General features: G+C 43.1%; 13 protein-coding genes across 13 annotated transcripts in view; 5 read left to right on the forward strand and 8 right to left on the reverse strand.

Moving 5' to 3' along the window:
• The window catches only part of LOC6597230 (glutaredoxin domain-containing cysteine-rich protein CG12206), a 10,041-nt gene extending 998 nt beyond the window's left edge, over positions 1–9,043 (reverse strand). The window contains exon 1 of the mRNA XM_026990658.1: positions 7,564–9,043. Within this exon, the coding sequence (XP_026846459.1) occupies positions 7,564–8,991 (1,428 nt within the window). The 5' untranslated portion in view covers positions 8,992–9,043. The remainder of the gene's footprint in view (positions 1–7,563) is intronic.
• Positions 9,044–15,524: 6,481 nt separating this feature from the next.
• LOC6597200 (calumenin-B) lies at positions 15,525–16,627 on the forward strand. Its single transcript, XM_026990712.1, has 3 exons — positions 15,525–15,606; positions 15,691–16,003; positions 16,065–16,627. Exons 1-3 carry the CDS (start codon positions 15,553–15,555, stop codon positions 16,577–16,579), a joined length of 882 nt encoding a protein of 293 aa, XP_026846513.1. The 5' UTR covers positions 15,525–15,552; the 3' UTR covers positions 16,580–16,627.
• A 1,485-nt stretch (positions 16,628–18,112) lies between these two features.
• LOC6597202 (sodium-dependent neutral amino acid transporter B(0)AT3) lies at positions 18,113–23,651 on the reverse strand. The gene is made up of 7 exons (XM_026990633.1): positions 23,304–23,651; positions 22,384–22,861; positions 22,001–22,302; positions 20,200–21,157; positions 19,932–20,135; positions 19,432–19,853; positions 18,113–19,345 (listed from the first exon to the last, which is right to left on the reverse strand). The coding sequence occupies exons 2-7, from the start codon at positions 22,471–22,473 to the stop codon at positions 19,147–19,149; spliced, it is 2,175 nt and encodes a 724-aa protein (XP_026846434.1). The 5' UTR covers positions 22,474–22,861; positions 23,304–23,651; the 3' UTR covers positions 18,113–19,146.
• Positions 23,652–24,033: 382 nt separating this feature from the next.
• On the forward strand, positions 24,034–25,651 carry LOC6597203 (alanyl-tRNA editing protein Aarsd1-B). Its single transcript, XM_002022575.2, has 3 exons — positions 24,034–24,130; positions 24,194–24,972; positions 25,045–25,651. Exons 1-3 carry the CDS (start codon positions 24,092–24,094, stop codon positions 25,529–25,531), a joined length of 1,305 nt encoding a protein of 434 aa, XP_002022611.1. The 5' UTR covers positions 24,034–24,091; the 3' UTR covers positions 25,532–25,651.
• LOC6597204 (mitochondrial import inner membrane translocase subunit Tim29) lies at positions 25,639–26,473 on the reverse strand. The gene is made up of 2 exons (XM_002022576.2): positions 26,448–26,473; positions 25,639–26,373 (listed from the first exon to the last, which is right to left on the reverse strand). Exon 2 carries the CDS (start codon positions 26,356–26,358, stop codon positions 25,783–25,785), a length of 576 nt encoding a protein of 191 aa, XP_002022612.1. The 5' UTR covers positions 26,359–26,373; positions 26,448–26,473; the 3' UTR covers positions 25,639–25,782.
• A 253-nt stretch (positions 26,474–26,726) lies between these two features.
• LOC6597205 lies at positions 26,727–27,527 on the forward strand. The gene is made up of 3 exons (XM_002022577.2): positions 26,727–26,930; positions 26,993–27,070; positions 27,127–27,527. Exons 1-3 carry the CDS (start codon positions 26,755–26,757, stop codon positions 27,458–27,460), a joined length of 588 nt encoding a protein of 195 aa, XP_002022613.1. The 5' UTR covers positions 26,727–26,754; the 3' UTR covers positions 27,461–27,527.
• Positions 27,528–27,745: 218 nt separating this feature from the next.
• LOC113566184 (40S ribosomal protein S28) lies at positions 27,746–28,199 on the reverse strand. The gene is made up of 2 exons (XM_026990620.1): positions 27,954–28,199; positions 27,746–27,889 (listed from the first exon to the last, which is right to left on the reverse strand). Exon 1 carries the CDS (start codon positions 28,197–28,199, stop codon positions 28,002–28,004), a length of 198 nt encoding a protein of 65 aa, XP_026846421.1. The 3' UTR covers positions 27,746–27,889; positions 27,954–28,001.
• A 717-nt stretch (positions 28,200–28,916) lies between these two features.
• Positions 28,917–30,723, forward strand: LOC6597206 (translocon-associated protein subunit alpha). Its single transcript, XM_002022578.2, has 3 exons — positions 28,917–28,980; positions 29,284–30,000; positions 30,059–30,723. Exons 1-3 carry the CDS (start codon positions 28,917–28,919, stop codon positions 30,184–30,186), a joined length of 909 nt encoding a protein of 302 aa, XP_002022614.1. The 3' UTR covers positions 30,187–30,723.
• An 11,867-nt stretch (positions 30,724–42,590) lies between these two features.
• LOC6597210 lies at positions 42,591–104,743 on the forward strand. The gene is made up of 4 exons (XM_002022582.2): positions 42,591–42,970; positions 99,905–100,385; positions 103,016–103,948; positions 104,718–104,743. The coding sequence occupies exons 2-3, from the start codon at positions 99,916–99,918 to the stop codon at positions 103,197–103,199; spliced, it is 654 nt and encodes a 217-aa protein (XP_002022618.1). The 5' UTR covers positions 42,591–42,970; positions 99,905–99,915; the 3' UTR covers positions 103,200–103,948; positions 104,718–104,743.
• Positions 85,256–87,304, reverse strand: LOC113566201 (protein regulator of cytokinesis 1-like). The gene has a single exon (XM_026990769.1). The coding sequence runs from the start codon at positions 87,293–87,295 to the stop codon at positions 85,310–85,312; it is 1,986 nt and encodes a 661-aa protein (XP_026846570.1). The 5' UTR covers positions 87,296–87,304; the 3' UTR covers positions 85,256–85,309.
• On the reverse strand, positions 88,901–90,949 carry LOC6597208 (protein regulator of cytokinesis 1). The gene has a single exon (XM_002022580.2). It carries the CDS (start codon positions 90,938–90,940, stop codon positions 88,955–88,957), a length of 1,986 nt encoding a protein of 661 aa, XP_002022616.1. The 5' UTR covers positions 90,941–90,949; the 3' UTR covers positions 88,901–88,954.
• Positions 98,779–99,428, reverse strand: LOC6597209. Its single transcript, XM_002022581.2, has 2 exons — positions 99,375–99,428; positions 98,779–99,325 (listed from the first exon to the last, which is right to left on the reverse strand). Exons 1-2 carry the CDS (start codon positions 99,399–99,401, stop codon positions 98,840–98,842), a joined length of 513 nt encoding a protein of 170 aa, XP_002022617.2. The 5' UTR covers positions 99,402–99,428; the 3' UTR covers positions 98,779–98,839.
• A 4,048-nt stretch (positions 104,744–108,791) lies between the features above and the next one.
• On the reverse strand, positions 108,792–109,567 carry LOC6597211 (S-phase kinase-associated protein 1). Its single transcript, XM_002022583.2, has 2 exons — positions 109,026–109,567; positions 108,792–108,961 (listed from the first exon to the last, which is right to left on the reverse strand). The coding sequence occupies exon 1, from the start codon at positions 109,565–109,567 to the stop codon at positions 109,040–109,042; it is 528 nt and encodes a 175-aa protein (XP_002022619.1). The 3' UTR covers positions 108,792–108,961; positions 109,026–109,039.
• Positions 109,568–125,507: the final 15,940 nt, after the last annotated feature.

The following is a 125,507-nucleotide window of genomic DNA, read 5'->3' on the forward strand; positions in this document are numbered from 1 at the left end:
TGAAGAGCTAGCAGGCTGATGAGCTGGGAAGCGATCGACAGATTTAAGAGTAAATAACGTGATATTGCAGTGTGTGCTCAATTAGACAAGAGGAACGAGAGAGAAACGTGATGGGAGCGAGAAAAGAGCAAGAAGGAAACTAGAGGGAAACTAGAGGAGAACTAGAGAGGAACGAGAAGGGAACATGAGAGGGGAACGACAGAGGAACGAGAGATGAAGGAGAGAGAAACGATAGAGGAAAGAGAAACGAACGAGAGAGCGCCGAGAAAGGAACGAGAGAGGACGCGAGAAAGGGGAATCAATGAATGGGGAATCCCCAGAACACACATATGTATTCTTGTCTGATTAGTTTTAATGCGCCTTAAATCTTTATCATCTTTCATGTTTTCCCATTGACTGGCAGGTGCTATCCACATCAGTCGAGATACATACATACATACAGATACTTGTACAAGCAGATAGAATCGTTTTTACAAACAGCTTGCTAAATGCCAGCCAGCAATTTGGACAAAGCGAAATACTTGTTAATTGAAGCCAAGCCAGTTTCTTTGCCGAACTTTGCCAAACTGATTAACGGGCCAATAACGAGTGTGGAATCGGGTCCCACTTGAGGCGAGGAACAGAGAGCTCTTTCTTTTGGGGGACTCCGCCACCGCCCCTACCTCGTCTCATCGCGGCTCTGATTCCACTGGTTCTGGCTTGAGTGGGAATCCATTGATCACGCCAACAGACCCCAACTCAAATGCTCAAATAAAAAACCTATCCAATCGAAAATTACGCATAACAAATTTGTGTAAATTGCGAGTAAATGTCGAAGCGACATTACTCAAAGTGAAAACTTTGCACAATTCAAAAATACAACATTTTTGCTCGCGCTATGAACTTGTTTTCGGACCCCCTATACATGGAGCGGGGGGCTTCCGTTAGCTGGCCAAGTTGGTAGGCTGATTAACTAGACCGCCTGGCTTCAACACCCGAAACACGATATTCAATACTTAATACTCGATATATGTACGATCTGCTATCTGCGATCTGCAATACACGTTACTCGATACTGGCACGATACCCCCGATGGCTGGCGACTGCATTGAACCTTGGCCAGGTGGAGCAAGTTTTTTTAAAATTTGTTGTCAAATTTGCACTGATTTAATGCCATACGAAACTGATTGTCCACATGCACATGTTTCGCTTGTCCAGAGATTTTCTGACTTATGATTTATGGGTGAAAAATGTGCTTTGAGCAACGGAAACTATGAAACATGAACAGATTAAAACTGAGTGAGCAATTACTTCAATTAATTCATATTTTACGTAGACGCCAGCAGTAGCAGTACTCGACAGTACTTTCGACTGACATAAGGACACACGAAGATCAAGAACAGAATAGTTCCAGAAAGAGGGAGAATAAATTGAGCAGGATATGTGAGGGTTCTCGGAGAGCTCCCCCGCTCTCTGGGTTTGGACACAGTTCAAGGACATTCCCACGCAGCCGTTCAGCAGCCTTCAGCAGGGTATCAACAGCCTCGAGTACTAGCCATTTCCATCTCTCAGACGTGAAGCAACGGCTTAATGCACTTGCATAAAACCAGGCAACCAGAGAGCAGGCAGAGTGCGAATCCGAATCCGAGACCAAGTGTGAGCCAGAGACAGACCCAGCAGCAAGGCAGGTGGCCAGATAAAGCGGGCTCCACCAGCGCCATCGCAATAGCCATCGCCTCAGGTGGCAGTTATTTAATATATGGAATATAATAACCAAACATAACACCAGATGAGGCAGACATGGAGTGGACAGCAGAGAGTGGGTGAAGATGGAGAGAGACATAAGCAAATGTAAAACTGGTAAACTGGTACATTAATAATTGCCATTAAGCGGCAACTAAATTCACCTCATTTGTCGCTCGTCCAACATCAACAGCAGCAACAGCAACAGCAACATTAGCAGTGTCCACGAAAGTTCAAAGCCATCAAATGTAATGAATATGAATATGAATGTGAATATGAACACCAGCCCGAGTCGTTACTGCTTTGAACTGTGAACCGCAGGCCACCGGCCCATGGCCAACGTGATAATAAGCAACCTTTACAGAATCCTCAGCAAGTGCTCCAAGAAACAAAAAAAGTCGAGAAGGGATCGTCCAATAAGATGAAAACATTTAACAAAACATTTCTTAAAAGATCCGCGAGAAGACGAAAGAGAAAGCAGGTCACTTCAGCTTTAGATACCCAAAAAGGGAAGGTAAGTAAGGGAAGGGAGAGCGCAATGAGGAGGGGCTTTGCCAATCGCTGGCTTTGATCTGAACCCAGGGAAGGAGCTTCAAGGAGATGGACTCAACGAAAGCTGTTGAACACGCAAACAATACACAAAAAATTACCCAAAAATCTTCAATTAATACGTCACCTGAGCGACTCAATGCATTATGTAAGCTTTTGTTTCGAACGGACACATGGACGGAGACGGAGACTGAAAGTGCGTTTCTCGATTCCGATCGACGATCTTTTCTGCATGGGAATGAATTTGTTGGCTTTTTTTCCCCGAAGCCAACACCGAAGTTTGGTTTCTCTCATATGTAAGGTTAATGAAGGGGGGCACATTCATCTGGAGAGTATTTTCCATAGAATATAAATCGGCTTACCCCTGGCTCACTCGTCTCGCTCGTTTGGTTCACTCGCTCCGCTTTGGTCACACCAAAGCCTATCGGTACGACCACAGCGACGGCCCAAAAGAGATAAATCCTTCCTTTTTTTGTTAAACATTTCATTTAGCATGAACCCATGAGGAATAAGTAAATCGTGGCGAACGTCCGTTCTTTGGAATCTAATAATATTCTTTAACAAATCTCAAGAACTTGTACTGATTGATCCTTCGCTCAAACTGTAACTATCGTTGGATCTTACCTTCAAAATCTCTGGGAGTGCATGCGTCCATTGCTGTGGTTAGAGTACAGCCAAGGGCTGTCTTCAAGTGGGTTCTCACACACAGCCATAGCCTCCCTGCCCCCACCCAGCCCCCTTTCTTTTTGCATAAATTCACACGAGTACGTGGGCAAAGTGGAAACATTTCACTTTCGTTTCGTTCGGTTTGGTTTTTGGGTTTTCTGTTTTTCGGCTTTTTGGTTTTTCGGCGCCTTTGCTTTGCCCTGAACGAGCTTCAATTTGGCAATAATTGGATATTTTAATAAGCCCATTTCGGTTCGGCTCTCTCGGCTTTCTTTTGGCCCTGAATGCAAATTGAAATTAAAATGCAGCTAACGCCCCTCAATGTCTCTATCACAATCGCTCTTGTTTTTTTTTCTTAATTGTTTGCTCAGATATTTATTTTTACTTATTGTACTCTTGTACTCTTGGTATTACCATGGTATGCCTGCTGCGAGTACTCTACTATGCACATGAAGCAATGTGAGAAAGATTTCTCAAAAAAATGCCATAAATCTGCAGCGCGGTCACGTAAAATTTCATTTTCACTTTCATTTGAAATTTGTTGCAGTTGCTGTTGCTTGCCAGCAAATAGAAATATACATTGTCTTCAAATATGATGTTTCTTTATGAGCCCCATTTCGGTATTTATTTTGGTCATTTGTGGTATTTTTTTAAGTGTCTTTAGCCTCAGCTCTTCAGCTCTAATTACTTCTTTAGCTCTAGAGTTGCATACAATTGGGTCGTTTGTTTAATTGGGGGGTAATCATCGCAAATGTTTGCTCCAGGCAAATAAAGAAATTAACCATTAAAAACAACAGTAGAAGGCGTGGCAGATATTCCGGGGAAAGACCCCCAGAGATTGTCACTAAACGAGTGGCAAGGACGGGTCATCATGTCTTATGCGCAATAATCAATTTGCAATTAAAAAACTAAGCTAAGAATACTAATTATTGTGTAGATAATCTTATCTAGTCATGCCAGCCTTTTCTTCTAGACTCTTCTAGATATGATCCGTTATATGATCCACGTTCTCGTATTCTATGTTCTGTGAATCAGTTTCTCATTCGACTTCATTCAGTGAATGATCATTCCCATATATTAAAGACAAAACTCGAATGAAATAATGCGAACGACGGGCAAGTAGAGTATAATTCACAGTATTCATAAAATCGCAGCTAGCACATTACGAATTCGCCTCCAATCAGAACACTAAAAACCTAATGCAAGCAAGTTTTTTTTTCGCAATTTCTACCAACAAATCAAAAGCAGAATGAGCGAGAAAATAAAACCGAGCTTTTAGGACTCGACACAAAAAAAAATGGCGAGACCTGCTTCATTCGGTGCGTCTTGGGCGAGTGATTCGATTAGCTGAATCGCTGATTCTAACAGACCGAATCACAACGAATCGATTCGGTTGCTCGTTCATACAGGCCTCTAGTACATACAAAAGTAACTAATTGAATTAAGGAGTCATTCCATTTGTGGATGGAAACTTGTACGGCCTTGACATTCTGATCGATCCATTCACAAGCAAGTACTTTGCTCGAATTTAGTAATTTACTCAAACTTTCATACATTTCAGTTGTGTGCTAATGTGTCCTCGTAAGCCTCCAAAACTTGCCCCAAATTTGACAAATATATCATATGGGATTCATTGATTGATTTGCTATGTTTTATCGTAGACGAACGACTCAGTTCATTAATTATTCATCGGAAATTCAATCAAAACTGTGGCCAGCAGCATTGCGATTCTTTTTGGCTGCTCATCAAATTGAATGTCAGCATTTTGTGCGACCCATCAAAATATATTCGAGCCAATCTGTTTTGTGTGCGGTCTCTGATGCTATTTTTCTTAGTCAAATTAGCAATTTTAACCTTGAAACTAAAATCAATATATAATTATTGAAGAAAAAAACCCCAAGAAAAAATCAAAGAAAGGAAATTATTTTGCAGATTAAGTCGGACTGGCAAAAACTTGCATAACATTTCAAGAAACACAAATTATAATAATAAAGAGCGACTAATGCGTTAATTATGCAACACCAACAACAGCAAATGGCGGATATATTGAACACACAGATCGAATCATATTTTATGGGCCACTGCCAAAAGTCGATTCCTTCGCTATGTTTTGTTTCAGAGACGAGTCTTTAGCCGAAAGTTAGCTTTTCGCATCGACTCAACTCGAGTGGAGTGGAGTGTGGATCATTAAAATATCATTTAGCTAATTTGACTTTAAATACATGCATACATATATATGTATGTACCTGTATGTGTTCATGTGCTCACTCCTAACAGGCTTTGCCAGAAGAGACGAAGGCAAAAATAAAAAAAGGAAAGTTTATCTAAATGTAATGACGTGATGACAACCCCACTTACACGCGAAATCCTCTTCGCAATGGCATGAGAAAATTGATTTTTGCAGAAATTTAAAACCCTTATAGTGGCACAGGCTATAGAGGAAAGGCTATCGAAGAACAACAGTTCTGTTCCCAAGTGATTCCATGATATCAAAATGATCTAGTACTAGGTTGGCAATCTTCCACCAGAGTCCCGTTCCTCTGGGAGAGAACATCCAACGGTCAGGAGTGGCTTTCCAGTTCCGCTCAGGAGAGAGGCCTGAGGGCTATTTTCTTCATTATATTTTATAATAATGATCCAAACGAAACTAGTACATCTAGTGGATAAGTTCTTTATTTCTGTGTTTACCGTCTCTTCATGCTAAGAATCCCGAATCTCTCATTTTTACAGTGATTAAAACGTAACTCTGGAATCATTCGACAAATGTGCCCCAGTGGCCAATATCCGTTTTCTGCTGATGCTGATTAAGGAACTGATTGAATTGAGGAAAAAAAAATCAACAATCCATCCAGTCCAATCAAAACCCATGAAAAATATATAATCATAGGCTGTAAATGTAGGTCAAAGATAGCCTCTCGAGCCCCTCAAACCATTTAATATCTGATTCAAATCAGAGTCATACACAGTTATCAGGTGCTGGTAGGGCCCTAGTCGAATCAAGGGTTAATTTGATACCCCCATGTCTTGTAAATTGATTTCGCAAAAGAAAACGAAAAACACACACAAAGTATTTGGAGGCAATATTCGAAGACAGGCAAATCATGAAACCAAACACTCAAAAATAATAATAATAATAATAATAATAGCTCACAGATCATATATATGTACATATATGTATCTATTTAATACGATGGATACATTGAAGCGATGACTGGACACAAAATGTGTATTTATCTCTTTATTCGGTTACTATGGATTTGAGACTTGTGAGCCATTGGAGCCAAAACCAAGCGTGGCCAATGCCGGCCCAATAACACTGCCATTCGAGATGCTTTTGTTACGGTCGCCCCGAAATGGGTCAGTTCAAGAGCAACTGGAACTGCCACTCCAGGGTTGAGGGGCTCGTGCAACCCATTAAGAACTTTCCACAAGCGAGAAGAAAGCCGAAACGAAATAGAAATCAAAAGTGAACCTCAACAGCAGCAGAGACAGCTACAATTAGTCGTTTGGTGGCAGAGCCAGTCCGCAGTAGCGGACCATTTAAGCTCACATTTATCTAAACTTATCTGCCCATTCATCTACTTATCTATCCATCCATCTAACTATCTGGCGGGCTGACTGTCTCCGCTTCTGTACTTCCGCCAACTTTCTACATTCAATTGTTGTTGTTGTTGTTGTTGTTGTTGTTTCCATTCGTAGCTGATGCCCATATAGAGATGAGAGCCCTAAGCGGGCTTACCGGCGGGCTTTCGTTTGCTTAATTCGGGGCGTACATATGTGACATATTAAGCCACTTAACGGTGAATTAAGACACCAACACCAACAACAGCAATATATTACACCAACAACAGAGAAATGTACACCAACGTCTTCTGTAAATAGACAGACAGACAGCCAGAGAGTCAGGTGTTAATTGTCTTTTGGCCAGCAATCAAGAAAGAAATTTCTCGAAAATTATTAATGAAAACAAAATATGATAAAAGCGACTTATTGGTTGTGGAGGAGAAGGAGGAGGAGGACGGGTAGAAAGAGTCGCGTGAATTCAATATGTGAGTCACAGAAAGTCTGGACTTACTTTCACGTGAACAAAAGTATTTTTGAGTCTCAAGAAAATAGACAAACAACAAACAAACAAACAAACCCTCTCATACTGGCACTCACATTGCATAATGCTGGCTGAATGGCAATGTGAGTGCATCCACGAGTGCATCCACAACACATGTGTGTATGTGTGTGTGGGTGTTCAAGTCAGCGATCCCAAGGCACGCCAACTCATGCCATTCCCCATGGAAGACCCAAAGCCACAGCCAAAGCCAAATGTTAACAAAAAACACAAACGAAACTAAAAGAAATCCATAGCAAAATCCGAAAACTTTCTCAATGAATAACACCCACATGCCATTCGGTGAGTGTCTGAATGAATCACCAGAAAATTGGAATTTACTCGTAGTTATATTAGTCCCATTCAAATTTGATCGGGTCCTAGCATCACACACTTAATCATAGACCATTCTGAGGAATGCCCGAACTTAAAGCCGGAATGGTATCCTCTATATGTGTCCTCTACGAGTAATATGAATGATCTTCTCAAGGTTGCGAGTTCTTTCACTGATTGGTTGCACTCACCTTGACACTGGGCTGCTGCAGTTGCAAGAATGTGGCTACTCCATTGCGCACACGATTCTTGACGCCGCGCACCGTTCCCTTCGCGGAGCGTATGGTGGACGATGACGATGACTGCGACGGACCACCACCCCTCCGCACATCCCTATAGCCGGCGAAGGCATCCTCCCCGTCTTCCGGGTAACCATTCGACTCGTACTCCTGCGATGAGGAGGAGGAGGAGAAGGTGGATGTGGTGTCTGCCGATGTTTCGCGCCCGAAGCTGCGGAAGTTGTCCAACTCGTTGACATGGAACGTGTAGAATTGATCGGACTCATACTGCAGCGGACGGCCGTCGATTTTGGTGGCTGTCGGTATCGCCAGTGAGCCCGTGGACGGCTCCAGTTCGCGTTCCCGTTCCCGTTCGCGACCGCGTATGTCTCTCAGCAGGGAGGTGGGCAGCACAAGGCCGGACGACAAGGCCTCCCCAGAGTGCAGCGAGTCGCAGCTGAGGGAGGAACTGCTGCTCTCGTCGCACTCCTCGCTATCCGTCAGGCTGTACGCCCGCTGATGGATGGACCCGCTCTGGGGCGATTCATTCACTCGCACGCGCGTTGTCTTGAGATGCAGCTCCAGCTTTGGTACAAGACTGTGGCTCTCACTGCCCGGCGACTTGACGCTCTCCAGATCGCTGCCCGTTCCACTGTCGAGGGTCTCGCAGGGCGAGTACTGTCCGCTGGACACCAAATAGCACAGCTGATAGCTGGGCGACGATTGCGTAGATTTTTGTGTCTGTTGTTGCTTCTGCACCTCCTCTACCTCCTGCTGATGCTGCTGAAGAACCATCTCGCTGTCGTTCAGCTTGACCACACTGATCTGCTTGCCAAGCCTACGTTGGCTCTGGCCGTTGTTGGCTATCTGTATCTTGACCGTGTGCTGGGGCGAGCTGTGGCCAACTGTTTCGGTCACTGCACTCGAGGCAGCATCGAGAGATGTGAGTGCTGTTGCTGTTGCTGCTGGTGCTGGTGCTGCTGCTGGTGGCTGACTAGCAACGACTACCACGTCGTTGGGAAGAGCGCTCTCTTTAATTTCACCAACCGCTGCCACTGGAGATGGCGATGGAGATGTAGCTGCAGCTGGATCTATGATCTCAGCTGGTAGCACGCTGCCATTACAGCTGATAATGGTGGTTGTTGTGGTTGAGGCTGGGGCTGTGGCTGGGGAAATTTCTCCGTTGTCCTCCGATTGGCCAATGCGCACAAGCAACTGTGGATACACTTTGCTTACTGTTTCTGTTGATGTTGCTGTTGCTGTTGCTTCTGTGTTGCAACTAGTTTTCAAATTATCTTTGGTTGCATGGTCAGCATTGGTGTTGTTGGTGTTGTTTGTGTTGTTGCTCCTATTGCTGTCGCCAAATGCCAACAACATGCCAGCCTGAGACTTGAGCGACATTTCAGCTATTTTGCTGCTGCTGCTGCTGCTGCTGCTGCTGCTGTTGTTGCTGTCGATGTTCATTGTGGTTGCAGCTGTTGTTGTTGTTTTTTCTACTGGTGCTGTTGGTGTTGTTGGTGTTGCTGCTGGCTGAGCAGATTCAATGACTATTGAAATACCGCGCAACGGCCTTTGGCGCTGATGATCTAGCTCGAGCATAGTACTACCTGTTGCCGTCACCGTTGTCGTTGTGATTATGGCCGATGCCATCGTTCTATAACATTAAATTGAGTTGAGTTCGAGGTATGTATGTATGTATGTTTGGAAGCAATATCCAATATCCAATGTCCAATATCCGATCTCTCGTACAATATGTTGGTATATATGTATGTATGGAGTGTTCTCTATGCGGTCTTCAGGTTACGGGGCAGGTTGCTGCAGATGTTTCGGATGTGGTGCCACTTGCTCTTGCTGCTGGACCGTTGCACAGTGCTTTACAGTTAGACGGACGCATGTAGATTGCAAATGCTGCAAGTAAAAAGTAAGCAAACGAGAATTGTGTGAGAGTGGGGGAGTGGAATGATAGATAGAGACGGAGATGGAGATGGAGATGGAGATAGTCTCAGCCTCCAACACACAGCCTCAGCCAACACGAGCCTGACATTTAAGCCGAAGATGTGCTGGGGAATACATAATAAATGTTAAAAGCTTTGCCCCAGCACCAGCAGCAACAACAAATGGGGGTTGGGGGAAACCAGAAAAAAACCAAAAACAAAACAATAAGCATAATAATGATATACACCACAGAAACAACCGCACAACAAAAAGCAGTCAGAACCGGCAGAAGAATGCTGGAAACGAGTCCCAAAACACTTTATCCGTGGCCAGATATACCCTAAAATCAAGCCAGCCTGTTGTCCGATGTTCATCGTCAGAGTAATGCAGGCGGGAACGTGTGTTAAACTTAGAAGAATCCACAAAATATCCGGAGACAAATTTACAAAATGCCAAACCCAGACGGTCCCTAAGGCCCCAAAATGCATTTACTGATGCCTTCCGTTTTGGCAAGTTCTTGAAGTAAGGGAGGCGATATTTGATCGGCTATTGGTAAATCTCAATTTGTGTACAGTGCAATTTGAGGGGTGATAAGAAATACCAACATTTATTAAATATACATAAATGTTGTGTATTCGTAAATTATAACAAACTAACAACAGGGAGCGAATGGAATGGCATATGCAGTCGAGACGTCAGATGCTTAAATTCATATAGATTCTGTTGCATGTGTGAGACACTTGGAGGTGCTGTTGATGCTTTGCCAGGATGTCCTAGGATCCTAGGATGTAAATTGAATGAGAACTTGGAAGGCTGCTTGCTTTCCCCACACACTGACAGTGGGTCAAGCTGGCCAGCTGGGTGGCAGGGCAGGTCAATTAGTATAGCAACTTCTGGGGTTACAGGGCATCCGAGCCAGTGCTGTTAAGAACAAGATTTACATTTTAATAGCCCCAGCAGCAGCCGGAGCAGCAGCGGCCGGAGCAGACTGAGGAACTTGAAATATTGGGCGCCCAGTGCCTGCGGCGCTATTTTTGTGGAATCTGGAAACTGGTTACACTTGAACCTGGCGTTGGCCCAGCTATGTTTTTTGTTTTCGTTTTTATGGTTACTGTTGTTGTTGTTGCTGTGGCTGTGGTTCGAATGCCAGTTTGGAAATATTGGAATCTTACCTATAGATTTGGACGTTGATTTGGTCGCTTCTGTTGCTGCTGCTGCTGTTGCTGCTGGCCTGCATTCGCCGCTTGTTGCACACAATTATCATTTGTGGCGGGTACACACACACTTTAAAAAACAAAAATAATTAAACCAAAAACTGTGCAAGTTCTCCCAAAAGGAGTGGACGGATGTCGTGGGCGTGGATGGGGGATGGGGCTGGGCCTGGGGCTGGGGCTGGGCCTGGGGCTTTTTACAACGCACACACGCACGAGCTCGAATCTCGGATTGGATTTGGGGATCTTTCGTGATTGCGGGAGACTCTCTCGATGGACACCACACTCGAAAATCGAAAATCGAAACTCGAAACTCGAAACTCGCGCCGCGTACAACTCATTCAAAATCGCGCTGGCAACTGAAAACTGAAAACCGCAGCAACAAAGTCGCGCTGGGTTGGCGTGTTTTGCCAGCGATTGTTGTTTCTTTTCTGCTTTTGCTTCTCCCTTCTTCTTCTCCCCCTCCCCCTCGCCCTCCACCGCCTTCTCCTTCTCCTACGTGCCGCTGCTTGTTGCTGTTGCTGCTTTTTAATTTTTGCTTTCAAGAAAACAAAAAAAGCCGCAGCCGCAGCAGCAGCAGCAGCGCAGCAGCAACGTCGAGGCAGCCCCGCAACAGCAGCTTTGAAAATGCATGAAAATAAACTCTTGGGCCACGAAATTCGGATGCCCTTGCAGGAGGGAGAATTTCTCTAGAATTCTCTAGGATGCGAAAATTTCAATAAGCGCTACAGTGCTAGACATAAGTATTGGCACAGTAATAACTTTACCACCGCGGTTTTTTAAAGAAGTAATAGTAGTATCCAATAAAGAAATCAATTTTCTTTACAATCGGTTAATTTTTATAAGCTTTACTCTATCACAGTGTAAACGAAAAAAGCTATGCAATTGGTTCGTGGGTCAAGAGCCTTAAATGATTCAAGTCTTTAATGTTGAAGATATTTGTCTCAAGAGACAACTCCCATTGCATATTATGCACTTGTATGTACTTATATATATGTACTATACTCTTTGGAAGGGCATTAAAATTACTTAAACGAAAAATATGCGGTGCTGAGAATTTGTTTACGTGCGCAAGCGCAGCGTCGCAGTCGCCATCGGCGTCGGCATCGGCGTCGGCGTTGCCATCTCTTTCGCCGTCTTCACTTGCTGCTGCTGCGGCTGCTGCTGTGGCTGCGGCTGCGGCTGCCTTCACTGACGTAGTACTCGTTTGTTGCCAAAAGTTAATTGTTTGCGGCAGTGCGGCAGCACAGTGGGGCAGAACGGTGCAGGTGGCCAGGAATGTGGAATTTGGCATGGCCCAAACTGGTTTCGGCTTTGCTCAGTTACAACGCGGCCGGTGCACCGGTGACGGGAATGGTGCTGAGATCGTGTCTTTGCCGAACTAGTTTCACTCATAAGAGCGAGTAATCTGAACCAGTGATTCATTTAGAATATGTGGGATGTTTTCTTGATAACCGTTTGAATAATTTCAGCAGCCAGTATCAGTAGATTCCTCCAAAGTTTCAAAGAGATTTTTTTTGGGAAAATATGTTTCTCCTAACAACAAAACTAATGTCTGTCTGATGATAGATTAATAGCTTCAAAAAGATGGTAACTTAAATTTAAAAAATGATTCCTCCACGGATATAGATGCAATCATCTTATTGGAACTAGTGGTAGAACCAGTCTCTCGAAAATTGTCTATGAACAGAATTCAGGTCATCTGCAGTCATTTAGCATTTATCTGCGGTTGTCTAACCACTTTGCAATCCGCACCTGCAATCCGACTCGACGCGACTCCACTCCCAGCCTTCTTCCACATGCGTGTCCCACTGTGCATGCCACTGTCGGCCACATAAACGTCGATGGATGTGTTGCTGCTGCTGCTGCTGCTGCTGCTGGTGCTTTTCTTGTTGTTTGCGGCATTCGTCTCAGGTATTTCATTTATTTCGCCTTCGTCAAACATACATACATACATACATACGTATACACACCTTACCATATCTCAATCTGTACTTGTGCTTTGCTTACCCTAGAAGAAGCTATTACGAATGTGGGCAGATTTTGGAAATTTAGATATAGAAATATGATCAGCCGCAGCACACATTTATCATACTGTAGATACAGGTACTCCGGGGGTATCTGCCGCCTACATATATCGGAAAACTCTTGAACTAAGCCTGCTAAAAATCGGATAACTAATGTATATGCAATTCGAATTTCGAAAGAGTATCAAAAGCTTCGGTCTCCAAAGGCAGGCTTTGTGCTTTCTTCTGATTTGTTTGTTTGCTTTTGAATGCTGTCCCATGTTGCAGCCGCTGTCCGCTGTCCGCAATCTGATGTCCGCTGTCCGCCTAAGGTTGCCTATGTAGTTGTCGACGGGGCTGCATTTAGCATGTTTGTCATGGCTCCACTTCTTGCTGCGTCTCGCTTCCTCTGCCTCTCACTTGGGGCAGCGGAAAAAACTATGCCAAAGATTTTCGTCGAACTGGTGTCGCCACCCAATAAGCCAGATATGTATAGTATGTACACACATACATATGTATGTATGTATGTATAGTATGTATGTATGTACGAAGCTGAAATTTCCGCTTATCCAAAACACAAGCCAAAGAAGAAAAAAAAACTTTCCTTAATGCGGCTTCGCTCAATGAGCAATTGTTGATGGATTTCTGGTTTTAATTATACCTATGTACATATGTTTATGCAAAAGTCGAAAAAATGAAAGGAAGCCAAGCTTTTGATGCCCTTCCTTTACTGTAAATTACTGGAAAATAAGAACAATAAGACCAGTCTTTGTGCTAACAATTCTAGGGGAGATGTGCAAGCCGATTTGTACTTTTCAAAATTCTTTTGAATTCTGCCTCCGGCTCTCTACCATAAAATCAAATGGAGAGTGAGGGAGAAAAAAAACCGAAATTTTAGGATCTGATGGATTAAAGGTGACGATTCCAACGGACCGAACGAAGCGGATACCGAATCCCACCGAATCCATTTGGTTGCCTCTTTATGCAGGGCTCTCGTACGAGTATGTACATCCATCAGCCTTGGATCAGGAAGTACGAAACGCCCCCTCATACTCCAAATACTCGCATGTGGTCGAACGTCCTTGTCACAGTGGCCAGAACGACAAGTACACCAGACATCTATTTGTCGTACCTTTGAGACATCATCGATGCGGATTTGAATTCGGGCTTGCGGCCAGGGCGTAAACCACCTCTCTTTGACAAGAAGACAACAGATGACACATAGGTGCGACCCTGGGAAAAGATCCATATCGATGCCGCCAAAAATGGTACAGCCGAGGAAGAGCTGCAGGTAGGCCACGCAAAATAATCAAGTCCAGCAAGACATCAGAGGCTCGAAAATAATTTGAAAGCCCATAAAGAAGCCGTAGAAAAACGTGTACCCAAAAACTGGACTCTGGCGTTTCCATCGAGTGCTACAAAGATCTGGCCAAGATCTTAATACCCTTCCTATGCCAGAGTGTTAAAACGAAAAACAAAGAAAAACCTCTTCAGATTTGTGTGTGCAATCAACGGAATGTAAAGCTGGGAGTATGCAGAGAGTAATAGCAACATCATGCTACAGGCTACAGGCTACAGGTATTGCAGCTTGTAATTTACCGCTAATTTTATGCAGCGAGACGACCAACGATGACGACGGCTAGGCTTTATCACTGCCGCCTGCTGCTGCTGCTGCTGCTGCTGCACTTCGATTCAGACACCACTCTCGGGCCACTTGACCAATGGTCGGCACTTGGCCGGTTTGTTTCCGACGGTTGCGCTCTGCTGCGGCCGCAAGGGCTGTGGAGAGGTCTGGCGGAGGCTTGCACAAATGCAGATTACTGTTAGACATGCCCATGCATGCACTCACACTCACAACAAAAATTAGTTGGAAAAAAGATGGTCAAGCCTCACTGAGCCTTCAGGAAGTACTCAAACGTTCTCAAGAAACAGATTGAAGCAATTAAAACCTTATAACACAAAACAATTACCAATAAATTTTAATTTAACGACAACGAAACGACAAGACTAAAAATGTTATTTTTCTTAGCTAATGAACTAACACATTTATATTATATAGTATAAAGAAGAACCCTACTCATTTGCCTAGAGTTTTCGAGCACTGGTAAGATATCATACGTATTGCTTATATAGCTGAGATCTTCAAAGTATCATTACAATTCTTCAAATAAGTGATTTCCACGATTTCAAGAAATCGTATTTAAATGAGCCCAAAGTTATTTGATTCATTTCATTGGAGTTTGGAAATTTGGAGGAACCAGACGCAAACAGTGCCTTGATAAGAGGCGATGAAGTCTGGTAACGATTTGCTGAATTAACATAATTCATTTAAAAAACGTTTTCATTGGGTAGATGCTGATTTTTCCGCATCCTCCAACTAGGTGTCCCCTTAACGAATGCGACAGTGGCCCGGAATGATTTGCACTGCACTCTAGTGAAGACTCCTCTCTTTAGTCCAAGGGCTCATAGGTCAGTCGGAATGGACAAAGTCTCTCAGCTGTATAGCATGGGTCGGACTGTTCCCCAGCGCAGATATTTACAAAGATCGTCTCTTTACAATGAAAATTTACACGTATTCATACGTAAAATGTGGGAACAGTTTCACAGAACGGATAATTTTTAATTAAACGCTTGAACTGGTTACTTTAAACATGGTTTGCCAAATCACTCAATAGTTTTCCGGCAAAGTAGACAGCTTTGAAAAACTCGTAGCTCGTAGGTTGTCGACTCATTCTACCCCACAATCGTACACACGAACAAATTAGACTCAATAAAATTTGCGCTTGTTCAAATCTCGGAGTACACCAAAAATGTGGACCTCGCTAAGGACGTTGCTGCTGCTGATAATTGCTGCAAAAATCACGGTATGTGTATCCAATATACCTATTGTTACCACAGTACCCCACAGTTCCCGGGACCACAACTCATCTAATGCCGAGAATTTTTAGATCGGCGAGCACAATTCACAGTACGGCCTCGACGCTCTTCTGGGCCCAGAGGAGGCCAGGAAGTTTGATAATTACTCGCCGGAGGAGAGCAAGAAGCGCTTGGGTCGGATTGTCGATCGCATTGACGAGGACAATAATGGATATTTGACGCTGGTAGAGCTGAAGAACTGGATCACTTACACATCGAGACAGTACATAGAGAACGAAGTGGATCGTCTCTGGAGACGGCTGAATCCCAATAACCATACAGGCATCACCTGGAAGCGGTACGAAGATACCATTTACCGATATGCGACGGATTTCGGTAGCAATGGTAAGTGGGGGGGTGTCGCTCAGTTTAGTCATAATTTAAGGGTTGGATCCACTCCTGCCAGTCATCAGCTACAAGAGCTTGATAAACCGTGATCGCCGCCGCTGGGCAGTGGCCGATAATGATCTGGACGATAGCCTAACTCTTGAGGAGTTCTCTGCCTTCCTCCACTCCGAGGACCATCCCAGAATGCGTGATGTTGTCCTGAAAGAGATGTACGATGACTTGGACCTAGACAATAATGGCAAGATCTCTTTGGACGAGTACATCGTCGACCTCTACCAGCCCTCAGAACCAGATGAAAAGGAGCCCGACTGGGTATCCCGTGAGCGCAAGGTCTTCGCCAAGTTTCTCGATCATAACGGAGATGGTTATCTTAGTGAGGCGGAGGTGCGTCATTGGATCGCCCCAGAAGGCTTCGACAGTACCGAGAAAGAGGCCAAGCACCTGTTCTTCGAGGCTGATGTGAATCAGGATGAACAGCTGACCAAGACCGAAATTCTGGACAAATACGATATCTTTGCAGGCTCCCAGGTCACCGGGTACGGCGAGGCCTTGACCAGGCGTGACGAGCTCTAGACCTGAAAAGAAATTCTACAAATTAAAAACTAATATTCGTGTACTAAATCATCCTTTAGTATGATAGGGATGGGTCTTTCTATGCCTATGCATTGCGCATCTGATCCAGAGCTCTGGTCATATATTACAGATTGAGAAGCTGTGGATTTTCTTTACAGCAACGAGTAGTTACTCGTTAGGTTAGCCACAGATTACGAGACTTGCGGTGTTTTTTTAACCATCTTAAAAGCATTCCGATACATTCCGATTCAACAAATTAATATATGTGAATCAGTCAAATATTAAAGCAATATGTATACTCGTAGTATATACAAATTTTTAGTTTTGTCTGAATTGAAATATAATTGTACCTTTATTAGACCTTTTTTTGTTGGTTTCGCTTTTATAATATTTATTGTCATTTATGTGATATTTATGTTTTTAATAATTAGTTGATAAATAAATAAACATAAATAAACATGTTTAAGTACCAGTATTTTATGCGATCAGTACAAATGAATAATTAAATATCAGACACACAAGACATTGCGGTGAGATCATATGAGATATAAACTTTATATTTTAGACGAGTAAAATAATAAACGAATCGAAAGATCATCGAGCTCCACACACAATCAGATTTTTATATTGCTTCACAATAATTACTATACATATGTATGTTTATGAATTTTTGTTTGGTATTAGTACATATTCATTGTATATTTTAACATTATCGCGAGCTGTGGGTTGGATTTTTCTGTACTCGTGTTTCTTCGGGTTGCTGTGTTCTTTCGGAGAAGTAGAACGTTGTATATACTCGTACATATGTCTGTATCTAATTTGTTTCGATTTAGTTGTATATTGTTTGTGTTTAAAACTCGTTTCGTATCGTTTCGTATTGGTTTCATTATTGTCAACATCAATAACACTTAGTAGATGTACAAACGTACGTACATATATGCATATATATTGTATATATATATATATATATATATATATATATATATATATATTTATATACGTATATATATTTCTTTGATATATATGTATACATATCGATGTATATTTAGTGTATAATTTATAATACAGTGAAATCAATAGCCAACTGCATTTTAACTCACATTAATTAATATCTATAGATGTATGTATATTCGGTGTAGGTATATGAATAATTCCAATGCTTCCAATGATATAGACTTCCTTCTCGAGTTATGTGTATATATAAAGTTTCCTTTCCACCTACGTTACTCGGCTAGTTGAACGGTTGCGATTGCGATTTGTTATATGCGTATATGGTATAAATATACATATTTCCATATGTCTGTTTAGATGTACATATTGGTAGATAGTAGTTCTTCTAGCTCCTCTCCTCTCCCCTGTTGGCTTCGCCTATGTACATACTATATGTAATTCGCGGGTGTAGATCAATGAGGCGGAGTGACATGATTCCGATGATCGGTTATCAACAAGTAATTATTTTGGTATATCATTCGATTTTTGTTAGCAAAACAGAACAAATAGGTACGTACATACATATATCCAATATCCATCTTTCTTCTTCTTCTTTTTTATAACATTGAGACTTTAAAGTGTAGTTTAATCATAGCTTTGGATCTGATATGAAATTGTCTTATAACATTAACATTAATAACAACAAACACAGAAAGCAGAGCCGATCACAACAGAGAATGAACTGTGGTAGGTAGGTATATACGAGTATAGTGTGTATTTAGTGTTTGTATACATATATATATCTCTTATAGGTGGTGCTCTATGCTCGCATGATATGGTTAACTCATAGTCTGTCTGGCTTAGCATTAATCGAGTCAAATCAAATATTTCCCGCACAAATAAACCTATTCTATAAACTATAGCCTGCTATTTTCATAGTTATACGCATCGTATTGTCTTCAGTTATTTATGTATATATGTATCTGATATAGTCAGCAAGTTATTGTAGTACGGGTTGGATATCAGCAAACAATCAATTTCACTTTGCACACAGTTTCATTTCTTTTCTTTTCTTTTCTTTCGTCGCAATCAAATATGGCATGTACCAAATCGGATATATGTATGTACACATATGTCCTATAAGGGTTGCCATACTCGTGCCTAGAAGCGGAATACATAAAAATATGCATACTCGTATAGTCTCTCGGCCCGTCTTATTCCAGATCGAGTAGAAACCAATCGAAAGAAAAGGAAAACGCAAATAATAATCATTTAATTATGATTTTTTGCCTTCTACACGTTTCCATGCTAATGAAGTTATGCGCAAATAAGTTATTTCTATAGATTTCCTTTTTGTTTTTTTTTTTTCACTGTTTCTACTTCAATGAAACCGCGCATCCGCGCCGCATTTTCACCGTCTTGCCACTGGTTGTTCCGAGTACATGTTTATAAATACACATTTTGTATTGGGCTTCTGTGGTTTTTTTGAACGGTTGAACAGTCTTTGGGACCATATAGGAGTGTAGATATCGTCGCATTTGAGCATCGGTGTGTCGGCTTAGTTATTGTCCATATTTACATTACATTTCATGGTTAATTGTCGAATTGTTCCTCATTTTCTTTTTTTTGCTTCTTGCTTACTCCTCCTCCTCGAGGGACTTCTCGGGCAGTCCGTACTTGGGGCAGCACATGCCCTCCGTGCCGTCCATGTTGAAGCAGAATATGCTGCGCTCCAGCTCTGTCGGTTCGTGGGGTACGATGCCATGGACTTCCCTGAGCTCGGCTTCGGGGAACCATGCGGGATCGGAGTCCTCCACTACCTTAATGCCACAGAGTCTGTTGCACAGTATCGTAAAGGTGTAAGGGCGGTAATACAAACTTATGATTAGTTAACCAAACTCCTATGAAAGACAAACACTCACCGCAGCACCGCCACAATGGGTATCCATAAGATCGACGAGAGTATGAGGAAAAATGCTACAACTATGCACCAATGCGGCCACTCCATGGAATCCGTGGAGCCTTTGGCCGCAATCCAGGCCGGGTAGCTGCTGCCCTCGGTAAGGAGCTGATAGAAAGAGGCCAGCAAAATAGTGACCATGGCGCAGGGTGACAAATACTTCCAGCAGAACATCCAATAGAAGCTCGGCCTCGAACCGGTCATCATCTCGATGTCATCCGAAAAGCGGCGCACTCCATAGATATAGCTGATCGACAGGCACTCGAATAGGGCGATGACCAGCAGAGGGAAATTGCCGGCGAAGCTGTCCATCAGCTGGAATATGTAACTGCCAGCTCCGTTGGCAAAGCACATAGAGATCAGACAGCAAGTGAAGCACAGACCCTGATAGAAAAGACCGGATGAGTACATATCACAAAGGTGTAGGCACAGGCATTTCCTTCTGCGAAGAAGAGTACTTACACCCACGATGTACTCCTTGGGTAGGTTGGGAAAGAGCTTCATGTCTACCAGCGAGGTGACTACACCCTCGAGCGTACCAAACTGCGAGTCGATGCCCAGCGTGAAGAGCATCAGGAAGAAGAGCACGGCCCAGAGCTGTGCGCCTGGAAACTGATTGATCGCCTCCGTGAATATAATGAAAGCCAGACCAGTGCCAGAGGCACTCTGCAAAGAAAAAAACAAAACAAATTAAAATGAGGAAATGAAATGGTTGGTGGCATCGACTCACATTAGCCAACTCTCGCTGCAGATCGCAAACTGGCAGATTCTGGGTACGATTCAGGGCCATCAGGCCGTTCCTCTCCTCCGTACAGCGGTCGAAGGTGGCCGTGGCCTTGAAGCCAATCACCGAAAAGACGACCACGCCAGCGAACATCGAGGTGCCGCAGTTTGTGAGCGAGACGAGTAGCGCATCCCGATAGCAGTTGTTGTTGGCCGGATTGTATGAACTGAAGGCAATGAGGCCGCCGAATGCCAGTCCCAGGGAGAAGAAGATCTGGGTGCCGGCCTCCAGCCAGACGACGGGATCGAGCAGCGTCTCCCAGCGCGGCGTAAACAGGTGAGCCACCCCATCCGAGGCGCCTTTGAGTGTTATTCCGCGAAAGAAGAAGATGATGAGCACCACGTAGGGAAAGATGGCTGTCATGTAGACGATCTTGCCGGAGGAGGTGATCCCTTGCACCATGCAGATGTAAACCAGGAACCATGACACCATCAGCGCAATCGCCATGTGGTAATTGAAGTTCTCCGGCATGTCCACGCTCTCCGAGCACTGCAACGTGGTGCGATACCAGTAGAACTGCGTAGGCGAGGAGGCCACGCACTCCGGCTCATGGTCGTACGTGTAGTTCGCATACAGTCTGGTTGGGCAGTCGGCCCACGGAAGTGGCGACTCAAAGCTATGCAGCAGATAGATCAGGCACCAGGCAATTATCGTGTTGTAGTACAGGGCCACTATGTAGCTGACCACCGCCGAGGAGATACCGATTCCGCCCAGGTATGGCGAAACCTGGCTCCAAACGCCGATCGCCCCCTTTCGCAGCCGCTGTCCTATGGCCAGCTCCAGGTAGAAGATCGGTATTCCCTGGATGCACAACATGATGAAGTAGGGCACCAAGAAGGCTCCGCCTCCGTTCTTCTGCGCCAGGTACGGGAAGCGCCACACGTTTCCGAGACCCACCGCATATCTGTTCAGGAAGAAAGCGATGCCACGTCGACAATTAATATGTTATGAATCGTTTGAGTATTGGTATCATCTTGGTCGTGGGGATATACATAAATCGTGTCACATCAGAACTTATTCTCTTAACTATCCAATTGTACCTATCTTTAAGTGTAGACTGTATTAAAGCTAAGTCCGTAGGGCGAAGATAATTGCACTGAATAAAAACAAGAAACCACTTGTTAACTGACTTTTGATTAAACTATCTTTAGAACCAAAGAAGAGGGGGTTTACTCTCTTCATCGTTGCTCGAATTAGGGAAAATCAGAACATTATTTCGTTGGCAAAAAAATTCCGAATGCTTAAAAAAAAAACGGTGTGCCAAATGCTAAATGAATTTGGGACAAAAGAACAAAAAGATCTTATCAACGAGACTCGAGTCGAGCAGCGATCAGTCTGGGTCACGCACACTGCATGTATTTTGTTTTTGCATTCTCGGGCATTATATTTTTCACATTCGCTTGTACGTCTGCCTGGCGACGGTTGCCGAAAAATAACTGTCGGAGCAATGGGAGTGCCCACGTCTGAATAGATCATTTAGTACGAGTATTTTACATAACTTTGAATATTTTATGTACTCGTAGAATATGTACAAACAACGGGCAAAACGAACAACAAATGCATTTACATGAATTTAATATATGTAAACCTGTACTTGATGGGTATCGGTTATAAATATCACCTTTTCTATCAATTCTGTGCCTTCTAATAATATGCTAAATGTATTACTAACGATTTAACACAACAAATTTAGCAAACTCTATATCTGTCAGGTAAACACGGTTTCAACGAGTAGTTGTTTACTCACCCGATGGTGGCCAGCAGGAACATGATTTTGCTGTCCCAACTCTCGCGCTCTTCGCCCTCCTTCTCGCCCTCAACAATGTCCTGCTGCTGCTCCAAAGCGCTGGCCACCAGCTCGGCCTTGGCCTTGCTGGTGCTGGCCTCCGAGCCGAACGTCGGCTCCTGCTCCAGCTCCGAGGACTCGTCGAAGGCGTCCGACATGAAGCCCTGGTTGGTGGCCCCATACATGGGCTGGTGGTGGTGCAGCGATGTGTGGTGGTGGTGGCCGACGCCATGCTCCTTGGACACCAGACGGCCACGCAGCTCCTAAATGGTTACGAATGGAAGAAGATGGCGGTATTAATGTCGGATGTAGGTGCCAAAATAACAAACGTCAGTGTCACTTGCCCGCAACTCTAGCTGATCGATGCTCTTCTGGCTTTTTAGCACAATGTCCCTGGAGCTCTGACGGCGCAATAACTGGGCTGTGTTGGCCATGATTCGACCGGTGATTTTGAAACGGTTATTGCTGGTATATGTTTGTGTATATGTTTACTTTGTGTGTGCTGTGTGCGTGTGGGATGTGCTAGTGCGAGAGTGTGGTGTGGTGTGGGTGCTGCCTAAAAGTGCGCTGTCCCTTTTAATTTGCTTCGTTCTGTGCTGATGCTGCTTCTAGCGCCCCCTGTGGACTGTTCACGTAACTAACGTAATCGTCATTCTCGTTGCATACTTTTAAGAACGGTTCATGCTTCCCCCCACACTGGTGGGATGTTGTTGCTGTGGTGGTGGTTAGCCAGTGCCTGTGCCTGTGTGTGTGTGTTCTTTTATTGTTAGTGCTTAAGTACGGGTGATAACGGTGCTTGAATAGGCGCCATCCTACTGCTTCCTATTCAATCAAAGTAAACAATTAGTTTTCTTGCAATCAATCAATGAAATCAAGCAAGCCAAGCCATGCAATGGAAATAAAAGGACATCCCCACACGCACTCACACACACGCGCACGTCATTACAGAGCGCTGACATCTATGTGCGCTGCGTGACTGGGCAACGTACAATAAATCAATCAACCGACCCCATCACCCACACAGCACTCCCCACACTCCGTAGCCAACAGACAACTAATGCACTTTAGTGGATTTTTGTAAAACAATTAGTTTAGTTAGACTTTTCTGGGCCGTGTGGGTTGTGTGGTGGAGATGGGTGGCGCTTGGTGCGTGGGAGTGCTGTCATGGAGATATCCTTGTGACTACTGGTAATGTGGCGGATAGGTAGATATCCTTTGGGTACACATAAATACACAGAGCTTCAAAGGATTTTTTGCTACTGACTTGACTGTTTCTGCTGCGCTGCAAGAAGTTTTTTATGGGGCTGCCACCGATTTCGCCTGGCTTATATAACCAACACTGGTGCTCCAGACACCAAGCCAGGACTTGGCTCCGGAAATCGACGACGGACGCGACGGGAGAAGGACACACGGCACTCTGGGGCTATTGCCTTTTCGACAGGTGGCGGGAGCCAGCGGAAAACTTATTATTTAAGCGCCGTCCGTCGCTTGTATTTGTTCGCCAGACTCTCCAACGTAAGACCAGTGGCTCGCAACGTAACGCTGCTCGTGTCGTAACGTGATGTGCCGTTGGAAGGAAACTGTTGAGCAGCCAACGCGAGACAACAAGACATCCTCTCCCTCAAATGTAATCCTTCGCTGCAGCTGCAGCGCAGACGCAGCATCATTGGCATGGGTGCGAGGGAGATAGTCTTGCAGGGCCGCCGCATCAATTAGAGCGAGATGGCAGATAAACAGACCGAAAAACACCAGACGACAGCGGCGGGAACAGACGGTTGGTTTCTGGTATTTTTTGTATTTCGCGGTTAAAATCGCTTTTAAAACCGCGCCAGCACGTGAGGTCACAAGGTCAGCTACGTAGAGAGGAAGATCATTAAAAAAACAAGCCATTTAAAATGCTACAAAAAAACACGTAAAACGGAAAAATAAATCTCTGAGAGAAAACATCGATGAAATCGATGTTGCCATCGATAAATTCTCCAGCTCAAATCTATTGTGACGCACGAAATACATTTCAAATAAAAAGGGGAATTTCGTCAGACAAGTGACAACATGGTTTTCAAGTGCCAGGAGGACAGCTTTCTGAAGCAGGCAAGCCTGACCTTTGCCCGAAGCCGAAGACCAATTATATAATTTGTAACCATATTTCAACAGTACACAACAAAAATTGTATCCTGCGAGTATGCCACCATAGAACGGACCGATGTGGACGTAGCAACCGGTGGTGAGGCCCGTCCAGTTCGTGGCTTCAATGTTGTGTGCGAGGACACAATACTCTTCCCCGAAGGCGGCGGCCAGCCCTGCGATTATGGCACCATTAATGGCCAACCGGTGCGGAGAGTGCTGAGGAAGGGAAACATTGCCGTTCACTTCGTGGAGTCCAGCTCGAGCTTCGAGGAGGGAGCCGAGGTGCACCAGAGCCTCGACTGGGATCGCCGCCTCGACCACATGCAGCAACATTCCGGCCAACATCTGATCACGGCTCTGTTCGACCGGGAATTCAAGTACGACACTACATCGTGGTCGCTGGGCTCGAACGTCTCCCATATTCAGCTAAATACGCCGCACCTGATCAGCCGCGAGTCCCTGGACCTCATCGAGCGGCAGGCCAACGAGCTGATCCGCGAGGGACGGCCGGTCAGCGTGGTGCTTGTGGATCCAGAGGTAGATGAAGAGTTTAAAGATGCCCGCGCTCCTCGCGGCCTACCCAAGGACCATGAGGGCCTCGCAAGGGTGGTGCGCATCGAGGGCATTGAGAGCAACATGTGCTGCGGCACTCACGTCACCGATCTATCCCAGCTGCAGTGCATCAAACTGCTCTATGCGGAAAAGGTCAAGACCAATATCTTGGTCCACTTCGTGGTGGGCGAGCGAGTGCTGCGAAAGCTTGGCGAAGTCTTTCAGCGGGAGCAGCAGCTAACAACGGCCCTGAAGTGAGTGGCATTGCCGTACTTCTGATTTCTATCCTCCTTTGCATTGACTCCACCGCCATTCCACATTTGCAGGGGTGGCGCGCAGCAGCATTTGGAGCTCGTCCAGAAGCTGCAGCAGAATGTGAAGGGCACTCGGAAGTCGTTCTTGCAGCTGCTCAAGGACTTTGCCAGTGCCGAGGCGGAGCGACTGGAGGATCTGAGTAAGGCCGAGCGTCCCAAGTACTTCTCCCTGCATCGTCGCGACGGCATTGAGGTTGACTTCATCCACACGTTCCTGCGCCATGCGCCCGAAGGGATATTCTACTTCCTGACAGTGTCGGAGGGCGGTGCAGCCGGCAGCAGCGGCAAGGGTCACCTGGTCCTGCGCGGTGATCCCGCGGTGGTAGAGGAGATTGGCCCCAAATTTCTTGAGCTGCTCGAGGGCAAGGGCAACGGAAAGGCGGGCAGCTTCCAGGGCAAGATCAACAATCTGGCCAAACTGCCAGAATGCATCGAGCTGCTCGAGAGCCACTTCAAGCCAAAGAAATCGATAGAACCGAAGCCAGTCAGCGGCTCGTAAGCAGAGATTCGTTCTTAACATGAATATATGTACATATTTATATATTCTTACATACACATATGTCATATATATATCTATATATTATATAGCCTATATACCGGCAGTAACATGGTTATAACATACATATATATATTGCTCATTTAGTCAGTTCTACAAAGCAATGAACAATTTGACATTAAAGCTAACTAAGGCAGAGGTCGGCCAGGAAACGGCAATCCAATTCCAATTGCAGTCCTCCCTCTCTCCCTCCATCACAGGTAGTTGACATCGTAGTTGTGCATCTTCGACTTGAGGCGCCAGAACTCGTTCCAGAAACCCACGTCGATCACGCGCTCGTGGAAGTTCAGGAATCCGACGTTGGTGAACTCGCAGATGGCTGGATATGTGCAGTCATCCTCGCCAAAGAGATCCACCCAGACCAGCGTGCAGATGCCCAGCGAGAGGAAGCGCAGTTTCTTTTGGTTGATGGCGCGCTCCAGCATTAGAAGATGCTTCGCCGAAACGTGATTTTGTAGTTCAGGCGGGACCATGATCATGCGGCTGTTATCATGGCGTAACTGGGTCATGAAAACGCCTTCGTCGGGGTTGTGCTGGGCCATTTGGTACAGACACAGAATGCCGGTGCCGTACGCAAGGGCCTTCTTGGGCTTGGTATATGATTCCTTGACCACACCGAGGGCCACCTCCGAGTAGTCGCGCACCAGGCCCTTCCAGTATTTTACCCATTTCTCGACAAAAGTGTCTTTGAGACGCTCGGGCAGCACGATTTTCTCGCCAATTTTCTGTCCCAGTGCCGTCACACGGCTGCCCACACGCATCAAACTCATCTTAGTTGCTAGTTTCTGTGATCAATTTTGGAAAACGGGCATTAATTAATATTTTTGATATTATTATTAAATAACCTCCTGGGTCTTACAGCTGTTTAGAGTGACTGTATTTAGAAACAAAGAAAATACTGTACGACGCGAAAATGTACCGATGTGAGCGATTTCGAAAACACAATAAATATTATTTAGACAATTTTGAATGGAATTAGAAGCAAGAAAATAAGCTGTTATGTTTTGCCAATACAAATTTGAGCATATCTTATTTGCTGGCGTATTTTATTGTCCCGATGACTATAATTTTTTTTTTATCTGCGTACGTTATCAAACACTGAGGTTATCCGCCGAAAACATATGCATTTTTTCCTGTAAAAAAAAAAACAACACATTTTGGACGAGATGCCATTAGCCAATGAACGCCATATCCATTATAACTCTCGCCTTGGCCACCTCCTCCAAAAAACAGCATCCAACTTGCGCAGCTACCAGGAATTCCTGTCCAGCCAGGCACAACATTTGCTGGCCCCCGTGAATCGTCTGTGGGACAGGAGCCAACGCTACCGTCTGGTGGCCGGGTGCGTTTAACATCAAGTGTAACTAGCCTAGCCCCAACTAATCGTAATCGGACCCTTCTTAGCCACAGCAGTGATGAGCGCTGTGCGACGGCCCTACTCTCCGAATGCCAAGATGCCTATCAGTCCATTTGCAACAGCATGTGAGTTGCCAGAAGGTTCTAGAATCCTCTTCATTTGACTTTTTTTCTGTATGCAGCATGCAAATGAACGAAATGCTAGATGAAATGGCCAACGATGTGGCTGACTTTGACACGGAATGCATTTACTTGAGCGGCGAGCTACAGCCAGAGCCCTGTCCAACCTCCGTGGCCGAGTGGCGGGAATGGCTGAACGAATCTCTGCACAGTCTGCAAACACAAGTCAAGTGCCTGGAGATTGTTTCCCGCCTGTTCTTGCCACTAATTCTGGAGCAGCGGACGGTGGACGAGTTCAAAACTTATCTGCAGCTGGACGAGCACCAGGAGGCTGTGCTCTGCATGGGCCTGGCCAAAGCCGAGCGACAGGCGACACTCCCGCTGCTGACTGCTTGACACACGAGAAAGATAATGCTGTATAGTATTAACGCCAGTCAATCAAATATATTTGCATAGAAATAACCATTAGTTGAACAATTCATCACCCCTGCAGTGGGCGGGCACTCGACAGACATGCCAGCTTCGATTTGCCACAAACAAGTATGGCCTTTGGGTGGTCTTTTCTGATTACGATGTGGCTCCAGCCCTCTCAGGCGGTAGCCCGATTATTTTCACAGAGCACAAAACAAAAACAAAAAAAAGGTGGATATTTATCCAAATCCAAAAGCAAAACAGTTTGGGTGTTTTTTTTTTTCTCAGCACTGGAATACTTGAAATTTATTTATTTAGAACACATTTCCACATTTGCTGCGAGTTTCCGTTGCAGTCGACGGGTTGTGTTGTTGTCAGAGGCACGCCTCGTGCAAGCAATCTGCCAATGTGTATCTGTAAGAGGCGGGAAAATGCAATTAGTCCTGGTTTAGTTGGTGTCCGTGCAGCTCGTACTAACCTTATAATAAGTATCAAGCAGTCCACAACATCGGGCGGCGGTGCTTCCTTAGCGAAGCCTTCTGGCCTCACGTTCAGACTCCAACAGGGTGAGGATGTCGCCCTCGCGGACGGGTCCCTTCACGTTGCGGATAATCTGACGGTTCTGCTCCCCAAGGAACTCCACTTTGACCTGTGTACACTGGCCCTGAGAGCCGGTGCGGCCGAGAACTTTCATCACGCGAGCCCAAACAACTGGTTTGTCCATGGTTATTCCTGAATTTCTTCGATTCGCCGCAGAGACTTCACGTGTAGTTGCTCTTCAATAGGCAGCCGCAAGCAAAAAGGAAGTAGGGTGGTTATCGGGCCGAGTACGTTAAGTTGGCTGCGCTGCGCGGCGATAGACGATTGGCTGTGCAGTGCTGCAAGTGGTTCGAGTAAAATCAACTAAAAGTGTCACAGCCTTGACAAAAATATGGAGATATGTTAAACTTAATTTTACAGTTAGTTTTTGAGGCTGATTTAATTGTTATTTGGTAAATTATGGAAAATTATTGAAAATTTTGACAGCTTGGGAGTTTTACAGCACTGCTTTTAGACAAGAGCTGTCGCCTGCGAGAAAAAAGAACAATGTTTGCTGACATTTGCCATGAATGGTTGATTAAAGTATGAAAAATTACCAGATAAATTAATTAAGGGCTAGTTTCAGTCAATCGGATTCAGGTGCGGAGCCTTTAGAGAATATTGACACCGCAAATCAAACCATTGGCGGCATTCGGCAGGAATGGCTGGCAACCCTAGACGTGGCACCACGTAGCCATTTGACAGTGAAAGTCGGCTGGCTTCGTGCTGCCTTCGGCTTGTTGCTTACCATCTCTTCATCACTCTGCCAATTTTTCCCGAGCACGACGGTCGTCTGAGAGCGTGCTTTTATATTTTATATTTCCGTTCCTCTCGAGCACAAGTGAAAAGCATCAGACAAACCATGAAGAATCTGATGTTCTTAATGCTGATGGTCCTTCCCATCGTCATTTGCACCTTCTCAGCACGTAAGTACACAAATTTCGGCCATGCAGCCGCAGCCACAGCCACCTTTTGGCCAAAGGGCCGGGGGCGCATACGTGGCACTGCCGCTGTCGCTGCTAGGTGCTAGGTGGCCGCCAGGTTTCCAGCCAGGAGCAGCTTCATCTGACGATGTGACCGAGTGGGCGCTAATTTTGACCTTCCTTGGCTCATGGCCACCAAAAGTGTTGAGTTGGCATTGCCTTCCGCCTCATAGTCTCGGCCTACCTCCCTCTCACTCTCACTCGTACTCATGTCGCTGCATGTATGTGGCTCTCTTCCTTGGATAGCAAACAAATTCGGAGCCTATGCCGCGGAAGCTGTTGAGGACGATCTGGTGGATGTGGACAGCGAAGAGGGAGCCGTGACTGGTGAAGATGCCGATGCCGACGAAGACACAGACAAGGAGAGCAGCGCGTCGCCGAACGCGGACACTTATCTGTTGTTCACCAAACCTCTGTACACGCCCGGTCAGCAGCTGGATCTGCCCGGTGGCAAGCCCGTGGAATTCCTGATCGGCTTCACGAACAAGGGCGCCGAGGAGTTTGTGATCGAGACGGTCGAGGCCTCATTCCGTTATCCCATGGACTTCAACTACTTCATCCAGAACTTCTCGGCGGTGGCATACAATCGTGAGGTGAAGCCCGGCTTCGAGTCGACCGTTTCGTACACGTTTCTGCCATCGGATCAGTTTGCTGGACGTCCATTCGGACTGAACATTGCCCTGGCCTATCGGGATGCCAACGGCATTCAGTACAACGAGGCTGTCTTCAACGAGACCGTTCTTATCTCCGAGGTCGATGAAGGACTCGACGGTGAGACCTTCTTCTTGTATGTCCTCCTGGCCGGCATTGTGGTCCTGCTCCTGGTCATTGGCCAGCAGTATTTGTTGGGCAGCTCAGGCAAGCGCAAGCGTGCCGCTGCCAAGAAGGTCATCGAAACTGGAACAGCCAACGACAGCACCATCGACTACGACTGGGTCCCGCAGGAGACGCTGCGTGCTTTGCGTAAGTTCGGATTTATAGATAGACCTCTTTCCGCAGATTTTAATTTTTTGTTCCACAGAGAAATCGCCTCCCAAGTCGAAGACGCCAAAGACCTCGCCCAAGCCGGGAAAGCAGGCCAGTCCCAAGGCGGCCAGCCACCAAAGTCCCAAGCAGCGCAAGGTGAAGCGTTCCGCGGGCGATGACTAAATGCAAAGACTGGGCTCCAGGACAGAACAACCGAGTTCGACCAACAACTCCAACTGAAACAACACCAGCAACAATCCCCCCATTTCATCCTGTAGGGAGCAAAGCATTAAGTTTCCCAACTATTTACGAGTAGAGATATATATCATTTTCGGTCATATATAGAAATATTATCATTATTTTTTTTTTCGTTTTTCGAGAGATTGTTAGTGTTAATTCAAGAAAAAAGTAACTACAACAAAATGAAAACAGTCCATGAGTTCCATAGAGTTTCCACAAAGTGAATTTGATTATTTCCAAACTATTTCTGCACATACTCCAGCAACCACAGCAACAAAAGAAAGGAAAACTTAAAAAAAGTGTTTAGATAACTTTCTTGTGAATTGTCTTCGTTTGTAGAAGACACGTTAGAGAGGTACAGATAGACATTTAGAGAATGATTGTAGAGGAGAGCAATTTTTAAGTAAAACTATAAGAAAACAAAGATAGAAAGAAAAATTGAAGAATAAATAGAAACCTTCCAATTGTACGATAAATTTAGCCCATATTATTATATCATTATTAATTGTTTGTTCTTATTCTGCTTCAATTTCTGATCTTGACCGTCGATTCTTTTTCTGTTAGAACGAAATATGTTGAAGTGTTTTTTTTTATACAGAGAAGTCGTTTTTATTCGGCGGATGAATAAAAAGAAACTTTCTTAAAAAAATCAATAAAATATGCCATTTTTATTCAGCTTTTCAATTTTTTTAGGTCGACAGATTCCGATAACGGCTAATCTGCGAGTACAGACCTGCGAGGCAGGTATGGTCATTATACCCGATGCTCGAAAAGAGTATAGGGGTAAATTAGGTTTGTGGGAAGAGGTGAGGGTGTTCCCCATAAAAAACATACATATTCTTGATCACATCAATAGCAGCGACGATATAGCTATTTCTGTCTGTTCGGCCGTCTGCTCACCCGTCCGTTAGTCTTGTTTGACTCCTAGTGTTGTCCAGTTTGTTTCAAAATTTCGCACTCCCCTTTCCGCCCCTACAAAGGATCTACAAAATCTAGCAGCTTGACGAATCTGTATCAGATCTGATCAATAGTATAGCCATAAGAAACAATTGAAAATGCAGTGGAAACGCAAAGCCTTCTATTCGCTTACTCATTCTCTCACTCTCTCTCTCTCTCTCACACACTCTTCCTCGTGCAGTGTGTGTGCTTTGGTGTTGGTGTGAAAATAGAGAGAAAGATAGATTTAAACAAAAAATTGCAAAGAAAAATGGAAACAGATGAAATCTAGCATATATGTACAAATCTCCCAAACGGTTCGACCGAATATTATTAAATTTTTTTTCGCGAACAGCGATACCAAAAGAGATACAATATATTGTGTAGGTAACATAAATCATAAGCTCACATATGTACATACATACATACTGATTGAATATCGGGTATAAATGTGGGGCCGAGGCAAGGACCGCGTTTATTTTCGTTCCGTGTTGGGTCGTGTCGAAAAATATCGTGACCATGCCCATCTCTAATGTGTGCATATGTATATTCAAGACGCAGCAACGGCCATTGCTGCCGCTCTCACATACATATACATTCACGTACTTTAAAGTTTTTGTGTGCGCGCAGAGTAGAGACCAGCAGCTCTGACCAGCAAAAACCGATGGTATTGTGGACATTTTTTGAAAATTTCCAGTTTACCGATATTGGTAGCATGAGGGCAGATTGTGATAAAATTTATAATATTAAATTTTGGGTACAAATTAAAATAAAGCCATATTTTTAGCTTATTTCTTTCGATTGTAGCCATTTTCAACGTTTTTTTTCTAATCTAGCTTTAATGACTCTGAAATTCTGGCAGCACTGTTTCTGAGGCGACGGGCACAGCTGCGCAGTTAACAAAATCGAGTTATGGTACCGGCAGAGGACGTCGACTGCGGGCTGCTTAACTTATAAATAGGACGACGTCAGCTGCTTCTCATCAGTCCTCAAATTTTTTTGGACTGTTCGGACACAATGCTCCCTCTTCTACTATATAAGAATTTATTCCTATTTATTTTTATTTATTCTTACTTATCGTGTACAATTTATAAGGAAATTTTGCACGCTAAGATGGAGGTTTTCGGTCGTGCAGTTGGCATGTTGCGGTGGTTGCCGTCGGCGTGTTGCGGTGGTTGCCGTCGGCGTGTTGCGGTGGTTGCCGTCGGCGTGTTGCAGTGGTGTTGCCCATTCCCGTACAAACACATATACATACATTTCTAAAATTGTTCTTATATCTATTGACTAAACTGAATCTTCTTCAGTTTGTCCGGAAGTATTTGAATATATTGAAATACAATTATCTGGCGGCGGCCGCCACCCAGGCTGGGGAATTTGTGGTCTCTTTGTGGCCAGTGATGCCAGATTTTGAGCGTCAAAAAATATGGTAGATGCAAGTCGAGCAAATCAATAAAGAGCTCCGTCAAGCACGTGTACTTTTTGGTCTCAATGTTCTTCTCAATATCCGCATGGCCGAGCGTATTCGTCTTGAACAGAATGCGTTTCACCAGCGCTCTATTGCGACTGGTCAAACTTTTGTCTTTGTCCACATCTGTGATCAGCCAACTCTGATGCTTGGACCATGAGTAGCTAAGCAAGCAACTAAGCTCTTTATTTTCTCCAGTGCCGCATCTGTAGTTTCCAGCTGTCTTTTCTTGGATTCCACTTCCGCCTGGCTGCAGACGAGAGCTGCTGCAGTTTTTCTTGTCTGGACATTCAGCTCAGCGATCTTCTCCTACAACTTGGAGTATGCTGCCTTTTTCCTCGGAGTCTAACACCTGCTGTTGTGGATACTACTGCTTTTCCTATATGTAAAAGGCCGGCGCGAAGCGCTCCCGGACCAATTCCTTTTCCTCTTATAATTATTTTTCTAATAATTGTTCTTATATCTATTGACCAAACTGAACCTTCTTCAGTTTGTCCGTAGTATTTGTACGTTGTACATTTTTGATTAAGTATGTGTTTGAGAATAAGTATTTTTTTAAGTGAGGCTTTCGTCGATCCATTAAAAACTTAACGTCTTTAGTGTAAACGGTATCGACTACGCCCGTATCGATGAGATCTATCTCAATGGTCTTTCGAACATCTTGGCGCGCTCGCACACCCCTATCATATCAAAATTCAAAAAATATGGTAGATGCAAGTCGAGCAAATCAATAAAGAGCTCCGTCAAGCACGTGTACTTTTTGGTCTCAATGTTCTTCTCAATATCCGCATGGCCGAGCGTATTCGTCTTGAACAGAATGCGTTTCACCAGCGCTCTATTGCGACTGGTCAAACTTTTGTCTTTGTCCACATCTGTGATCAGCCAACTCTGATGCTTGGACCATGAGTAGCTAAGCAAGCAACTAAGCTCTTTATTTTCTCCAGTGCCGCATCTGTAGTTTCCAGCTGTCTTTTCTTGGATTCCACTTCCGCCTGGCTGCAGACGAGAGCTGCTGCAGTTTTTCTTGTCTGGACATTCAGCTCAGCGATCTTCTCCTACAACTTGGAGTATGCTGCCTTTTTCCTCGGAGTCTAACACCTGCTGTTGTGGATACTACTGCTTTTCCTATATGTAAAAGGCCGGCGCGAAGCGCTCCCGGACCAATTCCTTTTCCTCTTATAATTATTTTTCTAATAATTGTTCTTATATCTATTGACCAAACTGAACCTTCTTCAGTTTGTCCGTAGTATTTGTACGTTGTACATTTTTGATTAAGTATGTGTTTGAGAATAAGTATTTTTTTAAGTGAGGCTTTCGGTCAAACTTTTGTCTTTGTCCACATCTGTGATCAGCCAACTCTGATGCTTGGACCATGAGTAGCTAAGCAAGCAACTAAGCTCTTTATTTTCTCCAGTGCCGCATCTGTAGTTTCCAGCTGTCTTTTCTTGGATTCCACTTCCGCCTGGCTGCAGACGAGAGCTGCTGCAGTTTTTCTTGTCTGGACATTCAGCTCAGCGATCTTCTCCTACAACTTGGAGTATGCTGCCTTTTTCCTCGGAGTCTAACACCTGCTGTTGTGGATACTACTGCTTTTCCTATATGTAAAAGGCCGGCGCGAAGCGCTCCCGGACCAATGCCTTTTCCTCTTATAATTATTTTTCTAATAATTGTTCTTATATCTATTGACCAAACTGAACCTTCTTCAGTTTGTCCGTAGTATTTGTACGTTGTACATTTTTGATTAAGTATGTGTTTGAGAATAAGTATTTTTTTAAGTGAGGCTTTCGGTCAAACTTTTGTCTTTGTCCACATCTGTGATCAGCCAACTCTGATGCTTGGACCATGAGTAGCTAAGCAAGCAACTAAGCTCTTTATTTTCTCCAGTGCCGCATCTGTAGTTTCCAGCTGTCTTTTCTTGGATTCCACTTCCGCCTGGCTGCAGACGAGAGCTGCTGCAGTTTTTCTTGTCTGGACATTCAGCTCAGCGATCTTCTCCTACAACTTGGAGTATGCTGCCTTTTTCCTCGGAGTCTAACACCTGCTGTTGTGGATACTACTGCTTTTCCTATATGTAAAAGGCCGGCGCGAAGCGCTCCCGGACCAATTCCTCTTCCTCTTATAATTATTTTTCTAATAATTGTTCTTATATCTATTGACCAAACTGAACCTCCTTCAGTTTGTCCGTAGTATTTGTACGTTGTACATTTTTGATTAAGTATGTGTTTGAGAATAAGTATTTTTTTAAGTGAGGCTTTCGGTCAAACTTTTGTCTTTGTCCACATCTGTGATCAGCCAACTCTGATGCTTGGACCATGAGTAGCTAAGCAAGCAACTAAGCTCTTTATTTTCTCCAGTGCCGCATCTGTAGTTTCCAGCTGTCTTTTCTTGGATTCCACTTCCGCCTGGCTGCAGACGAGAGCTGCTGCAGTTTTTCTTGTCTGGACATTCAGCTCAGCGATCTTCTCCTACAACTTGGAGTATGCTGCCTTTTTCCTCGGAGTCTAACACCTGCTGTTGTGGATACTACTGCTTTTCCTATATGTAAAAGGCCGGCGCGAAGCGCTCCCGGACCAATTCCTCTTCCTCTTATAATTATTTTTCTAATAATTGTTCTTATATCTATTGACCAAACTGAACCTCCTTCAGTTTGTCCGTAGTATTTGTACGTTGTACATTTTTGATTAAGTATGTGTTTGAGAATAAGTATTTTTTTAAGTGAGGCTTTCGTCGATCCATTAAAAACTTAACGTCTTTAGTGTAAACGGTATCGACTACGCCCGTATCGATGAGATCTATCTCAATGGTCTTTCGAACATCTTGGCGCGCTCGCACACCCCTATCATATCAAAATTAAAAAAATATGGTAGATGCAAGTCGAGCAAATCAATAAAGAGCTCCGTCAAGCACGTGTACTTTTTGGTCTCAATGTTCTTCTCAATATCCGCATGGCCGAGCGTATTCGTCTTGAACAGAATGCGTTTCACCAGCGCTCTATTGCGACTGGTCAAACTTTTGTCTTTGTCCACATCTGTGATCAGCCAACTCTGATGCTTGGACCATGAGTAGCTAAGCATGAGTGCGCGCAGAGTAGAGACCAGCAGCTCTGACCAGCAAAAACCGATGGTATTGTGGACATTTTTTGAAAATTTCCAGTTTACCGATATTGGTAGCATGAGGGCAGATTGTGATAAAATTTATAATATTAAATTTTGGGTACAAATTAAAATAAAGCCATATTTTTAGCTTATTTCTTTCGATTGTAGCCATTTTCAACGTTTTTTTTCTAATCTAGCTTTAATGACTCTGAAATTCTGGCAGCACTGTTTCTGAGGCGACGGGCACAGCTGCGCAGTTAACAAAATCGAGTTATGGTACCGGCAGAGGACGTCGACTGCGGGCTGCTTAACTTATAAATAGGACGACGTCAGCTGCTTCTCATCAGTCCTCAAATTTTTTTGGACTGTTCGGACACAATGCTCCCTCTTCTACTATATAAGAATTTATTCCTATTTATTTTTATTTATTCTTACTTATCGTGTACAATTTATAAGGAAATTTTGCACGCTAAGATGGAGGTTTTCGGTCGTGCAGTTGGCATGTTGCGGTGGTTGCCGTCGGCGTGTTGAGGTGGTTGCCGTCGGCGTGTTGCGGTGGTTGCCGTCGGCGTGTTGCGGTGGTTGCCGTCGGCGTGTTGCAGTGGTGTTGCCCATTCCCATACAAACACATATACATACATTTCTAAAATTGTTCTTATATCTATTGACTAAACTGAATCTTCTTCAGTTTGTCCGGAAGTATTTGAATATATTGAAATACAATTATCTGGCGGCGGCCGCCACCCAGGCTGGGGAATTTGTGGTCTCTTTGTGGCCAGTGATGCCAGATTTTGAGCGTCAAAAAATATGGTAGATGCAAGTCGAGCAAATCAATAAAGAGCTCCGTCAAGCACGTGTACTTTTTGGTCTCAATGTTCTTCTCAATATCCGCATGGCCGAGCGTATTCGTCTTGAACAGAATGCGTTTCACCAGCGCTCTATTGCGACTGGTCAAACTTTTGTCTTTGTCCACATCTGTGATCAGCCAACTCTGATGCTTGGACCATGAGTAGCTAAGCAAGCAACTAAACTCTTTATTTTCTCCAGTGCCGCATTTGTGGTTTCCAGCTGTTTTTTCTTCGATTCCACTTCCGCCTGGCTGGAGACGAGAGCTGCTGCAGTTTTTCTTGTCTGGACATTCAGCTCAGCGATCTTCTCCTCCAACTTGGTGAACTGCTCTGAATTTTGCTGGCGACTTTCCTCCAGCTGAGAAGACTACTCAAAATTCTTATTTATTTTCTCCAGTGCCGCATTTGTAGTTTCCAGCTGTCTTTTCTTGGATTCCACTTTCGCCTGGCTGGAGACGAGAGCTGCTGCATTTTTTCTTGGCTGGACATTCAGCTCAGCGATCTTCTCCTCCAACTTGGAGTATGGTTGGCTGCGTAGTTTTCCGCGTGGTTTTCGCCGGCGCGTTTTTCACTGCTCGCGGGGTCGGGGCACTGTTTATTTTTTCCAACCGTTCACTTCCGAGCCTGGCCCGCGCTGGACCGTGCCAGGCCTCTGCTTTTCTTTTTGCAGCTTCTCTGCAGCTTCGCTGCTGCGCAGCTTTCGGTTGCCGGCCTCGGCTCGGGGTGTCTGCATGGTTCGCCGTCGGCTCTCTCCCTCGGTTGCGTGGGCGTAAGACCGATCGACGGCTTCTCTGCCGCTTCGCTCTCTTCCATGCTGGCTCTCTTTGCTGCGTAGTATGCGTCTCTCTTTCGTGTTGGTTCTCTTAATTCTACTACTAGTAAAAAGGCCTCACCATTTGGGGTTCTCTTAGCCTATTTCTTACTTTAATTTGGGGAAAATAAAGATTCAGCGTTGTCTTTGTCATAATAGTACTAAAAAATGAAGTAATAATCTAAAAACAGAAGTAATAATGAGATAATAAGCCCCCCCGGGGCTGTCCCTTCAGGGGATGGTGTTGTGGTCAGGTTTTCTTTTGTGGAGGCTTATGCCTTCACAGTGTTTGAGAATAAGTATTTTTTGAAGTGAGGCTTTCGTCGATCCATTATCTTGGCGCGCTCGCACACCCCTATCATATCAAAATTCACGCTGATCGATGGGTCACACCGGCACCAAAAAACATGGCATTCTTTAGCAGAGTGCTATGGCCATGCCGGAAGTATTTGTTTAAATTGAAATACAATTATCTGGCGGCGGCCGCCACTCAGGCTGGGGAATTTGTGGTCTCTGGGCCAGTGATGCCAGATTTTGAGCGTCAAAAAATATGGTAGATGCAAGTCGAGCAAATCAATAAAGAGCTCCGTCAAGCACGTGTACTTTTTGGTCTCAATGTTCTTCTCAATATCCGCATGGCCGAGCGTATTCGTCTTGAAGAGAATGCGTTTCACCAGCGCTCTATTGCGACTGGTCAAACTTTTGTCTTTGTCCACATCTGTGATCAGCCAACTCTGATGCTTGGACCATGAGTAGCTAAGTAGCTAAGTAGCTAAGCAAGCAACTAAGCTCTTTATTTTCTCCAGTGCCGCATTTGTGGTTTCCAGCTGTTTTTTCTTCGATTCCACTTCCGCCTGGCTGGAGACGAGAGCTGCTCGGCGGTCTTCTCCTCCAACTTGGTGAACTGTCGACCGTCCGTAGGGCCTCTTTTCTTCTCTTCAAAAAGTCGGCTGTGAGAGTCGCTCTATGTCCATCGCGAACTCTTGAAGCGACTCCCCGTAACGTTGTAACCTGCCCTTCAGCTCAAAGCGATGAACTTCCTGCATTTGGTCACTACCATATCGACGCTCCAGGGCGATTCAATAATTCAATTCATCTGCGTCGGGAACCGAATGTAGCATCTTAGTAGCAAGACCATTCCAGGAAATCACCAAAGTGGACGCACGGTCAGCTTCCGTCCAAATATTCTTCTACGCTGACATCTCGAACTGTGTCATGAAAAGCTAATTGTTGTGCCATCCAAACTAGGTGTAGCGAAATTCGGTTTGGCTGTTGTCATGTCGTTATCAGGAACACCCAATTCCAATTGACGGAATCGGTCATCTTTTTAACTATTTTGTTCAAGCATTGCTTAAGTCGAAAAGAAGCCAGGACTAAAAACTGCCAATCTTGTAGAAAATGTATTCATCCATGGCCTAAAATGATGTGGGCAGAACTAAGGGTTTTAGTTGGGCAGAATTATTCAACGGAATCTCTAAAGTGAGCAACGACTATCCTTTTTCTCTTTTTTTGTTTGGCCTATATCGCTAAAACCTATTTTTAGACAAGATCCAATAAAAGCAAGTATTTAGAAAAAGCCAGTTAAGTAAAAAATTGGTTCCTAAAGAGTATAGAATAATGTGGGTATGGCTAAATGTTCTATCTAGCTAATAATATTCGACGGAACATCAAAATTTAGCAATATGATTTCCAATTCATTACGGAGAACGATTAACATATTATAAGCCAAGGGGGTGTTTCAATTTTCCACCGAAAGTAATAAAAATTTAATAATTTTAGCGCAGTTCAGGTGAAAGTTAACGTTGTTATTTTTAAGTTTAGATGAAATCGTTAATATTTTCCGACATTTTCCTCAAGAAGTTGAACTATTTTAATATAGGGGGCTTTAGTGGGTTAAGCCGCTGCCACCGCTGTTCGACGGTTATTCTGTGCTTCCCACCTTCTTCGCATTTACAGTTAAATTCGAGTGGAGTCTGCAGCTACAAGCTGAGCACAGGCGCACAGCGTCTACGCAACCACCGCAATGGCCTCCGCGTTCTCCCTCCTGGCCGCTGCCTTTTACCCCTTGGCCAACCATGCATTTGCAAATATGTTTCAAAGTATATATATAATAAAATGGCTTGTAAACACATCTGAAATGCAAAAATTAATTTAACGGAACATTTGATGTACTTCATAAATTACTTTGGTTGTTTTTTGCCAAAATGTATTGTTTTTTTAATTGGCAATAGTTCGCGCTCATCACAGGAAGGGGTTAAACCGATAGCGATAAAAACACCGTCAACCAAACAACAAAGCAACAAGTGCTGAAAAGTGAATTGTTAACTGTTTAACGGTTGAAAAGTTTCTAAAAAAAGTCAAAATGGATCCATTTGGAAAGTAAAAGTGATCTTTTAATTTGCACGCAATTTTTGCGTGCAATTTGAGTGCATTTTTTGCGTACAATTTGTGCTTAACATTTAAATTGTAAATGTAGCTACAACATATTTTTCGGCAACGGGAAATCTATCACTTAGGTAAATGACGAGGTGAATGACTTCCGATCCGAGGGTCTCACTCTTAGTTTTGTAACCTATTTTTATTTTTTTTTACTTTTCGATTATAAAATATTATCACAGATACATGCTGCTCAAAGGCATACTTAGACGGCCGCCAGTGGTACGGTTTGCTAGAGCACGCCTGCCATATAAGCGCAAATATCGGTACCTAGGCATCACGGTCGGCGAGCGGTTCAGTTTTCTCTCGCACATCACGCAGGGGCATTATCACAGTACTTATACTTATAATAGTATTCTGTATGGCCAACCTTATTTTCTAGAGAAAGAAATTTCAGAGCTTTAGTCAACGAGCTCGAACAGGGCTCATGGAGAGAAACAATTGAACATATTTGAAAAACACATTGAAAAATTGAAGAAACTTTAAAAAAAAAATGGATGAGAGTCACAGAAATTGTGCACTCATTTTTGATGAAATGATCATCAAACCTGAAATTGGTTATCTTGCCAATGTTGACCGAGCAATTGGTTACATAGACCTGGGAGACGGAATTTCCGATAAGGAACAATACTCCTCCAAAGCTACTGGAATGTAGAAATTGCTTGTTAGAGGGCTGGTCAATGATTACAGCTATTTTGTTAGCTCAATTTTTGTTAAAAAAAATGTAAATCACTAATACGCCCAAGCCATTGGTCAGGCGGTTAAGTGTTGCACTACAGCCAGCTTAAATGTCCGCGCTATAGTCTACGATCAGGCCGTAGTAAGGACGAAGGCTCTTGATCGATCCGCCAGTCCCTCAGTTCGTGTGGAATTACGTATATCTATTCAAGAGTGTTAGAAATAACTTCTTGAAACATGACATAATTACACCAGTCGGAAAAGCGACATGGAAAGTCATTGAAAAGTTTTATGAAGTCGATTCATTAAACTCTTTTCGCTTACAATCCGAAAAGATTTGATTACCTGAAACCCAATTTTCGAATATGGTCAGCACAGGAATTCAAATATTTGCTGATCGTGGAAGAATATTTTGATAGTCTAAAGGGCAAAATTGGGTGGCAATACCTGCCTCTGGAAATACCTGAAAAGGTAAATTTTGAGGAGAACGCTGAAAACCAAAGCTTCGCTACACAGCGTGGCCTAATTGTTTATCAAGCGGAAAGTTTAAATCGCCAATTGATAAAATTGCGGAATTCGCTGCCGTAAGAAACACATTAGGAATTGTTCTGTGCAAACGGAAAATTGGATGTACTATCTGCCAAATAATAGTGATTCCCAAGACAAGCACTTTTTGAACAGTCATTAAAACATATTGAAATATTTACTGAATCCTTTAAAGCGACTCCATGCGAACAAATATTGCAAGAAATATTATTGAAAGATGCGTTAAGAATGATGGAGTGGTTTACGGTTTCTAATCCATGCGCTTCTCATAGACACGAAATCGTAGAACACTTGATAAAAGGGTTTGTGTCTACTAATTTTAAGTGGCTCAATGATAAATTTGATAACAATAAAATTATAATAGCAGAAAAGAAGCGTAAAGTAATAAACGACGAAAATCTAATGAAATGGATAAAGGAAGGGCAGTTATATTCGGAAAAGAATAGCCCTTATGCCAAAAAAAAAAAACGGCATAATAAACGATGGCTTTTGTGAATAGAAAATATTAACAAAATGCTGAAAATCGCGCAGCCCCCTTAAATTTATAAAAATAAGCCAATTGCTGCAGAAATAAAGGCTGTCCGATTTACCATCTTTTTCATTATTGAAAAAGAAAAGATTGCTGATGAGGAAGAGTGGTGTCTTCCGAAACAGTCTCAATATGTATTATAGGATTTTAAATCTTTATTTACTCCGTATAACCAGTCGAATCCAAAAGTTCACAAAATTGGCTCGACTTCAAAATAAAGTTAATTTACCTCTCTGTTACCACTCATTTTCTTGTACATTTTGTTGACCTTTTATATTTAAACCTTGTTTTAAACACAATCCAACAGCAAAGAGTTCCTAAAATACGCATATCTTGTAGAAAATTGATCTATCAGTCGGAGAAAATAATGTGTTCCGGCATGGAAGTCTTAGCTAGCTAGTAATATTCGACGGAATACCAAAATTGAGGAATAACATATGTATAATACAACTTAAATTCGTCAGTATATTTATGGTATATTTTTAAAATGAGATGGTATATTTTAGTACATTTCTGAGGGTCGGACGGTATATTTGAACGATAAATCTGCGTTTACACTGCTTCATGATGGAATTATACAAGGTGGTCTCGGCGGCAAAAAGCCGTCCCTTAACGTATGCTAGCAATAAGTGCGAGTGAAAGGCACATAATATAGTGAGTGTGTTTTATGCAGCCATTCATGAAATGTTCTTTTACATAATATATAAATATTACTTCTAATTCTTTGATATATTTTTTTTATATGCTATAATATGTAAAATGTAATTTTGTTGTTGTCAGGACATAAGGGCTAAGAATATATAAAAAAAAATTCGTCCGTGAACAACATTCGGCATCAACAAGCCATCGTGCACTGACGATAAAGGACAACACGAACGAACTTCGGCTCCCGACGAGACCACATCGTATAATTCCATCCTGCACTGCTTGCAGCCCCCATTTGTAAACGGTTCGGTTCAGTCTCAGCCCAAGCCTCAGTCGCAGAGCTACTTTTCACAGAGCAGCTCAAGCCCCAGGGAAGGAATTTTTTTTTGCGCGTAAACTCTCAAAACGTGTTAAATTTTCAAAATCTTAGAAGTCAACGGTGTACAGAAATCAGCTGAACGCGTGAAAGCAACTAAAAATATTTTTGTTTTGGTTTTGTGCTAATCCAAGAAATAGAATTTCGAACATTTCGAAAGCGAGGTTTTGGCAATTGAGCGACAAGTTTTGAATTCCAAATTTAAATTAACCGCCAACATAACTCTATCCAAATCCTTGCCTGAGTGCAGTTCTGTGTGTGAGCCTTAAAATCCAGATTACTGGTCGAATAACAACGCATCTCACAGGAGCAGCCAATACAGTGGAACGGAGAGCGAGACAGTGAAAGCACCGCAGCAAAAGGTGAGCTCTAGCCACTTCATCAGATGGCCAAAAAGAAGATCGACAGATAAACGCCTGCATATTGTGTGCCACTATTTCGTACTATTTCTCCGAGAGTTGTTCCTTCCTTTAGTTACAATCTACGTACAAGCAATGGATTATCCGGGGATAGACATTTTTGCAGATCTCACAAGGAAACAAGTTCGATGTATTTAAGTATTTCTTTGAAAGAGCGACCAACGGACTAGACGGCCTATTAGAGCTTTATAAGAAAGAAATACATTAAGACTAAGGTACCAAATGAATGGTAGTTTTTTAAAATTTAGGATTGTTTCCCTTTTCTGATTCTCTTTGAATGTATGTATGTATATATGTATGCACGGGTATGTACATGTGTACATAATTATACGTAGGTATTCGCGTTCGTTCATTTTCCTTTCGTTCCACGAAATGGCTGACTGGAGTTTGTATTTCTTCGAGTTCAGAGATAGAACATAAAATATTTATTAATTAATAATCTCTTCGGGCTTGAATTTGTAATTAGTTCGTTCTCGTTCGTGTTCTGCTACTCTTTCATCTAAGGCTGGAATTATGTTTGATAAAACGCGGCATTAAATATGTAAATATGTAAATGTAAGAATATATATTTCTTTTACAGCCGATTCAAATAAAAAAGTGTGTTAAACATTGTCTTGGGAGCACAGCCCAATGTGTGGTCGTTCTTTCCAGCAGGTCCCTGGGATCCTTAAATTAGTTTTAACCCTCTGATCATCTCTGATTACCATGAACCAAAATGGACTGTAATAACTTTTCTCTCTCTCTCTGTTTTGACTTTAAATATATTTTTTAAAAATTAGCTTGTAACCTTGGCTCTGAACTTTTGAACTCAGCTCTTTCATCCATCTGTATTTGGAATTTTCTAACATGTACCAAAAGCAAAAAGATTTGAAAATTTGTAGCTTTGCATATGTGAAAGTCGTTAAACACCTTTTTAAAATATTTTTGCAGTGAATATGTGAGTCTTTTGATTAAAGACTTCAGGTTCTGTTTTCAACAAGTGTTTGGAGCCTGGAAGCGTCTGGGTCACCGTAAATTCAATCCGGGATATCCACTAACTCAGCTTCCCTTCCGCTTCTGCCGTTTTGCGTATGGGAGTACTCTGGCTTGTCTTTTTCAAATAATTTTCAAGCAATTTTACTTAATTGCCTTTTGCAGATAATAAATCATTTTCTTTGCAATTTGCGCTGACATCAAAAACCCGCTCTTAAGTGGAGGTCCTAACCAGAATCCAGCCCTTTCCGGGCACCCCTTGCGCCGCCCTTCCGCCCTTCCAATCAGACCTTTAGATGGCCTTAGATGGTTGCTCCTTTTTTGTGTGACGTTATCTGCTTTTTGCTAATTAACTTGGCTTGTTGCCTCTTTCCGCAAATACAGACAAAGTCATACGCACACACAGACACACAGACATTTAGACACTGGGTGACAGAAAGGGAGCAGTGGTGAGAGGGAGAGGGATTGAAACAGTGGCATGGAGGAAGTTGAATAAGCAACGTTTTCAATTTCTGTGGAATTTCAAAATCTTTTTAAAATGTTTCCAAAAGGAAGGGGTTGGGTTTTCTGCCAACATCGTCATCATGAGCAGCCGTGGCAGGTGCACGGGTGCATCGGTGTGTGTGTATGTGTGCGTCTAAAATTGATTGTAGTTGACATTTTGTTGTCTTCTTTCGATTTTGATTTATTTACTTAATATTTTGTATATTTTTACACATATCACTCGCGAGTTGCTCGGAAAAACGAAGTGGAACAGGGGAAAAGGGGGGAGAAGCTGCCACGTGGAGAGCGGCTTAAGAGTTTGTGAGAAGGTCAGGTGGCCTCTGGGTTAAGGATTTAATTTGGCCAACTAGGCGTATATGGAATTTCAATAAAGCCATTTTACCCGAGTCTCTTTGCCTCTTTTTCTTTCTCCTTCTCCAATATTTTCACTACGAAATTCGCTTACGTTTGCGGTTTTTCTTTTGGAATATTTTCTGTAATTTGCATAATGATATGCGGATATACGAGTTGTTTATTTAAATTTGTAGTACGTATATATATGGCAATAAATAATTCAAGCGAAATGAGATCAAACGCTGTGATGAGACACAAGGAGATGAGATTCAGTGTAAACCGAACAAGATTTTATGAGCTTCTGAAGTTCCTTAAATATTGCGGTAAGCAAAGTGGAATGGTAGTGGGAAGCAAATGGAAGTAGAATGGATAAATGGGGAAGCAACCGAAGAAGAATGGCTGTTAGAGATGGAAGAGAGTAGTACATGAGGGAATCTGCTGGAGAGAAATAAAGGTCAGAGCAAAATAATGATAACAAAAGAAGGAAACAATGTGAGAAAGAAGGAAAAAAAAGAAAGAACAAAATCACAGTAGCAACTAGGAAAATGGCTAAGAATAATGGCAAAAGTTTAACTAGACAAAAAGATAAAGTTAAATCAAAAAAAAAGAAGAGAAAATATGTATTTTTAAAACAACAAAAACCTAACGCGGAAGTAAAAAAACAAATAAAATATAAAAAGGTTAGAACAATAAGTACAGACAGGAACAAAAGACCGGCAAGGCCGGAAGAAAAGAAGTATAAGTTGTAGAAATGTTAAAGCCTTATGAAGATAGAGAAAAGGGATGAGAACAATTACCAAATAGAAGAAAAGTGGAGGAGAAAGACCAGTGATCAGATACTTACCACTAGGTACTCACTATAAACTTCCACACTGTATGGAATTGAATTTGCAACCCGTCTGCGTGCCATACGAGCAAAAGAAAGTAGTAAAAAAAATCCTGTCTAAACATATGCGATGACAGCATTTTCCACACCTGTAACAGGAGTGAAAAATGATAATTAAATAACAACAGAGGTAAAAGGCGTAGGGTGGAAGGGTGATGGGTGATGGGGATGGGGATGGGACGTACTCCAAAATGCTATCCTAATGGACGAACTAAAGTTTAACCAAACCGAAAATTCCGACCAACAAGAAGGGACGAAGGGCGAGGAGGGGGGCGGGGGGGATAACATAACCCGAGGGCAGCGCTCCAAGTAAAGTGGAGTAAGGCTGGATAAAGTTAACCAGAGACGACAACTTTTTTGTGCATGATGACGACAAGAGAAGACTAATGGTCGTGTACGACTCCAGACATGTGGCAGAATGTATGTATGTTCTGCTGTGGGGCACAGTAGGTGTGTGTGCCAGTATGGGTACGTGTATTGTGTGCGTGCGTGTGTGTATGACGGGCGCCTGTCAGTTGTAATGCGCTACGCAAGAAAAAAGGAAAGGAAAACAGAGAAGTTGTACAGCAGGGACAAAAACTAATGCTCCACCCATACACACGCAGTAACAGTACTGGGGAGGAGCACCGCTATCAGGACCGGGACTGTGTCTGTGTTATCCTGATTCCACTAACAACAGGTTCACATTCACACATAAAATCATCGGATCCACTGAGGGATCCCATTCCCCTCACAATCGTCGGAGCAAAAGTCGTATACATATTGGAATATTTCGGATCAATAATTATCTAAAACTCATTTCATACATATGTACATATGTATATATTTTGGAAAGTTGCTCCCAGTAATTGTAGGTTTAAAGAATGAGGATGTGATTTACTCAACCAGGCCCCTGCATCCACAATTTTTTGTCATTCAAAGTGCACTCCAAAAGTTTAATTTTGCCACTGGCACTAATTGCTAAGACATTAAATCAATAAATACATTAACAATTAGAAACCCGCTCTCGGTTGCTCTCAAAATCACTAATATATCTGATCAAATTTAATTCTTAAAAATTCTTTTTGTAAATCTTTATCAAAATATTTTAAATTTTATAACAAATCAAACGTTTTTTTTTATAAGAAACGGGTAAAATATGCGGCGGATCGAGATGTTGGTATCCAACGAAGAGTACGGGATCATAGAATAAACTCCGATTAGTCGTCGAAATAAGAAATACGGGTGGTGCCAAGTCTGATTTTATTTAACGGATTCTCGAAAAGTATTCTGAAAAAGTTCTAAAAATAGTCCTCTTATGATCCTATTTTAGTTCCATACGTTTTTCTTCAAAAACGCGACTCTATGTGATAGTGGTCGATAGAATAGCAATGTTATTTGCATTTTCGCATCTGCAGAGCATTTTCACTGGGTAGAGGTACACATGTATTACCACCCAATGCATGACATAGGAAAAATAAAAGTATCATGTCTCGAAACAATATGTCACACACACATGGCCCCACACATGCATGGATTCAACTACACGTAGAGAAACAAGTAGACAATGGCGTTGCCAGAACAATTTCAAAGCTGAAAAGAACTGTGGCAATGGGGTAGAGGAAGTGGGTTGTTAGCGGGGTAGGGCGGTAGGGCAGTAGGGAGGGCTGAGAACTGTTGTTGTTTGTCGCTGCTGAGATTGCTGAGCGAGAACAATATTCATAAATTTTTGAAATAAATGTTTACAGACACTTTGCACGATTTTATACTTTTTTTACGCTGGAAAACGCACTTGATGCATATGAGCTCTCCACGAGTACCTCTACAGTAACTTTACAGTGTCGGACAGAAGAATACGCTCGTTGTAGTACTTCTTTCGTTCTGTTGAAAACAGCCACATAATTAGTGAATATAGTAATATTTATCTAAATACGATATACAAGAGATTTTTGAGTTTAATAACCTGATTGTTTATTTTTTTTCAATGCGGCCTACCAAAATATACGGAAAGTATTGTCTCTATGCTCGAAAACAAATGCAGTTTGAAGACAAGTTTCGATCAAGTACATAGACATGTGACCGCCACTGTGTGTTCTGTGTGCACTCAAATTCACATCTCGCGGCATCGACTTGCAGCGGCTTGTCTTATTTTGAATAGCAGAAAAAAGTGTCCTCTTTGCTCGCTCTTGTCCCGACTCGGGACACTCGTACGACGGCTCATCCGAGTAGGCGGCTGGGTGGCATGCATCTGTGGGATGGTAGGTGGTGGATAGTTTATTTGCTTATTCATGCCACTTAATTTTCCCCACCTGGGACTCGTCTGTGGATTATTTTCAGCTGTCTCAGCGGCACGCTTTTTCTTTTGCTTCCGCCAAACAAATCCAATTTGAATGAACCATTTTTTTAATATTCATTTTTCTGTTTGACATCGTATTTGTATAAAGCATTTTTTTGTTATGTGATGGCTTAACTTCTTAAGAGGGTATTGGAGGCGGCATTGCTTCCCTTCCAAAACTTTGAGCTATGTTTCTTCTTACTAAATATGTATGAATATAGTGCATTTTGATTGATTGGATTGAATCTGGTTAGCTATGTGTACACTGTACAGCCTTGCCTTGGCTTTTGAAAATATTTGCTTACGACTTACAAAATTTACATTTTTGTGCTCCAGCCTTCGCATCTTTTCGTTTACGATATTGCTTCAATTAAATATATATTTCCAATTTACAAAATTTACGATAACCGGAGCATTGTCATAGTAGTAAGATAATAGATAGATCAGCGTAGGATCATAGTATGTTATATAGGTAGCATATCGCGGCATGTGTGCCCTTACCTTAGTATTATATTGGTATAATCCCAAACCAGTAGAAATATAATGCCATTCGCGATAACCGGAGCATGGTACAGTAGAAATATGTAGCTCCTTTGGAGCGATAAATATAGGAAGGTCCAATAAGTCTCAGTCCTTGAAAGTAGCCTTCTTTTCTTGTACATTTTTGGTAAGGTTACTGGGGTAATATTTGAATTTGTACTGCCACTCCTTTGACTATTTTCACGTTGTCTAACCTTTTTTGACGTGCTGCATTTTCATTAGTCAAAGAGAGTGATGGAGAGTGAGTGACCAGCATCAATGACCAAGGAAATTGTTGCGAAGAACTCATACATTTTTGATACACATTACATAGAGAATGGAACATCAATTAAACTTTTGCCGTTTTCTTCGAAATGAATACAAGAGCAAGCACCATTATAAAATATTAAAAATAAATAAAAGTGCTGGACAGCAAAGTGAGCGCAACTTCCACTCTCATTCCCCTTAAGTACGCGTAAGAGTGTGGGCAAGGGAAGGGAAAAGGGAAAGAGCCACTTGCTTAAGTGCCCTTGTAAAGCGAGATGAAGGGGTGTTATGCGTTGGTGCACTCCCTGTCTCCCAGTCTCCCAGTCTCCCCTCTCTCTCTCGTCGTCTGGGGTGAATCAATATTCGAGTGGCATGGGCTGCACAAGTGCATCCGTTGAGTACTCGTATTTCTTGAACATTATTTCGCCGATTCGTTTAGCCCGACTTCCCCTGCAAATGTACCATTTCCCTTAATTGGTCCAGTTTTTGGTGAACTTTATGGGAAACAGCTAGTAGCAAAACTAAGTAATTCCATTAGTTCAAAAAGTGCAATCCAATTGCAGCCTGCTTTTTGGCGCAAGCCTGCCTGTAAGTCATCGTTAAGGAAACATTTATTTGGCTTGAACGGTGTTTGCTAGTGTGCCTGTCTGTGGTAGGAAATTGGAGTACCTAAACTTGATTTGTAGCCCACAATGAGTGTAGGGGTATGTTCGATTCGTGTAGAAGTGTGTAACAGGAAGAAGAAAGCGTTTTCGACCGCTAATTGATTGCAAAACGGACCATTATAGTGGCGCCCTCTGCCGGAGTGAGCGAGGCATAACGTCTTCTCAGTCTTCCAATATCAGATTTATGCGTTGCGTTTTCCCTGATGCTCATTCCTGTGGATGCGAGGCAGCACCCACTTCTGCAATTGAGATCGTGGCCGCCTCTCGCATCTCGTATCTAGCGTCCCGCCTTTGTACTCCTTTTCCAGTGCTATCTTTACAATGGCTGCGTTTTGCAATTACTGTCTGGCCCCCGGATTAGTAAAGTGGCATTCCAATTTTCTGTCAGTCCATTGGCAATCCCTTTCTGTCCTGCACTTTGTGCGATATTGTCCACCCGCAGTTATTTGCTTAGCCGCAGGCAACTGCCTATCAGCACTAAAGCCAATATCAAAACAGAGCACAAACGGAATAACGGCTAAGGACACGCCTAATTTGACTGTTCGCGTTCGGCTGGGCCTTTTTTAATTACAAATAGCAAGGACTGGTACGGCCGGGTGTGGATAGTGCCTCTGCCTGTTTTATGTTCTGCCAAATATTTTACGCTAGATATGGCACACAACGAGCAATAACTATGCCTGCACATGGCCAAACTTGTGTAAAAACTGGCCGAATTTGGTCTGAAATTATCAAAGGACATGCACACTGAGGAACGGGACCGACATGAGTTACTTTATCTGGGCTTTCCAGTGACGCCCTACACCTAACATTAACTTTTTTGTCCTACCACTCGCTGGTCTGCTGCTGAGTGCATTCCATTCGTTTACAGCCAGGATGGAGTATTGCCATTTTTAAGATTAACTATCGTTTGCGGAATATTTGTGGATATGCAGATGGGATTGTTGATATGCCACTTAGCCAAAGTTTTATCCTATGAATCTGTTTTATATTTTTCTTTCGATTTACCACAATTTAACACTTCCTCACTTATACTACACTTTCGTTTTTCCTTCAAGCCTGCTCTCTGTTTGGAGAGTCATTCTTCATAAGCTTTTGATCATGAAACATCACTCAAAGTGAAAATCTCTTATGGTATTTTGACTTTACATTATTGATTTCAACTTATATAAACAAATGAGAGGGTATTGGCTTGCAAGTCATGGCAGGGAATAATATGCATCCAAAGAATTATAGTGGATATCTACATAGGGTATTGTATCGTCTTCGAGTCATGTTCTCGGATAAGATGAGACTTTTAGAATCTATGTATTTGGGACGAGATCAAAATCGGGTTGTGCACCTGGGGGATCACATGCCCAAACCTGGAATCTGCAATATATTCTTTAAAATCGTTTTTAAAATCGCTTTTTCGATTAATTTCCATTTTGCGATGTTGATAGACGCATTTTATATATGCTATTCGATCGGATAATCAGAATATCTGGCCCAGAAATATGTATGAAAATAACTTTTATTATTTAGAATGAAGGCAGTTAACGGACCTGCTGTCGTGGCCAGACCTCTCACATACATAGAAACATGTATGTCCTGCGGGAGCAGGAGTTTCTCGTTTCCTTTCCGTTTCCGTTTCCATTATGATTTCTATTATTCGCAAACTCTGCACAAATTTCGATGAAAATGGAATGAAATAAAGATTCAGCTTAGGAGAAATGATGATGATGATGATGGCAGGCAACAGCTGACGCTGGGGGTTAAAAAATGTGTGTGTGTGCGTGTGTGTGGTATGCCATAAAGCGCACATGGCCCTATGGAGTAAGTGGTCAGCCAGCTTGGAATGTTACGAAATGTGTGTGTGTGTGTGTGGATTCTGACAGGTGGTGGTTGGGTTTGGGGCTGTGGCTGGAGTTGTGGATGGTGCTTTCGGTTGGTGCGCTGAGCGCATCAGAGATGGAAGGAGCTGCTGGAGCTCTGGAGGAGCTTAACCCATAAAGAGCTCGCACTGATGTCGGTGCGGGTGCGGGAGTGGCTGCGGAAATGCTACCAGTATTGCTGCCGATTAATGACCCATTTGGCTAACTAAGGGTTAAACCCTGCTCACTCGTGTGATACTATTTAAAGAACTTTCTACCGCTATTTTCGCTTCCATTAAACACACATACACATGCGGGGGGTTGGTGTAGAAGCGGGAGCGAAGGCGATGCGAAAATAAGCAAGGAAAAGTTGTTTTAGCTTTCGTACGTGTCCACACACACACGCACACACGCACACACGTACACACCCCAGTCCCCCCACTCTTGAGCCATGCTCCACAAGTGTCGAAAAGTGTGCGCTCTCCAAACATTTGTATTCCTTCTTTCTTTTATTTCTGCTTTCTGCTCTCTGGTCTCCCCTCCGGCCAAGCCTTCGTCGGTACTTGGCACGCTTGTTGTCCTGCTCCTTAACATGGCTCTCCAGTCGAATGTCGAAGTGAGCAGAGCAGAAGCGCAGTAGAGCGATAACACCAAAATCTGAGAAACCTTTAATGCTCTTTCCTCAGAGAGACAACCGAAACGAGGGGGAACGTTATGAGTTGCTGCATACACCGCAGCTCTACATTTATACCCGATACTTAGTATGGCTCTCCTCCGGCAGACGCCGCTAATATTGAACGACACGACAAAGAGTGCGTGCGAGAGAGACAGAAAATCAGTCTGAGCGTGACGTCGGGCGCTGCGTAGCCACTAAAAATTGATTTCTTGCTTTTGGCTACAAAAATGATCCGATCTGATCCAGATTCCGCAACCTAATAGATATGGTCGTTATCTATGATTCTGCGTTTTTAGTTTTCTTTAGTATCTTCAATATTGTGGATGCAACAGTTTTTCGTCCTTTGTGGGGGCGGAAGTGGGTGGGGCGAAATTTTGCGATATACGTTTTATAGTGAGATCTAACAGGAGTGCGGATACCAAATTTGGTAACTCTAGCCTTAATAGTCTCTGAGATGTGTAAATATCCCCAGATTTTCATCCTTTGCGGGGGCGGAAGGGGGTGTGGCGAAATTTTGAAGCAAACTCGTCTCGGTCCGATATATTAGGAGTGTGGATACCAAATTTGGTTGCTCTAGCTCTTATAGTCTTTGAGCACTAGGCGCTGAAGGGGACGGACAGACAGACAGGGCTCAATCGACTCGGCTATTGATGCTGATCAAGAATATATATACTTTATGGGGTCGGAAACGATTCCTTCTGGACGTTACACACATCCATTTTCACCACAAATCTGATATACCCCAATACTCATTTTGAGTATCGGGTATAAAAAACAACTGTTTAATGGCAAAGAGTGACGGCGAAGAGAGCTTTACCTGCTGCTGATCTTTTGTATGTGGAAAAGCTTAGCTACGGTTCTCTCTCCCGCTCTTCCATGCGGCAAAAGCATGGCTTTGTTGTTCTCGGGTTAGGCTGTCGCAGTGCAGCCGTATGTCGATATACATATGTACATATATGTATGTACATATGTATTTCAATGGTACTGATTAATATTTTTTCTGCTCAGTGCAACTCTTCGTTTGCTGGGTGCGATTACAATTATTTATTTATTTTGATATATGTATGTATTTTATTTCTGATTTCGTATTGCCACCGAAATGTTCGAAGCTTATCTCCAGCTTTTTTTCACTCCGAGGGCAGCAGAAAAGAGAGTGCGGTTCGCTCTCCCTTCCTTTATCACGCTCCAATTAGTGGCATCTCAAGCAAACACTCGTTGTGTGTCTTTATTTGTGCGGATGTGGGCGCGAGGGAGGGGGAGTGGCCGAAAAGGCCTGCGGATGTTTTTCTCTGCTTTGCTTTGCTCGGCGCTGCTTACCCTCTGCCTGCCTGCCAGCCTGTTGCCTTTTGCCTGTTGTTTGCTGCTTTCTCGCCTTTTCCTTTCGGCTCTCTCCCACTAATTGAATATGCATATTTAGCTGTCAGTCATTTGGCTTGCGTAACAAACCAAAATGAAATGAAACATGAAGCCCCAAAGCCACCAACAATCCCCACTCTCGCCTCCCCGTCTTACCAGCCAAGACCCCACGGCCTTAACGATTTGCATTTGATTGCCTTGAGAAGAAATTTCATTTATCATTGCATTATTTTTGTGTCAAATGCACTCATCAACAACAGCAACAAGAGCAACAGTTGTGCCTCTGGGATATTCCCTTATGGCTGCTCATAATACAAGGAGTGCCGCCACCTTGAATAAAATATGTTTGCCTTTTTTGTCCGTAGAGAACTGCATAATTTGTTCATTTAACAGTCGATTCAGACAAACTATGAATTTATTTCTGTCCACTCCCACGCAAAGGTCACCACACCTCATGAAATCTCAGTGGAAACACTAAAAACACAAAAAATGAACTGCTAGTCAATATTGACTCCTGATAATTGAATATTTCGGTATAGGAGGTGTATACTTTTGAAATGAAGAAAATACTTTTCCGATGCCATGCGCTCGCGCTCGCTCTCTATCTCGTTCCCGTCCAGTGGCGCCTCCTGTCGCAGTGAGCGAGATACATACATATAGCAGAATGGAAGCTGTCTAGAACTGGAAAATGGTCTGTGTGTCGATGCAAAGACACCACTTGTACGACAATAGATTTGGGGAGCCAATTGTTGCAAGTAAATTGTAAAAGTATCCTAATATTAAATATTTTTTGAAGATTACGACGTTGCCATCCCTCAAGAGGGATGCCATCCTCATAGAAAATCTCTAGTCAAATCCCGTAAGCTACAGCCCACGTGCATGCCAATGCAATAGTTTAATCAACGCAAATTCAACATTGGAAAAACAATGTTAGCACAATTTTCCATATTCCGGATAATCGGATTCCCATGGCACCAGCAGAGATATTCGTACTCATGTATCTCTTAAGTTGATTACTCGCCTTGAACTATTTTGAGGCTGGGATTTGCTTCAGCTGTAGAAGGCAACCTTGCTGACTCAACCAATCTTTATAAATTGAACACTCTCATCAGCTTCAGACTGGAAGCAACCCTTTTCCCCATTTTCCTAGTCCCAGTCCCAGGCCCAGTCCCAGTCCCACTCCCAGCCCAAGCCGTACCTTGCTCACCAGCCCTTCAGCATCCACAGACAGTCAAGTGGCAATAAAGTAATAAGATTGTAAGCTCTTTCATGGTCTGGCTCTGGCACTGCTTCAGTTTCCGTCTCCCTTTAACGATTGTTTGTCGCTAACGTGCATTTAAATTAATTTAATTTTATTGCCAATTTCCATGGAGAGTCCGCAGAGGACAGGTGCCACAGAGGCCGGCTTGGAGTCAGGGCGGAGTGTGTATAGCTAGTGCTGTCGCTTACCCAATGGAAGGCTACCAGATTATCCCTGACTAACATTTTGTGGCAGCTTGAAATTACCCGGCAGTCAGCTGGTATATGCACATATGCACATATAATACTATGAGATACTATTATGTGACTTATTCCATGTATTAAAAAGCGACAAATTCATTTGGTGAGATGTGGTTATTGTGGCTGGACAGGGACAAAGCAGCCACCACATCTCTATCAATTTTTCTTGCACTTCTCATGAGAGAGGACACACCGGTGATGGCGAAGGCAAGCACGAGCTCTAGTTCTGTTCTAATGTTAATTATTGCAATCCATCAATCTTCACTTCACCTAACAACTAGCTAAAAAGCTGAAAACATGATGGAGAACATGGTGGAACATGCGCCTGGTAAACGTCCTCATTGGTTGTTTTTTTGCTTCTTGTTTGAGTGGATTGGTTGAACTCTATCAAGTCATCTATTTCGCATTATCTTGTATTATGAGGAGCATATAGAGGATGGTGCCTATCTGGAGATACGCGCTCCCTCGCTTCCTGGAGAAGGCAAAATAGGTCGTTCTCGCTCTTCTCCGTCAAATGGTGACGTTATTCTCTAACGCAAGAAGTAAGAGCATTCATACGTCGCTAAGTCAAATATAAATCAATTTTATTTTCGTAATCGTAATTACTCTTTTTATCCGAACAGAGCTGTTCGTGACAGCGTAGGGGGACTTGTAGTATATGTATACTTTTTGGTGCATAGGTGCAGTCCTATGGGTTGATCGTTCTCGGTGAGTGGCTTGCAAAAAGTTAAATGAATAGATGGGAATAACAGCCTTGACTATGGCACCTCTCAGTGGAATATTTGTATGCCGTTATGGCTCTCATCCGCATATGCAAGTTAACGTACCCAATTCCATTGAGCTCTTATACGAGTTGTAAACAATCTTTGGTTTTCCAAAACGAAAACAATTTCAATCTTGGGCCTCCGCCTAATTGATTTCTAAGATGTACAATCTCAAGCGCCCCCGCCGCAATCCCATTCTTTGACACTCGCCTAAATGGAAAACCAATGTTTGCCCACACCCGGCTTCTCATAAACAATCTCACTCCCGGCTTTCTGCAGATCCTGCACTTTAGGCCTTTTACAGTTCTCTCTTTGGATGACGAAATCTAATACTCGGGATGGCGAAATCAATTGAAATGTTTATAGAAAAACGATTCCCGAAAGGGATCAACGATGCAAAGATCAGAAAGTTCAAATCAGTCTTGATCCAGCAGCGACACCGCAAAGTCTAGCTAAATATTAAGATCGCGCAATCCCTTGGCCCGGAATTCCTTTGTGACCCTCTACTTAAATCTATATCAGTGAAGTTCGAAGTAAAATAAAAACTTTTTAAAAACACAATCCGCTACCGCAGTTGTTTAATTGGCGCCCAACGTGGGGCGACGTTGTCTAAAAAGCACCGAATGATAAAAGTGTTGCGTCGTGCCGAAACCCGAAGGACAATTAATTAATGGAATAAATCCTTCAAAATTAAAAACGCGGAGTGACTGTGTGATATAGATAAAAAAAAGTGAGATAAAAAGGAAACAAACCGGAGCTTAGGGTGTGCAAAAACAAATACAAATACAAATACAAATACAAATACAAATACAAATACAAATACAACGCAAAATACAAATAAAACAAAAAGCTAATCAAGGCAATTCGTAAATACAAAAAAAACCAAAGAAACCCAAAGTTTTTAAAAAAACAAAACCAACAAAACCGACAAAACCAAAATACAAAGAAAGTGAAACGATCAGCGAAGCCAAAGAAGGAAGACCCCCAGAAGACCCAGCTGAGCAAAGAAATTTAAGAAGGAAGACCCGTTCGAAGATCTGCCAAACTAAGAAGGACGACCCCTACCGGATATTTCGTGAGCAAGAGTTGTATTAATAAATATATAAGTTCAATTAGGATATATAAGATTATAAAAACTAACATATAAGAAAAATTAAAAGTGGATCAGCTAACTTTAGATTTTGAAAAACTAAAAATGATTAACTCTCAAGCAAGGACCGATCTCACAGCAGATCTGGTCAAACAATTGATAGCACTTCAAATTTCACAAGTACAAGAGCAAATTGTAAATTTAAAACAGCAAATAGAAACTAAATCCGATCAGGTATCGGATTATCAGGCAGAAACAATAGACGAGACAATAAGAGACGACACCACATTGAAGGTAATAGAATCCCTACCAATTTTTAATGGTGGATTAAACCAATATGTAGGATGGAGGGAAGCTGCAGAAACTGCAGTGAAGTTATATAAGAAAGGAAGTAAGCAATATTATATTGCATTAACAATTTTGAGAAACAAAATAACAGGACCAGCACATGACGCACTGACCAACCACGGGACAGTTCTAAATTTTGATGCCATACTTTCACGGCTTGACTTTGTTTACAGTGACAAGAGACCTATTTACATAATAGAACAGGAATTAAGCGTTCTCCGACAAGGGAACCTTTCAATTATAGATTTCTATAACGAGGTTAACAAGAAAATGACCTTGTTAATAAATAAGACAATAATGACTCACGGAAAGGACAGTGAGATCACCAAGGAATCAAATAAAAAAATTAGAGACAATGCCTTACGCATTTTTGTCACTGGCCTAAACGGCGGCATTGCTGAAATCCTATTTTCATTGAATCCCCCAGATTTACCGAATGCCTTAGCAAAGGTACAGGAATTGCAATCTAATAACATTCGGGCCCAATTTGCCTACCAATTCAGCGGTCCCAGAAATTCAGGGAATAATAATTTTAATACCTTAAGATTCAACCAACGACAACCTAGGACTAACAGTTCACCATTCGACCAAAAAAGGGATTTGCAGAGGAATAACATGTCTTGGGGACAACCCTATTTCTTGGGTAATAGACAACAAAATCAGGCCCCAGAACCAATGGAGGTAGACGAATCTATACAAATCCGGAACCGACAGAACAGCAATCAATTCAGGGGAAATAATAACAATAGAAATTATCGGGAGAATACTAACGGTTATTTTAGGAGAAATAATAACAATTATAGCCAAGCCCAGCATTTTAGGGCAAACGTAGTCCCGAATAATCAGTCTAACGACAATCCAGCGCAGAAAACGAAAACTAAACGAAATGTCGGAACAACCGGCTAATAAAGCAATGAGGATAAATAACATTGAGGAGGATCATTTTTTAGATCAGCCCCCGAAGTAGGTCTGCCCTACCTAAAAAGAGTAGACAAAAAATAAACAGAGAATTAAAAGTTTTGATAGATACGGGAGCAACTTCCTGTTATATAAAAAAAGGAATTTACGACAATAAAAATGAATTACCAATCTATAAGAAAGTTGCTACAGTGAATGGGTTTTCAATAATTAAATATTTCCATAATATAACAATTTTCAACACAAAGCAAGTGTTTTATGAAATAGATGGAATGGAGGCAGATTTACTAATAGGATTTAACCTATTAAAGAAAATCGGAGCGGTTATTGATACAGGAAAGGGGACTTTAAGTTATAAAGACAATGAGGAGAAACTAATATATGACGAGGTCCTTTCTTTAAACAAATTAACCTTTATAGAAGGAAAAACCATCCTTCCGTTGAAGGAATATATAATAAAAAAATATTTTGAAGAAGAAAAAGAAATGAAAAGCGATTCAGTAAAGGTAGAAGGAAGTTTATATAGCTTGGGATCAAAAAATCCTGAGCACGCCGACGAAGAATTATCCGTCAATAGTTTGGGATTCAAATATCCTGAGCCCGCCGTCGTTGAATTATCCGACATCCAAAGTTTTAATAGTTTGGGATTAAAATATCCTGAGCACGCCGTCGTTGAATTATCCGACACTAAAAGTTCGAATAGTTTGGGATTAAAGAATCCTGAACACGCCGTCGTTGAATTATCCGACAATAAACAATTTAAAAGTTTGGGATGCAAAAATCCTGAACGCGCCGTCGTAGAAATATCCGACATTCAAAATTATGCAAATTCTGAATTGAAAAAAATGAAATTGTATAACACAATAACCTACAAAGAGGACAATTTAGAAAATCTCAGAGAGAAAATGGTATCTATCATCGAAGAAGACCATGCCAATATAAATTTACAGTTACCGTTCAGAACGGATATAAAAGGAGAGATTAACACTGAACACGATAGACCGGTATATGGCAAGCAGTATCCATACGCTTATTCGGTTAACGATTTCGTTAATAACGAAATAAGTAAAATGTTAGATGAAGGTATAATCAGACCTAGTAAAAGCCCATATAATTCACCGGTAATAGTAGTACCAAAGAAGGGAGTAAATGAGGACGGAACTCCTAAGCATAGATTAGTAATAGACTTTAAGAAACTTAATGAAAACACTATACCGGATAGATACCCTATGCAAGATCCTTCAGTAATCCTTGCCAATTTAGGTAAAGCGAAATATTTCTCGGCCATTGACTTAGAGTCAGGTTTCTATCAGATTTTAATGAGGGAATCAGATATTGAAAAAACATCTTTTTCCATAAATAACGGCAAATATGAATTTCTAAGAATGCCTATGGGATTGACGAACGCTCCCAGAATTTTCCAAAGGGCAATGGACGATATACTTAGAGAACAAGTTGGGAAAACTTGTCACGTTTATATGGACGATATAATAATATTTTCAAAAACTATAGAACAACATTATAAAGATCTAATTCATATAATTCAGATATTGCAAAACGCTAACATGAAAATTTCACTTGAAAAGTCTAAATTCTTTCAATTGGAAACCAAATTTCTGGGATACATTGTTTCCCAAAATATCATTAAAACAGATCCAGACAAAATCTCCACAATACAAAACTATCCAATTCCTAAAAATATCAGAGAGCTACGTAGCTTCTTAGGACTAACAGGGTATTACAGAAAATTTGTCCGAAATTATGCCACAATTGCCAAACCTTTAACAAAATATCTGAGCGGAGTAAATGGGAAAGTTTCACGAAGGGCATCCAAGAAAGCATTAATACAGCTGGATGAACCAGCAATTGGAGCATTTAATAATTTAAAGGACAGTTTAATAGCACATATTGAATTAGTACAACCAGATTACAATAAAAAATTCACATTAACCACAGATGCATCGGACATAGCAATAGGTGCAGTTTTGTCGCAAGATGGGAATCCCATAACATTTATTTCTAAAACTTTAAGTAAAACCGAGCAATTATATGCTACTAATAAAAAAGAATTATTAGCTATTGTATGGGCATTAAAAAATTTGCGAAATTATTTATACGGAGTGAGTGGAATTGAAATACATACAGATCACCAACCTTTGTCCTTTGCAATGTCGCAAAAAAATCCAAATGTTGAAATGAAACGTTGGTATTACTTCATAGAAAGTTTCACACCAAAAATCATTTATAAGCCAGGCTCAACTAACGTAGTAGCGGACGCGTTATCTCGGATTAAAATAAATCATATGACAGATAGTGATGTCGACCAGACAGAATCAGAATCAGACATAAATACTCAGCATTCAGCAGAGAGTAGTTTCGAAAACGTCATTCAAGAGACTAGCAAGCCTCTAAACCAATTTAAACAGCAGCTACTATTAGCGCAAGGGAGATTCACAGTTCATGAGTTAGTAAGAGTTTATGAAAATACCCGACATATTATTGAATTTGATACGGTTGACAATCTGCTAATCATTTTAAAAGAATTTATTCAGCCTCACTTAACCACAGGAATACACTGCACTTTAGAAGATTTATACCTTATCCAAAATAAGCTAAAGGAAAACTTCATAAATAAATTTCTCTTCACAAGAAAGTTCCTCCAAGATGTAGTAAATTCAGAAGATAAAGCTATAATTATAGAAGAAACACATTGCAGAGCCCATAGAGGACTAGACGAAAATTACAAACAAATAACTAAGCTGTATTATTGGCCAAACCTGCACAAAAAATTAAAAGAATATATAAAAAATTGTGAGATCTGTAACAAAAACAAATATCGGAGACACCCTGTAAAAATTCCAATTGGGGAAGCTCCCATTCCAGCAAAAGAAGGAGATCAATTACACTTAGACATATACTATGCCCAAAACCTAACATTCATAACTTGTATAGATTCTTATTCCAAATACTTGGTGGTCAAGGAAATTCAAAGTAAATTAAACATTGAAAATAAGGTAATGGAAATTTTACAACACTTTCCGTTAGCAACATCATTAATGACTGACAACGAACCAAGCTTTACTTCAGCACAATTTAGATCATTCATACAAAGAAGTAACTTAACTATTTATTATGCTGATCCCAGACACAGCACCTCAAATGGTCAGGTAGAAAGGGTACATTCCACACTAACAGAAATAGCGCGGTGCATCAAGGATGAACTAAATCTAACAGATTATTCAGAAATAATAATAAGGGCGGCACTGAAATATAACCTGACGATACATTCAACGACCAATCAAATGCCATATGACATATTGTATAACAAAATAGAACACAAACATAATCCAATATTACTTAAGGAAGCTCAGACCAAAATGCTTAAGATACATAACAAAGATAGAAGAGAAAAAGATTATAAAATAGGAGAAGTAGTCTATGAAAAGAAATTCGGGGAAAGAAATAAACTTCAATCCCGATACAAAAAGCAGGTAGTTAAGGAAAATCGACCGAATAAAATTATAATCAACAATAGAAACAGAATTATACATAAAGATAACATCAAATATTAAATATTTTTTCCAGAAAATGTATGCGAATATACTAATACTGACTTTTGTTATATTGACGACTGCGGAAGTAATTGACTATACGCATAGTGACTATCTATTGCTCAAAGACGACAGAGACGTTTACACTTATGAAACATACGCTGAACTTTTCCATATTACTAATTTGAGTTTTTATAGAGAGATAATTGATAAAGAATCCAAATATGTCAACAAATCAATTAATTCAGACGATGAGTGGGAAATATCAATGGACTTAAGTCTATTAAAATTAATGATTTCAGAATTAGTTCCAAAACGGAAAGAAAGGGGAATAAATGAATTAGGTACCATTTGGAAATGGATAGCAGGCAGCCCTGATCATGACGACTTTTTGAAAATACAAAATAAAGTAAATGAATTAACTGAAAATAATAATAAACAATTTGTAATAAATTCCAAATTTTTCAAAGAAATTGAATTGCTATCAAATTCATTAAAGAATGTCATCTTCAATGAAGAAACGATACTGAGAAAGCATCGTTTAAAATTAATAACTTTTGACCTACTAAATTTAGTTGATACCATAACCCTCTTAAAAGTAAACATTTTCAATACAAAAATTTTAAATAAAAACGAAATAGAGGACATTTATAAGCATGAAAAACATAATGTTGAACTGTCTGATCTGTTGGACATTGCAACGGTTAAAATAATTCGAAATGCAGATTTAATAATCATTTACATAAAATATCCTCAAATTAAAGATATTTGCAAGTTTTACCATGCAAGAGCCATCTCACAAAATGATGGAATGTTAGTTATAAGTGAAAAAGTTTGTGAATGTAAGGAGAAATACTATTTAATGAATAATTTTAAAAGTGAAACTTTTAACAATTACGCACAAATAAATTTAAAGAGTACCTGTTTCACCAATTTACTTAATGGCTTTAAAGCCAACTGCACTAAAAAAAGGGAAAAAAAACAAAGAAATAGACATCATTCAGGATGGTGCCATATTAGTTTCAGGCAAAAATATCGTAGACAATACTACTTTGTTAGGATCGTATCTCCTTATATTCAACAACACAATTGTAATAAATAATATAAGCCACATAAATGATAAGGGTAAAATTCTAAAATATATATCGCATCATAGATATAGCGATTTTGAATTAGTTGATTATATACAATCAAATGATAAGCAATTTTCTTTTGATAATGTTAATATTTTAAATCCCCTTATAACATTAGGTAATACGGCCTTACCATTAACAACATTATTTTTAATCATTTTGATATTGTTAATGTTATTTTACTTCTGCTATAAATTAACCAAATTTGTACTTATTAAATCAATAAGAATACCGTCAGAAGAAATAGTGGAAAGCAACATTCAAATACTGTCAGAAGAAATTAGAGCTCTATCAGAACTTCAAAATGTATCGGGACGAAACATTTAAGAATGGGGGGAGTTAACGTACCCAATTCCATTGAGCTCTTATACGAGTTGTAAACAATCTTTGGTTTTCCAAAACGAAAACAATTTCAATCTTGGGCCTCCGCCTAATTGATTTCTAAGATGTACAATCTCAAGCGCCCCCGCCGCAATCCCATTCTTTGACACTCGCCTAAATGGAAAACCAATGTTTGCCCACACCCGGCTTCTCATAAACAATCTCACTCCCGGCTTTCTGCAGATCCTGCACTTTAGGCCTTTTACAGTTCTCTCTTTGGATGACGAAATCTAATACTCGGGATGGCGAAATCAATTGAAATGTTTATAGAAAAACGATTCCCGAAAGGGATCAACGATGCAAAGATCAGAAAGTTCAAATCAGTCTTGATCCAGCAGCGACACCGCAAAGTCTAGCTAAATATTAAGATCGCGCAATCCCTTGGCCCGGAATTCCTTTGTGACCCTCTACTTAAATCTATATCAGTGAAGTTCGAAGTAAAATAAAAACTTTTTAAAAACACAATCCGCTACCGCAGTTGTTTAATTTGCATACCCGTGCACCATCAATAATTGAGTTATCCTCTGAGCGTGTCCTTTTTTGCCGTTCTCTTGCCCATTTTTTTGTCCGACAACATGACAAATTTATCCTAAAGTTAATTTCCTCTCCTCCTCCTGCTCCTTGTGGCTGCTGACCCCTTTGCCCTGTCTCATGAACTTTGCACTGAGTGTGTGTGTGTCAGTTGGGATGTTCATTTTGTTGATGGTATCCTCTGGGCTGGACTGGGCTGGGCTGGTCTGGTCTGGGCTGGGCTGGGCTCCGGCTCTGGTCTCAATTTGTATACCACATTGATGAATATGTATAAATAAATTTCTATTGATTTTTCATTATTTATATTTAATAATAAATAAAGCACACACCGCTCTCGCTCTCGCTCTCGTTCTCGTTCTCCTGGGAATACGTTGACTCACCTCAAACCGAAATGGAGTGGTTCGACCACATTGGAGGGTGCTCTTTGTTTTGGGGTATACCCAGCCGACAGTGCCCTGGAATGCTGCTTAGATGCAAGGGAATGTATCTCGTAAATGTATCTTTCCCACAGTGCCATTGTATGCTTTTGACAAGAGAACTAAATTCAATTGGCTTTCAGTTGGCGCACCGCCCAAAAAAGTGTGTGACAAAAATATACAAAATATTCAAAATGTCCGTCCAACACAGAGTGTGTTTTTTTTTTGCGTTGAGCCCAAAGCTGTAGCAACAACAGCAGAAAGATTGAAGGAGAAAACAATATTGAAAATTTATTTATAGTAAAATACGCTACAGTGCACCTGTTTGCCGATGCTTTCAACACTTAGCCGAGAGGCTGCCCCTTTGTACTGTCTGTGTGTGTGTGTGTGTGTGTGTGTGTGTCTGTGTGTGTGTGTGTGTGTGTACCGAACAGATGTTTGCTGGCGTCGAAAGTGTCTGTGTATCTGCTTGTGTGTGTGTGTATTGATGGGGTGTAAAAATGATTGAGTGTTTGAACTAAGGTTTTGTGTCGTTGTTGGCGCCATCTCGTCATCAGTGGCAGTGCCTGTGGCAGCCACAGTGGGAGACTGGCTCATGCCCTAAACCGAAACCGGGTCTCCCCCAATGCTTGTTTAAATGCGAATTGAAAATAACAGCTGGGCAGCTGAAACGGGATTTGGATACAGCAAATTTTCCGCTGAATGAAAAATTTACATGAAAGTCAGACAAAACACTAAACTTTTGTTAGCATTTTTTGGATAAGGATAAGGCAGAAGAATGGCATTTACAGTCAATCAAAATGTTAGACATTGTTGTAGGCTAGACGAGGCCTAGAAGCCCAAGATTAGGTATAGGAATATTCAAAGTACCCTAGAAACAAATCAGTTGGGGCTCGAAATGGGTTATTTTTTTTTTGTTATAATAATAACAAAATCAGAGTACCCAAACCATAATTACAGCTAAATTTAAAAATTGAAAAAAAATGCAATATTTCCGGAAAAAACAGATAAAATTGATAAATATTCCCTATGAAAACTCCAAATGCGGCTCTTGACTCCATAGAGTAAATTATCTTTTTCTGTTGTCCAGGCTGTGTCCTTGTTGCTGTCTGTCTCCGTCCTTGGTCCGTGTCCTTGGCCATGTCAGAATGAGTGTCCCTCCGACCCTGCTCCATCTACATTTGCACTTTTTTGAATTGTATTTTTTAAACGTCTTTGACTCGAGGAGCTTCATGTGCTTCTGCACACAGGAAAATTACCATCGACAAGCCCTGAAGTTGGGGAGAGCGGAGCGGAGGGCGGTGTCATCAGTTTTCCCTCGAGCCGCCCTCGGGAATGTTTGTTTGTATGCACTTCAATAAAAATTTAGCATACGCTTCACTTCACTTCACTTGCCACACACACAGACACACCTGGATCGCAGCTCCCCCTGGCGGCAGCTACACGAAAACATTGCTTTGTATCATTTCCCGTTGCTCGGAGACAGGTGTGTTGGCATCGGGGTCGGGGTGAGGGATTGGGATTGGGACTGGGACTGGGACCGGCGGGAGGAGCGAAGCATTTTTCGATTATATATTGCCTTTGGTCGTTTTTGGCTCGTTTTTCAATCTAAATGTCAGCACATACAGGCCATGTGAGTACGAGTATATACTGTGTATGTGTGTCAAAATGGCTGCCAGCCGTGTGTGCGTGATTGTGCGTGCGTGCGTGCGATGTGTGTGTGTTTGTGTGTTTGTGTGTGTGCGAGAGTGCGCGTGTCGAGCCAAATTACTCGAGTTGAGTGGCGAATTTTAAGAATGAAATAGCCCAAGAAGCAACCGACGCGCTCCAAACAAAACTTTACTCTTGCCCAGCATCCAATGCCCCACCCCTGCTGGAAACCAAACCCAGAAACTCTGTATAGTCTGTGCGTGTGCACCAGTGAATTTCCTTCCTAATTTTCTGTGAAAACCTGTCACAATTATCGTTACGCTATTGTTCATTCTTTTCGGATGCTGTGCAACTGCTGACGCAACGCGTCAAGGATGATATTATAATAAAAAAAACAACAGAAAAACGGAACAACTCAAGCAAGAGGACGATAGCCTGTAAGGGCTTGACGAATGTAATTAAAATTCAATTTAATTAGTAAATAGTAAGCTACGCTTTAGCTTAGGACCCCTCGATTTCGTGAATAAAAAAATGAATCGGAATTGTATCATAAATGTTCATACCTGAAAATAGAGTATACATATATCCTTCAGCTAGAGAAAACACATGGAAGAGCAGCGGAGTTGAAAATTTCAGAAAACGCGACAAGCTTTCAAGTGAACGGAGAAGAGAGCGACTCAACTTCGGGCCTCCAAAAAGTTGCCTTTTGAAGTGATTAAATGAGCGGCAAAGGCCGCGGCTCTATATTCATACCCGGCCCTCAGTCAATATAAATGTAACACAATATATCTTCTTTGTCTCTATTCTTACACCAACACCAAAAGTTTTATCTCGCTGCTTTTCACCAGAGCACGCACATTGCACGAGGAAAAGTGTTTGAGAGAGAGGGCTCCTTAGCCAAAGTTAACATGAAATTGAACCATATTCGATAATCATTATAATCCACTCTGAACTAATGCTGTCCCTCTGTTTGATGAGACAGTTTTGTGGAAATTTTAATTGTTTTATTATTTGAAGAAGAATAAACAGGCGTTGTGGCAACTCAGAATTTAAGTACGCTAAGAATCTGTCGGTATGCGGTTTCCATTTCGTCTGTACACGTACTTACTACAGTGAAAGCTTTCGAGTCGCCCAGCCACTGGGCAATATCTGGAGGATATCAAGTATACGCCACTTGGCAACTTCCTGGGTGCAGCAGTATTCCATTTCGTACTCGAGCCACCCCCAGGCCCCGCAGGCCTGCTCCCTTGGGTGGGAGCTCGGTCGGAGCCAATCAATTCCCCGCCCATAAGTATGCAATGTTCGATGAAAGTTTTCAGCAAACAAGCTGCAATTGGATATTTGTTGAGCCCTGATTGTGGCGGTAACTAGCCCTGGTCGTTCATGGGACTGAAAATCAATTGAAGCCATTGTTTTGTTCCGAGAAGACGACAGAGACTTTCACAGGAACAAAGCAATAACTCCAAACAGTTTTCCTTTCAATTTACCTGCAAATCGATCATTGATTGGCATCATTTTCTGTCCCCCTCAAACCCGCAAAGTTGCCTGCATTTATCGTATATTTTTAGACAAAATTTGTACCATTTCCAAGACAGGCCACACCTACCCTGTGATACCTTTCTCTTTGGCTGGCTGTGTGGAGTGTGGAGTGTGGGAGTGGGCATAAAAAACAAACCGGAAACTTTGAGGCTTAAATTTAAGGAGTCATAATAATAGCAACAAAAAATTATGAATATATGTACAAAGGTATTAAAACGAATGCGTTAAATTCAGAGCAAAGAACGAAGGAGCCACAGAAACGCCCGGCATGTGAAGAGATGCGAGTACTCACGGGGAAAGTACAGAACATTTCAGTAGAGTTTTAATGATTTGCAGCTGTTGCCCTCACCCTCTCGTCGTTCAAAAATGTTACACTTTTCTCTGGCACTGTGCCGCTGCTTTGAGCCGAGGACTTCCACGTAAATCAGCTGAAGTACGAGTATACCAAACAGAAAACTTTTCAATTGCTTCAAAAAGGGCTTTAAGGCAAAATATTGCCGGTCCAATTTGGTTTGGCACTTGGGAATTTGAGGGGAATTTCGTTTGGCAGTGGAAAGTTTTTTCTTCGTTATTACTTGAACCCTTTATCGATATATACTATATGTATGCTATGAGCAGCTATTTTCAAGCAGATACAACTTCCTCGAGCCTCTAATATTTCTGTGTCTCTCTCATTCCCTGTATCCGTATCTGTATCTGCATCTTGGCTATTAGCTAATTGTCAAGTGTTTGAAGGAAGCCACTTAGTGCGCCCATTTAATATGCATTTTCAACCATTTTGATGGACATCAAAGCACTTCGGGGCAACTCCAATAATACCAGGCTTAGCAAGATGTTTATCCTTGCTTCCTGCCTGCTTCCTGCTGCCTGCTGCCCCAGCCACCTTTATTTATATTTATACGGACTGTTATGCGATCCACTCGCCCCGTATTATTTTTCACGCAGTAATTTATTCGCAGACTTTTGATTAATAATATCAATGGGAGAGTAGGACCATAAAATTAATTAGTCTTTGGTGCAGGATAAATGCATATGCATTTCAATTAAATTTTTAAGCGCCTGCTCGATGTGGAAATATATGAAAATGGCACGTTTTGCGTACATATTCGATGTTAAAAATGAAAGTGTTCATCAATAAATAATATGTAGATTTTCCATGATTCCTCGCACCCTCGTCCCCCACTCTCCCTCCCACTGACAAAGTTTCAAAGTAATTTCCTTTCTTCGCCTCCGTTTTGCTGGTTTATTTTTTATTTCTTTCTTATTTTTTGATTGCTGGGCCTAGCGGCTGTTGACCTGCTCTTCCATCCACAAGTACCCCACCCCGTGCCCCCTCATGGAGTCAGAAAAGCCACAGAAAGCCAAGGCGAAACAGGTAACAAAGCACATTACCAGAGAGGACGACAACAGCAAAAAGGAAAATTGGAAGGAAAAGTTTGTGGAAAAAGGAAATTCAAGTCACGACATTTGCACCTGGAGGGCGAATGGCGTTTAAAATTCAGCAAAAAAGCTCATGAAATTCCAGGTAACTGGCTGCCCAAAAACCGTTCCCAAGCCCAAAAAAATCCCCGTAGTATACAGTGCATATCATCACCATAATAGTCTCTGGCCTCAGCCATTGACTGGACTTGGTGATTGATTTGCTCTGGCTATGATTGTGTGTAAATCAAATGAAATCATCGTTTCTGGACAACAATGCAGTGGCTAGTCTTATAGAAGACCCCCCTCTGGAAGTACGACTATCATACGGGCATTGGCCAGTCAAAAAGGTCTCGGTTCAATTCCTTTGAGTTGGGAAATTCTTTTCGCTCATTTTCTGTCCTACTTCCTCTCCTCTTTTGGCCATTGTTGCTGTTCTCCTGCGGCATCTCTCTCCATCTTGCAAATGAAAGGTGACGCCGTATATTTAAATTTTGAATGAATAGTTGAAGCCTCGCCAGGGTGCGAGGGATGTACGAAGGGGGGCGTACGAAGTCTAGAATCGTCAGTGCCCTTTTCCATCATCGTCCTGCCGCTGCCGCTGCCGCTGCTGCTGCTGCTGTTGTTGTCGCCTTTACCTTTAGCGTCGTCCTGGCATTATATCCTGGCCCATGCTCCGTCAGTTTTTATTAAAAAACTCATTATATCTCGCTCAGCAGGACGATGCGGTCTATAACGGGGAGCCTGGGCGGGCGGGAGTAGGGGCGGGAGTGGAAAGGAAGCGCGACGTTTACATTTATTTAAGAATTTTCGCAATAATCATAAATAACACTGTGCTACAGTGGAGCCTGCGAAAGGAGTCTAGCCACTTCCCTCGACTGCCCTACATGTATGTATATTTTGAGGTTTTGAAGAACTATTCTGCTGGGTTCTGAAGATACACGCACCATCAGAGTGTTTCGCAAATTCTACAGACTTTCAAATCATTGCTGCTCCCTGAAAACGTAGGTTGTAGCTTTGGATGAGTAGATCACTGTCTCATGCTTCGAACTTGCAATTTGCCCCAAGAATCTTGTGTAAAAATTCAGCAAAGGCGTGGATATCCACAAAAATGAATCGATTGAAGATATAATTGTACAACCTTTCGCAGGATTTCAGATTCGCGGCGATAGAGTGGATATACCCGAAGATATAGGGATCGCAATTGGGCCTGTAAACTTTTCTCCTAAGGGAAAGATGTGCCGGGCCCTAATGGATAAATTCTGCATAGTTTACGGGAAATCAAGTCTGTCCGGAAACTTTTAAAGAAAAAAAGCACCACAGACACCCAGGACGGGATTAATAAAGATATTTCTCAATTATTAATAGTGGCTTTTATTTCCCTTCATTGGTGGCGGCGCTTCCCCATTTCCCCTTCTGTCTTGGCGGACATTCATTTCCCTTCTGAGTGCCAGAAACGTTTTTCTCAATTGAACTTTATGTGGCTCTGTGGGCACCTGTTCTGGCCATCGCCATCTCTTAGGGGGCATTGACAGATGCAGCCTCGATTGCTTCTGGATATCCCACATTTAATTTTCTCGTTCTGTGGGAGTGGGACTGCCGTCCCTTTGTTATCTGCAAACTTTTCGAATTTCAACCTCCAACTTCTCCATCGTTCAACTCTTGTTCTTTCTTCGATTTCCTCTTATCGAGTATTTTCCTTGCTCCTCTCCTCCCATTTGCGATGCGCTCAGCTGTGGCTCAACAAATTTGGCATCCTTTTCTTTTCCACGAAAGTGGACTCCTGAACCGAATGAAAACTATTTAGCGACACAATCCCTTCTGTTTTCTATTCCCAACTAACCTCACAGCAAAAAATGTAGATATTCTTCATTTGTGAAGAGTAAAAATAGAGAGATATCTATCTTCCGTTTGATATCTATGTATGTCCGCCCGGCAACGAAATACCATCTCCCTCACTGCACCAGGTGGCGCCAGTAGGCGAGTAATGGAGAAAGATCGAGTGCGTGGCGGAGAGTTATCTTCATTCTGGCTATACTAATTATCCGATCTGATTCAGATTCGGCTATATGGTTGATGGGATTATCTTCAAATTTGTGGACACCTTAGTTTTTTGCCCTATGACACAGTTATACACCTATCTATACATATAGTCTGTTTGTTACATTATTCTGCATACCGCTGTACCAATTGAGTACCGTGAATAAAAACGGTGGAAGGACTGCGGACTGCGGGTGCGTGTGTGTAGCCCTTTCACAGGAAAGGAGAAAACTAGTTAATAAACTATCGCATCGCACCATGCCACAAAACCGCTGGCTGCTCCTGCCAACTGTTGAGAAATTTTCGTACCCTTGCAACGAGGAAAACATAGATTTTTCTATCCACACTCTGCACTGTGGATTGTCTGCAGGAAATTACTTTCAGCACATCTCAGAAATCACAGGAATCACTCATGAAAAGCTAGGAATTAGCCGCCTAATAGAACTCTAATGAATTCCGGGTCTGTAGTGGGATGATCATTATTTTTTCGAGTGCCTTGACAACATTTAAGTGGGTGTCGAGCAAGGGTATATACGATTCGGCCCGTTGAGCCAAGAGTTGATGCATTTTTTTTTTCCTATTGGATTCCGCTTTTAACTTTCTCCCATTCCATCCCTCCAACGCTGTCCTTCCACGCTATCCTTTGGTCAGGCATTGAAAGGCTGCGAACAGTTTGAACGCCATTTGGCAGTAGATTTGTTCGCTGGCTCGTGGAAGCGAAGGGTGGAGGCACTTTAAGCCAAACAAATAGTTTTTATTCTCTTGGTATTTAATTGCTTCGCCTTAAAGGATTAACCGTAGATCGCTTTTTTAATAGAGTTCTAGATTTGAGGTAAGATGAATTAGCTTTCAAGTTTCTAAAAATTAGAAATAAATTGCACCTGCATATTGGAATCGTCTATAGCGAGTCCTTTTTGCTCTCAATGCTATGCTCCTTTCGCCGTTCTTTTGTTAATTTGAAATATCAGAGAAGCATTCAATGCTGCAGAGAAAACGACAGGGCGAAAGGGATTGGGCAAGGGCAAGTGCAAGGGCAAGGGGAAAGAGAAAGTAAAGGAAAAGTGGAGGAGGAAAATATCTGGTGCCTCTATTGAAACTCTCGGCATGCGAACACTGTCAACACATCTCTAGCGTTGCAGTTGTACGCAATGTTGCAAGTGAAATGGTGTTTTCCCCCCTTATCTCTTGTCACTTGTCCCCTGCCCTGCCACTTCTACTCTCCTCCTCTGGCCGTCAGCCCGTGGGGGGACTCTGGAAATCGCTTAAGCACGCAATCCTGACAGGCACGCATCGCTTTTTTTGTTGGCTGTCATTGCCAACGCATTTTGAGCTAGAGTTCTGTCTAGTATAATCACTGCATAAAAGGCTTTTGAAGATGCTCAAGTCTACATCTAAGCGGAATGAGAGAGAGAGAGAGAGAGAGTAAGGACTGGAGAGGCGGAGGACGATGGATGTGGCTCAAGGGAATGGACTCAAAAACGATGCAGAAAAGCATTCACTACTAAAGTCCAATTTTAAAGCTAGTCTTCAGATCAATATGAACAGAGTTTAAAAGGAATTTTGGGTTTTTTAAACCAAAGAATTTAGTGAAAATCCTAATCATAAAAATGCAAATATTTTAATCTAAAATGATTGGGAAATTCCAAAAATCTGGAATTACCCTCAAAATAAGCTCGCCGTATAGTCCTTATAAAAAAAAAGAAATCAAAATTGTGTTCAATAAAAGTGGATTCAGCCCCAATACGCACTTTACGACAGAATAGCGATTTCTGTGCCATAAAAGAGGCGAAACGAATCCAAATTCAAACGAGGCACGTTCCGCATTCAAAATCTGGATTTTCGAAAAATTTGACTGAATATAAAACGAATTTTTTAAGTACGAAAATCAAGGAAGGCAAAATTTCTCAACTGATAAAAATAAAGAAGAAATTATGAAGGTTGTCTCTTCCAAATTGGATAGGACAAAAGCATTTGGAAATACAATTTGTCTTAGGAATATACATAGATATATGTTATTCAAAGTAATATCATTTAAAATAACCCTATGGCCTCTCAAAGTATTCTCCAGGATGATGGAGATTGCCTGCCACTGTGTGTCGAGATGTTTTTATTGTGCGTTGACTTGGACTATCTGAGATCGGAGTAATAGATCTAATAGATCCACAATAGATTAAAATATTGTAGTTGTAGCTGTATTTCAAGAAGACTGCGGGAGAATTTGGTTGTCTATGTTTTTTTGGGGGGTATAGAAGATTTAAAATGCTTCTGAAATACACAGGAAACTTCGCCGGCTTGGTCTGTTTGTCGGTGGCGTAGAATATAGGATCAAACGTGGTAGATGGTAAGATCTTGGATGGCATTGTTGAGATTGTTTCATGTTTCCGCTGTCCCCGGGAATAATCGCCTCTTTGACCGCATTGTCCACGATATTGATATCTTCAATCTGGCCAGGTGGTAGCGACAATATCTACGTGGCTTTTAGAATCTTTGGCATTTGCTGTGGAAGCTATCTCTGTTTCTGGGACGGCCTCTAGTCCTGCCTCATATCTGCCAGGTGCTCTTCTTTGTGGAAACACAAGGCCCGTTGGGCGATTTATGCTTTATGCAATTGTTCCGTGATGCGGCAGTAGCTTCGCAGCTGTTCGTTCTCGTAGCGATGTCATCGGGATTCGGGGTCGTCCGAAGCTGACCGGAGGCGAAGGCTTCTATCAAGCAAAGCTCTGTGTGCTGTTTTTTGACACCTTCCGTTTCGGAACAACGAACCCACGAGCCCATATTCAATGTGTTTCAGTCGGAAACCGAGCGACCACCGAGCTTCCGCTGAACGATAAACAATTCAAATTGAATTTCGCCGACTAAATAATGGCCAAAGAGGCCAGGTTAGTTGGCCCTGGAGAGGCGTGTCTGAGGGGGAAGCCTCTGCCATTCGGGGAGAATGAAAATAAAATGTGAAATAATCAAAGCGCGTGTGATTTGCATAATTTGTAATGTGGAATTTCCGCTCACATGGCTCCCATTTCCTGTTGCCCGCTCTCTCGCCCACAAACAGACTCCTCGGCATCGCTTTGCCGACCTGGCACCGGCAGCTCTGCCTCTGCCTCTGCCTCTCCCTCCACGCCGCGGCGCGGCGCTGGCATCTAGCTCTTCCCTTCCGCTTGGATAACTGTTTAATATGCATAAACTTCACCGAAAGCTGGAGGACACTCCTCACCCGAAAGAGATTTTTGGTTGTTGTGCTGCTCGTATCCTTCCGTTCGGTTAGCAAGCCAAGGACTGGCTCTGCCCCCAGGCTAGCGTGGCGGTGGCACGGGGCACGGGGCAAGGGGCACGGGGCTGTGTGTTGTTTTGGCCTAATTGGTTGCCGCTACTCAACTGGAGAGAAGAAAACGGCGAACAGTGACGAACTTTATGTACCCGTTTTTCTTACAATTTTCTTGCTTAAAAGATTCCGTTTTTTTTTTGTGCAAAGTTTTGCCGTTCGCTTTTCCATTTTTAGGGAATTTATTATTTGCTTTATGGCGCAAAACTTTAAAGACTAATTGGGCGTATCTTTATGGGTTCCGATTTCATCCCAAATCGGGCCCCGTTCCTATTCTTTTTCCGTCTAATGACGGGGAGCCTTTCCTCTCATCGATTACTTTTTTTTTGTTTTGTCTTTGGCATTTGTTCTCGGTTGAACTGAAGTTTCTTGCGCACTTACTCTACAAAAACTACCTAGAAATATGCCAAACTTAAGGGGAAAAAAGCTTCGCAGTTGCTTACAGTACCAGTGCATATATTATGTGAATTTTCACTAAAGTTTCCAGAACTGTTTCCGGTCAATTTAGCCAATCCCTTGGCTGTGCACCCTCTTTCCAAAGTTTTCCGATAGCTCGCAGCGATAAAAATATATCTATATGACTGCGACAGCCAGCCTCATAAAGTTCTCTGGAAAGATAAGTTTTTCGATCAATTAATTTCCCAGACACTAGACAGCTTGCTGGAGTATTCAGCTCTTTACGGCATAACCCTTTTATCAGATCACTTTTAAAGATATACACGCAACACGCCAGATCTTTCCGTTCCTTCTTTATAAATAAATTTTGTTAGTCCAACCTCAAATAGTTTGTCAGGATTTAAATTTTCGTGCCAACAGCTGACGCAGCCGGATTCGGCTATCGATACTTCATCGGATGTTACACATAACAGAGGATTTTGTGCGCGCAATACACTTGATTGTGCGCTTAACAGCACTAAAGTGTGCGCTTAACAGAACACAAGAAAGAGAAGACAAAAATGTGTGAAAACGGGAGCACTTAAAAGCGAAAACGGTACGTTTCGGCTGAAAACGCAAAACGCAAAAGTAAGTGATAACCGGAGCCTGCTTGTTTGAAGCAGGTTTCGAGGAGGCACTCCACTTCGTCCTTTAAACTATAAATTTAACTAAAAAAAAAACCTCTAGACTGCAGTATTGACGGACTATTCTTCTCGATCGTGCCAAAAATAATTTATATAATGAAATAATTCGATGTCTCCTCAAAGTCGGGATTTGTGTCAGTTAAAATAGAATATGTATTATTCAGATGGCGTTCTGCTTGGGGTTTTATTTTGATGGCAAACCAAATCACTTTCGTATGAATATATATATTCAACTAATTTTGAAAATTAGTATCTTTTTTTTGTAAATATTATTGAAATTTTATTCTTATGAATAAATTGCATCCGAATTCGGAAATAACTTCCATTCAGCAAACTTTCTTCAAGTTTGTATATGAAATATTGTCCTTGTGGATAGCTCTTCAAAATATCCCACAGTTGAAGTATTTTCCAGAGAACCATTTCGTAACCAATGAACGCCCTGTGACGCAGATGACTTTTGCCTTTCGCTGAGCAATCAAATTTCTTGTAGGCCGGCCCCTATCCGTAGCCCGCATGCGAGTACAACTTTTCGCATAAAACACTTTATGTTTTATATTCAAACTGTTTTATTTCGGGTTGATTTTTACACATGAATTAATAAACAGACTCCTCAAGCCACCACCCACAACCCACCAGCCCCAACCGTCAGGTTTTTGTAGTTTGTGGTTTGCTATCGCTATTGCCGTTGCCGTTGCCGTCCCTATTGTTGGCTTAGTTCTCATGTAAATCAGCGTCGGCCCTTGGTTCGTTCGATGTAAAATGTAAGCCAGTTGCGGCAAATTTGCATACGAGTGTGCTTAGGGACGCTTAGGGGATGCTTAGGGGATGCTTGGGGTATGGGATGCTGGCAGTTGGCTGTCGTCTGGAAGACTGGGCGGGGGGGGGGTTGAAGCTAATTTGCATTGGAGGGTCTGGGTCTCGGGACTGTGCCCCCGACAGACACTTTCGGAGGTGCAGAGTTCTCGAAAGGAGTGATGTGTGGGTGTGTGGGTGTGTGTGTGTGTGCGTGCGATTATGTTTTGTGTGCCCTTTGTGGTTGAGTTTTCATTGCTTTCCTTTTTGGCGTTTTTATGCGTCTGACAACAACAGAAAAAGGAGGAGTACAATGCGGGAATGTGGCTTTGAATACCCTTGAAAAGTATTCATTATATGCTGCATATACATGTCTGTATGTCTGTCTGTATGTGTGTGTATGCCAGGGCATTAAAGTGCACTAATTGTGGAATTATAATGAATTTGATGTGCCTTTAAAATTGGAAAATGGCGAATATTTCAAAGGTTGTGGCACCTTTTCCAAATCGTTATACTCTCTCCTCTGCCAGGGCATGCGAATTGTTGTTTTATGTTGTTTTTGCATACTTTGGGGCGTCTTTAAACTTGCATTTTGAATAAGTTTTAAATGCTCCTTTGTGTGCGTGTGTGTGTGGAGGAGTGGGCGCCACCATAAAATGAGTTCTGTTTTTGGGGTCTCAGTTGCGGTTTTTCACGGTTCCCTGGATACCTTTTTCAGGAGTGCCTGGGAAGCGCACTCCACGGCCCGGCATGCGTGCAATTAAAAAAGGGTTTATGCCTGTCGGGGGACCCCTTCCCACCCCCCTCCCCTTCGCCACCCTCCTCGTCCATTTCATTTGCATACTTTTGCAGAGCTCGGCGGGGAGGGGGGGTGGGACAGCTGCGTCAAATTGATTTTCAGACTGGGGACCAAAGCGAGTGCTGCTGTTGCTGTCGAGACCCCAAGGCTGAGGCCACTTAATTAACGCGTGTCAAATTCATTTCGCTCGCCACACTAAAACAAAAAAGAGATATCATTCTCGCAGGATACACAGTATTTTGTGTTTGTCATTGCGCTCAAAGTCAAGGCGGCGACGTGACGGAATGTTGTTATTCAGCCACAATAACCATTCCTTTCGAGGATTGAGACAAACAATAGAGCCAAAGAAAAACAACTTGAGGCAAGGCCGCGGCCTTCAGGGACAGCTGAATTTCAAATTCACTCAACTAACGCAAATGATACTCTGACAGAAGTATTCGAAGGATGGCAGGGATCCAAATGAATGTCAATAATATTGTATGTGGAGTTGGCGATTAAATAAACCAAGATTCAGCGTCCAGCATGGGGACATTTTCATCAGTCTCCTGGATAGCCGGAGTAGGGTATGCCGCCAGGCGTTTGAAAGTTTTCTTCTTGCGGAAACTTCTTTGGTTTTATGATTACAAAATGTCTAAAGAACAATTGGGATACAACGCATAAAGACGAACAATAAGAACAAAAGTACAACAAGACGAGAAGATGGGAAGATGGGAAGAAAACGGCAGGACCAACTACAATATTAAGTGAAATTTATTTTATTGCAGACAACAGACGCCAAGTTTTGTTATTCGTTGACTCATTTCGTTTCGTTTACTTTCACTTCCACTTCCACCTTCCACCTTCCGTCTCTCGTCTTCCGTTTCCTGCCATCAAGCGGCCCCAAAAAGTATGCTTTAGAAATTAGCAAAGAGGAAAAACAGACAGAGAAAGAGATTAAAATGGGGAAAGCGAGGAAGACAGACAGAGAGAGATAGAGAGAGAGAGATAGAGATGTATATGCCAAAAATGGACACCTGGTCTCAAGTGCCAGGGGAGTGCACTCAACAGCACACGCACACAAAGAGAGGCAAACACATAAAACATAATTGCAAATTAACCTTTTTCTGATTTACTCAACGCACACACACACACACACACACACACAATTACAGAAGCAGAAGCAAACTCAACGAGCTCGAATAACTGTAATTTCATTTCGGGGGGCACACACACACACACACACAGACACAGAGAACAATCCATGCCTGCCAGAAAGAGAGATGCATGTGTGTAGAGGGAGGCAGACCATGACCAAGGCAAGGGCTACCTGTTGAAGAGACAGCAGGCGGGGGGGAAGCTGGGGAGCTGCAGCGTAGACAGCAAGCAATTCAAGGTACACACCACATAAGGTAGGGTATGTACACACATTCAAAAACAAACAGTAAACCACAAATAGCATCCCATCCGTACTCATTGCTCATTGCTCTGCGTATTTGCACCTTTCCTCTGAGACAACTGTGCATTAAGTAGGTGAAATTATTAAGTTAACCGTAATGCCAAAATAAACACGGGCACAGTCGGAGGCGCTGTGCTGCCACAGGGGACGGGGGAAGCCAGCTCCATTAACACAATTGCCAGTCAACAGGGCCGGGCCGGGACGGGCTGGGCTGCCTCTCTTGTCTTGTCCTGTCCTGTCCTGTTCTGTTCTGTTCTGCACCATCCTGTTCCGCTGTACTGCTGTGCCGTCCTGCTGTCAACATCTTTGGGTTAATGATTTTTATGTACATTTTAATGTGCCAACAGTTTTCATGCGCCTCTCGCCTTCCCTCTCCCTCCCCCTCCCCCTACCTCTCTGTCTCTCGCTCTTTCGCCTGCTTGCGAGTAAAATGAGCGAAAAATAATGAAAATTAAGAAAACGTGCGGAGGGGCCAGGGCAGACGTAGTGTTGCGGCGGAAACGGGGACGCAGATGGGCAGCGGACCTTGAAGCTGTGGCATGTCACGGAACACACTCACACACACTTGCACGCGTGCACTAATGCTCACACACCTCACAGAGGGAGCACATACGCCTACGGTCAGAGCAATAGGTACCTACACTAGCATATCTTTTTTATATTGTTTCGAATTTTCGTATTTCCATTCTTATTTTAAATTCTTTCAATATACATTATAAATATATACACCGTAGGATACCCATTCCGCAGTCCAACTGGTTCAAGTTCTAGTAGCGACGACCAAACTGTACCGCATGCATCCCTGGGACTTGATCGAAGAAATTTGACACAAAATTAGGGTATTTAATAGATCATTGGTCATTGGTGTGCAGAACTGTTAAGCAACTGAGCAACAACAACAACTTGCTTGAACTGCGGCTCCCTGCCTACTTATTCGGGTTCGGCTACAGGTCCTTGTCGAGGCTCTATGTACTATGTGTGTACTTGCTTGGGCATTGATCATGTGTGAGAGCGTGAAACGAAGTCATTACTGGGATCTACTTTTATATCTTTACTTCTCCGACCACGACTTTCTTTCTTTCTTTCGCACGTCGACCTCCTTCCTTTGCTCAGTGTGGCCGTATATTCTGAATTGGTCCAGAGTGGCCGTACATTTATGGATTATTTATATTGGCTGATTAGAAGGTGCTACATCGCTACATCCACCTTACACCTTTGGAATATGTACACAATCCGATGGAAATTAATTGATTCTGCCAATGATAATTTCAGTTAAAGTTATTTACTTAAGAGTATTTTTTTGTTCACCATAGGTGTGCGTGCGTGTGCGTGTGTGTGCTGCAGAGCAATCAAATTGATTGGCTTGACAATTTGCGTTGCCAACAGGACATGTGGGACGTGGGACGTGGGATGTGGATGTGAATTTGGGTGACAGGTTCTACTCCCAAAAACTGCCGGAGAGCAATTAAAACTCAAATTATATTGCAAAAACATTACATACCTAATATATATTGTAATTTGATTGATTTTAATGAAGCTTGTTTTGTTTAAATTAGGAGAACCACAGCAGTTGATGTTTACTTTTGGGAGTGGTCGTTGTTCATTGGTTCATAATTCTGCAGTTCATTGGGAGACGAAGGACTAGATATCCATTGATCTATGGGCTAGAATAAACCCCATGAACCCCAAGAACCACCATAGAGCGACAGTCTTGTTCGTCTTGAGGTTCTCCAAGTAAGGTCGAATACTTTCCGCAAGGCCTCGTTTATAAAGTGCCTCAGGATCGGGCCGGCCAGGCATTACATTGTTTTGCTCTTCAGTGTTTTCTGCCTACAATCGTGGCTCACCTGAGGGGGATATAATGTTCTCTGGCTGCCCGCTCGCCATTTCCGTTGGCGGCATTCGCCATGGCCATAATTTATTGTTAGTTGGGACTCGGGAAAACAAAGTTTTGCATTTCATTCGCATGTATATTTTTTGAAAATTGAACTGTCAACAGCACAAACTGATTGCCCAGCAGGCGGAAAAGTGGGAAAACGTGGAAAAACGATGCAAAATACAGCGAAAGTAAAAGGCAACAAGCGGCCAAAGCGGAATGAGAGGAATGTACGCGTAATATGCAGGAAAGTTTTCCGCTTTTACATTTTCCATTTTCCATTGCATTCTCGTCCTCGCTCCTGTTCGATGGCCCAAGGCCGTGGCCGTGGCCTTGGCTGCGGCCGTGGCTGCCCAGCGGCTGTAAAATCAATTGGGGATAATCCAAGAAAAACAAATACTGTACATATATGCTCATAGCATGCACCTATGTATGTACGAGCCTTTAAATATATGCTTTCATTCCTTTGAGCTCTGATTTGGAATCGTGCAACGGATTACGGATGATCCAGGAGATGGAGCGCGCAGCCCAGCAACTGGAGGCCGCATCAGTGGTAGTCACTGTGTCTGCCCATACGGGAATAGTACCAGCCACCTCCAAATCCCGTCCACTACATCTCTATCTCACTCTTCCCACCAACCATCCGGCCGTTACATCTCGCTCACTCCACCAGGGGCTACCACTAGACGAGAACGCAGCAATGATTATGGGGTTGGAGTCTACTATATGTATGTGCCTACACGTATAGGTCTCTTCGAGTAACGTATTTAAAAACACCAAGGGATTGTTGGCCTCGTTAATCAGCCAGCAATCATTATTTGTCAATTAATATTTTATATTTTTGAGTGAATAATTCATCAACTTCTTCAAATCAGCGACACACTCTAACCCACAGCTACTACTAAGCTACATAAGCCTTATATAAGCCTTGTACATACAAATTTATGTATCTAAATTTGGAACTATATATCCTTTTGTAAGTGTATATTGTATGTGTATCCAAGGCGAGGCCAGTCAACTGTTGATTGAACATCTGCGTTGCCTTTTCATTTGCATATTTATATTCTTATATTCTTGTTGATTTTTCATCGCCCGGCCGGTTTTACTGTTCGCTGCTGTTTCCCTGGGTTTCCCTGGGTTTTTCTTTGCTTTTTCCCCTTTTCCCCGAGGAGAAAATTCTGCTTTTTTTGTGTGTTTCTGTCCATGTCTTAGGCAAACTTTGTCAATTGTTTTGCCACTTGATTTGCATAAGAAAATTGACATAAAAATTTGTCACCGCAGCGCAGCGCAGAGCAGAGCAGAGCAGAGCAGCTTGGCCTGGCTTACTGCCAAAAGTTTTGCTCTTGATTTTGTTGATTTTATTTTCCCCTGTGGCATTCGTTTCGTTTCGCTCATCCGTTTCGAAAGTTATCAAAAAGCATGAAAATTAATTAGCCAAAATTACACAATTTTCATGTATTTTTCATCCTCAGTTTTCAAAGCAATTAGCAGGCGTGTGCGTGTGCGTGTGTGTGTGCGTGTGTGTGTGCGTGTGCTGAGGTGAGTGTAAGTGAGCTCTTTGATGCTCGGCAAAAAACTTTCCTCCAACTTTGCCCCCATGACCGGGAAACAGGGAAACCGGGAAAGCCACTCCCCATCCCATTGCACTTTCTTTCTAATGTGTTCATCTAATTTATGGCTTCATAAAGCGGCAATTATCGAATTTCGGTCTAGAGCAGAAACTGGCTTACACTAGACCACACAAAAACACAAATGTATGTGTGTGTGTGTGTGTGTGTGTGTGTGTGTGCGGCAAAGGAATAAAATAAAGGCATCCACTTGAATGCTCCCACAGGCGAATGCCCGGAGGGCCTGATGAATTTGGTGTCCACTTGAGTGGGGGATATACCCGTGGAAGCTCTCCTCCGAGGGCCCCAATTTAAGTGCGAGACAGATTAAAGTGTCTACCTGACGGTGATGCCAATTTCAGAAGTATTTCAGAAAATTATTCACCTGGACAGAGAGACCCGTGACTGTACAAAACACTGTCAAAGGACACTTCAGGGCACTAGGGGATTTATTCGTTGTCTATGGAACTCGATTGCCCTTTTCCTTCTGTTGAAAAGAATTTTTGAAAACTTGAAACGAAATCTCACACCAATCAGGGGAATATTTTTGTAAAATGATTTCCATCCGACATTTTTTCACATCTCATTTACTGTGTCAATGTTCTCACCCAATCCTTTCGCCTGAACGGACACAGACAGACCTCTCGTGTGGGTGGAAGGGAGGCGCCAGGTTGCGCCCAAGAGAGCTTTGGCAGGCGTCCATTCTTTGATTTCCTCAAGGATATTGCCAGGGAAAATGGATTACATTTTGACGAAATTTGGCGGTTTCTAAGCTTTGGGAGGGTTGCTACCAACAAAGAGCTTTAAGAGTCAACAGCTGAAACCCCACCACCCCCCGCCTCCCTTTACCACCTTTGTGGGAACAAAGTCAAAGTCCCCCTCGTCCTCCCTCCCGTTTTCCTTTTGTGGCTTTAAGACAAATGACAAAAAAAAATTGTGTTCTTCGTATAAATGTTTGCCGCCAGTCGCTCGAACACACGCGCACCAATACGCACACGCAGGCACACCAATACACACGCATAACAACCTGGCGCTGCCACAGAGGCAAATGAGCGAAGGCAACGAATCTGTGCGCTTCCCAAGGAGTCCTTCAGTTGGACTTGGCGCTGGGAAACCCGCGAAAGTCCCCACCCATACCTTGTACCTGTAGCAATCCCAGGAACACGGCTTTATGGCAGGGTATTTGCACTTCCTGCGTGCCGTGCCTTACTGTTTTTGGGTCGTCAACGGACGAGGACAACAGCAACAGCAACAGCATGGCGAAGCCAAGGAGATGTCCTCGTCCCCTGTCGTCGTCGTCATGGCTTGTCCTCCAAAAAAGTTGGGCGCGCACAATATTTATTAAGCTTTTATTCAAGCCATCAAGCATTAGGGATAACGACGTCCCGTCGACGGCGACGTCGGCTGAGGCTGCTTCGGTGGCTTCTGGGAAAACCTTTTCTGCCTGCTGCCCCTGAATGATTCTGGCCTTACACCAGTGTGTGTTTCAAAGGCTTACAGGGAAAAGAGGGAGAGAGAATTATGTGTGCGCAAAGTCGTGGAAAACGTAGTCTACTTATTCGGGCACAAGGACCAATTGGCCATTAAGTATACGCCATGTGTTCGACGCAAAAGCATAAGCATTGACTAAATTCCAGATTAGAAAGCCGCTGAACACTCTCGCTCCCATCTACTGGAAATATTTATAGTTAGGCGACGAGATTCTTGGTAAACTTATCGCAGACTAGAGGTTGCTACTGGTTATGGAATAAGGAGTGGATAGAGGAAAGACATACGAAATTTGCATACAGAAAGAGTGTTTAAAACTTTATTTACTTCAGAGATTTTCAAACCAGAACCAGACTTGATAAGCAAGAAACATAACCATAAACAACCATTTAATCCATTAAGAGCCCATGCATAAGCGACTAAACTTTAGGAATTCTGGCGCCGAACTGGTGAAAGATATCTTGATAATTATTTTTGTTAAGTAAAGAGGACAAATGGTTATACAAGAAGAATTTTTAAACAGTATGATGTTTTCGTGGTTTAGCTAAAAAATTTCACCTAAAAGTAAAAATCACAAAAAAATAAAATTACGCTATCTTTAATAGAACTAAATTAATAAAAATATGCCCACAAAACTAGCCGCAAAATTGTGTATTTATTGTGCTCATGCTATATCTCAGGTATTCGCTTGGGTAGAACATTTTCGGATTGGTTCCTTGGGGAGCAAAATTCCATCAAAATCGTACAAGCCGTTTAGGAGCTTGCGAATTCAATTCCCATTTACAATACCGGGTACAGACGAGCAATTTAAATGCACTTGAGAGGCCACAGGATGCAGGCCAGAGGACGAGACCCTAGCTGCTGCTGAAATGCGAACTGCTGGGCGTAGGAAATCACTGAATTCAATTTGAGCTATTTCCTGTGTTTTCGAAAGGTGCTCGACGAGAGCCATCTCATCCGCTCCGCTATTCCCAAAATTAAAATCTGCTTAGAAGGCCAAACAAATCGGAAGAAAATAAAGAAGCGATTGTCATGGAACGGGAAGGCTGGCTCTTCAAAGTCGGACTGAGAGGAAGTGGGGGGCAGGGCGGAGACCTGGCTGTTGACAACGTGGATACCCTGCCCGGCCGATGGCCTGCCCTTTGCCTCCTGCCTTTCTGCCTTCATTGTGCGCTTTTCCAATTGAATTTTTCAATTCAAATTGAAATTAATATTCGCTTTGAGCATATCAATATACACGAACACACATGCAGCCAAATATACTCCTATATGTGTGTGTGTCTGTACGTATATCTGGCCGGGATTAGTCCTCGGCTCCTTCCCGCCCCCTGGGCGGCTCTTCAGCGGGAAAATCAATAAAGGAACCCAAACGAAAGGCAACCAACGACAAAACTCTCTTCTCTTTTTTTTATGAACACTTCTCGGTCACAAATTAATAAAAAATGTTAAAAAAAGAAACAAAAAAAAACAAAAAATGAAAAGGAAAACTTGATCGATTTTTATGCCGGGAACATTCGTGCTCCGCCGAGTCGATTCGCACAGCATAAAAAGAACTCGTATTAGGCAAATTAAGATAAACAAAATAGGATTTATATGGGGGCCATAAAGAACAGTTCAGGCCGGGATCAGCCAGGGACATGGCATTTACGACAACCATTTGATTTACTCAAAGGAGGCTCGTGACTGAGTCAAAGCCAAATTTTAAATTGACAATGGGCCCATAAAAACCCGGCCAGTAATCGGAGTACGAGTACACAGAAAGGGAAGCCGAAGCGAACCGAAATGAAATGAAAGCTCAAATGGAAGCGGAATCAGAAAAATAAACGGATATGGAAACGAGCAGCGACCGGATGGGGTTAAAGGCACCAACCTCATCTAATAAATGCAATCATCATCATCAAATTATACATCATTCCATGAGCTGACGTCAAGTGCACTGGAAATAGAGGAAAGCTCTTCATCAGCAGAATACTCCGAATAATCGAAATTATTATTAAAGTTCCTTTCGAGCATACAAAGGATTTCTATCAATTGTTTTCCTCAGGCAGATATTCCGATTTAGTTTTGAAAACGCAAAAATTGATGCTCCCGCTTTCGAGAGACGCATAATTTTTCCGTTTGTGTGGTTCGGTTGTCCTTCTTGAAGATAATTCAATTTTTATTGGGCAACATCGAAAATAAATGAAACAGAGATAAACAGATAAAGGTGCAACAAATAAAATCAAACATAAAACGCAAATAAAAATTTGAAAACATAGGTAAATTTTAGTAGTAATATCGTGGATTCGGCCACATGCGACTTTTACGTGGCGACGGGAGCTTCAATTGATTGCCAAATCGAGGCTTCTCCTCCTGATTGACCGCCTGCTTTGACGGTGTGCTGGCGGCCGACGCCACCGAATTGTGGTTTACGAGGACATTGCGAATTCGTGGCACAGCCACGCGAGTGCGCTGACGCTGAGCCCCGCCGACGGGCAGCACTGAGCGACTCGTGGGCACAAATTCGTCATAGGAGATCCCGGCTTGGCGGTCATTTTCAGTGGTCTCATCGGTCATATACTCGGAATCGCTGGGCGATCTTGTATCCGGCTTCTTGTTCGAGCGTGTGCCAAGGCTGCGTCTGCCCAATCCCCCGCTGCGACACAATGTGTTGTCCAGGAAGCGGACCTGCTTTAGTGGCGACTTGGAGGCCATCAGCTTGGCTGCTGATGGATTCAGCCGCTTGTGCAGATTTCCAGTGCTCTTGGTCATATTGGGAGTGATCAGCTGGATTGTTGGGGTCTTGCGCAACGACATTGAGGACATGTTCTTCAAAGTTCGGGGCGTGCGTGGGGCCGTTGAACCGGCAGTCGCCGGTGGCATCCCCAATTTGCTGCTGCTGCCCGTCTTCGTGGTGGGCGGGGCCTTCTTGGGGACCGAGCTCTGCTTGGCCTGGCGATAGTTCTCCCATTCGCCAGCCATCAGCTCCAGTATGTCCTCGCCATAAACCAGAAACGAGCCATGCGATTTCACCTCATAGGCGTGCACCAGTTCAGTTATCTGCTGCTCAGTCTTGGGCAGCTTCGAGGTGATGGCCTTGCGTTCCTTTTCCTCTTTAAGGAGCTGGGCGCCACGATTGTTGAAACGATTCGGCTCAATGGCCTTTGCCTCTAGAGCCTGCATGCGGGACCAAAGCTCTTCACGGCTCTCGTATAGATCGAAAATCTCCTTGTTGCACGTGTAGAAGCTCTTCAGATCATCCAGCTCCAGCTCGTGCAGCTCCAACAGGTCTTCGCTGTAATAATTATTGTAGAAATTGGAGAAGCGATTGCGCTCCTGCTGGCTCTTGAGCGTTAGATCCCACCACTTGCTTATCTCGACGCGCCGCTGCTCGATGAACGTCTTGAGGGTCTGGCTGCGCAGTGCCTGGCAGCGCTGCAGCTCCGAATGGAGGATGGCATAGGTGCGCTGCGTATTCTCGGTGCACTCGCGCACTCGTCGCATGGCGCTCTCGTCCGTCTCCTGGAGGCGATCCCACAGCACGTAGATCTTCTCGCGCATGTCATGGATTTTGGAGCGCAGCTCCTGGATCTGCTCGGCATAACTGTTGCGCATCTGCCGCAGCCGCTCTAGTGTCTCTGGTGTTAGATTGTGGCTCAGATCGTTCAGTAGGCGATCCTCTGCATCGGTCTGGGGCACCAGCTCGAGCATCCTCATGTCATGCTTGATGTCCTTGCGCAGCTGGTCCAGCTCCGTCTGGCGCACTGCGCGCTGAGAGCGCAGGTAGTCGAGATGGTCGCGAAAGCCGTCCATCTCATCGGGCAGGGGCAGCGGGTCCGCCAGTAGAGGGAGCGGCAGTGCGCCCAGCTTTTCGCAGAGCTGCTCCTGCTGGAGCAGGAGCTCCCCGATCTCCGCCCGACGTTTCGAGAGCTCCTCGCGCAGATGCTCAATGCTTTTGTCCAGCTTCAGCTGCCATATGATCAGTGGCACACCGTCGGGCCTCTGACCAATGTCCACCGTCTCATGGAGGAGTTTTGTGAGGTCGCTGGCCTCGGCTCGGAGTGCGGCTATGTTATCCAGGAGGGCCGTCTGCTGCTCCCGCGACTCAGTCAGCACATCCGTATAGAAGATATCCGCGTGCGCCTTGAGTTTTTGTAGATAGTCCTCGCATCTCTTCGGCTCGAACATGAGGGACCACATTGAATGGAGCTGCTCCACATGCTCGCCAGTCATCTCAAGGATCTCTCCCTTAATGGAGGTTGGGTCAGCCATAATAGATAGATAGATAAGTTACGGAACAATAATTGGAACAAATTGTGTGCTTGATTTTTTTGTTCTTGAAAATTATTTTTGAAAATTTTGTGTGCTTGATTTACCTCAAGCCTCAAAGCACAAAACAAGTTGATTCTGATTGACGTGCGGAAAAAGAAACACCTACTATATATGGCAAATAAGTTCCTTCAAGGCTTTCCAGTTGTAAAGATAATTTAGGATGAGAAATGTGTTTACTAAAGCAGAATGCCACCGCACAGACGCGAATGACGCCAGACAAAATTTCAGTAAATTTTCAAAACAACAAAACAAATCTTAATTGCAATAAAAAAAAAAATAGATGATCTAATGAAGCATTAACATATAACTGACACCATTTTTAGGGCAGTTTAGCTTTTGTTTTCTTTATATATACTTTTTGAGCCCAACCTCAAGTTTGGTTCTGAAATAATGAGTCTGGAATGGCGTTTTCGTGATAACAGTGGACGCAGCCCGATTCGGTTATCAATACTTCATCGGGTGTTACACATAACAGAGGTTTTTGAGCGCGCAATAACAGGACATGCGCTTAACAGAACTGAATTGTGCGCTTAACAGCATTTAATTGTGCGCTTAACAGCACTTAATTGAGTGTTTAACAGAACACGAGAAAATGCGACTAAAATTTGCGAAAATGGGAGCACCTTAAACGGAACGTTTTGGCTGAAAACGCAAAACCAAGTGAAAAACAGAGCCTGCCAATAAAGCGCTTTTAGTTCCATGAATGAGCGTTAATCAGGATTGTTCCGCTGACATAGTCCTCTGCTAGATAAATGTACTTGTTGATTTTTTGACTATAACTTTTTCTGATAGACTTGTGGCTCCAGAAATGTGTAATTTATTTGTGTTCAGGCCTTAACTTTTCAATCCTGTAAAGGAGTTCTGTAAATGCAGCTGCCAATCGGCTCTCAAAATTGTTCAGCTTAAGCTCTGATTTTTCGTTTGCTTCCTGCTCCAGATCTCTTCAGCCGGAAGTGCACAACATTAAGAGAGAGAGCCACAGTATTGGCCAACACGGTGCACTGGTTGGGAGCGAGAATAACTTCCGGCCGACTAGCGAGAGTTTGAGAAAGGGAGAGAGAGGGAAATGTAGCTTTTCTTGAATGATTGAACCTGTTTGTCCATCGCCATCGCCCCATGCCTAATGCACGCGACTGGGCCGGTCTGGTGTGGGCTGTACTCTGCATTTAATCATGGATTAGACCGAAAGTTTTCCCCCCTACACCTCATCTAATAAATGCAATCATCATCATCAAATTATACATCATTCCATGAGCTGACGTCAAGTGCACTGGAAATAGAGGAAAGCTCTTCATCAGCAGAATACTCCGAATAATCGAAATTATTATTAAAGTTCCTTTCGAGCATACAAAGGATTTCTATCAATTGTTTTCCTCAGGCAGATATTCCGATTTAGTTTTGAAAACGCAAAAATTGATGCTCCCGCTTTCGAGAGACGCATAATTTTTCCGTTTGTGTGGTTCGGTTGTCCTTCTTGAAGATAATTCAATTTTTATTGGGCAACATCGAAAATAAATGAAACAGAGATAAACAGATAAAGGTGCAACAAATAAAATCAAACATAAAACGCAAATAAAAATTTGAAAACATAGGTAAATTTTAGTAGTAATATCGTGGATTCGGCCACATGCGACTTTTACGTGGCGACGGGAGCTTCAATTGATTGCCAAATCGAGGCTTCTCCTCCTGATTGACCGCCTGCTTTGACGGTGTGCTGGCGGCCGACGCCACCGAATTGTGGTTTACGAGGACATTGCGAATTCGTGGCACAGCCACGCGAGTGCGCTGACGCTGAGCCCCGCCGACGGGCAGCACTGAGCGACTCGTGGGCACAAATTCGTCATAGGAGATCCCGGCTTGGCGGTCATTTTCAGTGGTCTCATCGGTCATATACTCGGAATCGCTGGGCGATCTTGTATCCGGCTTCTTGTTCGAGCGTGTGCCAAGGCTGCGTCTGCCCAATCCCCCGCTGCGACACAATGTGTTGTCCAGGAAGCGGACCTGCTTTAGTGGCGACTTGGAGGCCATCAGCTTGGCTGCTGATGGATTCAGCCGCTTGTGCAGATTTCCAGTGCTCTTGGTCATATTGGGAGTGATCAGCTGGATTGTTGGGGTCTTGCGCAACGACATTGAGGACATGTTCTTCAAAGTTCGGGGCGTGCGTGGGGCCGTTGAACCGGCAGTCGCCGGTGGCATCCCCAATTTGCTGCTGCTGCCCGTCTTCGTGGTGGGCGGGGCCTTCTTGGGGACCGAGCTCTGCTTGGCCTGGCGATAGTTCTCCCATTCGCCAGCCATCAGCTCCAGTATGTCCTCGCCATAAACCAGAAACGAGCCATGCGATTTCACCTCATAGGCGTGCACCAGTTCAGTTATCTGCTGCTCAGTCTTGGGCAGCTTCGAGGTGATGGCCTTGCGTTCCTTTTCCTCTTTAAGGAGCTGGGCGCCACGATTGTTGAAACGATTCGGCTCAATGGCCTTTGCCTCTAGAGCCTGCATGCGGGACCAAAGCTCTTCACGGCTCTCGTATAGATCGAAAATCTCCTTGTTGCACGTGTAGAAGCTCTTCAGATCATCCAGCTCCAGCTCGTGCAGCTCCAACAGGTCTTCGCTGTAATAATTATTGTAGAAATTGGAGAAGCGATTGCGCTCCTGCTGGCTCTTGAGCGTTAGATCCCACCACTTGCTTATCTCGACGCGCCGCTGCTCGATGAACGTCTTGAGGGTCTGGCTGCGCAGTGCCTGGCAGCGCTGCAGCTCCGAATGGAGGATGGCATAGGTGCGCTGCGTATTCTCGGTGCACTCGCGCACTCGTCGCATGGCGCTCTCGTCCGTCTCCTGGAGGCGATCCCACAGCACGTAGATCTTCTCGCGCATGTCATGGATTTTGGAGCGCAGCTCCTGGATCTGCTCGGCATAACTGTTGCGCATCTGCCGCAGCCGCTCTAGTGTCTCTGGTGTTAGATTGTGGCTCAGATCGTTCAGTAGGCGATCCTCTGCATCGGTCTGGGGCACCAGCTCGAGCATCCTCATGTCATGCTTGATGTCCTTGCGCAGCTGGTCCAGCTCCGTCTGGCGCACTGCGCGCTGAGAGCGCAGGTAGTCGAGATGGTCGCGAAAGCCGTCCATCTCATCGGGCAGGGGCAGCGGGTCCGCCAGTAGAGGGAGCGGCAGTGCGCCCAGCTTTTCGCAGAGCTGCTCCTGCTGGAGCAGGAGCTCCCCGATCTCCGCCCGACGTTTCGAGAGCTCCTCGCGCAGATGCTCAATGCTTTTGTCCAGCTTCAGCTGCCATATGATCAGTGGCACACCGTCGGGCCTCTGACCAATGTCCACCGTCTCATGGAGGAGTTTTGTGAGGTCGCTGGCCTCGGCTCGGAGTGCGGCTATGTTATCCAGGAGGGCCGTCTGCTGCTCCCGCGACTCAGTCAGCACATCCGTATAGAAGATATCCGCGTGCGCCTTGAGTTTTTGTAGATAGTCCTCGCATCTCTTCGGCTCGAACATGAGGGACCACATTGAATGGAGCTGCTCCACATGCTCGCCAGTCATCTCAAGGATCTCTCCCTTAATGGAGGTTGGGTCAGCCATAATAGATAGATAGATAAGTTACGGAACAATAATTGGAACAAATTGTGTGCTTGATTTTTTTGTTCTTGAAAATTATTTTTGAAAATTTTGTGTGCTTGATTTACCTCAAGCCTCAAAGCACAAAACAAGTTGATTCTGATTGACGTGCGGAAAAAGAAACACCTACTATATATGGCAAATAAGTTCCTTCAAGGCTTTCCAGTTGTAAAGATAATTTAGGATGAGAAATGTGTTTACTAAAGCAGAATGCCACCGCACAGACGCGAATGACGCCAGACAAAATTTCAGTAAATTTTCAAAACAACAAAACAAATCTTAATTGCAATAAAAAAAAAAATAGATGATCTAATGAAGCATTAACATATAACTGACACCATTTTTAGGGCAGTTTAGCTTTTGTTTTCTTTATATATACTTTTTGAGCCCAACCTCAAGTTTGGTTCTGAAATAATGAGTCTGGAATGGCGTTTTCGTGATAACAGTGGACGCAGCCCGATTCGGTTATCAATACTTCATCGGGTGTTACACATAACAGAGGTTTTTGAGCGCGCAATAACAGGACATGCGCTTAACAGAACTGAATTGTGCGCTTAACAGCATTTAATTGTGCGCTTAACAGCACTTAATTGAGTGTTTAACAGAACACGAGAAAATGCGACTAAAATTTGCGAAAATGGGAGCACCTTAAACGGAACGTTTTGGCTGAAAACGCAAAACCAAGTGAAAAACAGAGCCTGCCAATAAAGCGCTTTTAGTTCCATGAATGAGCGTTAATCAGGATTGTTCCGCTGACATAGTCCTCTGCTAGATAAATGTACTTGTTGATTTTTTGACTATAACTTTTTCTGATAGACTTGTGGCTCCAGAAATGTGTAATTTATTTGTGTTCAGGCCTTAACTTTTCAATCCTGTAAAGGAGTTCTGTAAATGCAGCTGCCAATCGGCTCTCAAAATTGTTCAGCTTAAGCTCTGATTTTTCGTTTGCTTCCTGCTCCAGATCTCTTCAGCCGGAAGTGCACAACATTAAGAGAGAGAGCCACAGTATTGGCCAACACGGTGCACTGGTTGGGAGCGAGAATAACTTCCGGCCGACTAGCGAGAGTTTGAGAAAGGGAGAGAGAGGGAAATGTAGCTTTTCTTGAATGATTGAACCTGTTTGTCCATCGCCATCGCCCCATGCCTAATGCACGCGACTGGGCCGGTCTGGTGTGGGCTGTACTCTGCATTTAATCATGGATTAGACCGAAAGTTTTCCCCCCTACACCCCCTTATAATGAGTTCTGAGCCCAAGGACTCTCGAGGCTTTACAATGACTCTGGCAGGAGCGGGTGAGCGACAGGGAAGGACAAAACAAGTTGGCTCTGCAAGTTTTTGAGTGCTAAAAGTTTTTCGTTTATCTCTCTCTCTCGTGTCTCCATGCCACTGCCAATGCCACTGCCACAGCCAATGCCAATGCCACAGCCAATGCCAATGCCAATGCCAATGCCAATGCCGTGTGCAGTTTTGCTTGTTGCCCTTAATTATGCCGTTGTTTTCCTCAAATTGGAAAACTGCAGATACTCCACTCCGCCCAGGGGAGTGCGGGGCCCTGCCAGCTTCCAGATCCTTTGTTCGAGCAGGAGACTCGACGTCAGCCTTCTTTTGTCTTTCTCGCTAACTATTTCCCATCAGCTTCAATTATTGGCTGACAATTGGATTGAAAGAAAATGGAAATTTAATTGAGTTTTCGGCCATTGTATTTTGTTGGCTTTTTGTGCATTTCGTTACACGGATGAGCAAAGGCCAGCCAGTTCCCAGTTCCCTTCTGCATTCTGCATTATTTTGTGAGTGGCCAAAGGGCAACTGTGTAACCATGTTTAGAGTATCCCTAATTAGCTGAGCTCAGCTCACTCAGACGTACGAGGATTACGCCTCAATAATGCTGCTATATTCGAGCCAACGAATGCCGAAGTAATCGATGATAAATACGAGTATTTAGAACAAATTTTGTCAGTAAAGATTTTGAAAACAATAAGTCTCCGTCTGGAAACATTTCTTCCTCATGGATGTTCGATGTTTGCTTAGAGGACGAATCTCTGAGGGCCAGGCTTTATACTCCACTTGGCCATAACTTCGTACATCCCTCTCGTATTTATTAGAGGACATCAGACATTGTCATCTAGGAATCATTTGCAGCGCAACCACGTGCAGGCAATCCAGCAAAATCATTGCTCAATCGTTTATTAAAAGGCAGAGCAGGCAGGAGCAGGGCTAAAATGAAGTCAGCGGGAGAGCATCTCATCAGTGTTCCCACTGGAAGGAAAAGAATGGAATGTCACTTCCTCTTGGCTGTGGGGCTTAAGATAATCGCATGATACGTGAACTTAGCTGGAGTCTAATTACGTGAGAAGACAATGGCTTTGATACCTTGTAGTAGTTCAGAACTCATAACAAATGCGGTCAAGTGCTTGATTTATTATAAAATCACTCTAAGATAGGGCCAAACTTTCGTTAAGGCCATATATATTTCTATGTTCTGCCGACTCCGTAAAGATTGGTCCATAAGTAGTGAAAATAGTTCATGAATAGCTTCCCTTTTGTGGGTAATTTTCGAGCTGAGACTCCGATAGGTAGCGCACTGTTCCCGAAATTTATGCAAATATATTCAAGCCATAGGTGAGGCTTTAATTGCATCCTCTCTGTGTGGCAAAATGTTTTGGCTACTGAACTGTGCGATAATTGCCATCAGGTAATTATAAATTGCATTGTTTCCCTGCCCCAGGCGGACATTACAAAAAGCAATGAATATTCATGCACTGTTTGTTTATTTGCTAAATAAATATTTCATTGGCCAATTATTCCGAGTCAGTTGGCCGACCAATGGCATGTGATAAGAGCCCTGCCGCCAGTGGAGACAAGTCCACGATGTCATCACGGCCAGACAAGTGAATCAAGAGTCGCATGTATGGAAATTGGCATCGAACTATCCCGGAGAGGGGCAGAGCCAGAGCCAGAGCCAGAGAGAGAGCCAGAGCCGGAGGGGCGGATAAATCAGAGTCAAAACGATAAATGACCAACCATTCATATAGGAATCACATTGTTCCATTGATTGATATGAATGGCCGCAGAATGTGTATAAATGGCACACACGAACACGGGCACGAGCCCCAGCATGTGTCTAAATACAAGTATATCGGAAAGAATAATGTTTCGGATACGCATACAACATGTAGGCAATATAAACAGGCCATGAATTTCCTTCGGTGGCTGTAAATCTCCCCGACAGCAACGGAAGGCAAAATAAAGCAAAGGAGAGGAAAGCAAAGCATTGCTTGTGTATTTCTTTGGTTCTAAGCTGGTATTTTTTGGTATTCTTTGGTATTTTAGCAGAAATAAATGGGCTATAATAGAATATGGCAGGTATCATATACATATCAAGAATATTTTTAATATTTTTTTAATAAAACCTTTTATTTTAAATTTTTTAATTTGTAAAATAATAATTAAAAATAACTCTTTAAATGAACAAATCGAAAATAAGTGCTATTTCCTAACTTTTATATGCAAATTAATATTTACGTATTATTGTGCATATTTTGCAAATTAAAAACATGAATTAAAAATGATTTATATTATATGAAAATATGTATATTTTGAAGTAAATTTTAGCTATTTATAACATATATAATTAAAATTAACAGAAATAGAAATAGCATCCAGTGGAACCTACTTTTATACTTGATTTATATTTTTATGTTGTATTGGAGTTTAACCTTTTTTTGGTATATCTATCCGAGAGATCGAGAATGAATACTCTTCTTGCGCAGGACTATTATCTGTTAGATTTAAGAGTAAATTATTATCGTGGTTGAGAAGTCCTTGCATGTATTTTGTATTAAATTTATTTATTTCTTCATTAATCATTAATCGAGTAGTAATACCCAATCGTAATAATACTTTTTGGGTGACATTTAAAGGTCTGTATTGGAGTACAATTCAGTTTGAAAAATAGTTGCCATTCCCAAAGAACTGTGTCCTGGAGTCCAACTGTCGATTCATAAATATTTGTCAATGTAATTATTCGTTTCGTTCGGTGGTTCGTTCGTCCGTGCAAAATCCGCTTAAATGTAATAAAAATAAATTTAAATTGAAATACGCGTTGGCCGACCAGACCGACGGGATTCTGTCGGGTTTATAAACATAGACAAACTTTGGGGGTTGGAATCGGGAAACGGGACCGCCAAGGGACGGTTGGGCGTGGGATCTGGGTGGGGGGGTTTTGGTGTGGGTTTGGGTTTTGGTTGTTTTGAGTCTGATTGTCCGTATCGCAGCCCATCTCCATCCCCGCTGGTCCATTGGGGGTTTCGCATTTAGGGTCACAATCCCCCCCACAGGCACAGGACAGGGGACAGGGGGCAGGGGACAGAGGGCACAGGACACACAGTCCTAGTCCCAGTGCTGGTGGCTGTTCTTTTATAATTAAACCATTTTGAAGTTGATTGCGTTCACAATCCGATGGCGTCGCTGGAGCGCTTCTCTCGTATTTCACCGATAAATCAAATTTAAATGTTTGAGTGATACTCAAATTGACTGCCTGCCCCCCCTGCCGGCCTACCTGTGCGTCCCCCACACACGCGCAAAAATGTCGAAGGCCTCATTGGGAATTGGCATTGGAATCTGTATTTTTTTGTTGGTTTTTTGAGCCAAAAGAAGGGCAGGGCCTGTTGGGCTTGGGACGTATTTTTAATGTTATTTAAATACATAATAAATCCGTTATTTAAATTCGCTTTCAAGTGGCCCCAAAGTGGCGCGAAAGGCGGAGCTGGGGGTCGCGGATGGGCGTTTTGAAAGGTCTGGGCCCTGGAATTATTCACAGATCGAAAAACCGACTTTAAATCATAAAAAACCACTACGCTTCGGTTAGTGGTAAATGAAAAGCTTCATAATCTTCTTATTAAAGCCGTGGTTTTGCCTTGTTCTGGATTATTCATTATTCAGTTGTTTAGTTTCATTATCAGCTAACAACCGCAAGCCCACAATTAATTCACTAAAGGGGCTCTGAAACTGTTTCCAAAACATTTCAAAACTTCTGCCATACCGTGACAGCTCTCTATCGCTGCTTTTCATCTATTTTCGTGACTTACGAACACTGGTCATGTATGCTGGGAGCTGGAAATGATCGATTGTTATCGATAACTGGTTGCGCGTGTTGGAAAAAACATTTTGCCGCGAATTTTGCTGTCTGCAGCACTATCTCCAAACCAGTCCGCGGAGGGCAAAGACATGATCATGTTCCACCACTCTTTAAGTCCTGCGCTGCCACCAATTTTATAGCAGCTCGATTCCGTATTAGAGCTCAATATATACCTCTCACTGCTCTCTTTTTCCAAAAGGTATTTATGGCTGGTCTCACACTCTTCAATTCAGTAACAGATCCCCAAGCGTTTCCCTACCCGTCTTTATTGCGTTGTTCAACACTGAAGTGCAGAGCGAAGAGCTCTCACCCTCTCTCTGGGGCTCTCTGTCACTTTCTCTTTGCTTTCTCTCTGACTTTTGTATCAGACCTTAGAGGCGGGCTGTCTGTCATTCCACGAAGACGAATTGTACCTAGTCCAAAAAAATTACGCTTGGAATTTATGCCCCGAGGGCAACAGCAGCTCTCCTCCTCCGCCTATCTGTCTCTTCCTGCTCCGCTCTATCAGCATAACTGTAGGCAAAAGAGAAAGAGAAGGAGGAAGAGAGGGAGAGGGAGCTCCACGGAACGTTGTTGGGGCTTGTCAATTTTCATTTTCATTTTCATCGCGAGAACAGCCAAAGAGAAATTTAAATGAGTTGCTTTTTTCCATCGCTCCACCGTACTTTTTTTCCTTCTGTGTGTTGGCAATTCCTTTTGTTGTTTACGGTTCTTCAGGCTTAAGTTTTTGGGAGTGTCTGTGTGTGTGTGTGTCAGAGGGAACTTTGGCTTTTTTGCTAATTACAATCTGCTCACTACGCTGTGATGGAGAAGGTGTGGGGAGCGGATGGGAGATGTTCAATTCAATTCGATCCGAAATCGAATGAAATCGTAGCAAATCGCCTTCGGTGGCTATTAATAGACGCTCATTATTGGCATTTTTGGCATTGGACAAAGTCACACTCGAACTTACACAAACACACACGCACACATACATATGTATATGTTGTGCGGGTGGGCAGTGGGTGGGCGTCAATCCAATTGCCAGCTACCGTTCCCTGGCGAGAGCTGAATCAGTTACTTTCTCTTTTGGAGACGGCAACGTGATTCATTCGCTAAAGGACACAATCCCCCCAAAATGAGTGAAGATACTCGTGGTATTCGTGATTTGCTTGGAGCTCAAAATATTGCAACACATTCGATATTCCATCTCGGGCTTAAGCCTTGCCAGTCGGTACGTTTGAGTCGATGCATGCGTGCCTCGACACTAAGATAAGCGGTACTCAATAAATAAGTATACTCAATATAAATATTTGCAGCCTTTAAAATCGGTTTAAAACCAAAAGAACAAAAATATCGCATAAACAAAATAAGTCCAGGAAGTCCCAATCAGCTGCCAGAGACGCCGCAAAGGACAAATCGTATCCCATTCGTAATTGTCACGCTGTCGTCTCTAGCTCGAAGGTCTCATTACGATGGTGTCATCTTCTCGGCCTCACAGTCACGAACGACATCACGAAAAAACAGAAATCTCTTTAAGGGCCAGAAGGAAGGAACCAAACGGAAGAAAAAATCGTTTCCCCTTTGTGATTTTGATGTGCCTAATGCTTAATAACAATTTCATTTACATTTTCGGCACATTTCACTTCTGCCGCTGCACAGTGGGGCGGAGAGAGAGAGAAAGGGAGAGGGCCAGGGCTTTCAAATATCGAGAATACCCGACCATTGACCATTTTTCCAGTAAGCCGGAATTTACCCCTTTTTTTATGCACTCACTGCCTCGTTCAGGTCGAATAAAAAGTAAACTATGTGAAGTATGTTTTCTGTTTTGGTGTCTTTTTGTAGGTGTATTTATTGTTGACATTGTTCAATAAAAGTTCAATAAGAATCCAATAAAAAAAGATTTTTCAAACTATTTATTTTTTGAGTATTTTTTAAATTTGATAAGAATTAAGAACTGGCATAAAGCCAATTTTAAGGATAAAATGTTTGTAAAAAACCATTAAGTTACAAATCAAATTCAAAATAAATTATGAAACATTTTGCAACAAAGTTAAGGTTTAAAAATCAATTGAAAAGCTTTCTGGTTATCGTAGAATAATGTACTCCTGGAGACTACATTTTGGAAGTTTTTCCTTTCAAAGACAGTTTGATTCATGAAAATATTCGTTCAGAAGGCCCCACTGTGCGAGGAGTCAGCTGAATATTCCACCCCCCAGAAGGTACATTTTTCGTAAGCCTCCTACGGGGGGAGCTACGGTGGGGCTACGGAGAATATGCTGGTGTAGGTTCGCTATTGTTCTGCAAAACTCGAAAGGGTTTTACTTTTACACATTTTGTATATATTTTTTGCTCTGTTTCATTTTGAATTCAATTGAGTTAATTGAGCCATTTGGGGCTGTTTGTTTTTCGTCTGTTTTGCCAGTCTCGCAGGACATTCGCTTTGTGCGAAATATACGAAATACATAGGGAATACTGAACAAGGACTAATTAAAACGTGAAAGGGAAATGGAAATGGAAAAGATAAACAGACAGGTGAACACTCGGGGCCACAATTCAGTTTTGGTTGGTGAAAAGCTCTTGGAACCGCACAGAACTTTGCACAGAGAGATACCATTTCAATCGTAAACTATTCTTAAGAATATTTAACAGATTTCATCACCCAAAAATAAAAACGAAGCCGCTCTTTAAAAGCCTGCATAATTGCTCCCTTTATTTGAAAGATCTCCAGATTCTGGCGTCAGAGACTAGAGGGCCTTCTTTTCAATGATGATGATTAGCTCCCAAACGACCTCGACGAAGCCGTATGTGACAAAGTTGAGCTTGTACCAGCCATCGGGCAAGTACTGGGGGAATGAATCGGTACTTATCTGGCACTTATCGTAATTGAATGTCTGGGCCGCCAGCACCGTAAGTTCCCCGGTGAACTGGGGCAAATTCGAGCAGGAGGCGACACTCTCCATGATCATGTCCTTGTAGAAGCTGTTCATGGCCGCAAAGATTCCCTGGCGTTGCAGCGAGTAGGGCTGCAGCTTGTAGTTGGCCCCCCCGTCCGGGCTGCGATAGGCGAGAACTTCCACCTCCAGGTCGTCGGGCACCTGCACGCCAATAAACAGGGATCCACTCAGGGCGAACTCCGCCCGACCGATGCGCTCGATGCGTGTGTCGGCCTTCACGATGCTCTCGTTGCTGCTATGACTGCTGGTCTCTTTCAGTGTGTAGGTCCAGGACTTCTGAAGAGCGGATTTTAGTCTCATTGGCTTACCCTTCCTTGCCACTCACCGGCCTGCTGTGGAGCGACGCCGCCATCGAAATGCTGACAGCCAGCAGAGCCAGCAATGTCCAGTACCACATGGTTGTGCCTCTGGTCTGAGTTCGTACTGCATTCCATTCGAGGCTGAATTTATATAGAATTCTCGCGGAACATGCGATTTGGCCATGTCGTGTCAATAGATTAAATGATGGCCATCTGAATGGTGTTTACAAGCCGACCCACAATGACAAATAATTAAATTTAATTTAATTCATTTAATTCGAATTCACAGCTAACTGATTAGCGCATGGAAGACATGGAAGATTATCAGACTCCAGAGCCACCACCTAGTTTATCGGACCAGGTGCTACCGAACTGTGTCTATTATTGGCCATTCACTTTTAAAGATACAAAACTTTTAGTTTTTAACGAATCAAGGAGAAAGGTTACTGTACCGGTTACTTGGCTCGTTACTCGCTACTCGCTATTTTGCAATGTACTTTATGTGAAGAGCGAATGAATATATAACAAATCTCTTTCCTTTCTTCTCTCGCTGCAGATTTGAGCAAGATGCGTCGATCCTCATTCACGCCTGTCTTCAACCTCAGCACCCAGGAGCCGCTGATTGTCGTCGAGGAGTCTCATGCCCCCGAGGATGGCGACGATCTGGAGGGGGCCGCTGGCGGCTGTGATCCGGGCGCCACCACCAAGCGCTCGAACAGCGACGACTCCGAGCCGGACTCGCCGGTGAATCCGTATCTGCTATGCCCCTTCCCAGACATGCAGCAGCGCCGCAAGCACTCGCTGCCCTCGCTCCAGATAACCGAGGGGATCACGGCCAGCCAGGTGCGTCGTCTCTCAGAGGTGGGCGGCGAGACCGGCGGCCTCAGTCCCAAGGAGGTGGAGTTTTTGGCTACGCTCTCGCAGAAGGCCAATCCCGCGGCCGGAGGCCGCCGCCACTCGGTGGTCACAATCTCGGCCGTGCCCCCGACGCTCTTTGGACGCAATCGTCGCGAGTCCATTTCCGGTGCTTCGATCAGGTAATTTAACCTTTTGGTTATCTAAGGGCGGAAGGGTCAGCAAAGGCAGGACCCATTAGCGAGCGGAAGTCCAGGCAGGGACGCAACGGACACGAGACCACAGCTTCCGTAATTTTTCCGCCATCCTTCCCACTCCTTCCCACAGAGCGTACCATTCTCTTCTCCCTCTTCTCTGTACGAGCACGAGTATATGGCTCTATGTTCGTGGCCTAATTGAATTGTGCCGCCGGCTGTTTCGAAGCTCTTGTGCTGTGACAGCAAAATGCTGGTACCCCCTAATGGGGGTCGGCTCCTATCTGCACGGATCACGGGGAGCAGGGTGGCAGTCGGTTAAAATGAAGAGTAAGTGGAGTTGCTGCAGGCATATCGACAGTATCATAAAGTGGGCCTGGCCCGGCCATTGCCAAATAAACTTATGAACCAACAATCGATTGCTGGAAATGAATTCACTGAAATTTCAGACAAATCCCGAATGCCTTCATTACTTTGCAACTCTGTGCGGATCCAGCAGTAAAATAATATACAGCAAAATGTTTATATTAGCTGTTTTTTCTCTATTTAATAAAAAATGCTTTGTGTAGCGAGTAACGAGTAGCGAGTTAGCCAGGGGTTGGCACACGTGCAAAGCGAGGGTGCAGGGGGATTGCCACCTAGGTTTCAAATAGTTATAATATTAAATATTTAAATATTAGCCATTGAAACTTGATCGGAAATAGCCATATAGCAAATTCTCCGTAGCGTAAGAACTCCTTGCTCAAAAAAATATCTTCTGCCAAGTTCTAGCGTGTTCTTTCTGGTATTTAATACTCAAAAGAATCACCATCGGAGATCAATAAGAGAAATGTTTAATTTGAAGCCGTACAAGCCGTAAAGAATACAAAAAATACACAAAAAAATTAATCAAAATTGAATCATTTATGAGTGTATTTTTAGGCAAAAACTTTGCTAAATTTTAACCACTTTTTTAAAAAACTTTAATGCAGAGAATTTTAGTGGATCTAAAAAATATTATGGCGAACTTTTGAATGCCAGTTTGGCCATCATTTTGCTGAGTACTTCCACTTTGTAGGAGAATTCTCGACCGAACCGCATCCATGACGCTTGCGGCTTGACTTTGTACGAATTCTGCCTGCCCCCGTGCTGGCAGGCATTCAAATTGCAGCCCTCTGCGGCACTTGACCGGAAAATTTTACCGCGTCACGTGTCCATTAAACGCTCAACGCACTTTACGACCCCAACTACAGATGGCCATAGAAACAAAGCGCACGACGATAGTGGTCCAGTGCGGGGGGAGGAGAAGGGAGGAAGGTGTGGGTGGAAATTTTGTAATTTATGCTAAAGTGATAACCGCAGACCCACCAGCTCTCTCTCTTTGCCTACACTGGCAAAAACAAGGAAATTTCCTGGCTCGGTATTTAAACATTGAATAACTTTGGCATTTACCAACCGATTTCCATAAATGAGGATTTAGTTTTATAAGGCATTGTCTTTGAAATTTAAGTGGAGCAGTTTTTTAAATAAAAACATCAATCAAGGACCGAGTTTATGGGCCAAAACAAGTGATGGGACACTTCCAATCTTGGGGGCTGAGTGGGGGTTAAAGTGATTTTTTCTCTGGGTGTATTTATTATTTCGGTGATTTGTTGCTTTGTGAAGTGATTCATGGCTTTAATGTCACTGAATTATAATTAAACACACATGTCATGACTAATCACATAAGTCGGCTGCTACTACATTGACTGGCCCCCGCAATGAGGCCCCAGATTTCCAAAATTGACTCCACCGGAACCTTTTTTCGTGGGATTATTTTAAAAGGAGTGTGGCAAGCGTTCGTTCCGAAATCGGGGTTGTACTGCCCGGGATGCCCGAAAAAGTAAAGAAAAACGTGGACATTAATTCGTTCTTTAGAATTCGGAAGCTCTTCAAGACTAGGCATAGCATTTGGTCAACAAACTCGATAGGTTTGTGTCAGAACCCCGCCGGAGACTCCCTTGAAGCGGTCTCACGTCTGCCGTGTGCCTGAGTCTGACAAATGGCGCTATTCTTGTAACTTATTTATAGAAAATTATTTAAATATTTATGATGCACACTCGTAAGCATATCCATTTATTTGAGACGTCCACAGTATCGGGCATCTCTTGCAATTTCTTTTTTTCGATCGTCCAATACTATTCCAACGATTTTTTGAGGTTTTCTGGGTTGATGGCTTCATGCAAGTGCTACATTAAGTGCTGTTAGGCGCACAATTTATTGCTGTTAAGCGCATAAAATCCTCTGTTATGTGTAACATGGGATGATGTGTCGATAACCGAATCGGGCCATTCTAGACCCACTATTTAGGAACCAAACTAAGGTTGGGCTAAACAAAAATTATTTATAAAGAAGGCACAAGCTAAATTGCCCTAAAAATGGTGTCAATTATATTTTAAAGATTCAATAAGTCATCTATTTTTTTCCTTTTGCAACGAAGATTCGTTATGTTGTTTTGAAAACGGAAAAATTTTGCGTTTTGTGAAAACGGGAGCACCAATTTTTGCGTTTTCAAAAGTTAATCGTGATATTGAGCCTGTATTGAGGGTATTTTTCACAGTATAGCATGTATTTATGATCTTTATTCTGTTCGTTCGCAGTGGCAGTCGCCGGGGAAGCGTCATCGCCGGGCCCCCCTTGACGGATCATCGCGGCAGCGTACACAACTTGCAGCTGGACATAATGGACGGGATCGTGCAGCAGCGGAAGACGCGCAGCGGCAGCGGTGTCTGGACTGCGCCCGTGCTCCAGGAGGCGGACAGCAATGTGCCCGTGCAGACATAAGCGGACAACGGACGGACGGAGGACGCGGACACGGACACGGACACGGACGCAGACACCAGGGCGAGATGTAGATGGAGTGGTAGGGTGGTCGGGTGGTCGGTCACTGGTCGGATACTGAGCAATATAAACACACAGACACACAGACACACACACACACACACGGACAAACAGAACACACACACACACGAATGAACAATGAACAATGAACATTCTGGAACTCTGTTACTCGAACTGGACCTTTATTAACATTTCTTGTTTTCCTTCTCGGTTCACGCTCCCTCCCTCTCCCTCCCACTCACCCTCTTTGTGCTGTGTTGCTGTTTGGTCTGCTTCTTTCTGCGGGAAATTGCTTTTCGCGGCTGCCGCAAGAAAAAACCGCAAAAATCGGGAAAAAGCAATAAAAAAAAAAAAAAATCCGAAAAGGAAAAACTGCAGTTAAACCGAAAAGAGTGTAATAGACAGAGACAGAGACAGAGAGAGAGAGAGAGAGAGCAAGAAAAAATGAAAGAAAGAAAAAAACGCACCACACCGTTAGCCGCTTTGATTGGCAGCAATTTCGGTTAACACCTGTGCAATGTGCCACGTCTAAGCATCCTCCTCTCCGCCACACCCAGAAATGAAGAAGGAGCAACCAAAAACTATTAACAACTGGCAAAGAGACATGCCATTTGAACGAAAATAAAGCGCAACACTTGAAAAACCTTCCGATGCAAAAGCTATTTATGGACTGACGTGAATTCGCTATCCAGGTGAGTTCTCTTTGTTTCAATCTATATATAAGTATGTGCAATCTTCTATTAATAGCTGTTCCGTTTTGTTACATTTTTCAAAGGGTCTGCAAGTAGCCGTGGGGTTTATTTATATTTTATATTTGTCCAATAGTCTTTATTTGTTCTTTCTTTTCTTCCTGCATTGTCCCTGCTCCCACTCAGACACACACACGTGCATAATGAAATGCAGCCTTGTCCCAAGGACATGCACGACTGGGTGGCGAAATGGGGGCCAAGGACGACGAGCAGCGCCATGAACTTAACTACTTGGCCACATTTCCTTTAAACTTCCTTTTTCGTAGCTGCCGCCACGTGGCGTATGAGTAATATGCTGCAACAGCAACAGCTGCATCAATGCCAATGCCGAGGCCAGTGCCAATGGCAATGGCAATGCCAGAGCTGGAGCGTGATTTTAATGGCTAGAGCCACTGGCTGGGGCCCCTGGATCACAATTTGCTGCTCAATAAAGCTCGTTTAATGCGCTCGACTGACTTTAATTGAAACGCATCCCTTTGGGCCATTATCCGAAACGGATTATCACAAATCAAAATCAAAATGCAATATAAATAGGCCACAGTCTGGGCCCCCCCAGTGGCCCCATTGCCCCCAGCACAGCACAGAGAGAGGCAATTAGACAAACAAATTTTTGGGCATTCCAATGAAGTTTCTCGTCAGCATGCCGCATACATATATGATTTAATTTTATAATGTACATTTGCTGACAAATATTTGTTTCATCTATTTACAGACAGGTACGCTCAGCAATTCATAGGCCTACGAAATGAATCCATATACGAGCATAGTATATGCATATATATATATATATATATAACCAATAACTAATGATATAAAATGAAATTAAATCAATATATTGTATATTCAGGAATTGATTAATTAGTAAATATTTAGTGGACAAAACCTAAGCCAGAAGGACAAACATTTATTTACTTAGAATCTAGCAACTACTCTTCATTTTTTTTGGATGTTGTGTAGATTTGTGAACCGCCAAAAACCACCAATTACCAAAATGAATATATGAAAATATGAAAATACTAAGACAAGCCCACAGACTATATATTGTACAATCTACGGATCTGAACTCAAATCAATTCAATCAAAAACGTGGAAATCCTCAGGTGTTTTTTGATCTTTTATAATTTATTCCACCAGAAAATAAAGAAGAAGAAAAATAACCTTCGTTTGATTCAATCAACAAGAGCAATCAAAATTCAAGAGAGTTGACAAATGTACCATGTACCTAGAAAGCCACAAAAGCCACAAGAAAATAAACAAAAACTATACAAAAAAAAATATATATATATATATTAATAAAGATAAATTCCTAGTCTAAGATGAGAATATTTATCCGCAAAAACGAGTACTCTGGAAAATTGGAAAATATTTTTGAACTTGACTCGCTGCCTGCCCGGCCCAGCAAAGCAGCGAGTCTTTAGTTCGAGCTACGATTCCACTCCTCCTCCGCCTCCAAATCACCATCCAAAATAGCCACCAAAATACCACTTATTAAACCCACAAATTCTGAACGAAATGCAAACCTAGAAATGAATTTAGCCTTAAGCGAAAGGTTAAACAAAACCTTCAACATGTCTTAGGCGAAGGCAGAGGCGAGGTGTTTTATTTTACAAAAGTCTTGATGTTGTTATTGCTTAAATAGTATATAGAATGTACCCCAAATCGTTATATTGTAAGCTTTAGACTGTACATAGAATGAACTTTGCTTCTGTAAAAAAAAGAAGAACAAAAAGAAAGAAAATATACGAAAATCTTGGGTTTTGAGGGAAATGTTTGGCAGTTTGAAAGAAGCTTGGAAAATATTCCCAAAATCATTTCAGTCGCTGGACGACGAAGAAACAATATCTAAATATATGGAATTAAAGGAAGGAATACTAGAGAATTTTTTTATTATTAAAAGTAGTCAATGATAATCAAGACGGGAGGACAAAGAGAGAGGGCGAGAAGAGGCAGGCCAGAGGAAGAATCAAATACACAAATGATGTAGCAGATACATACATATATATTTATTGAATGAACTATACGTTTACATACATACGATATATTGACAAATCGATTACGAGTATATAGTAAATTATTGTCACAACGCAAGAGCAATCAATGTTTAAATTAATTACAAGTTACATTAAAAGAGTTTTAAATATACAAAAATATATACATACCTACCTACCGAAAAATATATATGTGTACATAAACATATGCATAGATCGAAGATTCAATTCCAATGATAATTTGTCTCGGCAAAGAACAAAAGAAGTTAAATAATACTCCTACTTCCTAGTCATCCGCGTAGCTCTCCGATAGAAGACGAGTAGGAAAATGAAGGGGTGCCAGCCAGCCAGAAGGAGAAGCCTTCCTCGCATCCGTGTACATTCAATGGATGACAAAGGAGTGAAGAACAATGGCAGCAAAGTAATTTACATTCCCGGTACATTATCCTTGCAAAACATTGTGCTTGAAAAAGGGTTTTGGTTCAGCAAAATATTGAGGAACCCCTCACTGGATGTGTGAGTCCTTGAATTAGTTATGAAACAGTTGAGCTTAAGGTTAAGGCCAAAATTCAGTTGAATACCGGATAGAACATCAATTGTACTCCATTTGCACTCCATTAGACGATTATTCTGTTGTGTATCAAATATTAAACAAGCCTCAGACCTCCTGCTGGTTGGCACTCTTCAAGGAACTTCTCTTTCAAAGAGTATAAGAGTCAGTTTTGTCTTAGTAATAATTCACCTGTATGTGTATCTCTCAATCTCTATTGTGTTTAAGATTACTTGTATCTTGTGCTTAATATTACGACTAAAGAACAGAAGAAGAGGAAGAATGCAAGGAGCAAGCGGGGAAGCGGGGAAGAACGGTATACACAACAGAAATTAAAATTACTTATTATAACGATTACTTATAGTAGACGTAAGCGAGCGCCAATTGAGGCATCATCTGCATACACAATTAAATAAAGAAAACGATTTCCTTAAATTAACAGTCGTCTAACATTCACTGGAAGCTTCAAACTTCAAAGCTCTTAAGCTCTTACCATAGAGCTTTTCGCCTTAACTTGTGTTCCTTTAACGATTTAAGCTTTCAAGCATTTAAAGCTCGAACTGTAACAATCTTGGGTGAGAGCTTGAGAGTTTGAACAGAAAAGCTTCAGCCAAAAAGCTGGTTTGCTCGCTCGCTGCCAAAGCTTTGGCAGCTTTTAGTTTTAGAAAAGCGAGTGAGCCGGGGGTGGGCGTCCTAGGAACCCTAGTCTGCAAGAAGTCTGCAAAATGCTATTCCATCAATGCTATTCTTTCCGGCCAGAGCCACCTCCGCCTCAGCATTCTGAAAAGCCCGACAAGTGCTCCTCCGGCTCGGAATATCATGCCCTTCTACTGGGTCCAACAACAATAGAGGAGTATGCAGTTCCCTGGATATAATTTAACGTGATGTAACCATTTGTTTAAAATCCACATACAAATTAGCAAAATATTAATTGAATCCCTTTCAGATTTCGGATGATGCTCTAGCCCGAATCGTATAATGTTACGGTTTTATTCAACGGAGAAGATGGAGGTTGAGGGATCGTAGCCAACGATATCACATATCTGGTGGAGCTCGAAAAACCGCAAGAGATCTTGGAGAACATGCGAAAGATGTGCCCAGTAACCTGAATATACATCGCTTCAAAAACATTAGAACCCTACAGAGACCTCAGTAACTCCAGTCATCAGATTTGTTCTACGGCGTACATATGTATTTCCTATGGATCCTTTTGCAAGTCATTACCCAATCCACATTTAAGCAGATGAAATAAACGTTTGTTTTTGGCGAAACTATTTAGAAAATGTACATGTGATCATGTATGTACTTTTATAAGACAGCCAACACAGACCGCGATCGATGGGAAAAATATAGAGAGACAGAGAAGTACCACCACCGCTAGTTATAGTTATATCCTCCTTTCACCTAATGACCATTTTGATTAGAATACATCAATACTTATGTATATATGCGCTCTCTATGAGTACATGAGCAACCACCCTTAAGAGCTAGTCCCCACTGGGAGAGATAGTCGTATCGACAGTCGAGGACGAGAGTGGCTGACAGACTTTGCCATTAAAGCACTGATCAATTGGACCTATTGGACGATTTCCATTAACAAACGAAAATGCCACGACACCACGAGAAGACCACAAAGGGGTCCTATTCCTAAGTGCATAGACGAATCGAAATGTATTGGCAGAGCAACGAATTTTCCAGATTTCCAACTTTTGAATTCTCGAGGGGAACGCTCTCTGAACGTATTATGGTTATTATGGTCTTGTGGCACGACCTTGAGCAGAAGACGAATCTGCACAAGAATGAAGAGATTGTGGCCCTCAACCAGCTTATGTTTGTACTGCCGAGAGGCCTGGACATACCTATGTATATAATAATATTAATGGCAAAATAAAGCACATTTCTGCGGGCAAACGTGTATTGTTCAGGTGCGCATGTGGGGGCTTAGGCAACTAGAGGAGGATTCTGTCTGCAGGCTACCATAGAAAGGTGCTATATACTTTTATGGCCCAGGTAGCCAGCCCCCCAGCTTTGGGTTAACATGGTTAACACTGACTTCAGCGGGCTTGGTTAACAAATAATGGACAGCAGCAACAGCATTTACGAGTGCCTCTGGCAGAGGCTCTGCTTCATCTAGCCATCAGCCCGTCTCTGTTCTAGCAATTAGTCAGCAGTTTACGGCCGTTATTCTTCTCGAGGGTAGTGCAAAGGGAGAGAGAGCATTTCTAATAGAAAAAAAAACACACACACATGGCGTTATCACAGTCAATAGACAATCACATTTTAAAGCGAGAGCAAACAAAATTTCAACACCACAAAATATCAGCTCTAAGTAGGCCAGGATTCAGTTGGATTTCTTCTTCGAATTTGTATGTATTTCATTTTTTTTCTTCATGGAAGATATCCCCACGAAGTGATGGGCTGTAAAGAGAATTGTTTGGAATTTTATATGAGCTTTGATTTGTTTCCAGTCATTTGACTTTACCTAAAGACATATTTTTAAAAGTTGATCTTTTGATCGCTGAACCACTCCCAGTCGCGGTTTGGGGGAATGTCCTTGGGGGGGCCGATGATCACCCCGAACTTGACAAACGGCTCTATATTTTTCAAATATTTATTCCACTGGTAGCTTGTGAGCCTGGAGCGATTGAAGAATAGCTTCTGAATGCACAGCTTCATTAGCCAATTGATTTCGAGGTAATTGGCGCCCTCCAGCATCTCACAGACATGGTTCAAGTCCCAGCGAAGGAACTCCTTGTCCCAATAGCCGGTGCGCACTTCGATCTCCAGGACTGAGATGGGATACGGCTTGGTCACCCAGGCGGGCTCCTCGTCGTCCTTGTGGAACTGGGCCCATATGAGGATCTTCAACAGCACCTCGCTGCGTACGCCGCGCAGCGGTATGACGACGTCCTCCGCGCCATCGTCAGGGCAGGCGCTGCACATCGCGCGTATCACGCTGGAGCGATTCATCAGTTCCAGCTCGGCACGAATGGTTTTTCCGTCTTTTGTCTCAAAAGAAATCATTTTAATCAAATTTTTCGGGTGTTTTCAAACTCAGACAATGTAATTTTCATCTGTAATTTTCGAATCCTGGCCTACTTGGTGCCGACAATTTTCCAACCTTAACCCCTGTTCGAAATCTAGCCCCATTCGGGCTGACACCCCTGGCCGGGGTGGCAATACGTGTCGTGTGCAGCATGTTGCGTGTTGTGTTTTTGTTTTGGACAATTGTTGCTGGTGTTGCCAGTCGTGGTTCGACTCTTGTTGCTCTGGCTCTCGTTCTCTTGCTCTCTCTGGCTCTTGAGAGTTTTCGAGAACAACTTGTTGATTGTCTTGCCATCTCAATCGCTCGCAACATGCTCGACAGCGAGTCTGGTATAATGGTGGAAACTCCAACAGGTTGCTTCTCAGCAACTTTTGGGCCCGGCCTGGGGGATGTGAGTCATGAGTCATGTCATGACCTACGGCAATCAACAGTCAACTACTGCCATTGTCCGAGATATTAATTACTTCAAATACACGCCGATAGATAGACTATATGCTGAAATATAGATACTTCGATAAAGACTGTACAAAGAGAGATAAATATGCATCTGCATGTGGTTGTGTTCAATGTAATAGAGCTGAAATATTGAATTTTAGTCTTTAGTAGAATCAATAACCGACCGAACAGCTGTTTCGTCCGTTCGTAGAATAGGACTGGTCCCCACATAACTGCTCCGTGTTCCGCCTATCGGGCGGCCCAGATCTCTTAACCGCAATGCCAGACCAGAAGCGATCAGCTTTCAGCGACATCCCCAGTGATTACCGATTCTCCGGAAATCGAGAAAAACACACATACTATTCCCGTTAGCAATAACAAAAACAGAGCTCACGAAAGTACATTTTGGTTTTCTTATCGCCCAAAACTTGGGGGCTTTCAAGCAGGTCTTTCGATTTATCCTTTGACAGAACCGAACACACATTTCCATTCAAATGTTCTAAAGAAGAAACAGCTTTCGTACACTTAATTTATCAATATTGTATGTATTTTCGCGTATTTAGCGGTGACCAAAGGTCACTGGAGAAAGCCTGACCTATGCAAACTTGAAGAATAAGAGAGAAAGAAAAGAAAACGCAGTCCAAAGATAGTTTCATTCGTTAAGCATGTTCTCGGCCTGAATCGCCAAGGCCGAGAATTCGAGCGCTGTGCAACGTGCTTCGTCTGATATGTCGCATACGTATATTTATCTTAAGAATTTTCTGATCTCATTTTTGGTACTGCGATGGCCAAGAAAATATATGGGTAGATCGCTTATTTCAATGGGAAAATGGGATCCAATGAACAGGAAACAGTCATAAGGAGTCGAGTAACAAATTAGACCAACCCGAGGTTCTATCTATGGTCCTATTGTTGAGTTGCTTGCAGGCTCCAAGATAATTCGTTTTCCAGTTTTCAAGTGCAGTGTTACGAATCCCCCTCTCAAGCCTTTAAAGCCTCTCTCACCACGCCACTGTTCTTTGAGCCGGCTTGCTCGCAACCTTCGAACATGCTGCGAGCCGGCTGGCAGCGTCGTCTCGAGCGGGGCTCGACCCTAACCCTCTCTCAAAACTCACACCTGAACGCAAAACTGAGTCGTGAGAGAGCTCGAACAAAACACAACCACCGGCTGAGCCCGCTCTAGGCTCGACTCGAACCTCTTGGTTATGGAAAGGTATGGACAGCGAGAAAAAACGGGCCAGCAACATGAACGGCACGCCATACGAACCTCACCTCACCTGTTGCTCGCCTCAATGTATGTCACAGTCAGAGCATGCAAGAAGAAAGGTAAGGCTTGCGGCCTGCACGGCCTGTATATGGCTGGTCGTTTGCCGTACCTCGTTTGCAGGGCCACCGCAGTATGCGCCATCCAGCAACATGGGGCCGACTGGGGCAACATCTGTGCAAGCAACATGGCCACTGACCACCAGCAACATTCGAAGCGTGCACGGCCTTGCCGCCCCATTAACGCCCCAGACGCTCCGGAGCGTTGTCGTGTGAACACGGTCGTCAGCCAGCGCGGCAGAGTAGTCCCCCCCCAAAACGCAGAGATTCGTTCAACGTGTGTGGCGAAAAGCCGAAACGAACTGCTGCTAAATTCAAGGCAAATCTGAGCGGAGGAAAATTAAGCGAAATTTAAGCGTAACGTAAAGATCCAAGAAATCTCTGGCTTGCTTTAAATAAATATATTTTTTTTGTTGTTGTTCAAGTGAGTGTGCGGGAAATATTTGCGCAAATTGATGTCACCTCTTTTTGTTTTTGTTTTGCTGTGCTGCAGATATGTAAACAAGAAAAAATTGTGCCAATTCCACAGAAATAGTTCATGCGACAAAAAAAAAAAAAATAATAAAATAAAATACACACACAAATGCGAATGCAAATGCAATTGAAACAAAAGAAACCGAATTCCGAGACCGAAACCGAAACCGCAAATTAAGGCCACACAAAGGGGCAGCAGGCCAGAAAAGGAAGTTTGGAAGCCAAGTCTCCCGTCTCCGATTTGGCCAGAAAGAAAGCGAACCATCGAACGATCGAACAGTTTGTTGGCGGCAGCGCAGCGTGGCTTTCGCCACTTTGCGAGCAACTTCCTTTTTTAGCCAGCCAGCCAGCCAGCCAGCCAGCCAGCCAGCAGCGAAACCAGTCTCGAAAACGATCAGTCACAGTCCTAGTCGCACGGCCAAGTCCCAAGTCCCAAGATCCCATGAGAAACATCAAAAACGTAAACAAAACGGCAGAAGCAGCAGAAAGCCCCCACCAAAAGTGATTTGCAAGTCCTCTCCGGCAGACATCCTCGAGTGTGACCCGACCCGACCCGACCCGACCCCTCTACCATCCGGTGGAACTGGTGAAAGTTTCCCGCACTCAAAACTTAGAATTCTCTTCATTTTCGGTCTCTCTTTATTTTGCTGCTTGATAAATGAGTCGCCGGCTGGTGGCCCCAAGGCGGTAAATCATTTTCTGCTTGTGGCGGCGCACTGACAATTTCACAAATTTATATACACACGAGTATTTGCCATGAAGACCCTGAATAGACTTCCCGCCTCGGGAGGAGTCCAGTCCAGTCCAGAGTCCAGGGCAAAACAATCACGAATCGCAGCCAAAACTGCTGCTCTTTGTGGCAAGAACAAACTCCATTTCTGAACTAGTTCTGATCTGAATTCTGAGCTCGTTTCTAGCTCTAGCTCTAGAGCTGGAGCTAGAGCTAGAGCTTGAGCTTGAGCTTGAAAGGCAGCCCATATTTGAACCGGTTTCAAGTGGTGGGAACTAGTTTCCTCCAATCTATCATCCAGGCCCAGCCTCGAGCATCTTTTCAAAGTGTACTGTAAACAATTAGGTGGTTCCAGAGCACATATGTACAATGTATGTATGTTCTCCAAAACATAGTGAGAATTTCTTTGAGAGCACACAAGTTCCAGTTCCATTTCTCGAAGTTTTCCCCGATCCTCCAGCCGTCTAGAATATGCCAGGGAGATCGAATTACGTTACAAATTACAGATACATATGCAGATGCCATCGGTGGGGAGGGGAGTCGGCCCACTCCTCGAGCCCGCCCCCGGCCCCCCTCCCCAGAGCCCCGTGGATCTGGTGCTTCCCTCAGTGCCGGTTAGAAAGCCAATGGAACAAGTTTTGTTGACTGTGCAACTAATTTTCTAAATTGTTGTCGCTGATCGTTGAGCGTGGCAGAAAAATTATATGTATAGTACATACATATACAAATATCTGTACATACATATGTATGTATGTATGTATGTATGTATGTATGCCTATGTGTAAGGCCATATCGTCCTCTCCCATTTCGATGTAGATGCTTATAGAAAAATCAAACAGAACCGGGCCTGAAACCCCAATAGAAGTTTTGGGGCCAAAATGAAAGTCTGCCAAGGCAAAAATGTGGCAAAAGGTATAAGAAAATGGTAGAAAGAAGAGAGTGGTGAGTGGTGAGTGGTGAGTGGAGAGGAGAGAAGAAGTCATATGGCTCGGCTGTGGCCTCTGATCGATGGCCGCCCGCCATTATCATCATCATCATCATGACAACAGGCCAGGGCGGTCTTTCGTTTAGGATTATGATTAATCGAAATTTAATCAAAATTCTGGATATGTGATTTTGTTCTTTGGAGCACGCTTATTCTGTTTTATTTTTGAGTCGAAAATGTTCGATTTTTTAACCGGCTTAAGTGCGTCGTCATCATGTGCAAGCGGGATGGCTAGCTGCAGCAAGAACAAGATGAGCAAAAGTGGCCAAGACAAAAGAGCGAGAGAGAGACAGAGAAAGAGAAAGAGAGAGAGAGACCAGTTAATGGATTAGGAAGCGGCCACAAAGGCACAAGAGAACACACACTCTACCCCCTGCCTGCCTGCCTGCCCACAAGCGATCATGGAACACTCAACCGAAGACAGATAGGGAGAGAGAGAGAGAGAGAGAGAGAGCAAGAGAGAGCCGAATTTGATGGCCAAAAGGAAAGGTGAAAAGAGGCAACAACTTGGCTTAGATGTTGTTGATGATGACGACGATGACTGTGTGAGACCGTGTCCGTGGCAGTCTATGTGTGTGAGTGTGTGTGTGTGTGTGTGTGTGTGTGTGTGTGTGATACCTGTTTTTTCCACACACAAGTGCACACTTGCATACACACAATCACACACCTGTGTGGAATAAGCAAGCAGTGCCGTAGGCGACCCGATTTTCAAAGAGCGCCAGAAAGAGAGAGAGAGAGAGAGAGAGAGACAGAAGCAATAGAACCAAGAAAGAATCCATTGCCATGCGCTCGAGAACTATTACAAATCTGTTTAAGATACAACAAGAACAGGGGAGAAGCTATACAAAAAACAAATTAAGATTAAAGACAGACCTTAGGCGGTATAAAGAGAAATTGAGAGTTCCAGTAAACTGTGATTTTTTCCGACAGCCTTCCCTTCGAAGGGACCTGAAATCTGAATTTTCTTGTACCCAACGAGAAGATCTCAAGCAAATCAAATATTGTCGCCCCAACGCAAGGGGCGGTGGGAAGACACCCCACAACATGGCTCTCAATTGTCCGCTAATCCAAATTTCAAGATTTCAATGGCCTAAAATCAGGAATATGCAAAAGCAACAACAGAAGTGTAATCTTCGTATGTAAAAATGTTCTCATTAAGTTCCCAAGAGATCATGATGATGTTGGCTCTCCCTCTCGCTCTCACCGTCTTTGTAGACATACGAAATAAGATTTTTTTTTGTTTTTTTGCCGGTTGCCACACCTGAAATTCAACTGACTCTGAGCCGCTCTCCCGCTCTCTCTCTCTCTCTATTACGCTCATAATTGCGCCAACGCAACGGCAGCTACGCAGAAGCAGCAGCAGCAACGGCAGCAGCGAAAGAACAAGAACAGTAACAGAAAGAACAACAGCAAAAGCAAAAGCAACAACAGCACCAAAACAGCGGAATAACGAAAGACTCCAGCAGGGAACTACTGCGTCGCGACGTGTATATGCGAGGGAGCGGGAGAGTAAGCGCTGCCGACGCTGATGCTCTGCCGACGCCAGCAGCGAGTTAGTTGCCCACCGGCGCCGCGACGGTGCTGTTGCTCAGTTGGTTTTCATAGGCGCGCCGTCGCAGTTCGTTCGCAGTTCGACGTGACAGAGAGAAAAGCAACGACAGTCAGACACGACACGCACGCACACAGACACACACACCCACCCACAACAAGAACCGTTTCGCGCGCGCGCTCAATATTTGTATGGCCACTGTTTTTTTTTCTGTTGTTTTTGTCGTGTTTCAAAGTTTGTGTTTTGGTTTTGATTTCGTTTTGTTTTTGTTTTTGTGGTGTGGCTGCCCTTTTGCCTGTGGCCTTTTCGGTTATTTTGGTGTTTGGTGTTACCTGTACCCCGGACCCTGGACCCTGGACCTGACCTGCTGGAACAACAAAAACATCAGCGAAAGAAACAGATTTTTGCATACTTAAGGATTTGTGCGCTGTTACGCGTGTGCACTGCTCTCTGTATCTCTCTCTCTCTCTCTCTCTCTGGATTACTAGCTCTCTCTCTCGCGCGCAGGCAGGTGAGAAGAGCGAGTGAGAGAGGGGCTGGCTGCCCTGCCTGCTCGGCGACAGGTAAGCAACAAGCAACAACAATTTCTACATATGTACTTTAAGTCGAGCGAAGAGCAGAGATTTTCTTTTTCGACAACTAAATGTTTTAAAAACCCTTTTGTTGCCGGTCGAACGCTAATGAAGCTGTCTGTCCCTGTCCCTGTCCCTGGCCCCGGCCTCCCCTCCGGTGCCTAGCCCGCTCTCTTGTGTTTGCTTGTGTCTCTTGGTAACAAGTTTTCCCGAGTTTGCGGTGGCTCTCCCGCGCCCCTCTTCCCCGCCACTCTGCCACTCAATTTCCTAGGTTACATTTGCAGCGGCCCACTCCACCCCACCCCACCACATCCCATCGGTGATTTTCGTCTCTCTTGCGCTCGCGCTCGCTCCTCTTCTTTTTCTTGTTTTCCTTCTGCTTCGTCTTGGCAATGCATTTGGAACCAGATCTAACAAGATTTTCCACCAACAACAAAGGAAAACCAACAGCAGGAGCCACAAGAGAGAACCCAGCAGCTAGCATCTCTGCTTCTGCTTTTGCCTGTGCTTCCTCTCCCGCTCTCCCGCTCTCTTACTGTTCTTGCGTGCTTGTGTGTGTGTGTGTGTGTGTGTGTGTGTTTGTGTAAATGTTTTTGTTGTTTTGCCGCTGATTAAATTGTTTTGAGAACTTTCGTTTATAATTTGATGTCCTATCGCCTTCCCGCTGGCCCCTCATCGGGAAACTGCTCTCAGCTTTCCACCCACCCATCTCTCTCCGTCCCTCCCTCTCTCCCACTCTGTCTCTCTATCTTTCCCTGTGCAATTAGGCAGCATTTATCTCGTTTTAAATTTTCGGCACTTTCCACCGCCCAGCGGGTCCCGCTTTTCCCAGCAGAATCCCAAACAAAAGCACAAATGAGAGCAGGGCGTCGGATGGAGGAGGTGGGGGGGGGGGGCAAAATTTTAGTTCGAAAAAGTTCCTTTAGAGTCTTGGAAGGGAAACTCTAATCAGAAGTTTCTATGCCTGATGCCTGATGCCTGATGCGGGAGCTACCACAACAGATGGGAATTCCCCATCGTCCCCTTTGCCTCTAGATGGACTGATAGCCGATCCAAACTGTTCCTTGAGACTCCTTGCAATACTCTTCTGAGGGTTCTTCCCTCATAGGAAAGGTTGGTCCACATTTGCGCTACACGGGACTTCTATCTTCAGTCCAATGGTATCCAATTGAATCATTCTTCACAGAGCCTAATCCCCAACTAAACCCCCCTTCGTAGCAGAGACCTACTTACTCAATTGTTTCTCGCTCACTTCACATGACAGCCCCGACCCGAGCCCCCAACACCGAACCCCGCACCCCGCACCCCGAACCCCGCACCCCGAGAGCCCCTCCGGACGAATCAGTCTCAGCCCAGGCTTAGTTCCAATGGATTTTACTCCCCCCCCCGCCCCCTGCACCCACCAACCTGATGGCAATTGAAATGCTGCTGCAGTGGCAGCATCTCCTCCATTTATACCGAGCACTCGTATCGCTGAGGGGTACATAGCGGATGGGCATAGATATAAACAACTTTTGAGTATTCCGCTCATCCGAAAGTGCTGATTGGAGCGTTGGGCAAGGAATATGGGTACATTCATGCACTCAAATGAATCGGCTGACATTTCTGTTCCCCAATCGAGTGATATCCAATTGGATGGAGCATTGGGTATCCCACAGTCGGGTGCCTGGCCGCCTCCTACTTGTTGTTCTCTGTGGCATGTCATCATTAGGAAGATGTCGCCTGAGTGCGAGCGCACCGTAGACTCGCTTTGTATCTGGGAAGCTGCTGCTTCGACAACCTCGTTGTCCCCTTCGTGCCCCCCGCCGCCAGGAGTGAGGGGTGCGGGGGACTCCTGATTCTGTGTCTGTGCGGCGGGGCTCTAATGCATTTTTCATGCATACATTTAGCAAACGTTCGCCAATCAGACAGACGATGCCTGCCGCTACTTGATGCCTGTCTGGCCGTCTGTCTGTCTGTCTGTCTGTCTGTCTCACTGTCCCACTGCCGAAGTGTCTGTCTGGCGATCTGTCTATCCATCTGTCGGACTGGAGTGTCTTTCGACTCAACTCGATTGCAGTTTTTTTTGGTATTTGTCATGTTGACAAATTGCAATGCCAACCAACCAGCGAACCAGCCAACATATGTGAGACGTGGGGATGGGGGGCGGGGCTGGCTCTCTCACAAATCCCAAATCCATATGCAAATGCCAGTGGCAGGAGCAGGCAGCAGGCAGCAGGCAGCGCCAGGTAATCTGCATGACAATCATTTTTTTTCTCCTCCCAAATGCACTGGGAGAAATCCAGAAAAATGATTGCGATTATTATAGGCCAAGTGTCTCGGGGGCAATTAGCTCTGCCATTAAATGGCCTCGATGGCTGCTCAACACTGGACCGAGGGTTGCATTTAGATAAGGCATTAATAAGCTAATTGTTTAATCGCTTACCGACTACGATTATTACTAATGAAAGAGAGAGAGAGAGAGAGAGAGAGACATGAGCCTTGGCTGAACCCCAATGAAAGTCAAATAAGAGTCTTACAATCCTTAACAGATTCGGTACATTTCCTGCTCCTCGTTGCTGCCAAAGAAAATAGAATTCCCAGTAAAAATGCAGTCGCAAATGTCCCAAATATAATTCTTTGGAAATGGAAATAAAAATTGATTTAAACCTATTCCCCGATCAATGTTTTGCTCCAGCCGGAAGGGCCCAGACATTCTCCATATTCCATATATATTTTGCCCAAAAAATGCTAATCAAGGCCTTTGCTGCCGCTTCCGCACTTGATTTCGATTTCCATCACGTTAATCATCAGCGCATCGCATCGCTTAAATGCTTCGTTTTTTTTTTGGTCAGCAATTTGTGGAACGGTGGAACGAGGGAACGTGTGGATTTGTGTAATGCCATTATCGGATATATTTTGCTTGGCTTGGCTTGGCTGGGATTGGCTTTAGCCTCGGCCGACTCGACTCATGCCGGAGGTGAAGATGAGATCATAGCCGAGGCTTTGTTTGCCTTTCGAAGGAACTGGCAGCGCTCTTTCTCTCAGGAGAAACCAAAACAAATAAACAATAAATACTCAAACTTTTTAAACAAATCGCCAAAACGTGAGCGAAATTTAAAAAGCAATCCACACCGCACCAGAGATCACTTTTATTTTTTGGGGGAAAAGGTGTCGGTGTCCTGACCCTTGAAAGGGCTTTTCTTTTTGAAATTTCCAAGAGTTTTACCGAAAAGATATTGGTTTCGATCTCGATCCATTGGAAACTATAAACCTTTCACCCTGTCATTTCTATCCATAAAGTGTTCTCTTCCTCTTCGGAAAATACTAGTAGGATTTTTCAGCCTTATCTTGGGTGAAATCCACTACAAATCTCAGATTTATTGAAAAATATTGCAATAAATATTCAATTTTCTGTCTTACAAGTTTTGTAAATATTTTTTGACAATAAACCAAACCTTTTAATATTATTAGATTAGATGAATTCTAATGTTTTCTTGAATATTAGAGATTTGATTTGGAAAAGGTCGCGGGTTATACGGCAGCACCCCTCGGTCGGTTGGGTGCCTTCTGTCAGGGGCCCGCTCTAGAGCCACTAAATAGAGTTGATTTTACCGATAATGGATTTATTTTAAACCAATTGAAAGGCTTAGAGGCATTTTTTCAAGCCTATATTCCATCGAGCCAAAACAATAAATCATTAATAATTATCTATTTATTTCATTTATTGTTATAATTATTCTTCATTATATTTATTATTTAAAATGTTGAATATTTATTATTTATTATATTTTTATATTTATTATTCTGTGTATATATTATTATTTTATTTTTGTTTTGTATTTATTAAATATTTTTCCACGATAAGTACCACTTTCAGTGGCGATTTCTGGCCATCTTCGAGACACTCTCCTCCCAATTGGTGACCCCGACCTCGTAGATGATTTATTGTCTTACACTTAGCAGGCACCTCCCCACCTCCCCCCTCCCCCCCTCCCCCCACCATTTCGGTCAGTATCGAGTTCCGTTTGAATACATCAACAGCAGACGTCCGCGAGTATAATGAGCAAAAGGCAAATGAGTATTTATTAATTAACAACTGCAGCACGGCACTGGGCCTGGCACTGGCCGACACTCACGTGAAGCATCATCCCATCCCATCCCATCCCATTCCATCCCATTCCCGGGCCATGCCATCCGTCAGATTGTTTTCCAGGAATACCCTGCCCGTAGAGTATATAATTTATTTGCTAATTATTTAAAGCCACATATTGCAAATAATGTGCTTATACAATAAACAATAAGCAACAGAAAGAACAAGAAATACTCTGTTGCGCGTAGAAGTTCCCCCCAAGCCCAAAATCATTCCAGTCCCCCCTTTAAACAGGTCTCGAGACAACTCGGGATCGGATCGCGCTTCAGCGAAAAAAAAAAACAAAAACAAAAACAAAAACAAAGGGGGAAAAAACTTAATTAGAAATAAAAACAACAAAAAAAACGACGACGACGACGACGACAGGCAGCAGGCAAATAAAAATTAGAAATCTGGAAATGTTAAGCATCACATCAGCGATGGAGAGGGGTTGGGGCTGGGGCTGGGGCTGGGGATACGTGGCTTTTGTGCTCTTGCAAAAAAGTTTATAAAAAAACGGTGGCAGAGGGCCTTGATTACGGAACGAAACGGGAACGGAACGCCTGTCATGTGAATGGCTTATGCTAATTCTATTTCGAATCGGAATATCCGTCGTAATTGCTGCCCCACAGATGGTTCCATCGAGAAGTGATCGCTGAAATTGGGAAGATCCAAGAAATAACCAAGACCCAGACACTCGATGAGTCAGCCGATGAAAACGATACGATTTGATTGATGGAAAACAAACCAAACCCCCAAACCCCCAAACACCCATTGTTTGTGCAATTAAAAGATGGAAAACATCTCAATATCGGAAGTTGAAATGAGTTTCCTCTTGCCATTCAATCAATTGAGACCCGAGACCCCAATGGGGCTCTGCAGCTGACTCAGACAGCGACAATTGAGCTTCTGGCTGGCTGCCACATGTTATCGGATCTACTGTGACGGTGACTGGACTTTTCTCCACCTTTGGGCCACCGTTCCATTCCGTCGTTCCTTGGTATTAATTAGAACTCGCCTTGTTAGCACATTTTCGATGTCACAAACTTTTACCCCCTCCCCAGCCCCAGCCCCAGCACCAGCCCCAGCCCCCGCCCCCCTTCTGTAATTGAATACATTTTTTGGCTATATATCTGAGCTATGGCGGTCTGCCATTTGGATTTGAATTACTGTCGGATGGAATGGGGGAATGGGAATGGATGGAAGACGAGACTTGGAAACCTTTTGCGCAAGTTAATGAATGAGCTGACATTTCGGCTGGGCCACAGAGGGGGCCACAGAGGGGGCCACAGAGGGGGCCACAGAGGGGGCCACAAAGGGGGCCACAAAGGGGGCCACCGAGGGGGCCACCCATGGCAAAAGTTCAAATATTGGTTTGCATCAGTTTACACACAAATTAAAAGTAACAAAAAGTAACATGGAAACATACGGGGGCGGGGGGAGGCGGAGAGGGCCGGCCACCGTGCCACGTGTGGGGAAGGGGGGGCAGGGGTGTGAGGGGTAATACTAAAAAAAGTTAAACTAACTAAAAACTTTCGACGCTTCGCCCGGGGTCCTTTCGGATCGCCACAGTCCAAGGGCGAGAGCGAGACCGACCACGGGATACCCTGCCAATCGAGTCCATAAAACAGTTTCAAATACAAAATAATATATTTCATTTTTAGAAATATGGAAATTCAATTGAAATATTTTAAAAATTTTAAAAATAAATATTTTTATTCGAAATATATTTAGTTTTCAAAAGAACAAATATTTTTATTTTTAAAATGAAGTATTTTTGCTTTTAAAATGATTAAACTATTATTGATAAAATATTTTTATTTTATTTATTCTATGAAATATATTTATATTTTCATATGAAATTTAATATATAAAACCAAAAATATTTACTTTTTAAATATAAAATATATTTATTGTTTCTATATGAAATATATTTATTTTTTATATGCCATTTATTTATTTGAAATATTAAATATTTTCACTTTAATCATATTTTTGTTATTTCAATTTTTTTTTAATGAAATATATTTATTTCAAATATATTTATTTGTAATATAGAATATATTTATTGTTTTTATATGAAATATATTTGTTTTTAGTATTAAATTTTGTTATTTTTAATACAAAATATATTTGTAAGAAATATGAAATATTTTTGTTTTAAATGGGATGTTTTAAATCCCATTTTAAATGGGAAATACTTGATATTTTAAATATTAAATGTAGATTTTGTTTATGTATAAAACATGTTTAAATCAATTATTTTCATTTAGGCGATAATGATATTTCATTGGGTTCAGGAATCGCCTATTCTTGAGATAATAATGCCATCCATGCAATGGCCATAGCCCTCGCTAAATTGGTGGATATATTCCACAAGGAACACAACATGCCCCACGAGGGAGAGAGAGAGAGAGAGATCTCGCCACGAGGCACGACCACAAGGTACGAAAACACAAGGAAAAGAAAAACTTGCGGACATAATCACAACTGTGGCCGATACGAACGTCGAATGGGGAAAGGCAGACGGGAAAGGGGGAAAGGGGGAAAGGGGAAGCGGTGCTAAGAGGACCACAGACCACAATGAACTTTGGCAAGACTCGAGGGAGAGAAAAGGGAAGCGAAATGTCAAAGGCCAGGGCGAAGATGGAGCAGCCAGAGCGCTCCTCCATGGACTCGAGTCGGTCTCGGTCTCGGTCTCGACCTTGCCTCGAGTGCCGAATAAAAGTCGATCATAAATATTTGCCTAAACAACAAACAAAGCCAAGCCCGGGAATAAAGCAAACTTAAATTAGCCATCAGCCCCAGCTTCGGCCTCGGCCTCGGCCTCGGCTCCAGCTCCGAAACTCCCCCCTCTGCAAGCCAAAAAAAGAAACACAAAAAATGTGTGCCATAAAATGTAAATAACGGTGGAAAGCTGCAGCTTCGGCGGCGTCTCTGGCAGGAAGAGCAGCTGCCAGCTGGAGCCCGAGCATGGAGCATGGAAGATGAAAGACAATTTGGCTGAAGAACGGGCGGGGACCGGGCCAAGACCAGACCCTCAGACCCTGAGACCCTCAGACCCTCAGACCTCCCTCCAGATGTTGCCCCTCCCTTGCCGCCTGTTCGTGTGCTTTTTGTGTAAAAAAATAAGTTAAATGAAGATATTTGTTACAGTCAGTGCACCTTGAAATTGTTCTGCGGCAGCAGCTCCTTTGGCACCCACTCCAGCTGTGTGTGTGTGTGTGTGTGTGTGTGTGTGTGTGTGTGTGGCAAGACAGACAATGGAGTGGTGGCTACAGCAGCTTCAATCAGTCAATCTTTTCGGTGGCTTTCCTCAACGATTTCCACTCTCAAGAGAGTATTTCCCCATTCGACTTGCAGCCAGGACTTGTTCTCCTTTCGAGGAGTCTTCTATGTTATTTGCAGGTTATTTTTCGCTCTCTGCTCTGATATCTTTTATGGCCATATCCTGCTGCTTCTCCTTCTGTTGCTTCTGAGTGCCAGGGCCAGTGCCAGAGCCAGAGACAGATTATCATCAGTGGGCATCTTTATTAGTGTCATTAGATGCAGTCAAAGCGCACGGCATGAAGCAGAAATGCAGCCCCAAGCCCCGAGCCCCAAGCCCCAAGCCCCAAGCCCCCAGCCCCCAATGCTAGAAAACTCCACTTTGTGCTCCACTCCGACTCCGACTGCGACTCCTTCTCCCTCTCTGTCTCTCCTCCGACTATTGTTTGCGCTTCTCCTTGGCATTCTCCCCCCCCCCCCCCTGCCCCCTGCCCCCTGCTTGGCAACGACTAACTGCAAATTAGTAGCTACTTCTAGCAATTTATCTGCGCATTGTACGAGCCACGGGGAGATTGGAGGCTCATTATGAATACGCGCTCGCCGCTTGGACACTCGAGTTGTGGGGCCATCACAGTCATCGTCATTGCTGCAACTCGTACACTGAGAGAAATCACACATTGATGGCCGCCAATCGGTGCCCCCAGGCACTGTGTCTGCCCTTCAAATTTTGTATATTTTCTGCCAGTGTAGGCGGGAGTGTTGCATAAATTTGTGTATGCTCATTATTTTCGGCCAAAAAAGGTGTGGGGGGGGCGCGGGGGTGCGGTTGGTGGTCCTGCGTAGCCTTCCTACGGCTTATCCCCCCCACTCCACTCGGTCTCTCTGTGTGTCTGTCTGTCTGTCTGCCACTTCCATTATTGTTTAGTTTCACTGTAGTTGAGTGGCATGCTGCTGCTCTGCTGATGCCTTGTATCCCAGCTTTCAAGTTTTCAAGTGAGTCAAAAGTTTCCTCTGCACACCGACAAACTCCTCATGTGTCTCCCTGTGTGTGTCTCTGTGTGTGTGTCTCTGTGTGTGTGTTGCTGGTGGCAACCTAATTTTTGGTTTACGTTCAGTTTTAATGGCCATGAGAGCAGAGACATCAGCAGAGACAGCGGCAGAGACAGCGGCAGCGACAGCGAATGAAGGTAGCAAAAATTACTACCAGCCAGAAAGGGTAAGCACTACTATTCTCTACTCCCACACACACACACACACACACACGGAGAGAGACAGAGAGAGGGGGGGGAGAGGGGGACAGAGCGCCACCGCCCCTTTGGAGGAGGAACAAAAAACAATTGTTTCTTGTTTATGGCCCCAAAGGCAAACATTTTAAACATTTTTGGCTCTCTTCAGTCTTCAGTTTGCATTGCGTTTCGTTTCGGTTTCGTTTCGGTTTCGGTTTCGCTTTGGCTTTCAGCTTTTTTACTGCCCTACGGAAAGAAAAAACTGCTCAAGGGAAAAGTAGGGAAAAGGTCAACAGAGACTTCCACCGAAGATCAACAATCTCTCCCGCTCTCCCGCTCTCTCGCTCTCTCGCTCTGTGTGCTTTTCGCGCTCTCAATTTCCCTTTGGCACTTTTCAGTCTTCAATTTCCGCCACTAAAGAAGGGCTGTTAATTTTCCAATTTCCAACCATTTGAAAGCCAATCTTCAGCCCCAGGCAGTGCATAAAACAGCTACTATTTGGAAAACATACTGAAAAGCAATGATTCTCACTGAGGAATATCCTTGAATCCTTGAATGCAACTAAAAGGTCTTGGGCTTATACAAATCAGCCAATCCTATACGAAAATTGATCACTTTGTCGGAAAGGGTTATCCTTCTTTTGAAAGGCGCGGTGGAAAACTGAAAGGCTATTTATTTTGTATTTTATTTAAGTGTAATTTATTATTTAAGAATTGAAAACTGTTGCTTTGATGATTCACTGTTGGCGCCTCAGATTACAATCAAGTGTTATTAACTAATTAATTTAATCGGGATTCTAGTACATATACATATATTTTTTAATTTTACATTTTGTATATTTTTTTGTTTGGTTTTGTTTTTTTTTCGCTTTTTTCACTGTTGTGCTTATATAAAGTTTAATTTTAAAAATTAAGTTTTTTTTTTTATTTAAAAATGTTAAAAATGAGTTGTTATTTTTTTAAGTTCAAAAATGTTTTTAAAAATGAGTTTTTTTTTTTTTAAGTTCATGTTTCCATTATAAAACTAAACTTGTTAATGGACTATGGCACAACTTTAATTATTTATTATTATTATTTATTTAATTTTTTATTTCTTTTTTAATTAATTTTTTTTATTTATTTATTAATTTAATTTGTTATTTATTTATTAATTTAATTTTTTATTTATTTACTAATTTAATTTCTTATTTATTTTTTTTTGTGTGCAATTTTAGAAACAGTTTATTGTTGATTTTTTTTTTACAGTT

Source organism: Drosophila persimilis, unplaced genomic scaffold (assembly GCF_003286085.1).
Source record: "Drosophila persimilis strain 14011-0111.01,24,50 unplaced genomic scaffold, DperRS2 tig00000606-arrow-arrow-pilon, whole genome shotgun sequence".
NCBI lineage: Eukaryota > Metazoa > Arthropoda > Insecta > Diptera > Drosophilidae > Drosophila > Drosophila persimilis.

Coding starts and splice junctions, on each gene's coding strand:
- LOC6597200 (XM_026990712.1), top strand. CDS start 15,553: ATGTGGACCTCGCTAAGGACGTTGCTGCTGCTGATAATTGCTGCAAAA. Junction 15,607..15,690: donor TAATTGCTGCAAAAATCACG/GTATGTGTATCC, acceptor GAGAATTTTTAG/ATCGGCGAGCACAATTCACA. Junction 16,004..16,064: donor GACGGATTTCGGTAGCAATG/GTAAGTGGGGGG, acceptor CACTCCTGCCAG/TCATCAGCTACAAGAGCTTG.
- LOC6597202 (XM_026990633.1), bottom strand. CDS start 22,473: ATGGCCAACACAGCCCAGTTATTGCGCCGTCAGAGCTCCAGGGACATT. Junction 21,158..22,000: donor TTCCTGCTGGCCACCATCGG/GTGAGTAAACAA, acceptor CTTCCTGAACAG/ATATGCGGTGGGTCTCGGAA. Junction 20,136..20,199: donor TGCAGCGAGAGTTGGCTAAT/GTGAGTCGATGC, acceptor TTTTCTTTGCAG/AGTGCCTCTGGCACTGGTCT.
- LOC6597203 (XM_002022575.2), top strand. CDS start 24,092: ATGGTTTTCAAGTGCCAGGAGGACAGCTTTCTGAAGCAG. Junction 24,131..24,193: donor AGGACAGCTTTCTGAAGCAG/GCAAGCCTGACC, acceptor ATATTTCAACAG/TACACAACAAAAATTGTATC. Junction 24,973..25,044: donor CAGCTAACAACGGCCCTGAA/GTGAGTGGCATT, acceptor CCACATTTGCAG/GGGTGGCGCGCAGCAGCATT.
- LOC6597204 (XM_002022576.2), bottom strand. CDS start 26,358: ATGAGTTTGATGCGTGTGGGCAGCCGTGTGACGGCACTGGGACAGAAA.
- LOC6597205 (XM_002022577.2), top strand. CDS start 26,755: ATGCCATTAGCCAATGAACGCCATATCCATTATAACTCTCGCCTTGGC. Junction 26,931..26,992: donor CGCTACCGTCTGGTGGCCGG/GTGCGTTTAACA, acceptor GACCCTTCTTAG/CCACAGCAGTGATGAGCGCT. Junction 27,071..27,126: donor CAGTCCATTTGCAACAGCAT/GTGAGTTGCCAG, acceptor TTCTGTATGCAG/CATGCAAATGAACGAAATGC.
- LOC113566184 (XM_026990620.1), bottom strand. CDS start 28,199: ATGGACAAACCAGTTGTTTGGGCTCGCGTGATGAAAGTTCTCGGCCGC.
- LOC6597206 (XM_002022578.2), top strand. CDS start 28,917: ATGAAGAATCTGATGTTCTTAATGCTGATGGTCCTTCCCATCGTCATT. Junction 28,981..29,283: donor CATTTGCACCTTCTCAGCAC/GTAAGTACACAA, acceptor TTCCTTGGATAG/CAAACAAATTCGGAGCCTAT. Junction 30,001..30,058: donor GGAGACGCTGCGTGCTTTGC/GTAAGTTCGGAT, acceptor TTTGTTCCACAG/AGAAATCGCCTCCCAAGTCG.
- LOC113566201 (XM_026990769.1), bottom strand. CDS start 87,295: ATGGCTGACCCAACCTCCATTAAGGGAGAGATCCTTGAGATGACTGGC.
- LOC6597208 (XM_002022580.2), bottom strand. CDS start 90,940: ATGGCTGACCCAACCTCCATTAAGGGAGAGATCCTTGAGATGACTGGC.
- LOC6597209 (XM_002022581.2), bottom strand. CDS start 99,401: ATGGCGGCGTCGCTCCACAGCAGGCCG. Junction 99,326..99,374: donor CGTCGCTCCACAGCAGGCCG/GTGAGTGGCAAG, acceptor TCCGCTCTTCAG/AAGTCCTGGACCTACACACT.
- LOC6597210 (XM_002022582.2), top strand. CDS start 99,916: ATGCGTCGATCCTCATTCACGCCTGTCTTCAACCTCAGCACCCAGGAG. Junction 100,386..103,015: donor ATTTCCGGTGCTTCGATCAG/GTAATTTAACCT, acceptor GTTCGTTCGCAG/TGGCAGTCGCCGGGGAAGCG.
- LOC6597211 (XM_002022583.2), bottom strand. CDS start 109,567: ATGATTTCTTTTGAGACAAAAGACGGAAAAACCATTCGTGCCGAGCTG.